This window comes from Leopardus geoffroyi, chromosome X, assembly GCF_018350155.1.
Source record: "Leopardus geoffroyi isolate Oge1 chromosome X, O.geoffroyi_Oge1_pat1.0, whole genome shotgun sequence".
Classification (NCBI taxonomy): domain Eukaryota; kingdom Metazoa; phylum Chordata; class Mammalia; order Carnivora; family Felidae; genus Leopardus; species Leopardus geoffroyi.
Genome location: NC_059343.1, coordinates 32,955,030 through 33,062,407, shown reverse-complemented (window position 1 = coordinate 33,062,407; position 107,378 = coordinate 32,955,030). Strand labels below are relative to the sequence as shown.

General features: G+C 41.7%; 1 protein-coding gene across 1 annotated transcript; it reads right to left on the bottom strand.

Annotated features, from left to right (window-relative positions):
* Positions 1-8,507: 8,507 nt before the first annotated feature.
* Positions 8,508-104,528, bottom strand: LANCL3 (LanC like 3). Its single transcript, XM_045471577.1, has 5 exons — positions 103,655-104,528; positions 26,993-27,116; positions 23,564-23,761; positions 16,879-17,086; positions 8,508-10,037 (listed from the first exon to the last, which is right to left on the bottom strand). Exons 1-5 carry the CDS (start codon positions 104,225-104,227, stop codon positions 9,878-9,880), a joined length of 1,263 nt encoding a protein of 420 aa, XP_045327533.1. The 5' UTR covers positions 104,228-104,528; the 3' UTR covers positions 8,508-9,877.
* Positions 104,529-107,378: the final 2,850 nt, after the last annotated feature.

The following is a 107,378-nucleotide window of genomic DNA, read 5'->3' as shown; positions in this document are numbered from 1 at the left end:
ACAGAGTGAAAACCAGGACCTAATAAGGAAATGGTTTTCTAGCCCAAGGCATACCTCTGCTTGCTAGTGTGTGCCAGGCCGGGACTAACATAATTCCTTTTCACTCACTGAGCTTGTGACAACCTTGTGAATGTCGGGATGGGCTCAGCCCACCCTTGTCCCTCAGAGTTTAAGCAACCCGCTAAATCTCTCTGGAACTCCGGTCCTAACCTGTTCCATAAGGGATCAGACCTTAATAATGACAAGGTTCCTTTCCCTGCTGAAATTAGGTGATTCCATCAATCATAAGGCATATCTGGCATTTTTCTACTTAGGAAAATGTTGTCAACACAAATAGAATATGAACATTCAGAAAAAATCAAGACAAAAATGGTAGAGGGAGAGAACACACAGGACTGTTTTTCTTCATTCTTGTGTGGCATAGGAAAATCTATTTACAAGGGTTAAGAGGAAGATTCAGCCGACAGCTGAGAGGTAGCAGGCCCATTCTCTAAAAGGATTACTAATATCTATTTATAGAACCCAGCAGGCCACCATGCCCTGGATCAAGATACATACACAGTCACAAATACAGAATAGACAGCAACACTCCGCAGAATATTTGTATAATATTTTATTTGACACTGTCTTAAGCTTTAAAGGAGAAGTTAATTTGTAGCTTAGAATTATTAATTCGAGCGCACTCAATATTTAGCATTGGATTTTATTTTAAGGCAAAGGATTATCACAGGTTTCATATGATTAAGTAGACTGTACATAAATATGGGGAAGGATAAGCCAATAAATAACATTGCTTTAAACACTATAGAGTCCAGTTTATGATGAACTATTGTCTACAGTACAAAACTAATACAGAAAACACATTTGGAAAGATCACAGTGTTTAGAACATTGTAACAGCAGTTTTTAAAACAGTAAGGTGCATCTCTAAGCTTCTGACTCAATCTTGTTTCTAAAGAGATTTCATTATACCATGCAGCAGCTGTGAGAAAACCCCCCACGTAAAGGGGAGGCAACATCAACCGAACTTCCCCCTCCAGGATCAACCAATACAAAAAGCTAAAATCTGATGAGCATTTGCAAGTTGATTCTTCTCAGCGTGCACACCAGCTAACTTGCCCCAGTGACCATGTCTTTATGCATTATCAGTTACCATTTTGTCCTTGAGAATAATGTATACATTCGAGCTTATGATTGCTCTTTCCCTGTAATACCTAAATGGATTTTGACTAAAGATCAATTTAATGTCATGTATTACATTACTTTCTTCCTGGGACTGAACTACCCATTTTTAAAAATACTATGTACATAATAATAGTCTTATAGAAAGTGGGGTTTTTTTGGTATAATAATATGTAACATACCAGAATACTCGAGAATTTGGTTTCATTATAAAATACAGTACTACAACATTTTGTGATATAGTAAAATATCTAACAGAATGTTCTGCTCTAAATTTAGACCTATCTGCTAAAGATATGTCTTTGAAAGCGCCTCAAAGTACCCCTAAAGAAATATAATAATTAGCAAGAGGTCATAGAACCTGTTTTTGGCAAAAACGCATTTTTTAAGAAGCCTCTCATTTTGTGTGCAAGACTTCCAAAATTTTAGTTATATACAACAGATAACTTGGATTTAATGTTAATAGAAATTAGGAGTTTAAAGTGATAACAACTAATCTATATTATTTGGTGTATTTTTTATAATTTTATGTTAACTTTGCATTTGTGCTGAGGCAAATGTATTGCAAAGAGTACAATTTTAATAATAATTTCTTGATCAGTTCTTTAAAATTCAATACTACTTTAAATAATAGTATGTATTCCTTCCTAGATACAATTAGGAATAAGCAGTTATAGTCTAGTGACATTATTCTTTTGTATCCCCTAAAATAATAAGGAATTGCGCTAGTTTACTAGAGAATGTGAAATGTATCATCAGGAGGGTGAGAATTTTTCCTCCAATGATACAATCATATTTCTGTAAGTGTTGTGAATTGTGCAAAAGATCTTTTTGGTGAAGTAAATTCTGTTCACTTGGTAAACGCACACTCCAAAACTAACATGTGGTGCTTGACTATTCCCCCATTATATGGCTTTGCAAAGTGTTTCCCTTAATAATTGGATTCTACAAAATCCATTTTAAAAATGTTAATTTAGCGCCATTAAATCCATGAGATTAAAATTCAGACTTCCTTTCCAACTAGAGCTCCCCCAGATGTTCAAAGTTGGGAAAGCTGTTACCCTCTTAGAGAAGGGGCTGTCCTTCTATCAGACAGATTCTAAAACCAAACGGTTGCATTTCGAATGTTCCACTCCTACTCCTGGAGAGTCTATATAAAACTTCAGAAGACATTTCTCATATTGAAATACTAATGTCCTAAGAAACAGAGACAAAATTGATCATTAAAATCAATCTTATTTGAATACATCGACATTGTAAGAGTTACTGCAATTTGGACCAAATTCAGCCACAAAAGTTAATAATTGGTAATTGCCACGTAAGCACAGATAGTAAAACGAAACCTATGGGGCGGCATCAGAGGTCCCACTAAAACAAAGGCAAGAAGATAATTTGCTGAAGATTGACAGCTGTTAAGTATCGTCTACATGTTCTTTAAACTGACTGCTAACAGCTACTTTACACACTTTACAAAAACAGTACACATTAAAGCATGTAAATGAACATCACACACAAAATAGAAAAAGAAAGCAATAGCAGGAACGGTATTCCTCTACTTAAGAAACTGTATTCTGTGTTTACACATATTCACATTCAGATGTTTCTACCCTCATCTTTTTAGAGGGCTCATAATTGAGAGAATGAGAGGAAGGTGTGTATTTGGGTACCTTCTGAAGATCTAGGTCCATGTGCAAGACATTAAAGCCATCTGCTGGTTTCAATTTTAGTAGGTGGTTTTAGAACAAGATATATCTTGGCTCTCAGGTGATTCTAAATCCAAAGAATAAGTAGAGATAGGCTCCAAGAAGAGTGGAGAAAGAGGGGAAGACACAATTTTTTTCCTATGTAGAGACCCTTGTGGCAATTTCCAGAATTCTTGTCCCCCAAAGTGTAGTAAAGAATGACCTCAGGTCTTTGTGAGGGCAAGATAATTAATAGGGATTAATAGTCTGGGGCAGAACCATCGTTCTGGTATCTTTAATGGGCCAGGGGGTGGGGAAGAGTATTAAAACTGCTCCGTAGAAAGAAGAAAATTTATAAGTATACCATAAACGTACCATGCCAGACTAACCACGTTTTTATAGTGACGGCTGGGCAACAGAGAGTTTTCTCAGTCTGTGATATGTTAATGCACCATATAAATCTCCAAAAGGGGGTAGAAGAATAGAACTTTCCTAACATTTAATCGCAGAATCCATTCTCCCAGGGCAGCTCTTGGTACTAGTGTCCCAAATTTGAGGAAACACGACAGTACTCAAACAACATGCAGTGCAGGGTTTTGTTTCCACTTTTCTCTCCTAACAACAAAAACATACATAAGCTGCAGGGAGACTTTTTCAATATCCTGAAACAGAGGTGGGATGCCAGCCCTGCACTGTCCAATACGGTAGCCAACCCACATGTGGCCATGTGGCTCTTGAGCACTTGAAATGTGGCTGGTCTGATTCGAGACATGCAGTAAGCATAAAATACATGCCAGATTTTGAGGACTCCATACAAGATAAGTCAAATATCTCATTACTAATTGCACACTGATTCTGGGTTGAGATGATAATATTTTGGATCTACTGGGGTAAATTAACTACATTATTAAAATTCATTTCATCTTTTTGTTTTTACTTTTTTAATGCGGCCACTAGACAATTTTAAAATTACGTGTAACTCACATTTGCGGCTCTACTTGTGAAACTCCTGTTATCTTCTACAGTTGGCTACTAACGGCTTTAACCTGGCAGAAGTTTTAATGAAAATGAATGCTTAAAATAGACAATGAGAAGTATAACTAGCGCCCTCGTTAATTATGTGTTAATTTATTAGAAGGCAGTTAACGGCTAACTGTTGGGTTTTATATCATATGTGATACTGACTCTCCCTAAGTCAGTCTCCCTCTGGTCCCCCTCCCCCCACCTCTCTCTCACACACATACACACACACCTACACCCACACCCACGTACAACTAAGAAAAACCAAAGAGGAAACAAACAGGAAGGGCTTGTAAACCGGGTTTTCACAGTCCTTGACAATCAAGCCTCGCCTCTTGTATCTTTTCTTCCTCTCTCCCTTCTTCCTCAATACTGTACGGGGAGAAGAAAGACAACAAAAGAAAGGATAGTCTGCTCTTTTGACCATACTATTCACCGACAAACCCCTCCAAAGAACAAAACTAGGATTTAGTTTTCATTTTAAGTGATTTTCCAAATTCAGTTCAGAGGTGTTAAGTAACAGGTACAAAGGCAAAGGAAGATGCAGGAATTTCTGCAGATAAGGGACTTTGCCGTTTGTGGAACTGTCTAATCTAGGTGGAAATGACAAGGTTCAGTATTTGAAGCAAATTAAAAAAATTTTTTTTAATTTTTTAAAATTATTTTTTAACCCTAAAGACATTATCCACTCAATTCAGTAGCACTTTCTGTTAAAGAAACAGGAGAGAGGGCCGCCCTCCCGCCATGAGATTTAGGATAATGCAGGAGGCCCAGATACTTAATGTAGCATCAACTATGGCATTTTTAACAACAGTACAAATAAAATGACCAGGCTTCTTTATGGAGGAGAAGCAGGATAAATGCGGCTGCCGTTCTATTCTCCTGCACAGCTGCACTTAGGGTGAGCTGTCCTGGACCTGTGACCTGACTGCACAGTGGGCCCAACTCCTGCTGTGGCTGACCTCAAGGTCAGAAGCCTCCCCTTCTGTCCAGAGGGGAGTCCAGCTTTATTCAGCCTGGAGCTTTTAACTACGAACTGACTGACATGGATGGAAGAGATAAGGAGAAAGCCTGCCCTCCCAGGCAAAAGGAGGTCACATGATTAAGCACACACAGGAAAAAATAAACATCAGAATGTACTATTTAAAGACCAAAGGGAGAACAAGAAGTTGCTGAATCAAGATCAAGGTGGGGGTGTGTAGAGGTCCCAGGAAGCGATAGAGCCCACCAGTAAGATGAACCCACCAGTAACCCAGCAGCAATAGAACCAGTAAGATGACTGGTTCTTAGCATTAAAAGTACATCCGCAACTCACATTGAGATGCCCAGCTCCAGCAAGCCTTCCCCACCCACCCCTAGGCTGCCCTATCATTTGCTTTCCTTGCCAAGTTTATGCCAAGATAACATGGGCTTGGCGAATCTGAGGCTGGTCATTTAGCTATTAATCCAGGACTGTGTTGAATAAATAACCCAGATCCCCAAAGGCAGGCCTTATATGTAATTGAGAGTATATTTCTATCGCTATATGCTGCACAGTTCTGAGTCCTGAATTACACTGCAGACCAAACTCCACCAAAAATACTTTATTTTCCAGTTCACTTTTGCTCTGCTGAGTTAGCCTGTCAGCTCCTTTCTGGCACTGTAATCCTTTGCTTCCAGCAAGCAAAATAAATATTTGCATTAAAAGGAGCTCCGGAGCTAAATCAGCCTATTCCTATTTACTAAGCCCCAGTGAACCAGAACCTACTGAGGCACGAATACTATAGTCAGGATTGGTTCTAGAATATAAAAAACATGCACTTCATTTTTACCCATCATGTGATCCAGACCCCAAGCACTGCATCCATGGGGAGATTCCATGTGGCTGACATGCTTACTTGAAGTCAAAATTGAGCACGATTTTCTATGCAAATAGTAGGTACTGAAAATACAGCTTCCCTTTAAAATATACAAATTAACTGCCTATTACAAAACTCTCTGATATTCGTTTTATCACCGACACCTCTCATGAGAATCCTGTGAGGTGGAGAGGTCTCTTTGCATTACTAATGTTTTTCCTTTTATTCGTTTCCTTAACATGGTTATAAATCACAAGCTTACATTGGTTGCATTGAAATTATTGAGACTTGCTCTCTACAGAAATTGAAACAATTTGAGTACTACCTTGATTACAATCTTAGTGTGTCAAAGAAAGTTAAGGTTATAAATTGCCATGAAAGAGTTTCCAATTTAACACAGACCAAGAAAATGACTGTTTCTCGAATTATCAGAAAGTTACTACTATTATCTTAATAGTGCAGTCACGGGTGTGTAAATGCTGAAAAACCTGTTTGTCAAATCTCAGTTATTAGGTTATAAACAGAGCAAAAAAGTAAAAACTGATGACTGAAATGGGATTGGGCAAAAATATCTATTTGGGGGTATGTGTGGAAGAGAAGGTACGTAATTGTGTTGATGAAACAAAATACACAGAGTTGTAATATTTTTCAAAACTTCCTACTCTTAAAGTATAATGCAGTCTCCCCATTGCTGAGAGATTCTTTCAATCTATCCTCAAATATTTCCACTGTTACCTTCTGGGTTTACAATTGTCCATGCCACATATAATGACTAATATTAAAGTTACATTAGTGGTGGTGAAAATGCCCCTGTAGCCTTCACGAGGCAACCTGCCTAAGCACTTATTCAAAAAAGGGTGTTACTGCTTAGAAGGGAATAAATTGTGGGCGCCAGGGTGGTTCAGTTGGTTGAGTGTCAGACTCTGGATTTTGGCTCAGGTCGTGATCCCAGGGTCATGGGATGGAGCCCTGCATCAGGTTCTGGGCTGAGTGTGGAGCCTGCTTGGGATTCTCTCTCTCCCCACCTCTGCCCCTGTCGTCCCCCATCACCCCGCCCCATCGCATGCGCTCTCTCTCTCTATATATATATATAATAAATTTTTAAAATTAAAAAAAAAATAATAAAAAAGAAGGGAATAAGTTAATTAAATAAGAAGTGCCATGTCATGATTTCAACAGCAACATTAAAGGTCTTTTCCCCACTTCTTGGGAAAACAAGATAGAAGAGGATCTTCCTAAACCTACAATTCTACTCTTTCAGGAAAATGAAAACTTTCAGCATGTTTAAGTGCTAAACAAGCTTACCCTTGTTTCTAAATTACCAAGGTGTCAATTCATAAAGACACACTCGAACATGGCCTTTGCTTGGATTCAACACCCGAGAGGGTTGTCATTTCATAAGGGTCTGCACAATGTCATAGTTACCCTGCTAGACCTTAAAAGGGTGGGTGGGCAGGAATGGGTCCAATTGTTCTGAAGTTCCTAGGAATGAAACTGATATGTTGAACTAGATGATCACTTCTGAGTGCTTTAGGTTTAAGGTCTCACGGATGAATAGTAGAAGGGTCAGCAAACAGAAACAGAAGGTACCTTCCAGGGGTACTTTTGTTCATTGCTAGAATCCCCAGATTCTAGTCTAGGATACTGAATAAATACACTTGTGAAGTGAAACCCTGGATGCGAATCCTCATTCTGCCCCTTCCTGGCTGTGAGATTTTTGGATCAATGGCCTAAATCACCTCAAGGGGTTATTGGATGATGAAAACAGCATGTTTTCCATTAAGCCCTGTATATAGGATGCTTATTACTTCCAGCCAAAGGAAATGAATTTAAAACCAGATGCTGAGGGGCGCCTGGGTGGTTCAGTCGGTTGGGCGGCTGACTTCAGCTCAGGTCATGATCTCACGGTCCGTGGGTTCGGACCCTGTGTCGGGGTCTGTGCTGGCAGCTCAGAGCCTGGAGCCTGCTTCAGATTCTGTGTCTCCCTCTCTCTCTGCCCCTCCCCTGCTTGCACTCTGTCTCTGTCTCTCTCTCTCTCTCAAAAATAAATAAACATTAAAAAAAAACAGATGCTGAAAAGCAAATACCACCATCCTTTCAAAAGGAGACTACTCCATACAAGGCATTTTGACATAAGGCTTTCTGAGAGGCCTTGACTATTCAGGAAAGAACCTCTAGAACCCAACTTTGGGAGTCATCTGAAAGCTGTTATTTATGTGGTGCTGCTCCAACCTGAGTATCTTCAAAAATGAACAAGTGAGGCCAATTTTATATATTTATATCTGAGGATATGAAAAGGAAACAATAAACAAAAAAGGTGCATGCTTTTCGAACCATTTTGTCCAACCTTGTTCTGATTGAGTGTAAACATTCAGTCTTAAAATATACAAAGGTACCTCCTACCTTTCTTCAGCCACAGATTCTTTGAGAATCTTATGAATGCTAGAGAACCTCTTCCCAGAAAAATGAGCGTGCACACACGCACAGCACACACACACACACACACACACACACACACACACACACACACATATTCTTAGGCAACAGAATATCCCCAACTCCTCTCAGTTTATAAATCAAGAAGTTAGGAACAACTGAACTTAGTGTTTAGGTTTACATGGAGATAGATGTAGAATATGTATATATATATTTTTTTACATCTATCACATATGCAAATATTTAATGACTATTTCAATAATTCTTAAATCTTATACAGTACACAATTCCATCCTCTGATATATGAAATTGCCAGTGGCCAAATATTAGGGAAGGGTCAGTGTGTGTTCTCATCTGACAAATGCTTCTACAGTGTTCTGCAAACCCCTATTTACCTGAAGTAGTTTTACAACTTCTGTGTGTTTACAGGAGGGTTGGATTTAATATGGCAACTTGGCTCAGTGGGTACTGTAGACAGTTTCTAGTGGAGCCTGTGTCTTGGAAAGTAAGGTGATTAGCCAGGGAGTTTACTCATGTGTTAATCTAATAGCAGAAACTTTAGCAATGTTCTTTTCACCATCACCAGGTCCCTTCTTCAGCCAGGGTCTGCCTGTCCCAGGGGACACAGTATTCCTTCAAAGGCAGAAACGACATACCTTTGTAGTGGCTACCCTGATCTTTGAGACAAGTGAGTGATTTTTACCACGAGGGTATTTTACAATTCAGCTGATAGCTTCATAGGGATTACATAAGCATTTTAATATTGATTAACAATAGACAATACACAGCCCACGCTTCAAATTGAGAAAAACACTTGACAGCAACACTTGTCACAGTATTTGCTAGCCTATGAGTTTTACTATTCTAATTGAGCTTTAGGAAAGAAAAAGGAACCAGGAAAAGAGATGCAAGGCCTAAAGAAACTTCGAATTTCAAGATTTAAACTAAGTGATGATATATTTCAGGGTGGCCGGCTGGCTCAGTCGGAAGAGCGTGCGACTCTTGATCTTGGGGTTGTGAGTTTGAGCCCCGTGTTGGGTGTAGATATTATTTAAAAATAAAATCTTAAAAAAAGTTATGATATGTTTCCCTTAAAGTGATCAGGGTAGTGATTAAAAATAGAGATTCATATGCAAACTTCTCCATTCAGTAAAAATCATGAATTTCAACAAGTAAAGGGATTGAACAACCAGGAGTTTCCTTTTTTGTCCTTCAGCAACCTGACATTTCATCCCTCCTAGCTAGCAATTTTCAGCTGGGCAATTATTTTAGCTTTCGGTTGTGTTTACTTCTGAATTTAGGGGTGGAAGGCACCCATAAATGGTCAAATTCTCTTTCCAATTGCAAAGGTATTGCCATTTTATTACCCTAGTCCACATTTCAGTTTTGTTTTCTATGCCATAACTGAAAACCATGATTTCTCTTTCCCTTTTTCCTCTGATCTCAGGTTTCACATCTACTCCCTGAAATGTTAAATCTCTACAGTTTTTAGAGGACTTGTGGTGTCTTTATTTTGCAGGTTCTCAAACCGTTCTCCCTTAAGTCTAGCATCATGTTGCCTTCACCTGCCTTCTCCCTCTCTCCCTCCCTTCCTTCCGGGCGGCAATGTTAAGGCTCATGGTTGTGATACCATTGAATGTGGCTTATGTGGAAACTGCCTCGGGTAGGCTTGGGAAATCTCAGGGACCTTCTGCAGGGCCACAGTGGGAGATGGAGCCTTCTAGACAAAGACGCTGAAGAGAGGGAACTCCGCCTGATTGGGTTGCAGCAGATCGATCAGAAAGCACACCGTCCCGGAGAAGCCTTCATACAAGCTGTATATACTTTCAAGGACCCGAGAACCAGCCTTGAATTCCTCGGTAAATAAAAACTCAGCAAACCTAAGAGAAGAAGAAAATATGAACACTTTTAACATATTATTAGTTTTGGATTGCTTCTTCCTCCTCTCTGATAAGTTAAAGTTTTAGCACCATTTTCTTTCTGGAACTGTATAATATTTCAAGAAAGCTTTTTTTTTTTTTGTTTTTTGTTTTTTTAAAGAGGATCCATTATATCACTGTGTATGTTTCACAATAAATTATCTTGACAAGCAAATTCAACTATTGTCAGAGTTTGCAAAGCAGAGCAGTTTGGTATTTTCTGAGGACTTCATTCCTTCTGTCATCCAATAGTGAAAAGTAAAAGAGACAGATAAATAGCCATATTTTTTATTTATCTTGAATAGAAGCAAGCTGATATATGACTGTTCCTTTAAAAGAGTAAATACGCTGTGCTTCTGCAGGCATATCATTTCTGAGCTGGGTTTCATTTATATGTGACAGAGAGCAGAGGCTGTGAAAATAAATGGGCAAGATTTTATACAATCTGTGCTTTGGGCAAACAAAGGAGTAAGATAAATGGGAAAAGGCAAGCAACATTTTATAATCATGACATCAAATAGCAAACTCAGCTACAAGATAGATTATTTTTAGGACATCTGCCTTAAAACTAAATCACTGGCCTCTAGATTCTCCATGAAAGATCCTTTTTCTTCTACCTGTATTTGCCACAAATCCTATCCAAATTATTTATAATGAGAAACATTTTTAGTAGTTTACAGCTTTGAAAATGCTGTGACCTGTGTCATCTCTTTAGGGACCTGCTCTATTGGTTTCTGTCAACAACACAAACAATCACCGATTCAGAGGCTGGAACTCACCGGTTGGTAAGGCCTGAGAGCTGAAACTGCCATAAATTTAGATTATTGCTACTATGTAAGGGGGGGCCCTGCAAAGTATAATTACTTATTTGATCTTTTTTAGGGCTCTTGGAATTATCAAGAGCAGCTTAAAATAAATCAGCAAGAAACACATTGCAATTCTGTTTGGTACAATTTTTCTATCAACTGTTTTCCTGCGTATGTACTTTTTAAATGGGGTTCAAGATTTTAAACAGTAGAATAATGACACCTCTTAAGAGTTAATCCAAAATTTGTAATTATGCAATGAAACTTCAAAGTATAGCTTCAAGGAATCATAACCTTTACAGTGCCACGGATCATTTTGCAGTCTGGAGTCCTTCCAGAAGAAAGTCTTCAAATTCAGAAAATAAAATGCATAGGATCCCCACGGAAATTCATTATATTAAGGCACAGTTAGCAGAAGTTTTTAAAGCAAATTTGTGGAAAAATAATATATGTGTTCTTTATTAACACATTAAATAACAAGATCTAATAGCAGGTCTAATAGCTGCTGACATTTCCAAGTAGCAATGAGAGTCAAATATATTTCATAATATCTGCAACAAGAGTCATATGATGTGAGAATATCTATGACTTCTACTGGTGAGAGTCAGAGCCACTGCTAATTCTCCTGTGGCTTACTACACACATTCAGAGTTGAAGACAATGCGACATTTCAGTTCGACACATAATACTTTCTCAAGTAAATTCACAAACCCTAGACTAAGAAAGAGGAAGCATTTGGGGTTGAGATACCCAACCCTGATAATTTCATGTTATACGGCCTTTGGCAAATTTCTTAATCTGACTTTAAAATGGTGAAGTTGCAGAATTCTGTAAGATTCTTGGCCAAGAACTGGGTGTTGTATGGAAACCAATTTGACAATAAATTTCATATATTAAAAAAAATAAATTAAAAAAATTAAAAAAAAAGATTCTTGGCCAAGATTAAAGATACCATATATTAGGCTCCGAGCATATGACAAGCATTCGATATATCGTTCTTCACATAAACATAGCAGAATATTTATAAAACAGAGACTATCATTCCACCATACTTTAATTTTTCTCTTTCTCCTTCTGACCTTTTTTCCCCTCAGCTTTGATTTATTTATTATTGAAATTATTGTCGGTACAATATTTAGTCTCCTACATTTTTTTTACTTAAAAATAATATGATAAACATTTTTGTGCTTTTCAAAATAATTCCTAAGTGCCTTATAGCAATTTATAAGAGTACCAGAAATGTATGAGAGTAGCAGTTTCAGTGTGTTCTGACTGGTATCGTGCGTTATCATATTAAAATGATAATGACTGTTTCAAAATCTACACACTGATGCAAAATTCAAAATAACAAATTCATTTTTCTAAAAAAATCTGTGAAAATATAAGTCATAATGGTAATTATAGAACTAAAAAGAAGTATAGGCACTGAGAGCATTACATATCAAAACCTATTGATTATGACAAAAATTGAACTCAGGAAAATTCATTCACATGAGGATTTTATTATTGTTATTATTGCTATTATTAGAAAGGTGTAAGGTATTCTAATTAACCTTTTTGACTGTAGAAAATAAAGGAAAAGAACACTAGAAAAGTCAAAATAAAAGCAGAAAGTAATGAAATAAGCAGTGAAAGAAAAACAAAAAGAATCAATAAACAAAACCAAAACTCAGTTCCTTGAAAGGATGAACAACATAGACAAAACGCTGGTGTCTGACCAGAAAGGAAAGGCATTAGGAATGCAAAAGGGCATATAATCACAGATATGGGAAATTTAAAATACCATCGAACTCTACTGTTAAAGCTTTACATAAAACATTTGAAAATCCATATGAACTAAGTATGTTCATAGAGATATCTTCACTACCAAAATTAATTCAAGAAGAGGTAGAAAACCTGAATAATTAAATAATGATAGAAAAATCTGAAATCATTATCAACTATTTTTTTGCAACTATAAATTTCAACTGATGACCAAGTAATGTTTATTAAAGAAAGGTACATATTGTTTGACATTACTGTTTTAGGAGCTTCCAAAATTAGGCAAGTTTCCCCAATTTGGGCCATGACATATTTAACTTTGAATTATAATGACGTGGAAATTTCAGTACACTAAAGCATTAAATGCAGTGACCCCCAAATATTCAGATATTACCTGCACATTTTCAGGCTCTACCTATAAGTGAGAAATGGAAGCTGTCTGAAGGGCCCTGGACCCCAGAACCTTATAACTAAGACTCTGTAAGCTGGGACTGGTCTACCAGAAAAATAGAGGGGTTCTTCTGGCCCCTATTATTATTAGTATTATTATTTATTATTATTTCAGGGAGGGATAGAGAACACAAGCAGGGGAGAGAGGCAGGAGGAGAAAGAGAATCTTAAGCAGGCTCCACACTCAGCGTGGAGCATGACACGGGCCTTGATCCCACAACCCTGAGATCATGACCTGAGCCGAAATCAAGAGTTGGATGCTTAACCAACTTAGCCACCCTGATGCCCCATTCTGGCCCTTTTTAATAGGCTTTCTAGGGCATGACAATCTCTGATGAAATCTATCCCAAAGGTGATATTGCATTAGTCTAGACAGAGTCCCAAATCACTTTCTTTTTCTACATTTAGGAAATAAAGGGTCAGGCTGCAACCAAACAGATTAGGCAGCCATGAATCAAAATATGTTAACAGAATTCCTGAACAATGAAGCTTCAAATGGAGGACTGACATACGTTAGTATTTTTCCCTCAGTGCATACAGGCAAATATCATAGAGGATATTTTATGGGGTTTTTTTTAACAGTTTATTTATTTATTTTGAGAGAGAGATAGAGAGCAAGTGGGGAAGGGGCAGAGAGAGGGAGAGACAGAATTCCAAACAGGCTCTGCACTGTCAGCGCAGAGCCCGATGTGGGGCTTGAACTCATGAACCATGAGAACATGACCTGAGCCGAGATCAAGAGCTGGACGCTTAACCAACTGAGCCACCCGGGCGCCCCAATATATCATGTTTTTTAACACTGAATATTAAGTAAGTTGGCTTGGGAAGGCCTTTCTGAGAAAACGACTTTAGAGTGAAGGTTTGAATGAAGTGAGGGGGATGGGAGATAAATGTAGAAAGTGAGCATTACAGGTGGAGGGAACTGACACTTCGAAGACCACAAGGTAGGTTGCACCTGGTATCTTAAAAGAATCACGAGGAAGCCACCGTGGAAAGAACCAGAAAGAAAAGAGTAGAGGATAATGTCACAGAGGTAATGGGAGGCGAGATCCTATAATGCCGTTCGTTCAGAGGACACACTTTGGCTTTTACTCTAAGGCATATGAGAAGCCACTGGATTATCCTGAACAGAGGAGTGTCATGATCTGACATGAACATCCTAAGGATAAATTTCGAACGTCAGGGTGAAACACAGAAGCATTCCTAATAAAATCAGCATTACTATCACTCTTAATGAACACTGTTATAGAGATTCTGACCCAAGCAATAGAAAAAGGTGGGAGGGGGAGTATACAAATGAGGAAGGAAGTAACAAAATTATAATTACTTGCAAATATGTGTGTCTGTTTAGAAAACCCAATGGACTCTAATGAAAATCTCATAGAAATAGTAATGGAGTTCAGAAAGGTGGCCAGATATATCATTATATCTATCAAAACCAAGATGTTTATAAGATACATGTAGATTTATAGGCAAGAAGTGTATCTTAGATTGCTAAACTGCAATAATATGCATATTTTAAAAAGCTTTCATAAATAGCAGTAATAAATGACCTGAAAATATAATGCAGGAAAAGATTTTACTCACAAACCTGGAAACAGAAAATATCTAGGAATAAAAATTAACAAGAAACATGCAAGACCTTCTTCATAAGATCAAAGCTTTACCAAATGATATTTCTGAAAACTTAAATAAAGGGAAAACATACCATATTCCTGGATAGAAAACATTCTAAAGATGTTAATTCTCACTAAATAAACTATAAATTTATTGAAATTCCAGTCAAATTGACACAGGAGTTTTTGAAATTTGAAAATTCATTCTAAAATACAATTGGAAGAGAAAATGAGAGAAAATAGCTAAGAAAAACTAGAAACAAATGAATAATAAAATATGGCAAGTCCAGAAACAAACATTTATATAAATTTTTGTTTATATAAATTTGTTTACGATAAAATTGGCATTTCAAATCATTCAGGTAATTGGTCAACAGATATTAATGGTAAGTTTTTTCATTAAAAAACACAAAGATAGATACCCAGATAACACCATTAAAAAAAAGTAAGTTCTAGATTAATCAAAGATTTGAAAGTTAAGATAACTTTTAAATGGGTCGGAGAAATGGGTGAAGGAGGTATACATTTATTTTTTAAAAGTTAAAATCACAAAGGTACTAAAAGTCAATGTAAATTAATATTTTTGTAATCTTGGAGTGGCAAAGGTCTTTTTAACACAAAATTCAGAAATCGTGAAAGTTTGACAAGAAAAATATTTAAAATTTTGGTCTGGCCAAAGATCATGAGCTAAGTAGAAAGACAAATGGCAAAGTAGGAAAATATTTACAGCATATATTGTAACAGAGTTACAATTCTCAATATAAGCATCACAATAGGAAAAAATGGGCAAAAGATAAAAAAAAAACAGGCTAGAGAGACCTATGAGTCTAATGACTTCAATTTTTAAATTTTTCTGACAAGAAATGCTTGCACAAGTGCATAGCTATGTATGCACTAGATACGTGGGACAATTTTGTCTGCTATTAGTAAAGATTGCACAGGTACCAAGTGTCCATTACTTAAAGACTGGTTAAATTAATCATGGTACATCTTTAATGAATAACTATATAGTCATTTAAACAATGAGATAGATATAGATCTATACAAACCAAAACAAAGGATATCCCTTAAAAATTGTTCATTTAAAATTATAATCTATGAACAGTATGTATAGTATTATTATACATACGTAATAGTAGGATCTTATTAATATATACATATATAGATAGGTAGATATCCACAGGTATACAAACATGCATTTGTGCATAGAGAAATATCTGGAATGATAGAACTCTAATTCTTAGTAATAATAACAGCAAACACTTACATTGCAGTTACGTGTCAGACACCGTTCTAAATGATAAATGAGGACATTAGGCTAAGTGAAATAAGCCAGTTACAAAAACAAAAAACAAAAAACAAATACTGCATGATGACACTTATATGAGGTATCTAAAATAGCCAAACTCATAGAAGCATAGAATGGTGGTTGCCAGGAGCTGGGGGCAGAGGGAAAGTGGAAAATTATTGTTCAATGGGCATAATGTTTCAGCTATGCAAGGTGAATGAGTTCTAGAGATCTGTTCTGCAATGCTGTGCCAATAGCTAACAATATGGTATCATATACTTAAAAATATGCTAAGAGGATAGATGTCATGTGAAATGTTCTTACCGCAATAAAAAAGCAATCACAAACATACACACCCTTTGGCCCAGTGATTCCACTTCTAGGGCTTTATCTTTCAGATATACCCATACACATGCAAAATGGTATAAACACAAGGGTACTCATGATAGCATTATTTGTAATGCAAAAGATTGGAAATAATCCACATATCCCTCTCCAGGGGACCCAGTGACTAAATTCTGGTTCATCATATGATGTAATATTATGCAACAATAAAAATGAAGAGTCGTTTATGTACTTAGGGTAATCGCTAAGATAGCAAGGTGCTACCACTGGTATAAAAAAAAGACAAAACTCTATATATAGTACACCTATTCGCTTATATACACAGAATATCTCTGAGAAGATCATTAAGAAACTGGTAACACTGATGGTCACCTGGGAAGTGAACCGAGTTGCTGGAGTGCACAGTTGCTGTATTTCTTTTTTCGCTTCTCAAACTATGTGACCCTATTACCTATTCAGAACATGAATTAGATTAACATTTAGAAAAAAAATACATGTCATTTAGAAAAAAAAAATACATGTGCAGAGAAGCTGACCTTTGGGCTCGGTAGATGTATTTAGAGTTTCCCGTGAGCCGGTATAGCAGCAAGAAGACATAGGCACTGCCAGCCACACCGTGGCAAATGCCAGGCCCCTTCTTTAGCAGGCCCTTCTGCCACGTAAGTTCCCCACACCGGATACATGTGTCCAGGTACTGTGGTTTTTTGGAAACGAGATAAGCTTTGGCAAACAGGTAGGCAATTCCTGTGAAAACATCAAAGACATCAGAGGTGACTTTTGGGCTTGATGCTATTGAGCAGAACTTCTCAAACTATAAAAGGCTTACAAATCACCAGTGCATAATACCCATTCTAATCTGGTAGGTCTGAGGTGAGGGGCCTGAGATACCACATTTCTAACCAATGCCCTTCCAGGAACCACATTTTGAGTAGCAATGCTATAGAACCTTCTAGAATTTTACCTGTAAGATTTAGTTTAAGTTGTTTGAATGGTATTGTGGTATTGGCCCCTGGAGAAAGAGCAACAAGTACACAGAGTGATAAAATCCGTAATTTACAAATGGATTAATATTTAATGATGCATACTCTGGTAAGCATTACGTAAAGCTGGCTATTTGAAATGGCTAAGTGTTTATACAGTCTGCTGCTCCCCCACAGGGGTTCAGAATTTGTAATGTTAAAGTACTTATAACTATACACCTTTTCTTAAGACAAAACTGGGAGTCCTTCCAGAAACAATGATGATTCCAAACGACTTGGCTAAGACTTCTACTCCAGCTGTGAAGCCAGTCCTTCCCTACTCAATTGTTCCAAAGGAAGACACGGGCCTTCAAAACTCCTCAACAAAGCCAATCTCAATTACACGGGCAGGAACAGAAACAAGAGAAGTGACAGCTATTAATAGAAACGATTTCCCCCAAGTTCCAGGTGCTCATATTCAGAGAGGAGATTAGTAACGCAAGATCACTCTCTCTCCTGAATGGCCTCTACCTTTCTCCTACATAAAGTGAGAAAGACTAGAATTTCGCAGCTATCTCAACTAGGGTTATCTCTGCTTTTCATTGCATTTTGACTAGGCTATTTTACAACTCTGTGGAGTTAGAAATTACCTTGTAGGAAACTGATAGCAATGTAAATAATTCCTATTCCTAGAAAACACATTCTGTCTGGTAGAGGTTGGATTGACTTCCCTCAGAAGCAGCCAGCTTTGCATCTAAGAAGCAAATTCATGTCAGCATTCCTAATAGGCAGAAGTACGTCTGCTCCTTGGATTTTCCTTTGAAACCAACTGTAACACCTTTCTGGTTCCCTCATTAATTAATGAGCTAAATAAAATCATTGATATATGTTTATTTTATATTTGTATGAGTCATGATTTCAATCTCTTTTTAGAAATTATCCTTCAACACTTCCTATGTTTAGCATATAACAACAGGCTCTCCTCAGCCAAGGTTTTCCAGTCAATCACTGACAATGGTCACCTATAGCATTGTCTTTCTTCAGTTCTAGGAACAAAGTGTCTCCCACCAGCTGAAAGATGATTTTCAAAGAACTGAACTTATTTATACATTTATTCATTTTTTGTATCCATTCATTTGTAAGTGCTCATTGATTACTGTATATATAGCCCCAGACAGGGCTTGCTTCATGGGCATGTTACCACCTGAAATGAATAATCATTTTTTAAAAGTTGGCTGCATTTTCACTTTGTACTGGGCCCTCCAAATTATGTAGCCAGTCCTGGCCCGGGGTAATATAAAATAAATGGTAAACAAGATTCCTGACCTTCAGGAAGGCACTGTCTAGAAAGGGAGAGAAAAATTTGTACATGTGACTGACACATAATAGGACATGTAGTTCATGATGCTGTTGGAGCATAAAATGAATGATGCTGTTAATAACACTACTGGGATCAGAAAAGTAGAAGTTCCCTGAGGGAGACAGTTGGATGAGGCCTAGGATAAAAGTCGGGTTTTCAGGGCACCTGGGTGGCTCAGTCAGTTAAGCATCTGACTCTTGATTTCAGCTCAGGTCATGATCTCATGGTTCGTGACTTCAAGTCCTGAGTCTGGCTCCACGCTGACAGCACGGAGCCTGCTTGGGATTCTCTCTCTCCTCTCTCTCTGCCCCTACCCTGCTTGTGCTCTCTCTCTCTCTCTCTCTCTCTCTAAATAATAAAACTAAAAAAAAAAAAAGAAGAAGTAGGGTTTTCTTCAGGACTTTGTAGGATGCATAGGCAACTCCAGGCCCAACATGAGTTAGAGCATTCTAGGCATCAAGATCAACAAGGCAAAGGTTTGGAGCCAGGACAAAAAACCCACATGAAGACCAGCGGTGCAGTGTTTTGTTGGGGATTGGTTGGTTTTTATTTTTAATGACAGGATTAGCATTACAGGCAAAATGTCCCACAGTGGTGTCGAGAGACCTCCAGAAGTACAATGGGGTAGCTATGAGCTGATCATGTTGGCAGAAAGATGGCAAAGAGGCTAAATAATGAAAGGCTCACAGGACTTGGTGGCTGTTAAGATACTGAGTAGCTACCATATGCCAGGTACAGTAGTAGGTGTCCCAGGTTTTAAATAGCCCCTGCCTTCATAGTGTTTATAACCTAACTGGAGGCATCCATTAGGTTATGTGAGGGGAAGCACACAGGGAGGCTCCTAACCCACACCTAGAGGCAGGAAAGGCCCACTAGGGGGAGGGACACAATCTAGCCTGACTACCAAAGATGAGGAGGTATTAGCCAGGTGAACTGAAAGCCCTGGGTGTTCTGCTGGATCCCCTTGACCTTACTGGCATGCGCCCCATCTCCCAGTTGCTAGGAGTTGGCCACTAATAAAGCTCACAGCTGCCCTCTTCCTGGGAGATTTGCCCTCAGTCAAATGGGAGGCTATGCTATATGCCCACCAGCCCCGCAGATTTCAGCCAATGACTGGCTGACCCAGGGATACCAAAGGTCAGCTCTCCTGCCTCAAGATGGACCAACTCTGTGGTGTAATCTGTGCTTCTCAGCTTCCTCTCAGGACCAGGTGAAGCTGGTACCCAGGTGAGACACAGAAAGCCCTTTGTGACTGAGCTTTGTGACTCTGTTCTTCCTCTTCTCCTCCATTACCTACTTGAAGCTCTTCACTTCAGTAAAACCAAACCACCCACAGTTCCCCTTCCTTCACTATGTGGTTCCAAGCCTCTGAATGACTCTTCTTGGAACACACTTCCCAACTTTCCTGGCTTGGCCAACTTACCTCAGGCATCACTGCCTCCTGGAAGCCTTCCCTAAACCTGGAGGGGCACCAGGAATCCCTCTCCTGAGTTCCCATCATTCCCTATACAAATCTTAGCACTTACACTATATCATATTAAAATTACCTGTTTATATGCCTGGCTCCCCTAGGATAGTGCAAACCACCCAAGGGCGGGAACTCCATCCCATCCGTTTTTGCTCCCCTAGTCTGTGGCATGGCATTTGACATGGCAGGGGCTCCACAAATGTCTGCTGACCTTAGAACATCTCATTTCCCACCCCGGTACAGGCCAACCCTGAAGCGGAAATGAGGTGTGGAAACAAGAAAGGCTGATACGGTCCAACGGTCCAACGGATGTATTAGCCCAAGGCAGCTTAATAGCCATTGATTCTATGGTTCTGGCAAGAGACAAAGGGCCTCTTCCTGCAGCCTGGATCACAGAATGGTACATGGAAGGGACCTTAGAAGACTTCTAAACATATTCTAACCTGACCCCATTGAAATCCAAAATAAGGCTGCTTAACCTGAAAGGAAGGATGTTGGGTTTCTTTGCTTTTGATAGGAACCGTGTCATTTTGTCGCCAGAGCACTGATAAGAAACCTAAGTCAGCGACGATTATGTGTTTACCAAACACAAGGGGGGGGGGGGGGGAAGAAATCATTACTTAAGAAATATGGCTTGAGAAGCCAAACCTGTGCAAGCGTGCAATCTAGCAGAGCCCTGTGACAGCTCGACTTGGCATGCATAGTTTCAACACATTGGAGAATCACCACCCAAGTCCGCTGTGCAGTCCGTAATTGCACAGAGGTGTGCATTATACAGTGCACGACAAGGTTTAGTGACCAAAGACACTTGCACTGCACAAGCCCTTGTTCTCCATTCAAGGTCACATACTCAGGAGCCCTTGTGAAATGATGTTAAAAAAGAGCCACACCTGTGTTTCACACAGAGTAAAGGAAATGCACTGTCAGTGTCACCACAGTAGTGACATAACATAATGCAATCCAGAGTTTATTTTAGCCACAGCATTTATTTTAATGATTTTGTAAATGACTCTCATCCTGCATTTCAGAATCATTAAGGCTATGAAGAGGTCATAGGAATCTCAACAAACTCATTTCGCAGATGAAGAAACAGAGGCACAAAAGGCACAAAGCGTTTTCTCAAGGTCATTTAGTGGTTAGTGTTGAAGCTACAATTAGAACCCAAGGTTATTCACTTCGAGTCAAGAACTACTTCCACACCGCATACATGGTAACTAAGACTGTCTGTCACCTGTAGAGGTGGGGTGAAGGACAGTCAATAGGAAACAATTATAGGGGGAGATAAGGTATCACTGATGAAATTCCACATTTGGATTATCTCTGGCAGGTTTTTAATCACAGAATCAGTCTGCTGCCCCAAACCATCTGTGCTGTTCATAAATCTAGCCTCAAAAATATTTTCGTCGAACAAGTGAAAATTATTTTTCTAAGTCATCTGTTTTAGAGTTTTGGGGAGAGCTTACTGTTGCTGAATTCAGAAAAATCTTGATGGTTTTTAACCTGTACTTATCAGATTTATAATCATTCTTATGCTGTTTTGGGCACATTTCATAAAAGGAAGACTAATACCCTTGATTGGGAGTGCAGGTTGGCATAAATAACGGGCCCCAATTGGTTCTTTATTCATTTGTGACTTGGTTTATTTGGGGCAGTCCAGTGAAAACGTGGGTTAAATGATTTTGCTCTGCAGCCTATATTTAATCTTACCAAGACACTGAACGTGAATGATATATGAGGACAAATAAAGTCCCCAAGGTGATGAATCCTACGCTATACTGTTACAGCACAGGATTTACAAAGACAGAAGGCATGTGGCATATAAAGAGGACGAAATAAGTGCCCTGTAAGACACCCACATCAATGAACTGACCCAGTCACTTGTTTTAATGGATTATCTTCCCATGCTTCATAGGGCTCTTACCAGCACATTGAGTCCCTTTAAAATATTCTATATTTAACTTGGGACACCTCCGAAATTCAAGGATTCTGGGGGTGCTTGGCGGATATCCAGAAACCATCACTCAAAATGATTCACGGGAAATGGGAAGTGGAGTGCTGAGCGTAACATGAAGAGAGAGCATTTCCAGAATGGTCAACAACCGTGTTTTTCTCCAAAAAGTTCAAAGCAAGAAGAAATGGACTCAAATTACCACCAGCGGGAATTAGCTTGGACATAATGCACAATGCCTGGCGCTGGTACAAGCACACACAGGAGCCTTTGAAGTCCCTTCCCTAGGTAAATGCGGCCGGCAGAGAAAATCTGGCCAATGAGCCAAAACTTATGTTATTATTGAACTGAGACAGGACCAAAGAAAAAAACCGAATTACAGTGGGATTAAAGAACATTAATTAGAGAAGGAGGGGAAAGGAAGTAATAAAAATCAGGTAACAAACTACAGAGAAATCTAATATATTCTACAGTTGTGCTCACGGCATTGAAGCATAGCCTTGAAAATTAAATCTGTTCCTAATCCAAACTTTTTGTGTTATTTTGCTATTTTAAATCTCTCCCCTGGCCACTCGGCTGAAATTAATTGATTTATTTGAATTTAACTTATTTCAAAGTGCCCCTTCTCAGAAGGCCTAACAGTGTAATGGGATTTTTTTTAAAAAAAGAGAAAGAAAAGATGGAGTCTGATAAGTTTCTAGGCTCAATTCCAGAGAGTTCATTGCAAATGGCTTCTCAGTTCTCTAGACTTTTTATGAGGTAATGATGAAAATCCTCATTTGAAGAATTATAGAATGGTGCATCTCAAACTTTAATGCACATATAGATTACGCAGGGATCTTGTGAACGTGCAGATTCTGATTCAGTGGGTCTGGGGTGGGGCCTGAAGCTCTGCATTTCTAACCAGCTCCATGTTGCCCATGCCACTGGTCCAGGGACCACATTTTGAACTAGCAGCCTCCAGATCCACACTGTCCAATGTACCTATTAAGTACTTTCTATGTGGCTAGTCAGAGTTGCGATGGGGTATCAGTATAAGATATGCACTGGGTTTCCAAGACTTTAGTATGAAAAAGGTATAAAACAGCTTAATTTTTAAATTGTTTGCATGTTGAAATAATACTTGGGGTATGTTGGGTTATAAAATATATCTTACTGAGATTCATTTCACCCGTGTCTTTTTACATTTTAATGAGGCTACTAAAAGTTTAATTTCATATGTGGCTCATCTTATATTTTATTGGACAGTGCTAGTTTAATTTATATACAAATAGACACTGATCATGTATTTTTAAAACTACAGGATCAGTCCTGGAGATCCTTTACAGATCAAGACTTTTTTAGCTTTGACAAGTTCCATCTTGACCTTCCAATCTCATGTAGTCATCGCATAGATGAGAAATACCGTCACTTCTCAGAGAAAAACACCTCTCTTTGGCTAAGCCCAGTGAAAGGCAATGTTTTCAGATAATAGCGTGGGTGAGACCTGGGGCGCCATGGCACCAGTGCACCAGCTCATTCTCCCTCTCGATGGCCTCGCCAAGCTCAGGTGGCCAGTTGCAGTTCTGCTCCTGCTCCATGAGGAAGTCCACACTCTGCCATACCAGCTCCTGATCTGAGGGCTTGAGGTGCTCGTGGTAAGAAAGAAGCATCTGGAGAATGGACGACAGGCCATGAGCCGCTCCTATATCAACACACAAAGCATAATTAATTCACACAATTGGGAAGAGAGCCCATTTTGTTTAGTGAAAGGACAGAGTATAAAAAAATGAATGGCAATATTATGTGAAAGCACACACAGTCATATAATAATAAAGCTCCTAAGAACTAGGCTTCTGGGGAGCATATGTTAGAACAGGGATCAGCACACTACAGCCTGCAGGCCACATCTGACTCACTGCCTGTGTTTGTAAATAAAGATTTATTGAAATAGAGCCACGTTCATTCATTTGTGTGTTATCTATGGCTCCTTTTGTGCTACAGTGGCAGAGCTGTGTTTGTGACAGAGACATATAGCCCACAAAACCTAAAATCTTTATTGTCTATCCCTTTATAGAAAAATAGTTAGTGACAACCCCTGTTTTAGAGAAAAGATTTTTTTAAACTTTTCAATTAACATAAAAAAATAAAATGTAATTTAAAAATTTTTTTAAAGAAAGGTGGGGCACCTGGGTGGCTTAGTCAGTTAGGCGTCCTACTTCGGCTCAGATCATGATCTCACGGTTCCTGAGTTTGAGCTCTGCGTCAGGCTCTGTGCCAACAGCTCGGAGCCTGGAGCCTGCCTCAGATCCTCTGTGTGTCTCTCTCTCTGCCCCTCCCCTGCTCGCATTCTGTCTTTCTCTCTCTCAAAAACAAATAAACATTAAAAAAATTTAAACTTTGTAATTAACATACCAATAGCTTTTATGAAAATCCTCCTACAGTGCTTAAAAATAATTTGTTCCAGGTATCTAAACATTGATTCATTCACTCAACACATCAGAATTAAGCACCTAATACGTACCAGATACTGTTCTCGGTGTTGAAGATAAATGAATGAACAAAACAGACTAAATCCCTTCTTCTGTAAAGTTAAACACTAATAACGGGTATTAATTTACTTAATCCTTCACATTTAGCACTGTATATCGGGCACTGTCTAAACCCTGGGGGTACACAGATGCATGTGACCTGGTCTGATTCTTGAAGACCTCCCCATATGGTACAGTGAGAAAGCCAGACTCATAAATAGACAAATAGAATATGAAGTGATAAATGCTGTTATGAGAGATGTGTACTAGGAGCTAACAGAGAACCATGGGAGGATCTGAGGGGGCACTTGAGGTTCTGTCTACACGGGTAGTGTCATCTGAGCAAGTCTTGAAGAATCCCTAGGAGTTCCAGCATAGGGTACTGTACTAGCAAAGGCCTGAGCCTGCTTTCAGAGAAGGAGCTAGCTCAACAAAGGTAAAAGTCAGCCCAGCCCTGCAGGGGTTTTCACTCATTCCTAATGAGTAGAATGCTGGTTGGTGGGAGGTGCTGGGTTCAATATATTTGGAGGGCTTGTTCTTTAAACTCAACTCTGTAACTGTGAAGCTTTCTCTTTGCACTCAGGCCCTCGGAACTCTTGACTGCCCAAAAAAGGTCTTACAGTTTTATCCCGTCAAAGATGATTCTTCTTAAAATTCAGTTGTAATACTTGAAGGTGCCTTTCTTTCAATGGCTTTTAAATTGTTAGGGAAAAAAAAAGCTTACTTTCCAGGAAAATATTTATGCATCAGATAGCCATCTGGTTTGTGCTATACATGTAAATGTCTAGAATGTTAATTTCTCTAAAAAGATGAAAAAATGGAAAGAATAGTTCTATTAAGGAACTCTAGCAGACACTGTCAGTGTCCTGCCCATCACCTCGTCTACACTCACCGTTCTGGTGCACCTATCCTCCTCCTCACCTTCCATCTGAAGCATTTATCATTATGCCTGAGGCTTTCTCTGGCCACAGGGGTATGCCCAGCCCACAGGAGCAGGGTGGAAGTCCTAGGGAATTAGCAGGTCTGGGAGCAGCCCCTCAACCCATGAAGCAGGGAGTTGGTGGATGAATACTCCAGTTTCCTCATCATTTAGGTGGGATAATTCTGAGGCACATTCTATACAGCCTTCAGGGACCCCAGTGGGACCAAGCCTGAGTTATCCACAGTTGCTCACTATTACATCCTCTATTAACCTTTTTCTGTACTCTCGCTTCCTCATTCCTCTATCAACACTTTCTAGGGTCAAGCCATTTATACCCAAATCCTTGTCTCAAGGTCTGATTCTAGAGAAACTCAGTCAGGAACTTAAAGGTTCTTTGAGAAGTCTCTCAGAGAACTCCCAGTCCATATGCTCATTGCTGAAGTTGTTCATCAGCTATTCACTCATTCATTTGGGTACCCTCATTAGGCACAGGTTCTTGGTAAACGACCAGGGATCACAAGGATAAGTAAGCAAAAGTCCACATCCTGAAGGTGCACAAAGCCGGCTGAGGCGGTCGGACAGGTAAGCCACTAAATAGAGTGTGATGTGATAACGGCTCCAACATAAGTGTGACAGGGTGACCACGCTTGGCAGGCCAATTTTGCTTCAGGGCAAAACCTGAAACATGTGAATGTTTTTCCAGAGAGGATTCAATAGACCCATTTTCCAAAAGCACCAAGTTTCTCAATAGCTCTGGTGATGTCTGATCAGTCTTGAAGTCTGTGTAGAAGTATTACAGAGAATTGAAGGGGTTGGAGGAGGCTGGGCCTTCTAGGCAAAAGGAAGAGGCACAGAGATTCTGAAGATATGAGAACACTTGGCTTGGAGGAGATTACGCTGCACAGACCCAGAAAAGGGAGGGAGATAAAGCCTGAGTTTGGAGAAGGGAACAGGAATCTACAAACGGCCTTGCGAGTCATGCTCAGGACTCTCTTTCAGGGAGCCACTGAAAGATTCAAAAGGGGAGTAAGTAATTTTCACTTTACATGTCTTCTAGCTCAAAAGGGGCCGTTGTGATTCAGTAAGCAGTCTGTTAGTAACCCACTAGCATTAAACACTTGAAACTGTTACTGGCTTCATCGTGTTTCCCTGTGCATTGGCACTATTGGCAATGAGTGTATAAACTGTTCACAAACTTTCAGTGAAATTCAGCCAATGAACTCACGATCTAGAATAAAGATTTTAGTCTTTAGTAAAAGTAATCATTACAATAGCTGCCCTTCTGTCAAGCTATGAAAACAAACATTCAATTGTGATTTGTAGTATCTATCAGTATTTGTTTTCAAGTGGCATTTTAAAGTATTTCTAGTGAAATGAAGAGGAATGACCTATGCCCCCCCCAAAAAAATCTAGTTTGCAGTCAGTGCAGGTATCAGGGACTCCCTTCTTCCTACAGGACTTTGCCAACAACACCTTCACTCACCCAAGTATTCAGTTCCATAGTAAGAGTACATCAGAGGGAATGGCTTCCTTTTTTTCATGGCATACTGCTTCCCAGAGTCCAGAATCGCCTGGCAAATTGATTTGATCTGTGCTGGGCTCAGTACCTGTGTAAGGAAATCAAGAAGCAGAAGTCCAATCAGCATCTTCTTTTTTCCTCAGACCCTGGATTTTCTTGTTAAAGAGTTCATCAGCATATCCACCCCCCACCCCACACATCCTTTTCCTATGTGTAAATAAGCTTAGCCAGCCAGAACTTTTTTTCAAACAACTGATGCTCTTTCTGTTGTCAAGTTTATCCACCCTCTTCAGGAAATTTGCTGTGTTGATGGGGAAACACGCACTTTTATTGCTAAAGGCTTTTATAAAATGCAAAGACCACTTTACAGTGGTTGTATCATTAATCCTTGTCATTGGAACGAGAAAGTGCTCAGAAAAGAACAAAGACTGGGCCTAACCCATCATGCTTAACAAAGCTGTTACTCCCAGTGTGTGGTGCAGGTCTGGACCAGACAATGGGCCTTCGGTCTGTGTCATTTAGACTGCGCTTATAAAGCCACAATTCTATGAGACGCTGCCGCATGACAGACTCACTGTAGCCTTTGCATTCCCGGAATGAAACCAAAGTCCAGTGGGCACCAAGGCAAAATAACTTTCAGTAGCAAAATGACCCTGAATAGACAATGGCTAAAATGCAATGACTCGCCGTCTTCCATAGTTGACTCAATATACCCACAGTCCGTTTTAGGACTATAGAGATTAAAACGTTCTCAAGCCTACAAAGCCTCGTTGAGTTTATTAGAATTCTGCTTAGGATTGAGATGTTTTCTGCCGCCCACTCTTCCTCAGGGCAGATGAGATGCTCCCTGCTCCCTTTGGCCCACTCTATCTTTACCATGACTCTTTGGAGGAGCACTTACCACCTGGTATGTTTCTCTCTATCTCTCCCTCCCTCTCTCTCCACTAGACGATCACTTATTTGGGGGCAAAGACTGTGGCATCTCACCTTTTTGGTATCTTTGATTGCTAACACAGAACCTGAGGGGGCCTTTGGTAACCCATAAGGGAGCGAGTAAGTGCCAGGTTTACTTGCATGAAAAGCAGAGCCCTCCCTTTTTCTCTTCTTTCCCCAATTATTTCTTAAGTCCCTACTATATGGCAAGAGAGCTGTTCTGGATGCTGGAGGTATGACAGCGAACAAGGTAGACAAGACCTCTGCTTTCACAAAGTCAACCTTCCAAAAACACAAACCTGCAGCAGAAAATTACTAGCCAGAGTAACCATGGCCACTGCTCACCTCCACACCCACCCCTCCAAAAATCCCCTAAAGTTCAGCCTTGGCCTGATTGAATGAATCAAGGATCAAGGAAAAGTCCATTCCATTTTGGCCTCTCTCCTAAGACTCACACCTCAAATCTTTTTGCCCGATATCTAGCATTATATTCACCGATTCCTTCTGAAGTAAAGTACTAATGATTTCTTTCTTTTCCTTCCTTCCTTCCTTTCTTTCTTCCTCCCTCCCTTCTTTCCTTCCTCTCTTCCTCTCTCTCTTTCCTTCTGCACGGTTTTGCTCCTCTGACTTACTCAACATGAGAAGGGTAACATATAATCCAGGTTTTGGCTCCTCAAATCTAGCATTTAATTTGGGATTACCTAATTAGTTTCTTAAAGAGGAGGCTTTTCATTAACTAATTAATTCTGCCAATTAACACTTACTGAGCTACTATCCCAGTGAGGCCCCATACTATTATAGGGGAAATTCTAGAAAGCCTGGGACATATCTTTTCCCTACAGGGAATTCACTATCCAGAACTGGAGATGAGATATAGTCAAAAGTCTACCATAGGGCAATTTAAGTTCATGAGCCTAAGGATGGAAAGAGACAGTAATGCAGAATATGTGTCACAGACCATGAAGCACCATTCAGCTTCACTAAGACTTCACTATCTCCTCATTTTCTACCTGGTTGCTCTGAAGCAATGGTGTTGTGGCTTTCAACTTAAGTTTTCCTTCCATTAGCTACCTATCTTTGTCTCTTGGGTATTCTCCTTTCTGCCTTAAATTCCTGACGATTCTATCCTCCCAGGCACTCCCACCATCATTTCAGGGCTCAACCTTGGGTTTTTCCAGAGCTCAATAGCAAATTTCTCCTAGATGATTTCCTAGGAGATTTGCTGCATCTACTCAAATTGCTACCCCAAATTTTCATTTGCTATTAAAAACATCTTTTTCCTCTGTGCCTTTCTATCGGTGCCAACTGATCTTATGTTTATTATTAGTGTTACTCTACTTAATAGCTTCCATCACCAGTCTCACATCAACCCCTCTAGGCTGCCTTGCTCTCAGAAACCTGCAAGAGCCTCAAAAGGCATGGGCTTAATAGGACTCTAACCTTGGGGCACCTGGGTAGCTCAGTCGGTTAAGTGTCCAACTTCAGCTTAGGTCATGATCTTGAAGTTCATGGGTTCGAACATTGCATTGGGCTCTGTGCTGACAGCTAAGAGCCTGGAGCCTGCTTCAGAGTCTGTGTCTCCCTCTCTCTCTGTCTCTCCTCCGCTCACTCTCTGTCTCTCTTGATCTCTCAAAAATAAATAAACATTAGAAAAAAATTTAAAATAGGGTTCTAACCTGGTCCCAGCCCACGTTTTCTTGGCAATATATGTGGCTCTTCAACTGAACTTAGATCCTGTCTGCCAATATTGGTCTGAATCCATAAGACAGAAAGTTTTTGTGATAGGAAAAAGGTCCACTATTTTCGGGGTATATTCTCATTTGAATTACTAAAATTCTCCCTATTTTTACTTCTGTGCTAATAATTGAATCAGCTTATTCTTTCCTCAGTTGAACATTTATTAATGATTTCCTCTCTCTCTCTCTCTCTCCCCTCTCTCTGTCTCTTTGTGTGTGTGTGGGGGGGGGGGCGGGGGGATTCACCTGCTTGTTTTAAACCTAGGAGCAAAATCAACTTAGGTTATATGTGATGCCCTCTTCCTTTCTTTCCATCACTTATCCACAGCTCAGAATAGAGCACGAGTTTACAAAGGATTTCAAAACCTCCTGGGTCTGTGCATCATGTCTGGGTGGTTTCCTCTTATCTCCCTGAAACACTGTGACAAACAAAGAGAAACTGTGCTTGTTTGGCTGGATAAAGACCAGTTATGCATGCAGTTTTTTATCTCTGGGAACAGACAAGACCTACCCTTGGGTTTATTGATGAGCAAATAAAAACTGAAAACAGTGCTCATTAAAGGTGTGTGGAGGAGGAACACAGATGAAGAGTGTGCTCTTTTTCTTCCCCCTGAGCAAACAGCACAGAAAGAAGAGACGTGACCGCATCTGTCTGCTTCCTCCGGCATTCTTCCATCCCTGCACCTGACACACAGGAACACCCACGTGAGCACACATTCTACCTCTGAGAAGATGGCCACTGTGCTTCTGAGATGCGGAGGCCCCGGAATGAGGAAGTGACATTTCGGGGTGGGGTGGGGCGGTGGGGGGAGGGGGAGTGACGGGATGGAAGAAAAGGGGCTCCCTGCCCATTAGGCATTTACCAAAACAAACCCAAACTCCCTCTCCTGTATTTGTAGCACCTAAGGCCTATGTGTGTACTGATATCTTGGATGGATTTGGTTCTTTGTTTTTTACACTGAATTAAAATAAATTACAATATCTCAAAAATACAAAGCAAGTCAGCTGTGGTTTGATTTAAGCAGTTTCATTAGTTTAGCCGATGCCCTTCACTGGCTTTCAAACAGGTGTCTGTTGTGAACTAGTCCTGTTGGGCTGGACTCTGAGATTGAAGAGACAGAGAACAATAAGGCCCACGCTATGTTTCCTGGCCCGACCTGAAGGTTGTGCGGTGGTTGAACCACCTCCATGTGGAGGAGAGATTTTCATTAAGGAAATCCATGAGATGAACCAAGCCATATAAAGCTTCCTTCACCACACATATCTTTCCAGGGCAAGTGTCCTACCCACAGGCCCTCTGAAGTGGCAGTCCTGCTATAGCTAGAGATCAACCAGTGCCAATGTCAGTAACCAACAGTCCAAAACGTCCTGAGTGTGTGATTGCCCATCTACATGGAATGCAGAAAGCCACTCCTATATCACACCAATATGTAGCAGACTAAATCTTATATTAATTTTGGTGTTTTCATCAGCAATTTATCTGACTCCAATCCTTTGACTACCATATGTGCTGGCAGAGGCTTCTTCCCAGAGAAAAGAAACAAGCCATTTGACCACCTGTGAACATTAAAAGGACTTGATAACCATGGACCACAGCTTTGAGGAAAAAGTTTTTGAGTTGTTAGAACCTGGGTATTTTTGAACTTTAAGTTGATACCATAAACAGTAGACTTGAAGGACATATAGGGTCAAGATGGAACTAAAAGCTGTTCATGGTAGGAAAAGTTGATGCAGAAAGGAAACCAGGAAGTTCAAAGTTTGTTTGGAGCTCCTGCTCTCCCTCCTACACCCCCTTGTGCCAAGCCTCAGGAGATAGCCTCCAATCCCTGGGATAGGTCTTGGGATTTATAGGTAGCTAGGATATGTGCCCCCTGCTCCCTCCTGCAATTTGGGGAGATGGTAGCCTCAAAGATGTGTCCCTTGCCTCAGGGTCTGGGGCCAGTAAAAGAGAGAACACTTCATGGCACATCCCACGAGAGAGCCAGAGACAATCCTAAGTTTCCCATGGGCACCATCGTAAGGCAGGAAAAACATCCCAACCCCAAAAGGAAACTTCTTTTTAAAAATGCCCAGTCCAAATAATTTCAAATGAAAAAGTTAGGGAAACTTTTCTGGAGAAAGTCAATATCCACAATTGGTCAGGTTTTTGTTTTTTTTTTTGTTTGTTTTTGTTTTTTTGGTTTGTTTTTTACTTTTTATGACTTTTTGGAGTTGTGGTTTGGTTGGAACCCACTAGGTTACAGAGAAGAGCCAGGGCTTCACAAAATCTCTGGAGTGGGTGGAGATTTACTTCAGGTGCTGAGGGGACAAAAACTCAGGGAAGCTCCTTTAAGGTAGAAGGAGCTTAAAGAGAAAGGATAGGGCTAAGGACAGTTTTCAAGCAGGAAATAGATCTTGATGAACTGAACAATTCATGTTTGTGCAAAGCCTGTGCAAGGCACTTCGGGGGGAGAAGTAATCTTAATAATTAGGCTAATAATACCCGAACTATTTTTTTTTTTAATTTTTTTTCAACGTTTATTTATTTTTGGGACAGAGAGAGACAGAGCATGAACAGGGAAGGGTCAGAGAGAGAGTGAGACACAGAATCGGAAACAGGCTCCAGGTTCTGAGCCATCAGCCCAGAGCCTGACGCGGGGCTCGAACTCACGGACCGCGAGATCGTGACCTGGCTGAAGTCGGACGCTTAACCGACTGCGCCACCCAGGCGCCCCTACCCGAACTATTTAAATAACGATACATTCAATATTGGTTCAAATTCTAAAAGTCATGACCTATAGCGGTAAGGTGGAGGGAATAAATACTGGGGGACTCACAGATGGAGAGGGATCCGAGCTAAGCTTTGAAGGACAATTAGGAAGTGGATAAATGAAAGTAGCCAGGAGGGAGAGCATTTTAAACTGTGGGATGATGGGGAAAAAACTCTGGGTATTAGGGCAACGCCTCTCAAACCACCACGTGCCAATTACTCGGTGTTCTTGTTAAAACGCAGATTCTGAGTCAGTGGGTCTGGGATGGGACCGGGATTCTACATTTCTAATAAGCTCCCAGGTGGTAATGTTGTTGCTGTGGCTGCTGGTGCAGGGAACACACCTGAAGGAGCAAGGCATTATGGGAACAGAGAGGCTGGTTGCAGCAGACGATCTCTCCTGTGAAGGGTGAGAAATTAGACTGAAGGAACTATAGGAAGTTCCCAGAGACATCCAGGGAAATAAAAGGGAGCATCAGCCAAGAACACTGCACACCATAATTTATTTTTTATTATTTATTTTTTTAATTTTTTTAACGTTTATTTATTTTTGAGACAGAGAGAGACAGAGCATGAACGGGGGAGGGTCAGAGAGAGGGAGACACAGAATCTGAAACAGGCTCCAGGCTCTGAGCTGTCGGCACAGAGCCCGACGCGGGGCTCGAACTCACGGACCGCGAGATCATGACCTGAGCCGAAGTCGGCCGCTCAACCGACTGAGCCACCCAGGTGCCCCTGCACACCATAATTTAAATGATCAGGATACCCAGAAAAGAGAAGCAAACACCAATGGGAAATTCTCTTCCAATATACCGTGCATGGGAAACACGTGCTCAAATTTGCAAACCCCAGTGGAGAGTTACCTTAGCCAATGTGGCCAGGTTTGTTATTTTCTTAATTGGTCTCCAAATGGGGCACATGTGCTGGTGCAGAATGAGCAAGTCTCTTCCATCTGGTTTTCCTGATGTTCTCTGACCATTATTATGTTGGGTGATGAACGGCAGGGGGGATGGGGGGGTGCGCTAGTTCATGATTATCTTCGAGTTATTAAAGGCATTGAGCAGGGAATTTCAGTTATAAACATTTGGTCCCAGATGCCATTGCAAAGTTGTGTCTTTTCCCTTCTCATGTCAGGAAACACAAGCCCAAAAAACACTGGGAACCAGAAAAGAAAAACAGGTTTTACTCCATTCTTGCAGACTGACAGCTGGCTTTAAAGATTTATTATACGTACCTGGTAAGCCACCAAGTGTCACTAGGTGATTTCATTGTTTTCGGCAAGACACCAGATGTCTCAGAGGCTGAGCTTCCTTATCTATGGAAAGGGGATCACAAACACTTGCCCCACCTACCTCCTCCAGTCATGGTGAGACTCCTAAAAAAGCAGTTGCCAGTGGTTGGCTGCACACTGCAATCACCTGGGGAGCTTTTAAAAATCATGAAGGCCTGGCCACACCCCCAACCAATTACATCAGACTGTCTGGATGTGAGACTCAGGCATCAGTATTTTTAAAGCTCCCTGGGTGATTCCAAAGTATGGTAAAATTTGAGAATCACTGCTATGAAATATTGAATGAATGCAAAATGGTTTTCAAAAGCAAGGTGGTAATAATAATAATAATAGTAATAATAATAATAATAATACATGATGAAGGAAAAGGAGGACAGGAGAAGAGCTAAAGGGAAGAAGAGGAAAAGACTTCCCAAACAGAAGATAGTCCCAGGTCTGGATAAACACCTTTGGTCTGAATCACAGAGGAGTGGAAGGGAGAAACCAGATATGCCACATGAATGGATATACTAGGTCAGGTCAGAGGTCTACTGAACCTCATTTGGTGTTTCCAAGACAGGAACCAATGCACATATTGTGGGACAGTAATAGAGAAACTAAAGAACACAGCAGACAGCACACTGGACTAGGATTCAGGAGGTCTGGGCTTGAGATCCAACTCAGCTACAGTGACCATGGTTAAGTCAGCACAACTCTGTTTCCTCATCTTTAACATAAAGAGACTGGACTAGAATCTGTCTACTAACCCAGTGCTTCTTAAATTTTAGTGTGCTTTAAAAATCACCTAGTGAGCTAGCTAGCTAAAACAGAGCCTCCTGGGCCCTACCCGCAGACATTCTGATTCAATAGCTGTGGACTGGGGCCTGAGATCTTATATTCTTAACAAGTTCTCAGGTAGTGGGCATGCTGCTGGTCTGGAAACAACCCAGTGAACAGCACTGTACTAGGTGGCCTCTAAGGTTCCTCAGGATTCCAAACTCTGGTTCCCGAGGTATTGAAGGGGTCTGGCTCTTGAGCCAAAAGAAGGAGCACAGCATAAGAAAACATAGGGGCTTTCAGATCAGACAGACCAGAGTTCCAGACTTAGCTTCAGCACTTTCTAGCATGGTGGGTTTAAGCAAGTTACTTCCGCAGCAGGCTCTCTGTATCTGAGCTTTTGTTTCCTGTGGTTTCAGTTACCCTTGGGCAAACTCAGTCCCGAAGAAGTGATCCTCCTTCTGATGAGTGATCAGGTCAATAGTAGCCTATTGCTAAGTCACAATGCCTGTGTCATTTTAAAAAAATTTTTTAATGTCTATTTTTGAGAGAGAGAGAGAGAGAGAGAGAGAGCGAGCGCAAGTGGGGGAGGGGCAGAGAGAGAGGGAGACACAGAATCTGAAGCAGGCCCCGGGCTCTGAGCTGTCAGCACAGAGCCAGATGCGGGGCTCGAACTCACAAACCATGAGATCATGACCTGAGCCGAAGTTGGATGCTCAACCAACTGAGCCACCCAGGCGCCCCTACCTTCCTTAATTTATTTTTTAATGTGAATTTATTTTTAAGAAAGAGACAGACGAGGGGCAGAGAGAGAGAGAGGGAGACACAGAATCAAAGCAGGCTCTGCGCTGTCAGCACAGAGCCTGATGCGGGGCTCGAACCCACGAACCATGAGATCATGACCTGAGCCAAAGTCGAATGCTTAACTGACTGTGCCACCCAGACGCCCAATGATTGTGTCATTCACCTCTCTTCAGCTCATCATGTAGGCAGTTTATCATCTCACATCAGCACAAGAGTACAGTACAGTAAGATATTTTGAGAAAGACCACATTCACATACGTTTTATTACAATGTATTGTTTTAATTCTATTTTATTGTTAGTTTTGTCATTGATCTCTTCCTGTGCCTAATTTATAAATTAAACTTCATCATAGGTATGTATGTATGGGAAAAAGCATAGTACATATAGGCGTCAGTACTATCTACGGTTTCAGGCATCCACTGGGGAGTCTTAAAATGTATACCCTGTGGATAAGTGGGGGTGGGGGGCTGCTGTACTTTCTAAGCCTCAGTTTACTCGTTTGGAAAAAGCAGCAAAAGTAAGACCTACCCATCTCACTGCATTGCTACAAGGACTCCACAAAGACCCTTAGCACAATTTCTGGCATTAAGCATATGCACGATACATAAGCTATAAATTGAAACAGGCTATAAGCTATAAGCTATAGTTGATACATAAGCTATAGTTGAAACAGACATCCAAAGTTTAATTAGTGACTCAACTCCCACCATTCAGTACCATAGGCCTGGGGCGGGGGGGTCTGTGCTCAGGATCTGTATCATAAAATAACCCTGCTGTTGCTCACCACTCAGCCCCAGGCTCCACCCAAGGACCAGCTTGTGTCAGCTCACATCCCTAAGTTGTTGTAATTTATAATTGATATACTAGTAATGGATGGCCCTTCATGTGTGTGTATTTATTTTTCTCATCCCCAAACTTTGAGCTTACAGGGTCCCACTTACCCCAAACCATGTTTCTTTGCTTCTGTAAAATACCTCTCAAGTTTATCTGGTTTCTAGACAAGTCTCTCACTCACTATGTGACTTTAGACCAACCATGTAACCTCTCTGGACCTCAGTTTCCTCATGTGAAAAAATAAGGAGTTAAGCTGGTGGTTTGGTTTTTGTTTTTGAGTGGGAGAAAGTGCACGTGTGCAAGTGGTGGAGGGGCAGAGGGACAGAAAGAATCCCAAGCAGGCTCCATGCCCATCGCAAAGCCCAACACCGGGACCGATCTCACAACCATGAGATCATGACCTGAGCCAAAATCAAGAGTCAAACGCTTAACTGACTGAGCCACCCAGGCGCTCCAAAATGGTCTTTAATGTGCTTTTGGCAATAGAATTTTGTTATTTTGTGATTCATGACAACTATTTACAAATTTATCTATGCTTATTTGGGCTCTAATTCTGGGATGTGGATGAGATGGTATGTTTCAGTGGTTTCATTTCTTATAGGCTAGGCCAAAGGTCCTTTCCAGTGAGATCTTAATGCATGTTTAACCTGTCCTCTATCCTAGGTATGTTATCAAGATGCATATTCTCTTATGTACTTTCTTCCTAAGTAGAAAGCTTAAAGAACTAGAAATTGTTTTAGCCTCTTGGCACTGATTACTTGAATATTATAGTCTCTGGCCTCTTGATGCCTCTAAAGTGAATGAGGCGCACGTGGCTGGCTCAGTCGGAAGAGCACAGGACACTTGATCTCAGGGCTGTGAGTTCGAGCCCCACATTGGGTGTAGAGATCACCTAAATACATACATACATACGTACATACATACGTACGTATGTTATTAAGGCTGGATGCATAGTTGACATTTCACATCACACCCTTCTCTAAGCCACTGCTCAATGAATATATCATTGCAATGTTCTCAAATCATGGTTCAACAGACATTTTTTCAAGTACTTGCTGGGTGCATGACACTGTGCTAGAGAGTACAGAAAATAGAGAGGAGTAGTTGAGTGTAATCAGGTATATAGTAAATAGTAATAGTATAGTATATAGTATATAGTAATAGTATATAGTAAATGCCTTTCCAAATAGGAAATTCTGATTACATATTTGTGCCTTCCACCATTAGTTAGCTACTAAGCATCCATTCTCCCCCTTATTCCTTGATAACTAGATCTCAATTTTATTAGAGTGACAACTGTATTTAGCTTCAGGTTATAAATAGTGAACAGCCTCAGCCAATCATCTCAATCCTTTTGTCTCTTGCCAGATACTCAGTTCTCAGCCTTCCCTGAAGCTAGGGTTGGCTATGTAGCCTCATTTTGATCAATGGGGATATCTGCTGGGGCAAGAGCTTCCTAGAAAGCTTATTATTTCGTGATAAATGAAAATAAAGTGGATGGACTTGGCTGTTACCTGCCTCTCCTTTTTTTGGTGCTTTGGATGTTTGTGTGAGGCCTAGAACTACAGCAACCATTTTGCATCCTGAGGCAATGATCACATGGATCAAAGGCCAACATGCAAATGATGGAGGAGGAAAAAAGATCCTGCAGTTTCTGGAAATCATTGAGCATCTGTACCACAACCAGGACTACCTGTCTCCAGACTCTTGTTAGGAGGGAAAAATTATTCCCTTTTTAAAAGTCACTGTTCATTGGTGACTTAACGGCCACACTCCCATCAACTGGGTAGCCATAAAGTGCCAACCTAACAGCATTGCTAGCATTCATTTCCTGGCGAAGCAATTTTTGCCCACGTGTACCTCTGTTTCTACAGAAACCCTGGCCACGCAGCTCTTTAAAGTGAGGCTGACTGTCTAAGTCGACAAATGCAAATGCAGCTTCCAGTTCTGGCTGCGCTCACAAAGTTGTGATTGATCTTTCTTAAGTGCTGTCCTAGAGCCCAGAGGTCAGGCCTGGAAAACAAACGGTCACCTTTGCTACCATTGTCCTGGGCGATCTCCCTTCTCCTTCAACGTATCCTGCTCCAGATCAGAGACAATGGGCACTCTCCAATGCGTCATCATGACAGCAGGTCCCCCAATCCTCAAGGTCGATTCGGGAAGACAGGGAGGAAGTACATGAGAGCCTTAGCAACAAGTGCTGTGAAGCAATTATCTTCTTTTCCAGGAACCATTGTCACCTCAACTTAAGTGATTACTGCCTACCTTGTCCCTTTAGAGAGCTGTTCACAAAAATGGCCTTAGAAGAATAGTATCTGAACAATTTGTGACATTTTAGGGCTCAATCACTCTTTTACCTAGATGCTTTTGACAGAACAAGCTAAAAGGGTTTCCTTCCCCAAGCTTTTTGACGTGGGCCCGCAGGAGTGATGGGTGCCCTGAAGGTCAGAGAAACAGGGGAGGGAAGGCAGAGTTCTTTAAAATTGCTTAGATCTTTTTTTCTTTTTTCCCCCAATACCTTAAAATACATTTTAGTAAATACGTTCCTTGGGGCTAATGGAACCAGTGTGATGCAGTGGGGGTTTGACCATAAGTGCTACCATCTCTGTATACAAAAATGAAACCTAAAGCCGGTGTGGTGGGGGTGAGGTGGGGTGTCTGACCATGGCTGGGAAATTCAGAATTTCTGCCTTTGTCATTATATGGCCCTGAGCAAGTGATTTAACTTCTCTTGCTTCATGGTTTTCATCTATAAAACGACATTACTGACTCACAACCTTTCTGGTTCATGATTTGTATGATTTATACATACGTGTAGAACTTTCCTTCTTTCCTTTGTGTTCACTTCGGTAGAGAACCCTTTGTGCAATCATGTCCAAAGTATTTTTGTTATGTTGACATTGTGTTTTCAGGTACTTGAAAGGGAAAGTGATTCTGGTTTATTGTTTTCTGGTTTCCAGTCAGAAAGTTTTAGCCAGCGATCTTAGGAGAGCTAGACTATAAAATTCAGTTAGAATCACTTTCTACATAAACGATACATTGAAAAAGGACCTTTTGGGTGACCTGGGCATGAAGGGAGCTGCCACCATCATCCCTGGTTAGGGATCAGGTGGCCATGATAAAGAAAAGAGTCTCCGTGGTTAGTTTCGATTTTCATTTTACTCCTAAAGGAAGGAGAAGGAATAGAGAATCTTAGGAGGAGCTGGCTCTGTGGATGAAGAGAGAAGAATGAAGTAAATCGACATCTTTCCTCTGTTAAGGACAAGAAGGTCCCCAAGTCCTCTTCGTTAGATTTGAGCTTCCACAAATTCCAAGTGGGTTGCTGCCTAATCAACAGACCTAGGGAGGCTTTTTCCTGGTCCTTAACGGAGCTGGGGTGAGCAGCTGGGATATATAACCAGTACTAAGCAAAGCAGGATATATAACCTTATAAGTTAGGAACTAAGATCCTTGCTTTATACAGGGTTTATTCTGTAAATATTTATTGAGCCCTCATATGGCTCACCAGAAGAATATCACTGAACGAGAGAGAAAACTCCCTGCCATCAGTGGAGATGATATTCTAGTCTGAATAAATTATGTGCTCTATATTAACCCAAACGGGTCTTATTCGGCCACTCTGCATCATTTGTTATTATTTTAATGTGGCTGTCTTCATAAAGAAATATCTTTAGTAAATTGTGTGCCTCATCTCATGTTGCCTGGGGAAAGTGTAACAGGAAATGAAAGCCATTCACAGTCACCGATGTTCAACTGAGGGTAATCACCAGAATTAAGGATGGACATAGGAAAGAAATGGCGAGCTGGTCAGCTACTATATAGCATATAATTATATGAAGGGATTTAAAAACAGAGCCCCCACTTCAGACCAAGATTTTATGGGAGGTGGGGTACGACTGGACACTCACATTTTGTAAAAAGCCCCACTCATGATGCTGGGACACAGGCACTGCTTTATAGGGCTTTGCATTGCAAATCCAGTACTATTTAGTATTGCAAATTGCACAGGTGTTTGGAACAAAGAACTGTCTTTTGTGGTTCACGTAGCTTTGCTGTATTTATACCTGGTCGCAGACTCGACTTTTAATTATAAGTTTAATGCCAGGTACCATCCCCATAAATTTGTTTCATTAGTTGTAACACAAAATCCTACTGACCATTTAACAATTTTTAAATTTTTTTTAATGTTTATTTTTGAGAGGAAGACAGTGTGAGCAGGGAAAGGGCAGAGAGAGAGAGAGAGAGAGAGACAGACAGACAGACAGACAGACATAGAATCTGAAACAGGCTCCAAGAACCTGAGTTGTCAGCACAGAGCCCAATGCAGGGCTTGAACTCATGAACCGTAAGATCATGACCTCAGCCAAAGTGGGACGCTTAACTGACTGAACCACCCAGGCGCCCCTAGCAATTTTTAAATAAAAAGCATGAATCCCCATAATACTGAGAGTGTAGCCCCATGTTTAATATGTAAAGTGGGTAGGTACATTAAAATATAATTATGAAGAGGTACTTACAAAATAAGGTTTCCCAATTACACTATAAAGGAACAACTAGAGACAAAATCTATCCAGATGCATGCATGTGAGATATGTATCTACAGATCTATGTAAATAGATATATTTACCATGTAAGATGTATAACTTGGACTTCTTCTATAGTACATCAGTGTCGGAGGGAAATAAGTACCCAGGTCCACTTGTATAAGAATGTCCACAACAGCTTTCTTCATAAGAGTTTATTCATAAGCTTTAGTCATTTTTTTTAATGTTTGATACTTGTGAGAGAGAGTGCTGTGCTGACAGCAGAGGCCCCAGTGTGGGGCTTGAACTCACGAATCGTGAGATCATGACCTGAGCCAAAGTCAGACACTTAACCGACTGAGCCACCCAGGCGCCTCTCATAAGCTGTATTCATAAGACCTGCCTGGAAACATCCTAAAATGAATGAATAAATTGTATGTTCACACTATGGAATGCTACTCCACAAAAAGAGAACAAATTATCGATACATGCAACAACATGGATGGATCTCATGAACATGTTGAACAAGAGAGTACTTGCTGTATGATTCCATTTATATGAAGTTCAAGAAGAGACAAAACAAATTACAGTGCTACAGATGAGTGGTTACCTCCCTGTGTCCTTTGTGTGTATGTTGGGGGGGGGGGGGGACAAGTGGTACTAACTGGGATAGAGGAACTTTCTGGGATGATGGAAATGTTCCTTTTCTTTTCTTTTTTTTTTTTTTTAACGTTTATTTATTTTTGAGACAGAGAGAGACAGAGCATGAACAGGGGAGGGGCAGAGAGAGAGGGAGACACAGAATCTGAAACAGGCTCCAGGCTCTGAGCTGTCAGCCCAGAGCCCGACGCGGGGCTCAAACTCACGGACCGTGAGATCATGACCTGAGCCGAAGTCGGCCGCTTAACCGCCTGAGCCACCCAGGTGCCCCTATGCTTTCATTTTAAAAAGCAAAATAAATCAGGGTATTGAACAATGAACGTATTTGCCCAACACTAGAACAAATGGTTTAGCTGTTTGTTAATACATTTTGTCTGAATGTCAAGATCCTTTGATTATAAGACACTAACCTTACTAGCTATCCTGAAGAAGGGCTTTCTTAAATCTTGTATGAAATTAAAAATGGTGTGCTCCCTTCTGGCAAACGAATTGCATAAAGAAGCACATTATCTCTGGGATGATGCAACCCGCAGTCAAGGCTTAGTGACCAAAATGTGGAGGCTGGATTTCACTTCTTTCTCCAAGGGCTGCTTGGCTCTCTGAAAGGAAGCTGGAGCCGCTCCTGGAATAGGCAGCCAAACCTATGAAGGGACTAATACTTGGACCCAGAAGTGCACCAGGCCCCAGGTAGTGTTCTCCGTCTTGGTGACATTGGTCTCTGCCTCGGTCTTTCACTTTCCACAGACCCATTTTTCCACCTCTCTATGGCTGACGATGACCTCCCATCACACCATAACACATACTGGCTTCCTAGTTTTATAACGTTCCTCAAATTTAGCCACACTGCAAGATCAAGTAGAACCAATGAAACCCAATTTCAAATTCCTGAGAGAGAATGTGATTGGCTCAGCCTCGGCCAGGTACATTTACCCCAACTGCCTCAACATGGGTGCAAAAGTCCAGTCAGAGAGGGGGCAGGATAGGGTTTTCACAGAGAACTGGGGTTATTTTGAGCTAGCTAGACTTCCTCAGAAGGATCTACAATACTCGTATCAGTGATGTATTTAAGTTAAATTTTTAGAAAACCTGACTTCCAGTGCCTTCATCAAATAAAAGGTTATTTTTCTCATATGACAAAATCTGGAAGTGGTGGGCTGCTGATACTATTCAGTGATTTGTGATCAGTGATTTGTGAATCAGTGATTACTGGGAATTAGCCAGAATGTCCCAATTCTTTCTTCCTTCCCCCATGTTGGCCCAAAGGTACAAAATGGCTGCTGTAACTCCAGACACCATGTTTATATCCAAAGCAGGAAGAAATGGGGAAGGGCGGCACCACTCATATCCATTCTTCTTTATATATATATAAATAATCAGGAAAGGAAAAGGTTTCCCAGAACTCCCGAGTAGACTTACATTGACATTATTATTAGCTAGTACTGATTGATTTAGCCACCTTGACAGAGAGGTTGGAAAATCAAGTAATTATCTGAGAACAATGCTACGTCAAACAAGATTACAGTTCTGTTAGTAAGGATGGTGTGGAAAATGGATATCTAGTAGGCAACAGTGTCTGTCACCATAGTGAATTTTGGAATCCATATTCTCTGAAAAATTTATGTTAGCCATTCATGATCGTGTATGAACACAGGTGATGGAAAGCATACTTAATTCTGTTTTAATTCATTGCTTCTCACCACACACTAAGCCACTGTATGTATGTGTGTGTGTGTGTGTGTGTGTGTGTGTGTGTGTGTATATATATATATATATATATATATATATATATATATATATATATATTCAATTTTGCACTCCATCACGTAGGATCCTTCAGCTAGGATTTGAATTCTATTTCAAAAGCTGTCATGGAGGTAATTGGTCAAGGCAGGTTTATCGGCTCCCAGACTCATTATCCAACCACTACACAAATGCCTCTTCTATACAGATAATACAGGATTATAGGAAGGATGATTAAAGGAGCTCTGTTTTCTCTAACTATACTGCTATTTCAGAAGTGATGTCGAAGATAATTATTTCAATATACATAAATAGATACTATTCCATTTTAAATCCGTTCCTTAGTGTGAAGCAGGTGCAGGAAGTGAAGGGAGAGAGTCTCTGAGTTACCAACTGCAGGCAGTTTTCACCTTTAGAAGGAATGGGTGGGAATAGATGGCTTTTACGTGTCCCTACATGCCTGAGATTATCCTTTCCAAATGGATTGCAATCAGAGTTTCTCCAAATCACGGGGACATTTCCAAGAACCGAGTCTAGATTAGTGTTATTTTCCAACCGGAAGATGACGTATTCTATGAGGTGAGAAAAATGCCATGGAAAAGGACAGAATGTACTCACCCACATGATAAGTGGAGAAATTCAAATCTTCTGGCTGATTTTCACATATAAATAAAATGTGTTAAAAGACTATTACCACTGCTTTTTATGTTTAAATATCATAAACACATTTAAAGGTAAAATTGGGGGGAGAGGTTAAACACGTGAGGGGGAATCTTGTTTAGATGTTTGTTCATAGAACATAAATTCACATACAGCGCAAGTTTCATTTATGTTAATCTTGTTTTTGCTTCAACGTGTTCTAACTTAAAAGTATGAGGAAAAGCACAAACTTTAGGGATCCATTTATCAACCAATAAGAAAAGGAGTTGTAAACGTCTGCAGTTGGAAACTGTTAATTTTCTGCCAATCCTTGGGCGAGACACTTTTGCTGTCTGGATCTCGGGTTTCTCATCCATGAAATGGGAGATATTAAAGGACCTTAAAAGCCCTTTTCTTACTCTGAATTTCCAGGTTTCCATTACCCTGTTAAAGAAGTTGGTCCAGATCAGAGTTTGCTCAGCTGGCATCAAGTCTTCACCTCTGGTTCTGAAGGTACCCGTGCTGCCCCGAGTCTTACATATCTTCCTTTAATTCTGTGAAGTCCCCCAGTATTCTGTTGGTAAAACTCCCTTTTATTTTTGTAAACTTTTAGTATAGAATTCCAAAAGATTATGAGAATAGTACAAAATTTCCCATATACTATTTATGCGCAGTCATGTTTTGTTAACATTTTGTCATGTTTGCTTTTTCGTTCTGTTTCTTCAGGGGGCACTTTAGAGTAAGTTGCAGAGATGATGCCCCTTTACCTCAAAGTACTTGAGTGTATATTTCCCATAAACAAGGACATTCTCTTATCTGACCACAGTGTAACTAGCAAAATCAGGAAATTGAACACTGATACAATGCTATTAATCTACAGCCCATGTGTAAATTTTTCTAATACTCCCACATAATTCCCCTTAAGGATTTTTGTTTCCTGTTACAGGATCCAATCCAGAATCACACATTGCATTGACTGTCATGTCCTTTAGACTTCATTATCTGGAACAGATCCTCAGCCTTTGTCTTTCTTGACTTTGACATTTTTAAAGAGTACAAGCAATTTATTTTATTGCATATCCCTCAATTAGGATGTGTACAGTGTTCCTCATCATCAGATTCGAGGTATGCATTTGGAGCAGGAATATCCCAGAAATCATGGCATGGTATTTGATCCCTATTGGTGCCCCTCTTTTAAAAGTAAGGTACTTCAAGTTGAATTTCGATCATCTGAGATTTTAAAAGTTATGACTAAGGGTTTAGTTAATGACTCATGGGGTCTTTTAATACGGTTTCAACAACAACATGTGTCATCACTTAGGCCTGGCGACATCCCAGCTGGGAAGTAGGAGTTTGGGCCACAGAAGACCTGTGATAAATCACTAGGAAAGTCAGCTAAGTCAGTGGAAGGGACAGGGGTAGGTCCCGGAAGTCAGAGTCCATGAGGTCAAAGTCTGCAAGCACCAATCAACAAGGACAGTAAACGCTGACTGCAGGGCAGGGGGTGTGGGCTCACTGCCCGGCACTATAGAGCTAGTGAGCGGAGCTGGCTCCAGGCCCGTGGGTGTTAGTCACAGACCTCAGTGGAGTGCAGGAGTAAGGTTGTTTCTGGCTATGGCCGATTCTGAGGTGCCAGCACTATCTTGCATACCTTAGGGGTGGCATTACTGTGCGATTTCCCCTTACTCTAGGCCAGTGCTCCTCAAATTTTAATGTGCATAAGAATCCCCTGGAGATCTTGTACAGGTGCAGAGTCAGATTCAGCAGGTCTGGGATAAGGCTTGATATTTTACGTTTTTAACCAATCTGTCCACACGTGATGCCAGACCATACTTTGGGTTTCAAAGCTGTAAGGGAACACTGGTTTGGGCTACGGCAGCAATGGATGTGCCAACAGCACCTCCCGTACGTTAGAGTCAGCATCTACTGTAAGACTCCCCGCTACACCACCACATAGAAGCTGCTTTTAATCAATCAATTCAGAACTCACTGAATACCCTACTACATCATTTAAATCCCCAAAGTGACTCTAAAAAGATAAAGAGGTGACAAAGGCAAAGGAGCCTATTTGGCACACTGCCAAGCCAGAAATAAAGTGAAACTCTGTAAACATTAAGCAATGAATAATGGCTTCCTAAAAATAAAGTCCCATAAAATCTCATTTTGATAGCCCTGAAAACATGTGTGCCCCAAGACAGGGTGGCTACCCCTGCCAGGGAAGGTGTTGGTTTTGCATCAATCCTCACTTTTTCTCTAGAAAATTATAGTCTACCTACATAATGAACCTGGTGACTCAGGCTAATTTCCTTTTAGCAAGCACCTCCAAATAGGCCCGTCACAGCCTTCCCATAATACTCCCAGATGTTCTAGAACTGAGAAGGTTAGAATGGAAGTAACAAGGGCATTACTCACAGGAAATCCAAACCTGATTATTAACAATTCACATTTCGGGTAAATTCTTTAAAATCAGTGGTTTCTGTAAGGCTCTGTTTTGAAAAGGCAAGAAGCGCCGGTTGGTGTTACAGCTCTGTGGCAGGTAAATTTAGGACATGGCAGCAGAAACACTATATGAAAAGCCAGTCGAGCGATGCAGCAAATTGCTTATTACATTTGCTTTCAATTAAAGGGAAAGAGACTTCATCTTGAGAAAAAAAGATGCCGTTTTACTCCAGCAGAGGGAGCCTATGAAACAGCCAAAATCAACCCTGAATTACAATGGTCATATGTTCTTGTCAGAGTCAGTGAAGGGTCATTTGCCCCCCCTCACCTCGCACAAAAAAAAAGAAAAAGTTACAGTTTACTGAAGCATGAAAGCATGACAATGACCTTGAGATAATGACTTCAGGTGTTCAATGAATGCTTATTTAACGAATGAACACTTTGCTGCCTCCCTCAGGGAGCTTTTTGTTTCGGTGACTTCTCATCCATGCATCAACCTCATGGAACACCAGCATTCAATCATACACTTGTGTTCTGGGAGGAACCCATTTCGTAAGCTGAGTTTGGTTGGGGGGGGGGGGGGTGCAGGGCTAACTTTGGCTAAGGGCCTCCTGTAGCACATGGTTTACCTTTAACCTTCACAGTCTCCCAGAGAAAAGAGCCCCGTGCCATCCTGAGATGAGGAAACTAAGGTTCTCAGAAACTAGTGATTTGTCTATGCTCACACACCTAAGAAGGAGGGAAGGTTGGATTCTTGTTCTAAATCCTTGTTCTATTGTAGTAGGATTATACATCCATACCTTTGTTATGTAACTGCAGTATTTCTCATGGCGGGCGGGGCATATTTCCCTGCCCTACTGATGCGCTTGGCCAGGTGAACTGCTTTGGTCAAAGGGATCTTAGTGACGTAGTAGAAGCTTCACACACGCTCCTGTAGTTTGTCTTGTCCTGAAATACATGGAGTTGGGCTGAACCCTACCCGTAGCCTGAAGCAGATCCACTCCACCTCCTGCAGATCATCCGCAAGAAAAATCAGTATTTGTTATTGTACGCTGCTGAAATTTGGGATTGTTTGTTACAAAGTAAATTGGACTAATAATACAACAATGCGAACTATAGCTAGCCCCTGCCTGCAGAGGAGAATACTAGGGTATTGAGAAATGGCTTACTCAAACAGGAAAGTAATTTCCCAGGGGCAGAAGAACTCTCCTGATGTCTCATTGGCCAGAAGCATGTAACATGGCTACCTACACTACAAGCGAGGCTGGAAAAGTATCTGACATTATGAGCCTCTACTGTGGAGACGAGGGTCCACCATCCTGGAAGAAAAAGGAGATAAAGGGTTTTTGAATAGCCATTCAACAATATCTGCCATCCCAGTGTTGTCAGGCTCCAAAGTCCATTATCTTTACTAGTACCCTATGTTGTGTTCTATCTATACATAGGCAGAAGCTACGTGGAAGTCCCTTCAACTTGATCTTGGTGAGCCCAGTATGGTGGCATGATTTGGCTTCCCCTTTTGCACTTCTGCTCGTGCCATGAGATCACCCTCCAGGCAACCAATAGCCCCAACAGAATGAGGACACACATGGAGCCAACCGGAACCCACACAGAACTACCCCACGAGTGAGGACAAACCAATGTTCGTTGTCGCAACCCACTGAGATTTAAAGGTGTTTGTTACGTATTTTAAAATAATAGTGTGTTGAAATTTACCCAGCCCTACCTGGCTATCAAGTCCAGACTCGAAGCTAATGGTAGAAGTGAACTTCCATTTGTGACTACCCAGGGGTATCTGCACATGGTACTCCCAGGTAGTTACTAAGAGCATTCCAAAGAATCTACTAGGACAGCCCTTTCTCCCCAGTGCACTCAGTTTGACTGGTACACGGTAGAGCGGGTTCTCCTCCAGAGGCAGTTCAAACGGGACCAATCCTCACATGGCAATGCCAGGAAGGTGCTATATGTAGGCTGATACACTTGTTGGGGTACCACCAGCCCTGAGCACTCTGAAGGAGGAAGCAATAGAGACAAGGTTGACGATGACTCCCTCGCCGCCACCATTACCTATACTGTTGCTGCCCAACTGCTAATACCTCAATAAAGTGTGGTATGAACACTTACTCTCCTAAACTTCAGGTCAGAGAAATCTTTTGATAAGAAGAACAAAGAAAACGAACTTCAGGTCAGAGAAAGTCGATAAGAAGAACAAAGAAAATGCCAGAAATGTGCTACCCATTATATTGTGGCCACAGCTGATACTAAATACAGGTGTCACACACTAGGTGTGCAACAGCTAATAAAAACCTCTGCCTCTGTTCTCCTGGAACTTGTAATGATGTACATAGAATTGTTTTGGCAATCATTGCTTATAATACTTTCCAGATGGATAAGATACTTAAATACTTAGAAAGTAATCATAAAAGTGGTAGAAGAAAATGCATAGGAAGGATTTCATAGACGTTGCCAAATATACGACAGACGATACTAATATTTTAAATTTTACAAACCGAGAAAGAGCAACAATTCAAAGGAAAAACAGAAAAGGACATAAAAAAGGAATCTGCATATAATGATATGCAAAAGACTTCCAACTTATGCAGAAATTATCTTCCAATTAGAAAGATGCAAATTATAATTAGATACCATTTTTAATCTAGCAGAGTGGCAGAAACGAGTAAATAAATTTATAGCATAGGTAACTGGCGGGGAGACAAGCACTCCATACGCTACCGAGGTGGGAGGTAAATACGTGATACCTCTCTGAAAGGGAATTTGGCAACACTGATCAAAAACTGTCTTAGCGCACAGAGACAACCTAAAAGTCCCCTGACAGATGAATAGCAAAGAAGTTGTGGTATATGGTATAGACACTGGAATATTATTCAGGCGTAAAAATCAAGGAAATCCTGCCATTTGTGACAACATGGGTGGACCTTGAGAGTATTAAGCTATGGGAGTAAGTCAGACAGAGATAAATGCTGTGTGATTTCACTTACACGTGGAATGTAACCCCCACCCTGCAAAAAAACAACCCCCCCCACAAACTCCATAGAAAAGGGGATCAGATTTGTGGTTACCACAGGAGGGGGTGGGGGACCTGGAGGAAGGGGGTTAGAAGATAAATAAGTACTAGGGATGTAACGTGCAGTGTAATGACTACAGCTAACGCTGCTGTAGGATATACAGGACAGTTGTTAAGTGAGTAAATCCTAAGAGCTCTTAAGACAGAGAAAATTCTTTTTTTTTTTTCTTTTTCTTGTATCAATAAGACATGACAGATGCTAATTAAACATTGTGATAATCACGTCACAGTATATGTAAGTCAAACTACTATACTGTATATTCTAATTTTTAAAATGTTTATTTTTGAGAGTGAGAACACACACACTCGAGTGGAGGAGAGTCAGAGAGAGAGGGAGACAGAGGATCCGAAGCAGGCTATAAACTGTCAGCCCAGAGCCCAATGCAGGGCTTGAACTCACAAACTGTGAGATTATGACCTGAGCTGAAGTCAGACACTTAACCAACTAGGCCACCGAGGCACCCCTGTATATCCTACACTAATTTACTGTGAAGTGTGTCAATTATATCTCAATAAAACTGGAAAAAATAAAACATTGGGGAAAAACTGTCTTGGCTATAGGCGTGCAAAGATATAGGTATAATACACTATACCACTATATGCAAAGGCAAAAGACTAGAAACGACCAAAATGCCTGTTAAGAGGGTACAGTTAGTGAAGTGTGGTACCACACATACAATGAAATACTGTTGAGCCACGAAAGGTACAAAGTAGATCTGTATGTGTTAACATGAAAAGTTCTTCAACATACATGGTCGGATTAAAACAGTAGGGTGCATGGGGCACCTGGGTGGCTCAGTCGATTAAGCGTCCAACTCTGGATTTCGGCTCAGCTCATAATCTCACAGTTCATGAGTTCGAGCCCCAGGTTGGGTTCTGCACTGAGAGCACAGAGCCTGCTTGGGATTCTCTGTCTCTTAAAATAAATAAATAAGTTTTTAAAAAGTAGGGTGTATGTCAATGTTTGTAGCATCCTCTACTCACACATCCATCTGTGTGGAGATGTTCAGAGTATTTCTGGGAAGATTCACAAGAAAGAGGTAACACTGTTTGCACCTGGGGATGAGAACTGGAGACTGGCAGTCTGAGATGACAGGAAGACTTTTCTCTCATTTTATATACCTCCTTTTACACTTGTGTGTGTGTGTGTGTGTGTGTGTGTGTGTGTGTGTGTGTGTGTGTACCAAATGCATGCAATACTTTTTAAAATGAAAGTCTAGTTAATACAGATAAATGGAATAACTGAACAGTCCCTAAAGGTTCACAGGGAAAAGAAAGCCTAATAACCTTCCTATTACTCTAGAAAAATCAATGCAAAAACTTTTTTTTAACAATGATCTAGTGATTAGACTGTGGAAGGCTGACTCTTCAAGGACTATTGAATTTCATTCAGTAGACAGAGAATGACCTGAAAATGAAACTAATGACAGTTTTTCAGTCAGTAAGGGAGGTACGGTTATTTACATAACAGGACACAGGAAAGATGAGGTCTGCATTATCTTCATGGCTCGTCTTCTGTGGAGAGGCCGAAGGGAAAAGACCCTCGAGTCACACCTACGGCACGACTGGTCCAGGAGGATTAAAGTGTTTCTGAGGCACTGAGCCATTATGAAATTTGAAAGCAATCCCTTTTGTCAAATTGGGTGAAAAAACCCATAACAATCATTCGCCTTAAAATACAATGGAAGTGTGTGTGGGGCCTTTTTGGGGGTAAATGCAGAGTAGCTCCACTGTACGTGGGTAAGGAAAGTGCACTCAATGTAAAAAACAAAACAAAACAAACTCAAAAAAAATCAAAACAACAGAAGACAGCACAAAACCTGCCTATTAAAAGGTGCTACTTCCATGGTCAAATGAATATCCTCATCACCTGTCAATCAATGGCGAGGCATTTAGTGCATTTCTTACATCCTTAAAAGCAGCTAAGGAGAAATAGTGCAGTTGGATGTGATATGGGCATGCCTTATGGGAATGTACAGTTTTGTTGTGGAGACAAAGTTGGGTTTTAATTGATGCAGTACTGAAGGCAAAGTTCCTGGCATTTGGAGAAAAAAGAAGCCAGAGAAGGCTTTACACAGGATTTGGAACATAAGCTATGCCTAAAGGTAAGAGTATCCAGGTAAGTAAAATAGCGTGAGCAAAGGCACAGAGGTGGAGTGCCAGCAAATTGAGAAAACGGACACCAGTGGAATAGCGCCCCATGCTGTTAAACACAGAGAACATTCAGGTTGAACAGAGAAGCTCAGTCCACTTTGCAGCAGGCCTGGAAGCCATGCAGAAGTGTGCAATTCATGTGTTACCCACGTGCTTCCAAAATTCTGCCTTACCATGTGATAACAGATGATCAGCAGAGGGGAGAAAGGGAGGGTCCTGGCCCTTGCAGTTAAATATTTGAGATAACTGGGGTGCATGGGTGGCTTAGTCAGTTGAGCACCTACCTCTTGATTTTGGCTCAGATCATGATCTCACGGATCGTGAGTTCGGGCCCCACATCGGGCTCTGTACTGAGAGCACGGAGCCTGCTTGGGGTTCTCTCACTCCCTCTCTCTCTCTCTCTCTGTCCCTCCCCCACTCATGCTCTCTCTCACTCTCTCAAAATAAACTTAAAGCATATATGAGATAACCTAAATATTAGGTTAAAAAAGGTTTGTTTCTCCCCCCAACGTAGGATTTCTCGGCACAGTATGAATCTCCGAGAATGGGTTAGAGTTTGCAAAGAAAATATTTGACCCAAAGTCCATATTTTTGCACAATCTCCAGTATCACACTCTGTTTGGGAAAGGACACAGAGGCAACAGGGAACCTCTCCTGCTTTCAGACCAAAGAAGCAGGGTGAGGACTTGCACAAGGTCTACACACTTAACATAAACTCTCCTTTATGACTACACAGGTTTCCCTCCAACTGAAGTTCCTCTTCCATACATAGAATTATGACACCTCTTCACTGCTCTAAGAAGTATGATATTAGGAAATACCTATTGGGAGGTCAATGCTGTTGGTGGGGGGGCTCCTCGAATAAAGAGGGAACTGAGAAGCAGGAGGTAAAACAGATGGTAAAGAGGAGCAGAAGCTTGGCAAGGATGTCTTGGGGAAGACAAAGGAAGAGGAGAATCAGCCTAGGCCTCCGAACTGTAAACCATCCTCAGGGGGCACCTGAGAGACAAGTGTGAGAGGAGCTGATAGGACGGCTTTGGCCTGAGCTATGGGTCCAAGGACCAGGACCCTCCCTTTCTCCCCTCGGCTGATCATCTGTCATCACGTAGTAAGGCAGTGAAGAGGGGAGTGGGGACAGGGTTTGAGCTGGATCCACACCAAGATCGCTTTTCCCATCTCAAGTTTCCAAGTGCCTCCCTATTGCTGGGATATACTGGTTCACTAAGGTGGACCACCTGGAGTTCAAAGTCAACAATTTCAAGTCATAAAATCAGAAATTCTAGACATAGGACTAGACTCGGTCCAAAGCTGTCTTAACAAATGAGTATTTTCTGCAACAAATTGAAACAAATCACTTTATTGACATTGGAGGAACAAAAACATAGTTCTCAAGTGAGCTGAGGAAAATAGAAAAAAACCCACCAAATACTAATTTAAGGTGATAAAATGTTACTGGTATTCTGTTTAGAAAGCTGCTTTTAATGTTTGATTTCAGGGAATGTGAAAATATTTGTTATAGGCTGCTATCGATCCACCATGAAGGTGACCTTCACCCAGAAATTCCTTCAGCAGAGGGGTTTTGTGGAACTTAATGCCTACAGCTAGAGAGAGACTACATAACTGATCTTCAGAATCAACCAAATATCTGAAATTTACTTGTCAAGCAACAGTATATGCATGTTCTGCAAAAGCGGTATCAAGCCCTGTGTAGCGTCTCTACAAAAATAATAAGAGACACAGCACACGACCTCAAAGGATGTATAACTGGACGAGAGGCTGAGGGCTATGCAAATACCTACCAGAGCTGCAGAGATCGTCTGAGGAGCAAAATAATGGAGAGGAAAAAGACAAAAGTACTTGTTACTGAGATATCTAAAGCCAGCTCGGTCTAATTTAGAAATGTTGAAATCTTGTATTAAAAGCTTTCCTTAATCTGGATTTAAATGAGATGGGGGAGTGACTGATGTGACAGAAACAAGGTTGTGAGTGGTGAGGATCAGCACTAGAAAGTTGTGAGCTAAGAGTTTGCCGTCACCTCCTCAGCCTTTTGGGTCATTCCAGGAATGTACTAGAAGATTGCACATGATGGCAAGGGTCTCTCAGCTTTGACAAGGACACTCCTTTAAGTCAGGCATGTGGGGTTTGATGTTAAAGAATAACCAAGGATCCAAATGATTGTTCTGGACACAAAAGCTCATTTGTCACATTTCAACATCTGTTGTCACTGGTCTAAAGGTATAGGGAATATAGCTAAATCTGTCCATATTGGCCATGGTCTCATGGTTATTCCTACAGTCTTGGCCCCATTTGCAAATTCCCAGTGACAGTGGAAAGTAGGAGAGCCATAATAATGCTGGGATTTGTGGTTCTGGACGTGGGGCCACCAGCAATTAAGATCCGCACAGGCCAGGCAAGAAGATCAACGTGTCCTAGCTTCAGTGAGACCACCAAAGTGGTCTAGGGAGACTGGAGATAGTGTTCATTTCCCTAGACCTGATGGGAAGTGGGGGGATGAAATCACTGACTCCATCACAGGCCCAAATATCTGCCTCCTTCTCTTTTTTTTAGGAAGGATTCTATCCTCCAGTAGCCCAAGTAGTACCCAAATCTACATGTGTGCTCCTGTTGGTTGTAGTGGTCGTTCCACATCAGAGACCTCAAGAGTCATCTGCTCCTTTGCCTTAGACTGTCATCCTTTGCAGACTCCCACACTCTGTATTTCACCCGAGCAGTTAGCTGGGTCTTAGGAGAGCAGAGTTCCAGAAAACTCCAACTGGTCAATAATGATGAGCACTTCAGGCATGGCCGAATAGGAGGGCTACAGAGAAAAAGAGAAGGCAACCAAGCTGTCTCACCTAAGGATCTGTTTACTTGCCTTTCTGGGGGCATCCCCATTTTTTTTTTAATGTTTATTTATTTTGAGTGAAAGAGAGACAGAGAGAGGCAGGCAGAGAGAGAGGGAGAAGATCCCAAGCAGGCTTCATCCTGTCAGTGCAGAGCCCAATGTGGGGCTCAAACTCACAAACCATGAGACCATGACCCAAGCTAAAGTGGGAGGCTTAACAGACTGAGCCACCCAGGCGCCCCCCTCCATTTTCTAAGTTGTTTTTTTTTTTTTTTTTTTTTTTTGAGAGAGAGCACAAGCAGGGGAGGGGCAGACAGAGAGGGAAAGAGAGAAGCCCAAGCAGGCTCCACACTGCCAGCGTGCAACCCGATACGGGGCCCAACATGGGGGCCCAACCCATGAACTGGGAGGTCATGAACCCAGCTGAAGTCAGACACTGAAGTGACTGAGCCACACAGGCACCCTGAAGTGCCTTTTTATGCCTTTTTCTATTTGCCCCAGAGCTCTCTCCTTGGCTAAATCTTGACAGAAGAAGGGATATATAAATGAAGAGGGAAAAGCATTCTAGGTGGGAATGACAGTGTGAGCAATGGCCAAGTGTCATGCTTAAAGTACTCTGAAGAAGAGAAATGAACAGAGTGTGTTGATAGACTGGGGTAAAAGAGAGAGAAGACTTAATGACACAATGAGAGTCTGAGTACAGGGAGGGGTGAATGGAGGTTCTGTTCAGCTGTCTTCCATTTCCAGGAAAAATGGAATGGCAGGAAATCTCCATTGAGTAAGAGGAAATGGTCAGAGCATCTGACAACACGGTTGAATGCAAGAAAATGCAGAGACCACAGGCTGCAGAGTAAGTTCTCCTTTTTGCTTCCTTGATCAAGGGCAGATTTTGTCACTAATAACTAGTATTTAATTAGCAAGTTTCAAGATTTAATAATAATGTATGTTACCAAATAGAACCATATAATCTAAAAATGGCTCAGCCAAATTTTAATCCCCTGTGTCAGTGCCCTTAAAAAAAAAAAAAAAGAATAATGATTTTTTAATTCCACTTTTTATTTCTTCAGTGTCTCATTTACTATCTCTCTCCACTTTCCCTTACTTGGGCTTCAGCTCAGTGTTGCATGAACTCTGCTAAATTTAGGCAGATCCGGTTACATCTCTAAGTAAAGGGTTTTCTGCAGACAATCCTGTCAGAAAATACTCTCGAGGATAACTTATTATGGAGTAAAAGTGGATGGGAAAAAGGGATTTTCATCATTGGCAGAAAGGAATGTAGTTCCAAATAAGAATCTGTGTGAAAGCACTCTATAAATGATAATAGTGGTAATAATTATAATTATTGAGTCTTTCGCTTCTACTTTTTTTTTAATTCAAAGTTAGGATCCCCTGCACAAGATTGAATATAGGTATATAATTTAGCCCCAGTGTCTCTTTTCACGCATTAATCTTACACAATTATCTCTTCAAACAGAAGAGGATGAAATATTCCTTGCAAGAGCCCACCTTCTCTAGTAAATTCCATGGGTATAAGAATAAATGACTGGACTGTGGCCACCGGGATCAAGAAGGGGAGGGAGAGTCCCCAGAGAAAGAGAAGTGGAAGGTCTGGAATATGGGATGTGTTACAGGTTAAACTGTATCCCTCCAAAAAGAGATGTTTGAAGTCCTAACCCCCGGTACCTGTGAATGTGACCTTATATAGAAATGGATGATTAAGTTGCGGCCACCAGGGTGGGCCTCAATCCACCATGACCGTGTCTGCACAGTAAGTGGAAATTTGGACACAGGCATGCACACGGGGAAGACAGTGTGAAGGCACAGAGGGAATACACCACGTGAAGATGAAGGTAGAGATCTATGGGGCCAAGCAATGCCAAGGACTGGCAGCAAACCACCAGAAGGTAGGGGAAGGGCTTGGAACAGATCGTACCTCACAGCCATCAGAAGGAAACAATTCTGTTGATGCCTTGATCTTAGACTCTGGCTTCCTGAACTATGAGGCAATAAATTTCTGTTGTTTATAAAGCCAAGTTCATGGTACTTTGTTACAACAGCCCTAGGAAATGAATACAGGGTGGTAAAGGCAAGAGGTGAGGAGCAGAACCACTTCTTACAAGGAATAGTACTCCCCTTCCACTGGTTGTTTTCCCATGATGTTCTCCTTAACTTCTGTTGTAGCGATTCAGTGTCAGGAATAGGATTGAGAGGTGCAGGGCCACCTGTGGTATTTGCAAAGAGCAATACCATTAAATACACATCCCCAGCCTGGGTCACTATATTTTGCATAGATACCTGTGAAGTTCCAGCCTGAGGCCAAATGGTGACCTTGCTGAATGCATCATGGCCTCCTCCTCCAAGGAGACAGAGGGCCCCAGAGAACCCTGGGTGTGGTAGGGTCAAAGTAGCAGTGTCTGGGGCATTGTTCTTCAGTTTGGCCTTCAAAAAGCCCTTTTGGTACAACATGATCACTAGAGTTAACACCGCTATATGGTATATTTGCAAGTTGCTAAGAGAATAGATCCTAAAAGTTCTCACCACAAGGGGAAAAAAAACACATTTTTTCCTTTTTTTTTTCTGTATCTACATGAGATGATGTTAACTACAGTTACCATGGTAATCATTTCACAATATATGTAAGTCAAACCCTTATCTGTATACCTTAAACTTATATAGCGCTGTATGTCAATTACATCTCAGTTAAAAAAAAAAAAAAAAGGTGGGGGGGGGGGCGGAGCTCTCAGCTGGAGTAGGCCACAGGCTGAGCAGGCTGGCTCCAGTCTCCCATCCTACTTCTGACCAAAGCAGCCACACTTTTCTCTTTTTCTCTCCTTTCCGAATAGGGTTGCCACATATGATTCCAATTAAACAAAGGGTTCCACAGATTAAAGATAAATGCCTTGAAATGCCTTTGTAAGACCCCTTCAGTGAAGCTTATCTAGTTACCATTCTTCATACACACTTGGCCCTCCTTGCCTTAATGTCTTTCCCTCTCCTGGGAATGCCTTTACTCCGGATTCCACCAACTAATGTTCTCCTGTGCCACAGGGTGTTGCTGGACTACCCGAAAGCTTTGCCCCTTAAAAATACTTGTTCCCCGCAAAAAGAAGTCCAATTCTACTTTAATATTGAGCTAGAACTCCTAAACACCATAGAAGGTAGACCAGCCCCTGGTGAGGGTGGTCATAGGCCTCAATTCTGGTCAATGAGGCAAAGGGGAGGTTGGTTGAGAAGCCCAAGGAAGCAGTTGCCTCCTTGATAGGAAATCAGGAGAATTCTTTGTCCCATCTCCCCCACACCCAAACCCCAGCTTCTTGCATTTGAATACAGTTGAATAAGGATGTGATTCGCAGCTAGAACAGCCATCTTGGGATCACAAGGGGAAAAAAAAGAGACCTACACTTTTGCAACAAGATGCACCTTGGGGATATAGTATGCTAAGTGAAATAAGAGAAAAATACCATGTGATCTCACTTATATGTAGAATCTTTAACCACCACCCCCTAAAAAACAAAAACAAAAACAAAAAGCGATACAGAGACAGAATAGTAGTTGTCAGAAGTAGGGTATGGGAAGTGGGCAAAATGGGTGAAGGGTGTCAAATCTACAAACCTCCAGTTATAAAATAAATAAGTCATGGAGATGTAACATACAGCATGGCATCTATAGTTAATAATACTGTATTGTATACTTGAAAGCTTTGCTAATAAAGTAAATCTTAAAAAATTATAAGGAAAAAATTGTAACTATGTATGATGATGGATATAAACTGGACTTATCGTGACCATTTTGAAATATATACCAATTTAGATCCTCATGGTGTACACCTAAAAAAGTTATCTGGTAATTATTCCTTAATTTAAAAAAAAAAGAAGAGAGCTGCAGAGACACCTACCCAGAACCCTGACATCGTTGAATACCTGAATCAGCACTGGAGGCCACCTACCTCCAGACTACTTCTTGTGTAAGAAACCCTCGTCTTCAATTCACTGCCAATCAGGTTATCTGTAATAGCCAAATGCTCTCCTAACATAGGTTGCCCATCCTCCCAAGCCTCTTCCAGGAAACACGGAGAGATCTCTCCACATGCCAACCAGGCAAAATTTTTCTCGACTTCCATCTTCTTTGTGCCTACAGTCACAGCTGTGAATGTTCCTTATCACATTTGATTATTCATATTCAAATTTTACTTTTCTCTTAAATTATAGGCCCATGAGGACAAGACCTTAATGTGTTCCTCCTCTGATAGAAGTGGTCTTTTAAAACAGTGCTTCTAAAATTTTTAATTGACACACAATGTTACCTTAGTTTCATGGGTACAAGAGTGATTTGACAAGTCTCTATATTATGCTATGCTCACCACAAGGGTAGCTACCATCTGTCACTGTACAATGCTTTATGACATCATTTACTACACTTCTTATGCTGTGCCTTTCATCTCCATGACTTATTCATTCCATAACTGGAAGCCTGTACCTCCCTCTCCCCTTCACCCATTTTGCCCATCGCCCCCATGCCCTCCCCTCTAGCAACCACCAGTTTGTTCTCTGTATTTATGGGTGTGTTTCTGTTTATTCGTTTTTTAGATTCCACATATGAACAAAATCACATGTATTTGTCTTTCTCAGCCTGGCTTCTTTCACCCAGCATTATACCCTCTAGCCCCATCCATGCTATTGCAAATGCCAAGATCTCATCCTTATTTATGGCTGAGTTATGTTTTGTCATATATATATATATATATATATATATATATATATATATACACACACACACACACATATATATATATTATATACACACACACATTAATACATGTACACACATATATATACATCTTCTTTATACATTTGTCTATCGATGGATACTTAAGTCGCTTCTAATAACATGGCTATTGTAAAATAATACTGCAATAAATATAGCATGCATATATCTTTTGAAATTAGTGTTTTGGTTTTCTTTGGGTAAATACCCAGTAGTGAAATTACTGGATCATATGGTAGTTCTTTTTTTTTTTTTAATTTCTGGAGGAACCTCTATACTGTTTTCCACAGTGGCTACAGCAGTTTACATTCCCACCAACAGAGCATGAGTGTTCCTTTTTCTCCACATCCTCTCCAACACTGGGTGTTTCTTGTCTTTTCTATTCCAGCCATTGTGACTAGAATGTGAGGTGTGTGTGTGTGGGGGGGGGGGGTGACATCTCATTATAGTTTGGATTTGCATTTCTCAGATGATTAGGAAATGTTGAGCATTAAAAACAGCTTTTCTTTTTTTTTAATGGGCATATAAATAACCTTAGGATCTTGTTAGAAATGCAGATCCCTCAGCCCCAACCACAGAGCATCTGATTCAGTGGTTCTGGGGTGGGGCTCAAGAATACACATCTCAAACAAGTTCTCAAATGATGGAGATGTGCGGTCCAGGACCACTGTTTGAGGAAGCACTGCTGTAAGACACGGAATACTATTTCTATTATCCTTGTCACACACCCCCTGTTAACCTCTTTTTGTATTGTATCCCCAGTAACTCTGCAAACTCCTTGAGGGCAGGGATCATGTCTCATGCTCCTTGGTACCTCCAGAGTACCTAGCTTACAAGCTTTACGGAGTAACTGAATGGAGTGAATGAGTGAAGTGAATACAGCTTCCTAACCTTTCTTATTCCCAACAGTGATAAATATGAGACAAGTTACTGCCTCAACTGACATTTCTGCCCGGGTTCAGAATTCTAGTCAGTAAAATGCAGTCAAGAGTCCTTTTCTTAACCCTGGACCCCATTACAATGTAGAGATGCTAGAACTTCACCCGGTTTCTGTTGCTTGAAGTCACGTATTTTTAGGAGTTATAAATTTTATATTATACACTTTGTTCCCTCTGGTTCTCTAAGCCTAGAAGTGCCACTTAAAATAATCTAATAAGTAAATAAATTTGCCTCCAGGCAAAACCTCTTTGTCACATATATGCATTATCTGGTTAGAAAACATTATCCAGAATGGTGGGAGTGCAGAGAGAGTTCTTCCTGGAACCTGTAATGGTTGAATCGTCACAAGGAACATTAAATTTGATTCTTATTTTGTTTTCTGATGGGCCTGGTTCTCAGAAGGCCCCTCATGAAGAAGAAAATCTATGGTGTTAGGACAGAGTCAGCAGCGGGGGGAGGAGGTGGGAGCCTGAATCTCATCCACCACACAATTGCACTGAGTGTGGGGGCCAAGGCTACTGAAGGAAATATTTCCTTTCATCCACAAAGTGGAAAATAATCTCTTTGCTGATGACCAAACCTTAAATAACAGCATTATTTTTGAATGGATAAAGCCATTCAGACAGTTGAGTAAGAAATATTCCTGTCAGCAGGATGCCAGGTTTATGTCACTTTTTCAAAAGCAAAGGCAATGGTAAAAAAAAAAAAAAAAAAAAAAAAAAAAGTCCCACAGAAAGATATCCCCAATGAAAATTTGTTGTGCTGTTTCCTCTTTGTTAACAGGGAAGTGGTGAACTGACCTGTTTGGGCCATACGAAGAAAATGTAGTCAAGATAAAAGCTGATAGATTCATTTCCAAGGTTTAAAAAGTACCGACATAAGACAAATTACCTGGGCTCTATTTAATACATTCTAGCCTCTGAATTTACAGGGGTGATCTGTTGGAGCCAGCACCCAACGTCAGTTTACTTATTCATTCAAGAACCACTTACTGAATACCCCAGCTCAGTGGTTAACAATCACCTTTGAGAACCCACTGTGTGAATTCTAATTACAGCTTCACTGTGTATTTGCTAAGCTGGTGAAACCACTATCATCTCTGAGCCTCAGAGTAATCACCTGAAAATGGAGACAGTAATAGAAATGATCTCATAGAGTATGTCCTTGCTACTCAAAGTGTGGACCATGAACCTGCAGCATCAACACCACTGGGAGCTTGTAAGAACTGTGGAATTTTAGCCACCACCCCAGATCGAGTGAGCCAGAATCTGCATTTTAACAAGATCCCAAAGTGATTTCTATGCACGTTAAAATTTGACAAGCACTGGATAGAGAAGAAAACAGTCTCTGGAGACTGTCTGTTCGTGTCTTCTGCCCAATTTTTAATTGGATTGTTTGTTTTTTGGGTGTTGACTTTATCAGTTCTTCATATATTTTGGATACTAACCCTTTACTGGATATGTCGTTTGCAAACATCTTCTCCCATCCACTAAGTTGCCTTTTAGTTTTGTTGACTGTTTCCTTCACTGTACAGAAGCTTTTATTTTGATGTAGCCCCAATAGTTCATTTTTGCTTTTGTTTCCCTTGCCTCGGGAGACATATCTAGAAAAATGTTGCTGGGGCCAATGTCCAAGACATTTCTGCCTGAGCTCTCTTCTACGATTTTTATGGTTTCAGGTCTCACATTTAGTCCCTTAGCCTATTTTGAATTTGTTTTTGTGTATGGTGTAAGAAAGTGGTCTAGTTTCATTCTTTTGCGTGTAGCTGACCAGTTTTCCCGATACCATTTGTTGAAGAGACTGCCTTTTTCCCACTGGATATTCTTTCCTACTTTATCGAAGATTAGTTGACCATAAAATTGTGGGTTCGTTTCTAGGTTTTGTATCCTGTTCTATTGATCTATGTGTCTATTTTTGTGCCAGTCCCATACTGTTGTGATTACTGCAGCTTTGTAACATAACTAGAAGTCTGCGATCGTGATACCTCCAGCTTTGCTTTTCTTTTTCAAAATGGCCTTGGCCATTTGAGCTTTTGTGATTCCATATTAATTTTAGGACTGTTTGTTCAACATCACTCATCATCAAGGAAAGGAACAACAAAACTACAATGAGCTATCACCTCACACCTGTCAGAGGCTAAAATCAAAATCACAAGAAACAACAAGTGTTGGCAAGGATGGGGACAAAAAAGAACTCTTGTGCACTGTTGGTGGGAATGCGAACTGGTGCAGGCACTGTGCAAAACAATATGGAGGCTCCTCAAAAAGTTAAAAATAGAACTACCCTAAGATCCAGTAATCACATGACTGGATATTCACACAAAAACCACAAAAACACTAATTCAAAGGGGCACTAATTCAAAGCTTACAATAGCTAAATTATGGAAGCAGTCCAGTGTCCATCAACTGATGAATGGATAAAGAAGATGTGGTGTGTGTGTGTGTGTATACATATACATACACACACACATAGACACATACACACACACACTAGAATATTAGTCATCAAAAAGAATGAAATCTTGCCATCTGCAATGACATGGATGGAGCTAGAGAGTATAATGTTAAGTGAAATAAGTCATCCAGAGAAAGAAGTACAATATGATTTCACTCATATGCAGGTTTTAAGAAACAAATGAGCAAACAAAAGAGAGAGAGAGAGAGAGAAACCAAGAAGCAGACTCTTTACAGAGAACAAACTGATGGTTACCAGAGGGGAGGTGGGCAGGGGGATGAGTGGGATAGGTGATGGAGATTAAGGATGCACTCAGTGTGATGAACACTGGGTATGCTGTATGGAAGTTTTGTACAACTGAAACTCATATTATACTATGTTAACAATACTGGAATTAAAATAAGTCTAAACGTCTCTAAATCACAGGCTGAGTTTCCAAGAGTCCTTCTTAATGTAATTTTTTTTCTTTAATCCATGTTTTTGGACAGATTTCATAAATATGTTAAACAAACAACCAAAAACAGAGAAAGAAAACAGTCTCTTGAGCTCAAACTGCCTGAATCCTAGCTCTACCAGTTACTATCTGTGACTCCTTAAAACAGTACTTAACCAATTTCTACCTCTGTTTCCTAACCCATAAAATAGGGACAATAAAAAAAAAAAAAAACCTCTCTGTTGAGAAGAGTAAATGAATGAATATGCGTGAAGAGCTTATAAAAGGACACAGCACAGAAGTATTCAGTAAGACTATTGTTACAGTGAGGATTGAGTTGTAAATGCTGAGGGCAGTAAATAAATAGAAAGTACTTGGTAAATATTAGCTGTAGTGGACAATATACTGTTGGGTGTTGTCAGGAAACAGGATTTAAAACTAGACCTTGACCTCATGACACTTAGGACCTATTGGTACTAATTCTGTTTACACATGATACTCATTTAAAAAAAAAAAAATCACAGTAACAGTCTTTCTGAAGCACCCATTCAATGGTAGTCAAGGCATCCATGCCACAGCCTGGAGTTTAAACGATTGATCTAAATTATAATTCACGAGCCAAACTTGAGTTGAGACTGCTCTGGACACCATGGAGTGGCTAATACAGTGGAAGAAAAAGCCACGTTCCTTGGCTTCCTCATTTTTAAGAAGTTCTCCTATGTTGCTCCCCAAGACTTATAAAGGGAACAGCATTCACAAGAGCACGATCTGGTAAGTTTTGTGGAAACAAGTCGCTTCTGCCCGACTGGGGGAAAGGGGCTCACCTGATGCTATACATCTATGCTATTTCCTAGGACAAGGTGTGTCCTGCAATGGTTCTTAAACTTGGCTGCCTGAGAATCGTCTGGAGAGCTTTTCAAAAAATCTAAAACCCAGGCTCTACTCTCAGAGATAGATTTAATTGCTTTGGAGTAAAGCTCAGGCATGGGTATTATTTTTAAAGTTCCCCAAGTGGTTATAATGTGCAGCCATGGTTGAGCCACACTGCTATAAAACACATCAGGCCCAAAGGTGCCCCCAGTTAGTGGAAGGAATCAGCAGAAAGTGAACAAGGATCAAGGACAAAAGACAGAGAGAGAGAAGGCTATCAGAAGGGATAATCAGCATTCTGTTTCTATGTCTTCGGATGAACCACCAGAAATGTGGCTTTTTCTCTACCAGGCCAACTGGAGGTTTTGCAGATGTGATTTAGTACTAGACATTCATCACAGGTCCAAGCAGAAATCAGAATCTTGAAGTAGGAGGGAAAAAGGGGACAGATGCACAAATGTAGGACTGACAAATGGGGTAAGGAGGAAACCATCCAAAACAACTGCCATAAAACCTATGGCCTTTGCTCAAAACTTTGCAAGGACCATTCCTCAAACTCATTTTCCCTATCAGCCAAACCCGGAAACAACCCTCATGTGAGCCGACCAGGTTAAATATATTGCAATAAATTTATTCTGAATATCACGAGCAATGAAATAAAGCATGAACTGCCACTACACTTAGCAACATGGGTGAATCTCACAGACATAATGTTGAGAAGGCTGACACATCAGAAGCACCAGCTACATGACTACGTTTATATGAAAGTCAAGAATGGAGAAAAACAGTCAATGGTGAGAGAATGTAGTGGGGCAGTTATCTTTTAGAGAAGGCACTGACTGGGAGGGGCCTGAGGGAGCCTGCTGGGTGGGTGCTGGAAATGCTCTGTATCTTGGTCTGGGTGGCACTATAACGTGTGCACATGTAGACACTGGTCACTGAGTTGAATACGGAAGATGGGCGCACTTTACTGTATGCAAGGTATACCTTAATAAAGAAAAACTCATTTGTTATTATTACTCACTCAAGAAGTATTTACCGAAGGCCTCGTCTGAGCCTGGCCATGTTCTAGGTGCTGGATACAGAAGTGCACTAAACTGACAGGGCCCCTGCCCTCGTGGCACTTATATTCTAGTGAAAATGCACACCACAGAACAGAAACAAATACGTGTGATAGATCATCAGGTTGGGATTGTGATAAATACCACGAAGAAAAATCAAGCAGGGTAAGGGGCTGCAGTGTGTGGCGGGGGTGGGGGGGGTGGGAGCGGGGCGGGGGGGGGTGGGAGCGGGGTGGGGGGGGGGGAATGGGGCATGCTATTTTCGATGGCAAGGTCAGAGAAGGCCTTTCTGAGAGGTCTACACTCCAGCAAGTTTAAGGTATCTGGTTTCCACCTCATAGCAGATTAGAAGCAGTGCATTAGATGAGGACGGGAACATCATTTGAAGGCAGACAAACTGACAGAGCAAAGAGTGTCAACTGACAATAAGGCAAGGATGCAGGAGTTGTCCACCAGCAGGTCCAAGCACTCAGATGACCCAGCGTGAGGGCCACAGACCTTCCCACTTCATTAGCCTTTAGGCCATCCTTGTGATAAAGCTCAAAACAGCCTTCAGGTCTATCACTTCTCTCACGGTATCATTGCCATTGCCGGCCCTCTCCTCCACTAGACAGTGAGCATTTTGAGGGCAGGGATTTGGTCCTGCCTGTCATTGTATCCCCGGTACCTGCTACAACAAAGGGACATAGCACAGTGGTCAGTACATATTTACTATCTGCCTGGCTGTCTGATGAAGTTGAGTCACCCCCAGAATATTGCTACAACATTACTATTTACAGAATTCTCTGCGTAAGCATGTAATAGAATTTAGACTTCGGAATGAATAACACATCAAGCTTTAACTTTTAAGACTGCGTGTTTAAAGCAAGAGAAAAGCATCAGCCATCTGGAGAACTGACAGGAAACTCCTCATTTCCCAAAGCTTCTAGGGAAATGAGGTGTTACTGTGCTAATCAATCTTGTCTTGACATCACCTGATCTCTCTCTACCTCTCAGCCTGGAGCAGTGGTGTTCAAACTTCAGGGGCTGATGAGAAAATTCAGGTTTCCAGGCTCCATCCTCAGAGATTATGATTCACTAGGTCTGAGATATGGGCCAGAATAATAAAACAACAACGTTATTGAATGCTTAGTGATTGCTGGGCATCATTTTAAATGCATTTCATGTCCTATCTCATCTAATCCACAAAACAATCCTATGACACACTTTGCAGATGAGGAAAATAAGGCACAGAAGGCTCCAGTAACTTGCCTAGGAACACACGAGTGAGTAGCTCTGAGATTCAAACACGGGCACTCGATCCAAAGCCTATGCAGTGAGGCTCCTCAGTTAACTGCCCTCCGGTATGAACACACAGCCAGTTACACTGGTGGTCTGGGAGCCCCATCGTTAAACACGGGCCTAAAAACACAGTCTTTTCCTTCAATTCCTGCACCCTCTATCTAGAACTACTGTTACTTTGACCTGGCCCATTTAGGGAACTCTCAAATTTCCCACATCAGAAGGGGACCGCAGGGCCTATCCTCATGCTTAAAATGACGACTAGGTCTATATCCACAAGAAGGATGGAATAGAACACAAATCATGGTAAGACAGGTAAGCAAACACATCTCAAACCATGGTTTGGGATGGGAGACCATAAAGACAAGGCCACAGCCACGGAGCAGAGGAGATGGCCAAGGGACAGGGGGGTCGCTGGTAAGAGGGGAGAAAACTACTTGGCATTCAGCACTCTGCTTCTCTGTCTTGGACTGAAGCAGCCGGATCGTCTGGGAGATCGTGTAAAGACTGGTGCTCTTTGCCTGAAGCCTTTCCCTGGCTTTATGGGTGTGTTTGGTCTGGACATGGGGTAGGCTGGAGGTGTTAGAGTTAATGCACCCAACTAATAAGGGACAGGAACTGGTAGACAAACACGCCACATTCCTCACTCCTCCTAAGGGACAACGCTACGGTGTGTTTCTACACCAGCTCTGAAAGGTCCCCATTGCATTGTGCCCCAGCTGCCTACAAGTAACCTGCTTATCATCACACAGTTTGTTGATTTTCTCCCCTTGACCTCACTTTGTACTCCCTCACTATGCTTCTTGGGATCACCTCCCATGTAAACTACTTGTTCCCGAATCCTTGTCTCAGGGTATACTTTAGGGGAACCTGAACTAAGACAAGGAGTGTTTACAATAAATATAGTGGCAACTACAGGTGAAGTTCTCAAATTGATGGACCTCTTGGCGTGTGAGGAGGGGCTCTGCTGGCTGGCAAAGCCACTGATGAACACTTGCAACTTCTGCTTTTCCTGTTGAATTCTTTTTTATTCTCTCCTTTCCAGGTCTATGGCCCAAAATGTTTAAAAATGGCCAAAACTGGCTTCTAAAACAAAGATGCAAGAAAAAAAATGGGGCGGTTTCTGGGATTAGACTATTAGTAAGGGCCAAGCATTCTGTCTACAGGGATAAAAGGGGGGAAAGAAACAAGATGAGAAATAGGGAGACACTAATTTAAAGCCTAAAGCATGTCTCAGGTTCCCCTGTGTGGCAGGCTACATTACCCAGAAATGTCCACAACAGCCCATCCACATGCTTTTCCAGAACCTTTTCATTCCCCTTCCCCTTGAGCCTCGATGCCCACTGTGACTGCTCTGACCAACAGAGTACTTTAGCAGTGACGCTATATGACATCCAAGGCTAGTTCATGAACAGCCATGCACTTCTGCCATATTCTCAGGGTGCTCACTTAATCCAGCCACCATGGTGTAAGAAAGCCCAGGCAGTCAGTCTGTGGAAAGGCCAATGTGGAGAGGAACCAAGGCTCCCAACACCAGATGAGCTCCCAAGAGACAACCAGCACCAACTTGCCACCCTTGTGAGTGAGCCATCTTTTTTTTTTTTTTCCAACGTTTATTTATTTTTGGGACAGAGAGAGACAGAGCATGAACGGGGGAGGGGCAGAGAGAGAGGGAGACACAGAATCGGAAACAGGCTCCAGGCTCCGAGCCATCAGCCCAGAGCCCGACGCGGGGCTCGAACTCACGGACCGCGAGATTGTGACCTGGCTGAAGTCGGACGCTTAACCGACTGCGCCACCCAGGCGCCCCGAGCCATCTTGAATAATGGTTCCCTTAGTCCGAAGTTGAGCCCTCCCAGCTGATAACAGAACAAACAAGCCATCTCTACTGAGATGAACCCTACTCAAATTTCGGATTTTTGAGCAAAACAAATGATTATTGTTGTTCTGAACTACTGAGTCTCATGAGGCAGTTTGTTAGGCAGCAGTAGATAACTGATGTAGTTTCCCAAGAATGGAAAGCTAACTCAGAGTGTTTAATCAAAACCCTTTTTTGAAAGCCAGAGTAGATTTTCCCCATTCTGAAGCTTGCAGTCTCAAGTGTTCTCCTGGACCTCCAGACCTCTACCTCTTTCACCAGTTCTGCTAGAGCAATAAGGAAAGCTTCCCATCTCGCCAAGAGCTTCCACGTGACTGTAAACATTTGTCAACCAAGAGACAGGCTTAGTGTTCCCCTCATCCTGTCCAGGCCAGTTTCCTTGGAAACCTAATTTTCTGCGGAATCCCTGGATTCCCTCTTGCAAACAAATTTTATTAGAGCAGAGATTGAGTCTTAGGTACTTTGGGTAAACCTAATAAATCCAAGGACCCATGTGGTCCAATCCTGGAGCCACGTCTCTTTTGGCAGCTACAGATCATCAAAAAGCAGCTCCTGTCTTTACTTGTCTTTCAAAGTACAATAATAGAAATCCATTCATAACCCTCAGTAATACTTCCTCAAACCCCTTCCCCATTCTCCAATCCCTTTGTCCATTCCAGATGCTTCAGAACCTTTTATACACCAAAGATTTAAGTCCCAGAATCTACTTGGTTTCCTTTCCACCCCCGCTCTCTTTTCTCTCCCCTTCTCCCCAAACCTTGATTTAGCCTCTAGGTCAGCAAGGAGTAATTTTTACCCACTCAAGGAAGGCTAGAGGGACAATAAAGAGGGATTCTGGGCAGAGAAATATGTGTTTCTTTTTGGCAGGGAGCAGGTTTCTGGAAGAAGGTGGGAGGGAAGGATGCTACCACCAAAATTGATTTTGTCTCAACATATTATAAAGCATCCATTTAAATCTAACTAGCTAATGAATAGCAACAAAAAGATAAAAACAGGAAATAAGAACCTTTGTTAATGAAAAGATGTGTCTTAGAATCTATTGAGCGAATTTAGTTTTTAGATTTAATCTTAATATTCGGAAGACTTCCCATTCTGTAGCACCGAGGAACACCTAAAGCGCATTTCTGGCAATTTGATCCAATTTCTGCTTTAAGTTCAATTCCCTCTGTCAACTCAATTACCTGATTTTGTTTGTTTTCAGTCATCACTTCTGGCTCTCCTTTTTCTGACATGAATGTGAATATTCAACATGAATAAAGACAATTTGAGGATTTCCTGGTGAGGACTTAGATTCTGAAGAGGTGTTTACAATTAGCCATCATTCCATATTTTAAGATAGATCTTAGGTATTTTCTTTTCCTTGGCATTGGTTTGCTATGGTCCCTTTCACCCATTATCCAGGCACCCAGTGCATCATAATTCTAAGTCAGGTAAGCAATTTACCAGCTATTTGTGCAAACAGTAGAAACCTTATTTAATAATAATTACAAGTGCAATGGGAAAAATAAAATTACTAACAGATCTTCCATTGTCTGACTACAAAGATACTTAGGACTAACTAAAATCATTCCTCTCCCCCCTCCACCCTGACCCCAAGAAAATTTTGCATTTATTCTTAGTTTCCTGACCATTCCCTCTACCCCTTAACTCAGTGGTTCTCCAAGTATGGTCATGGCATCAGGACCATCAAACATCACCTGAGAACTTGACAAAAATACAAATTCCCTGCCCCTAGCCCAGACCTCTGGAAATAGATACTCTGTAGTAGGCCCAGCAACCTGTGTATGAACAAGCCCTCCAGGTGATTTGGAGGCCTGCTGGGTTGTGAGAACCACTGCTTTAGAACATAAAATTGGATCAGAATGGTACAGTTACCTGAAATTGAAAGGACCTGAGTCCTGTTCTGTACTCTGCTATTAGTTTACTGTATGGCCTTCGTCAAGACACTGCACCTCTCCGGACCTCAGTTTTCTCACCTTTAGAATGAAGAACTTGGGGCAGAACTTCTTTTAAGGTCCTTACCACTTGTAGAAAGTAACAAGGTCACTGCCTTCAAGAGCACTAACCAAGTACTGTAATGTCATGGCATATGATTCCATTTTTTTTTCATGTCAGATTTTTTAAAGTTTCAGGAAAGGCTAACCCAATCTTGTCAAAATGACTAAATACTTTAAACAGCTAGAAGCAGTATTTAAAACGTTTCTGTCAAGATCAAGTCATTTGTTAAAGTTGCTGGTGAATGCTCCCTGACAGTTTATCTCCCTCAGAATTTATCATTTCTTAGCCAGAAATATTAATTCATCTGATCAGTCCAGGAACCTTGATGTGCAATTATTATTTGTCCTAAAAATAGATTCATAATTCCCCTTCCATTCAGAAGAATATTTTCCTGTACAAAAGTGACTCAGCATTCGGTAGGATTGTTATTAAGATGCCAACCTGGCATATTCTCTCAGTAGGAATGGTATTTCAACACATTCTTGCAATAATATCAAAACTTAATTTTGATAGCAAATGTTACGTATGATTTATATGGCAAGAGGGTACCATGATACTCCTTTTGAAAACCTTTCATCTTTTCCTGCTAATAAATTCAGTTTGGTATTTTTGAGCCGAGACCAATCCTAAGTGGAGACACAGAACGTGGGCTGGGAGCCTCTTGCTGAATCTCAAGAAATGATTCATTCCATCCATTTGTCAAACTTCGGAATGTGACAAGCAAGCTTCTGATGAAATAGATTTTCCAGGTGGGATGAAATCCTGACACAAGTAGTTTTGAAATTAGCTTAATCTTTCTATTACTGAGGGAGCGGGAAATGAAAAATGAGGTTTTTACCTGAAGAGTCTGTGATAATAGGTAAACTACAGAGCTTACAGAGTCACAGTGAAAAATGGTTTCGGGATCTGGAAACACAGAAAAGCAAGGATACGTATATGGTGTGGGGGGAAAAGTCCTTTAACGTGGCACGTTTGCATTTAAGGATAAACGTTAAGAGAAGAAACGAAGACATTGCTTGCATAAATGTCACAACTGGACACAAGTCAAATGGTCAACCCGGGCCACTGTTTGGTCCAAACCAGCTAACAATGTTCAAGGACAATATAACATTTACTTAGCACTGTGCTACCGCAAAAAAGCAGATGTGGTTAAAGGGGCAAAATGGGATCAAGAGACCGGGGTCTTCACTAAGCAACTAACCAGGCTACTTTGCACGCGTTGCTCCTGCACAGATGGACTCGTGGGGGGAGAAGGTCCTTTCCAGCTCCTGTGCTGCAGGAGCCCATCATAAGAATGACACTTTGTGGAGGAGATGGACTTACACGTGAAACAAGAGAATTTGATTAGGATGTGGAAGCTCAGTGTATTTCAAGCCTCCCGGACAGGGAGTTGCCTTGGGTGGGAGTATAGGCATCGGCCGGTTCGGGTAAAGCCTCACTAGGGTACATCAGGAGAGAAAGTCCACTCAAGCGTCTGGGTTCCATCTCTTCGTTTGGTAAAGATTTACTGAGCACTTACTATGTGTCAAACACTGTTCCAGGGGATACATCATGGAACAAAACAAAGATCTCTGTCCTCAAGGAGCTCATATTCTTGCATGGTGTGGACAGAAGAGTTATTGCAGCAGGCCTGAGACTGCCATCATTAGAAAGGCCTGCTTCCAAGACTGGCCCTCATCTGGCATTTGGGAACTTGGATTTCTGGGCAACCATTCCCAGGACTAGTAAGAGTGTCTTGCTCTGCCTAAACTATTTGTGCAAGCAAGCAATACAGTTTATTTGGGAACACTTGCTTTCCTTCTGGGAGGCTAGAGTTTTGGGACATGCCAGGAAGAGCGTGCCTACATGACCAGCCCCTAGTGAAAACCCTGGGCGCTTGGTCTCTAATGGGCTTTCCTGATGGGCAACACTTCACACGTGTTGTCACAACTCTCTGCTAGGGAAATTAAGCACGTCCTTTGGATCCACTGAGAGAGGATCCTTGGAGACTTGCATCCAGTTTCCCCCTCCAGACTTCACTCCAGGCCCCTTTTCTCTTTGCTGATTTTGCTTTGTGTCCTTTTGCTACAATAAATCATAGCCATGGTTATAACTATTACACTGAGTCCTTTGAGTTTTCCCAGTGAATCATTGGTCCTGGGGTGGTCTTGGGGACGCCCAACACCCAAGAGGAGGAAGTTCAGACACTATGCAATTAATACTATAGATGGCTGAATTATCTAGCGTACTACAAGGTGCTTGGTGTTAAGGAAAGAAGAAAATGTACAGCAGGGAAGGAGGATTGGATGTTGTGGTGAAGGGGCTGAGCATACTGTATTGAACGGGAGGGTCAGTGTAGGTTTCATTGAAAAGGTGGCATCTAATCAAAGACCTGAAGGAGGTAAGGATATTAACCAAAGTGATGTGTGAGGGAAGAACTTTCTAGACGAGGGTACAGCTCACACAAAGACCCTGACATGGCAGTGTGACCAAGTGTTTGAGAAACAGAAGGAGGCTGGTGTGTCTACAGGAGTGATAGCCGGGGGAGATAGGGAGGAGATGAGGTCAGAGAGGTGAGGCCAGGAAGGGAGGATGCCCATTATACAGGGCCTCATAGGCCACCATGAGGGTAACAGAAATAAAAATTAGAGTAGGATAACTAAGAGGAAGTCAAGGGTGAGGTGAATATACAAAAATACACACACCAGGGACGTGCATAGCTAATTAGGTGGGATGTGAATTTATATTGGTCTGAGAAGGAAAATCTCAGGTGTTGAGTCACTGTATTTCAATCTTAAGGTAAGAATTATGTCCAAAGCACCATAGAATAGCTTAATAATTGGGATTAATAATTGCTATCCAGGGGCGCCTGGGTGGCTCAGGTGGTTGAGCATCTGACTCTTGATTTCAGCTCAGGTCATGAACCCAGGGTCATAGGATCGAGCCCCACACCAGGCCATGCGCTTAGTGTGGAGCCTGCTTGGGATTTTCTTTCTCCCCCTCTGCCCCTCTTCCCTATTTGTGCTCACTGTTTGAAAATAAATTAAAAGTTAAAAAAATTTAAAACTAGAGATACTTTTTCTAAAAAGACAAAAACCTGCTATCTCTTTTTTGTTTTTCATGTGAGCAGCAAACAGCAAAGGCACGTCACTGAGCACCACCGCATCATTCAGGCCTCACCTTGCAGTTATATACATTTAATACCTCGCACTGGCCATGTAGAGGGGCAGAGGGATCAAGGGTCTGATACCTGTGAGGTGAAGAAAGGTATTTGTGATTACCTGTGGCAGCCTCAATGAAACCTGTTAAGGGAAAAGGGGTTGTGGGGGGGGGTGTGGAAAACTCAGCACCTGCCCCACACCTTCTCTGTCACACACACCTGCCTGTGCCTCCCAGAAGTCTAGAAGCCTTAGAAAACACATCCACACATGCAGGCACAACACACTGCCTCAGGCTGCCTCTTTTATCACACACTGTGACAGACTATAAAGCCTGACACCAAGCCTTTCCCTCTCTGCATCCACGCCCTTGCAATTTTCCTTTGTAGTTCCTCTCAGCAATGGGGGAAGGGAGTCCAACAGTCTATCTTTTGAAAGTGGACCGGTCATGTGACCGGTTGACCTGCTTTAGTCAACGCGCAGCGGAAGTGATGAAGCACCACTTTCGACCCTAAGCCTCAAGAGGCCTCGCATGTTTCTATTCCCACTCCTGGAATCCAGTCACCCCTATAGCTTCAGCCAACAGCTGGCCAACAGAAAGGCACACAGGTGAGGCCATCCCCCACCAGCCAGTTCTAGCTTCTAACTCCAGATATATCAGAGTACATACATATTTTCCGCTAACTCCAGATATATCAGCACCATCAGCTGAGTGCAGCCCAGATCAGAACTGTCAGACTGGGGAGCAATAACAAACGAAACAGAAACCACTAAGTTGTGAAGCAGTTTTGTTTTGCATTGGTAACTGACACACGTGCCCAAGCTTGAGTGTCTGTGAAAGAATTCTCCAGATGACTCATAACAGGAGCTCCAGAGCTAAAAGCACTGCTGAATCTCTCGCAGTATCGCTTAGGACAAAGGCCCACCCGACTACCACTTTGAAGCCAGGAGGACCTGGAGGGAGGCCACTCACGTCCAGGATGGGATGCTTAACTTCCAAACAGCCCTTCCATTTGGACTTCGGAGTCCAACAGCTGTCACACTGCTTCTCTCTCTCTGGCTGGCCAGGGGAAGAGCAATTGAAATGTTGGAAACGATCTCTGCTCAAGTACAACAAAGGGCAGATTCTCGCATGGCTCAGGGAGGCTGGCCTTTGGCAAAGCGGGGAACGGCAGGAAGGGCACAGACGCCAGAGCAGCTGAGAAAGAACTCAGTGCCTGGGTGAAGCGTGGGCAGGCTGCCCGGTGGGGAGGCTGGCAGCGTTTCAATGTTACAGCCTCGTTGTGCAGAGCTGAGAGAATATTTTCATCTCCCAAGAACAACAGAGCTGCCCATTTTACTGCATGTTTCTTAGGCGGCAACGTGTAAGGTTAATTCAAAACCTGAATGTGTCCATGCCCATCAACCTCAATGCCTTTTTCATTCTCTTCAACTCCATTTTTTCCCTTGACTGCTGCACAAGGTATCCCCTCTAATCACTGTGCTCTGAAAAGAAAAGGTCAAGATATTTTAAGTACCCTTCAAAGTCATACCGAGAATTCTCTCAAAACAAGTTGAGTAAGTACAGTGAAAGCAGGCCCGACTTTCCAATGAAAATGTGGATCATAAAATGACATAAAAACTAACAATCACAGTGGAGTTCTGCATTCATGCATCTATTTATTTTTTTAATTTTTTAATGTTTATTTTTGAGAGAGAGAGACTGAGCGCGCGAGCGCGAGCGAGCGAGCAGGTGGGGGCAGAGAGAGAGGGAGACACAGAATCTGAAGCAGGCTCCAGGCTCTGAGCTCTCAGTGCAGAGCCCGACGCAGGGTTCAAATCCACAAACCATGATCATGACCTGAGCTGAAATCGGACACTCAGCTGACTGACCCACCCAGGCGTCCCCATTCATGCATCTATTTATTTGGTGCCAAGGAAGACAGAAAATAAGACAGCACAGACTCCTTGCCCCCTAGAGTTTGAGTTCTTGGGTCTGCCCACGAGGAGCTCTCAGCCCTGGCACAGCTCAGGACCCAAAGTGCCAAGTGCCGTGGTGGAAGCAGTTTCCAAGTTCTGTGCAAACACGAAAGAGGGGGTAACACTTACAAGTATGTCAAAAGGGGAGATGAGCCAATGTGATGTGAAATTAGAGCCCAGCCTCCCACTGTTCATAGCTCCCAGGGACCTGGAGTCTTGTTCATTCACTCAGAGGAGTATATGAAAAACTCTGAAATTCTCCTTTGTTCTATCTCCGCCACATAATCCTACCGAGACCCTGCCCATCCTTTAGACCTGGACACGAACTATTATATCCTCTTTTTGGAAGCAGGAAAGGGAATTCTAAGAACTAATCTCCGGATTCGAGACAGAGTAAAGGAGGCCCCACCCATATCTTTTCACAATCACCATCTCCTGCCAGACTTTGTGCAGGAGCCTGTGAAACACTTCTATTTCCTCTAGATGAGTAAAAAAAAATTAAATGTTGCCTTTTATTTCACTATTCTCCTCCAAATTCTAAAATCTGCACAAGACAGAAATCATCATTCCCTTTCATCCAGTGACCAGGCTACAGATAAAAATGTCTGAGCTAATTCAGAGCCAGAAAGCACGGAGAAAGGGGATTAAACAAGGCAATCACCTTCAAAATGTTACAAAGCCAACCTGAAAAGCCTGATCTTGACCATACACACCATGTTTTTAATCAAGAGAAATACATCGCCCTCTCCTCAAAATTGCATTTTTCTTCATCTTCAAAAGAAGAGTTAACTTCTAGCAACTAAATTATTTTAATAAGGTTAAATGAAGAAGGAGAGGGGGGAAAAGGCAGTTACCCAGCTCAAAAGTGTGGAAAATCATAATCTCACACAGGTCTAATTAACTCTACTTGATACAAAATGTTGTCTAAAAATCAACAGCAAACACAGTAACATCACTGGTAAGATGTTTATTATTTAAGAATCAATGTCCAAGGAACATTTTTAAAAGGAATATACTCTCACAATTTTCATGTTCCAGGTTGCTTTATTCTTTATCCAAACACCTTATTGATTGCTCCTTATCAAGAAGTGAATCTTGAAGGGTACCGAGAGGCATTCTAATTATAATTAATAGTACAAGGTTTTCTTTCAGAGTCATTAGGGATTCATTAAGCTGACAACACAAGCTGTTTAATACTTGAACTTGCTAATAAAACTGTAGGATAAGGGGTACTGCCATATTTATGACTTTGGAAATTCTGTTTTTGAATTTCCAAGCTACTTTGTGTGCACAATGTCCGTTTACCATTCCTTTCAATTTTAGGTGTAATTTGTTCCTTCAAAACCCAATGTGCATATGTATCTGACTCAGAAGGAATCAAGTTTGGGTGTCGAAAGGCTGTTTCTTCCCTGTACCAAGCCTCCCCCCCAGCATACACTTCTCCTATTTCCTAGTAATGAATATTAGATTCTAAGAAAAGAGCAAAGTTTAGTCACAGAGGGCAGAAAAATTTTGCTTCTGGTTACGTTAGGTATGGCATATGGTTAGCTGCCTACCCAATGTCTGTTTCCCCCTAACAGGACCCCAACAGCTTTTTTTTTTAATTTTTTTTTTCAACGTTTATTATTTTTGGGACAGAGAGAGACAGAGCATGAACGGGGGAGGGGCAGAGAGAGAGGGAGACACAGAATCGGAAACAGGCTCCAGGCTCTGAGCCATCAGCCCAGAGCCCGACACGGGGCTCGAACTCACGGACCGCGAGATCGTGACCTGGCTGAAGTCGGACGCTTAACCGACTGCGCCACCCAGGCGCCCCAAGACCCCAACAGCTTTTAAGGTGGCCCAGATAAACGCGAGCTTTCCCAGGCCCCTCTGTGTGGCCATGCCAACAGTTCTGGTCAACAGACAGACGGGGAAATTTGCTGGAGATTTCGTGGACAGATTTTGCTTCCCTGGTGGGTCCAGACATAGGACAGCCTTCCCTCTGCTTCCTGCCTTGAACACAGACATTGTATCTGGAGCTTCACCACAGACCCTGCAACCTTCAGGTGGGAAAGGCAAAGAGGTACGCCACCAACTCTCGCACGCATGCCAGCAGCCACCTAACTGCAGACTTGTTTGCATGGTAGAATAAAAACCCCATCTGCCTAAGCCACTGTGAGTCAGGTTTGCTACCACAACTAAATGCATCACTGATACATTCTGCCAGGAGAGGAATCCAGCTTTCATGTTCAGATCTGAGTAGATTTCCTTGTTTGAGATAATCCCTGTTAGAATACTGTCCTTTGCTCCTTGGGAACAGAAGCATACGAGGGCCTCACGGTGAGCAATGGCTGCACATAGACTCTAATAATATCTCTTCTCATCACTTCTATTCCCCCCTCAAGACCAAAGCAAGCAATGAAACTATGTTATTAAAGCGGTACTCACTTCCATGCACCACTGATCACTAAGTTGGATTTGCACGTGAAAACTAAAGCCTTCTGAAGACGTCATCAGGTGGCACAGCACAGAGCCTGCATCCTACACTTCTCCTTGGGACTTGGGGGTTTGTTCCTTTGATATGATGCTGTGGGGTTACCTTCAGGGTGACACTCATCACAACTCTTGGCTCAACAGCATTTTCTGATGGGAATAAAGTTGACATCTTTAATGACCAAAGCAAAAAGACCTTAAAGGACACAGACATAAAAGGAGTGGTTCCTGATGAGGAGACTGTCCACAGAGTAAGCAGAATGTTCTAAGTGAACAGAAGGATGTGGGCAATGACTAGTTTGGGTGAGGAGGCTAACGTTCTGGGTGAAGAGCTATGCCAGGACCCCACTTGCTAGTTTGAAAGAAGGGGTACCCTTCTGAAAGGAGGTGGTTCAAAAGCGTTTAGCATCTTGCCACTCAAAGTGTGGTCTTCACAGCAGGAACAATGGCATCACTGGAAGCTTCTACAAAATGCAGAATCTCAGGTCCTGTCCTAGATCTTTAATAGGTTATCTAGGTGATTCAGATGCATCGAAGTTGGAGAAACACTGGTTTAAAACTCTAAGAACGTTGCTAGCACGTTACAACACCAGAACTCAGGGGATGTAAAGTATTCCCATGCCAGCGAATGGCAGGCAGCGTCTAACATTCAGTGGGCCATAAATGTTGCCTGTGGACGCTGCAAAGATTTATAGTATTTGCCATGGCAGCCAGAAAAAAAATTTACTCTGCCCATGGCACCAATGATTAATATATTCAACTGGTCTGAAGATATTAATTTTCCCCTAAAAGGTCATTTATCAAGGTCTCTAAGGTAAATACACATTCTTCAAGATGACACTTGTTGCCAGGAGCTATGCTGTGGATATGCAAGACAGGCGTCTCATAAAGATGCTTCCTCCTGTCACTTCAACAAAGCAACACAAATATCCCAGAAGCCTGGTGTGCTGTCTGGTTTATGCCACTATGCCACCATGAAGGTTTATCCTGGGCACTTGTGCTACTTGGTCAGACCCTAGAATGCTTTGACAGATCGTCCGCAGCATTATTTAAGAACTGGGAGCTTATGTGTACCCAAATCATGGTACCACTTTGCTTAAAAAGTAAAAGGCACATTTTGCTCTACTAAGAGTGTGATCATCTAATCAAATAAAATCACATGTACCCCGCAGCCTCCATGGATTGTGTCAGCCCTGCAAGTCAGTGGTGTTCTTGACAGTGTATCAAGGAAAGGAGATGAAACTCAAGTTGAGAGAGCTTATTTTAAATTCATTAAGAGTGTTCACCGGAAGCAAGCATTTTCCAAGAGAACATCAGGATTTCTTGCCCTATAAACCGAGCTGGAAATATTTCTGCTTCTAGCAGTGTGGTGGTCCAAGGCAGTGTTTCCGGAAGTGAGGTTCCTAGAACAGCAGCATCAGCATCAACTGGGAACTTGGTAGAAATACAAATTCTCACATCCCATCCCACACTTAACCCAAGGCACAGAGACTTGTCTTTTAACAAGCTCTCCAGGTGATTTTGCTGGAAGCTAAACTTTGAGAACTATTAAGATCAATGTCATTCAGAGTATCAGTGGTGAAGGACCCATTTTGCTTTTCTATTTCTAAAGTAACATACGTCGGTGCCTGGGTGGCTCAGTTGGTTAAGTGTCCGACTTCGGCTCAGGTCATGATCTCACGGTTCGTGCGTTTGAGTCTCGCATCAGGCTCTGTGCTGACAGCTCAGAGCCTGGAGCCAGCTTCGGATTCTGTGTCTCCCTCTCTCTACCCTTCCCCTGCTTGCACTCTGTCTCCCTCTCTCAAAAATAAATAAAACATTTGGGGTGCCTGGGTGGCTCAGTCAGTTAAGTGTCCAACTTCAGCTCTGGTCATTATCTCGCGGTTTGTGAGTTCGAGCCCCTCATTGGGCTCTGTACTGACAGCTCGGAGCCTGGAGCCAGCTTTGGATTCTGTGTCTCCTTCTCTCTCTCTGCCCCTCCCCCACTTGTGCTCTGTCTCTCTCTGCCTATCAAAAATAAATAAATGTAAAAAATTAAAAAAAAATAAAACATTAAAAAAATTAAAAATTAAAAAAAAATAACGTACTGATCCACTGCCAGAAAATTAAATTACAATACATATTAAATACAAGCCCATTTTTTTTTATTATTAGATCCAACCGACAAAAGTTTTTGGTGTAATTACTAAAGAAGTCCCTAAGTGCATACTCTCAATTTCTGTACTTATACCCTTTTAGACCAGTAACACATTTGCAGAATGGCATTGGCCTGCAAGATACTCTTTGAGTGGCACTGGTCTAAATACTCAGAAAGGCCTTTCCTTTTAATAAAGGAACAACGTAATTTCATCAATTCTAAGATGCACCTATTTTCTACATTTTAACATCTCTGAAACCAGAATGTATCTCCAAATCACTCTCTGTCTGGAGACAGTAGGACTTGGCTCACATGGTCTGTGCACGTGCATCAAAACATCCAAAATGGATGTCAACTATTTGGAAAAAAATGCCAGTAGAACACTCTTTTAAGAAATGTTGCATTGCAATGCTTTTGGGGCACCTGGGTGGCGCAGTCGGTCAAGCGTCCGACTTCAGCCAGGTCACGATCTCGCAGTCCGTGAGTTCGAGCCCCGCGTCGGGCTCTGGGCTGATGGCTCAGAGCCTGGAGCCTGTTTCCGATTCTGTGTCTCCCTCTCTCTCTGCCCCTCCCCCATTCATGCTCTGTCTCTCTCTGTCCCAAAAATAAATAAACGTTGGAAAAAAAAAAAAATGTTGCATTGCAATGCTTTTGATGGCACAGGGGAGCGTATTTGCTGAAAAATCACAGACATCAGTGAGTCAAAGGAGACAGTAATTCAGACCTGTTGGAGTGTGAATGTGACAAAGTTTTATGAATACCGTAACAAATTTATTTTGCTTATGTTTTTCTAGATGTACACAAGAGTGATCTATGATAAAAGTCAATGTTAAAATGACTCTAAAAAGAACTCTTTAAGAAATAAAAAAGTATTGTTAGTTTAATGGACTGTTTTTGCTCTTTCTCACTGGTACATGAGAAAAATGCATCATATAAATGGCAAAGTCTTATAATCGATTTAATACTGTATATCCTTCACAAGACCTATTTACCAATACATAGTTAGGCTCAAATACAATAAGGGGAAGTCCCAAGATCCCCCTTAAAAAAGTAAAACAAAACACAAAACATGAGCTGAAGTATATGTGATAAGCAAGGGAAGGTTGCCCTGAGGGCAAATGTTGATATCTCTTGTATTAAGTTGGGAACTCAGGAAAAAGGCCAAAGTGGTTCCAGGCTGGGGGTATTCCTGAATCCCAGAAAGAACAAACACAAATCTCTGTAAGAAAGCATCCTGTTTAGGCACCACTTATTAAAATCAACCAAATATGTGTGCATGTTTGTAAAAGAGTAAAAACCCAAGGAAACAAGCCACCACAAGTGACAATATGCAGAAACAACAAACAAGATAATTAGACCACCAAAGATTTCCAATACTTAAATTAACGGATACTATATACCAAAACAATGCATTAAATGCTCCAAAGAAAGGTTGGGGCTCCTGGCTGGCTCAGTCGGTTGAGCATCAGACTCTTGATTTCAGCTCAGGTCATGATCTCACAGTTCATAAGATGGAGCTCAGTGCGGATAGCACGGAGTCTGCTTGGGATTCTCTTTCTCCTCCTCTCTTTCTGCTCCTGCCCTGCTCTCACATTCTTTCTCTCTCACGCTAAATAAATAAACTTAAAAAAAAAAAAAAAAAAAGCTCCACGTAGTGCTATTGCTGGGAGCACTGGGTGTTGTATATAAGCAATGAACCATGGGAATCTACCCCAGAAACCAAGAGCACATTTTACACACTGTATGTTAGCCAGTTTGACGTTAAATTAGATCAATAAAATAGAAAAAAAAAAGCTCTAAAAAAAGTAAAATCACAAAACTTAACAAGCAACATGAAATCTTAAGAAAGGCTCACCTTGGGGCGCCTGGGTGGCGCAGTCGGTTAAGCGTCCGACTTCAGCCAGGTCACGATCTCGCTGTCTGTGAGTTCGAGCCCCGCGTCAGGCTCTGGGCTGATGGCTCAGAGCCTGGAGCCTGTTTCCGATTCTGTGTCTCCCTCTCTCTCTGACCCTCCCCCGTTCATGCTCTGTCTCTCTCTGTCCCAAAAATAAATAAACGTTGAAAAAAAAAAATTAAAAAAAAAAAAAAAAAAAAAGAAAGGCTCACCTGGAACTTACAAAAAAGAAAAACAAAATTGACAGACATAAAACTGAATGGATGGGCGAAATAGGTGAAATGTTGCTCAAGAGAACGGGTGAACTGGAAGATAGATTTGAAGAGGTTGCCTAGAATGTAACACAGAGAAATAACTAAATGGCAAATGTAAAAGAGAGGATAAGCAATATGAAGTGATACAAAAGATATTGTACGTCCATTCCGATCCCAGAGGGATACAGAGCCCTGGTTCTCTACCTTGGTTGCACACTGGAATCACCTGTGGAACTATAAAACCATTGATGCCTAGGCCCCACTCCAGGAGAGTCTCATTTAATTGTTCTAGAGCACAGCCTGAGCTTCAGGAATTTTTAAGTTCCCCAGGTGATTCCAATGTGCAGCCAAGGTAGAGAAGCCCCGGTATCAAAAAAATGGGAAGCATCGTGAACTCAAGGTATTCATCTTAGAACACCAAAAGCACAAGTGACAAATGAAAAAGTAGATACATTGGGCTCTATAAAATTAAAACTTCTGTGCTTCATCAATACAGTTAAAAGACAACCCACACAATGGGAGAACATATTTGCAAATCCTATTTCTGATGAGGTATTTGTATTCAAAATATATAATCAGGGGGCCTATGTGGCTCAGTTGGTCAAGCATCTGACTCTTGATTTTGGCTCAGGTCACAATCTCACAGTCATGATGTCATGGTCATGAGATCTAGCCCCACATCAGGCTCTGCACTGGTCATGGAGCCTGCTTAAGATTCTCTCCCTCCCTCTGCCCTTCCCATGGTCATGCGCTCACTCTCCCTCAAAAAAAAAAAAAATATATATATATATGTATATATATATATATATGTATATATATATATATGTATATACATATATATACAACACAAATATATGTAACAACTTTTACAACTTGCTAATAAAAAATAATTCAATTACAAATTAAAAACGGGCCAAAAGACATTTCTCCAAAGATTTGCAAATGGCCAATAAGCAGATGAAAAGATGTTTAAAATCACAGTCACCAGGAAAATATATATCAAAGCCACAATTATATATCACTTCACACCCACTTGACGTGGCTATCAAAAAAAATCTGATAATAACAAGTGTTAGCCAGACTGTAGAGAACCTAGAACCCTCATACATTGCTGGTGTTGATAGAAAATGGTGCGGCTGCTTTAGAAAAACAGGCTGTCAGTTTCATAAAATGTTAAAGTTACCATTTGACTGAGAAATTTTATCCTAGATATATACCCAAGAGAAATGAAAACCTATGTCCAGCAAAAACCTGTTCAAGAATATTCACAGAACCATTATTCACAGTAGTCAATAACTGGAAATAACTTAAATGTCCATCAACTGATGACAGGATAAATAAAATGTGATGTACCCACATAATGGAAAATGATTTGGCAATAAAAAGGAAGAACTGATACACACCAGAACGTGGACAGACTCTGAAAACATTTTTTTAAGGGAAAGAAGGCAGTCACAAAAGGCCACATATTATATTATTTCATTTGTATGAATGAAATGTTCAGAATAGGCAAATCCATGAAGACAAAAAAGTTGACTAGTGGCTGTGTAGGGCAGTGGGGGTAGGAGGAGGGGTTGTGTACAATGGAGGAGTGACTGCTAATTGGCTTCGAAGTTTCCTTTTGGGGTGACAAAAACCTAAATTTGATCATGGTGATATTTGCACAACCCTATGAACATATTAAAAGCACGGAATTGTGTACTCCATATGTGTGAATGGTATGGTATGTGAATTATCTCTCAATAAAGTTGTTAAAACATGGAGAAGAGGTGACATTTGAAAGGACAATGGCAGAGAATTTTCCAGAACTGATTAAAGACAAGAATCCACAAATACAAGAAGCACAACAGAAACAAGTAGGAGAATTACAATGAAATCTACTCTGGACACACTATGGTGAAACTGAACCAAGCTAAAAACAGAAATCCCTGGCAATCAAAATCCACTGCGAACACACTGAAGGCATCACAGCATCTTAACTGCCAGAGAACAGAACTTCAGAACTAGGTACTCCTCAGAAGGTACCACGTTTGGCCCGAAATCTAGAAAAAAACCAAAATGCCAGGCAGTAACAAAAATCAAAGCGGTATTGTTCTGCCCTTGATTCACATTTGGACAGGAACACAGCTTGCCTGATGGAAAACACAGAATGCTTTTAAGCTTGAAAGTTAAATGTTAAAAGCCATTTGACACAGTTTTACTTAGAATCTCTAAGAAGTCACAAGCACCAAGAGGAAGAACTGAGGGTTTTTCTCTGCTGCGAATGCTGATGGGGAGTTAGTTACACGTTGGTCTATATTCAACAACAGAAAGCAGAAACAGCTGTGCCGTACCGGGTACCATCTTGCTCATTAAAAGCTCACACTAAGCTGAAGAGAAATATTAAGTCATAGGATGCTGTATAAAAAATCAGGTTCATATTTCCTTCTAATTTCTTAGATTCAATGATCTCTTCAGCTATCTGTTGATTCACTATGCAAGGATTTGATGAGGCATTCATTTCTTAGCTATAGTAAAAGTATACTTACAGAAAAGTGCCTGCACTCTTCCACTCTTATACATACATGGTTCATAAATATTTAACAACTGCTTAAGTAACAGTATTTTCATATGCAATTAAAGTGACAGTTCTCTGCTGTAAGTTATTTTCTTCTTTACAGGAAAAGCTTAAGTCCTTCAAAACAAACAAAAAAGACATTCTAATAGCTGATCAGGTGTCTACATCTGTCAGTGGTTACCAAGCACAAAGCAAACTTACAATAGGGGGAGATAAAGGTTGAGAAACATACAGAAGGTTTTATCACCCACATGAATATAAAAGTAGATTATTTTAAAAAGCAAAAGAGAAACCTCTTTAGATGTCAGGTACTGTACAAGTCCAAAATTATAGTTTCCTAAAAGGTCTCTCTAATGTTAACAATCAGAGAGTACTACGTGTCAGCCCAGAAATGCCGAAGTGGATCATTCCGAACTGTCACAAGCTGGGTAAATTTCTCATTTTGTAATGTGAAAGTGGTAGAATTTTACCATCCTCTGGCTGTCACAAAGCTGATTGTGAGAGAAAATATGACAATATTCACGAGTAATCAAGTATCCTGTCCATCAAATATTTAATCCTAAGTGGCTCTGCTGTCAGACCCATAAAAGCTACATCACATTTAGGTAAGAGCTGCTTTTAAAACATGGGTTGTTCCTTCTTGAGCTTCAAACAAAGGGGGTTATTACTTTTATGAAATTAAAAACATTTCATCTGCATTACTTCTTTCCTTCAGTAAATAAGTATTAAGAATCCTCTGTTTGCCAGGATTGTGCTTATTATTCGGCTCAGTAGTAGAAAGAAGGGAGTGGAGATTAACGGCTCGGAGTTGCCCCAGTTATGCTGCAGGGAAGGTTCCCTCGGAAACGTGTAAGATGAAAACAAACATGAAATGTGCAGTGAACGGTATACCCAAAAGGGCAGCCAGACATGCCATGGAAAGGGAATGATTAAGAAAAAGGGCTTGTGAGAGAAATAACAAAAGAAACTCAGAAAAATAACAAATGTGGTGTTAGAAACTTTCTGCTAAGGATGATTTATCTCACAATTTGCCATCTACGTTCCATCCCCACCTGTTATTGCCCATGCTGGTCTTCAACATCATACTACCAGTTCTTGGACTATGCTCTATTTGGGCACGTCTCACTGGCACCTGAACGCCTTCCAGACACCTCCTGTCTCTGACTTTTCAAGCTGCTGTGAGGAACCGGGGGTGGGAATGAGCAACTAATTCAGTCCTGGATCCCCAGGGCCGATTTAGGGGTTCTGCCAACTCCTTCAAGGGTTCTCTCCATGAATGGAAATGATGATCTGCCATTCATTGAACAGTGATTAGTATATTTAGGGAATGGGGAATTTTAACATTAATGGTACCGCCAGCCCACAGCAGCAGACAATGACCTCAGAGGAGAACATGGGTTCCAGACTAGATTCAGTCCATTATCAATTGGGAGCCGTAAGTCCTATAGGTAAACTCTGATTCTATCTCTTGTCTCTTTCCAACTGGTTGGTTCCTATTAAAAGTATTGGACTTGGAAATGTTATCTTTATCCTACTTATCAACCTTATACCCTTGAGAAGTCTACTTAACCTCTCTGCAATGTTTTCTATTTTCTATTCTGAAAATGTTGTAGTAATAATACCTAACTTAAAGAGATATTGTGAGAACTAAATGGGATAGCTTATGTGAAAAGTACTGAGCACACTTAATGGTCTATATAATTATTAGTTACTATTGGTTGCAATGACTTGGAAGCACTTTATTCTTGTTCTGCTTTACATAAGTGTTTCAACCAGTCTTTATCATATTCTAATCATCTTTTCACTTGTAATTATTTTAACTGGGCTCTCTCCTCCTCCTCCTTCCTGGGTACAAGCTCAAATGTAGCTCTGGTCCTTAATAAAGCCAATACTTTAGGCTTAAGGAAGGCACGACTATTTAAATTGAACCACATGAAGATTTTAACGGACACAAAGCTATTTGACCATTCAAATGAATGAAACACCATTATTTCTTAATTTAGTAGGACTTCTAAGGATATAAGGGATAGATCAAGCCAGATTTTTGACGAGGAAATATTTGTTGACAAAATTTACCTATAAATGACATTATTTCCGTTACTAGGTAACATTCCATAAACGGTCTCTCAGTACATTTTTGAATCATTGAGCAGGAACAGCATAAATGTGAAGAACAGAACAGAATATGGAGAGATCACAACTCAAAAGCACAAGGTTAATTTTAAAAAGAGTTGTTTTCTTGGTATTGAGAGTTCTCAAAAAAAAAAAAAATACACGTTCATTGCTTTAAAAAGGAGTATCAGGCTCCTGCCCCGCCCCTCTCCATCCATATTCTGCTCCTCTGAGGCAAAAACTTCAAACACTTACCTGTATTTTTGCTACCTATTTATCTTCATATTTCTTCTTATACAGCGATTTCCTGAATTTTCCATTTTAGGTGCTATTAATCTCCTAACATGGAAGATGAAGATTTAGCTCTCTTATCTCTCCATACATACATTTCCTTTCTCAAACACCCAAAATAGTTTTATTACATTTTTTGCCAAAACAATATTTGGTTCAATCGACACTCACTGAGCAAAACTAGGTACAGTGATTACCATTTCTTTTCTCCTACTTGGTCCCACCTCAGGGTTAATAATGGTCTTTTCTTTTTCTATTGTTGTTGGGTTTTCTGCCTGTAACAAATTCATGCCCGAACTTTCCAACTGACCTACAAAACTCCCTTAGGTATATGGAAACACATCAGGTAGGCCACCTAATTTTTTCCCCTCTCTTGTCAACATTCCAGCTCTAGCCCTGCTTCAGTACTCACTGGCTGCCTTCAAGCCCAGCTGTCATCTTGGGCTGTCTTTACCATCACTCTGGGAGCTTCCTATGATTCCACCTGCATTGGGGCTCCAGGTTTTGAGATTCCCATATTGTCCTATTTCTTGGTTCAGTCCTCCTTTGCAATGGATCAATTTTTTTTTTTTTTTTTTTACCAGTTAAAAAGTTGTTGCAGTGTTCCAGATGGTGGCTGGTTTATTTGGAACCTCTGGCCTCTAAATTCTTTTAACATATATTCTGTGAGCCTAGAGTACTTAGGTCTTATGCTTTTGAAAGAAAAAAAAATTGCTTTTGAAAGAAAAAATATTTTAATTGTTTTTGAGACCTTGCAAATATTTTTTTTCTACTCTCGCACTTGATCACTTTGGCTGCTATAGAATTCTGGCTAAGTAATTTTCTCTGTGTATTTTGGAGGCCTTGCTCCATTGTCTTGTAGCTTCCTCAATTGCTATTCAAAGCCCAATGCTAATCCTTTTACAGAACCAGTTTTGTTTTTTTCTCCTTGGAAGTCTTTAGAATCTCTTTCTTCTTTACCATGGGGGGAAGGGAAGGGGAAAATAACAGTTACAAACACAGAGGGGAGGAGGCAAACCATAAGAGACTCTTAAATACAGAGAACCATATGAAGATGGATGGGGGGGGTGGGGGAGAGGGGAAAATGGGTGATGGACATTGAGGAGAACACCTGTTGGGATGAGCACTGGGTAGTTGTATGTAAGCAATGAACCATGGGAACCTACCCCCGAAAATAAGAGCACACTTTACACACTGTATGTTAGCCAATCTGACAATAAATTACATTTTTTAAAAAAGCAGCTCTTTCTTCTTTTTCCATTCAACATGTTGTTGGGCCCCTTAAATCTGACAACTCAGGTCTTGCACCTGAAACTATTTTTGAGTCTTTTTCATCATCTTTCCCTTTCATTTACTTTGTTCTATTTTATTGGGACTACTAGACAGAGGCTGGACTTCCTCTAATCAGTCTTTGCTCTTTTTATCAATCTCATTCTCTTTTGGCTGAACTTTAAGGAACATTTCCCCAATTTAATATTCTAATCTTTCTACTGAATTATTTTTACTTCTGCTATCATATTTTTAATTTCAAAGAGTTCTTTTTCTGTCCTCTGAATACTGCTTTCAATAACATCCTGCCTTTACTTCATACATGTGATCGCTTTCCTCTCTGACAGTATTAATTACAGATTTGGGGACTCAGGAAATTTTCTTCTGCTCCCAATATTAATTATTTACTCCAAGTTTGGTTTTCCTGTTATGATCACTGTCTTTCACATCAGATGCTTTCTTCAAAGGTCTTCTGACAGGTTCTATTTAAAAGCCTCAACCTAAAAAGCTAACTGGGAACTCTGGGTGGGGAAGAATGCTAGCCAATTGGTAGGATTTACTGTAGGGTGACAAGGCAGTGTAACTGCTTTGTCATTGGGAGGGGATACATCTACAGATGCCAATATCTGTGGTTCTTTTTTGCTGAATCTATTTCACAACCATAAGCCCTCCTTCAGTCTGCCACTTGGTGGGCGTGTCTCCTAGTGTTCTGGGGGTTAAGGAAGAGGCTAGGGTGTGTGTGTGTGCGTGCGTGTTGTGGGGGGCAGGGGAGATGTCTCACCATTCAGCATGTAATGTTGCTATTTTCAGTGAAGTACCTCATCTCTGCCCTTGACTGTGACCTGGGCCTCAAAGCCTAGAGTTCTCTAATTCAATCTGTCAAGAAAGTGAATATCAAGGCTTCTACTGAGGTCTGGAACTGTGTGTTCCTACCAGATCCCCTCAGATCCTTTCCACTGAATCTATGAATCCACCCCCCCCCCAGGGTCCATGTGTTTTGCTTCTAACAACCCTCACCTGCAGCCTTATTCCAGGGTTCAACTTTTAGGCTACAAGAGCCACATTGGCCATATGCCAACAGAATGGACATACCTGTGAAGATTCCAGCCCACATCCCCAGCTGCAGTGAATTTCTGGTGTAAGAGTGGGCCTCTAATCAGGGCAAACTCTGTGATGTAACTTACACTTCAGAGCTCCTCTACAGGAGGAGACAGAGCTGGGACTTAACCTAAATCACACCTTTGCTTGGCTTCCTGTCCTTCACTCTCACCCCCCATTCCCCCCCATGCTGGATTCTCCTAGACACACTTTCTTAATGAAGCACTTCCACATCAATCTACATCCCAGAGTCAGCTCTTGGAGAACTAGCCCAAGACCATAATCTAGTTGCTTGGGTTTGGGAAAGGATCCAGAGATCTAACCATGCTATGCTACTTGCAGCTAGTTCTATTTCAGACCTGACTCAAACCCCCACACTACCACCATGGGTTTTGAGAACCTCCCATTCCTGAACCTTTCTAGTGTTCCAGAAAGCTGAGGTTTCTGGAAGTTTGTGACAATTGTAGAACACCTTCTTGTACTGCCATTTTTATTCAATTCTTAAAAAAAAATTTTTTTAACATGTATTTATTTTTGAGACAGAGAGAGAGCATGAACGGGGGAGGGTCAGAGAGAGAGGGAGACACAGAATCCGAAACAGGCTCCAGGCTCTGAGCTGTCAGCACAGAGCCTGACACGGGGCTCGAACTCACGGACCGCGAGATCATGACCTGAGCCGAAGTCGGATGCTTAACCAACTGAGCCACCCAGGTGCCCCCATTTTTATTCAATTCTAAGTTAAACTTCAGTAACAACTTCAGCTTCATAGAGTCTATTCTTCCAAATGTTTGGGTACAACTCACTCTCCTCTTCAATAGAAAAACATGCACAAGTCTTACCTGACTTAAAGCCCTGGAAGTGAAGTAGCTCTACAGTCAGACAAACATGGGTTCAACAACTTTACCAGCTGTGTGATGACAGGCAAGTTACTGAACCTCCCTCAGTCATAATTTTTTCCCCCTAAAATGGATATAATATGCTGATCACGGTGCCTGTCATATAGTAAGTCCTGTCCTTGAGCTATTTTCTGGTGGTGATTAAAGGTTTGGGGTGCTATCACCCTATGCCTTCACCTAGTTCCCACATTTCTGAGAGGTCTGCTCAAGGTTATGGGAATAGTCTAAGGCGGTGGTTCTAAAAATGTGGTCTCCAAATGAGCAGCAGCATCTGGAAGTTGTTAACAGTGCAAAGTCTCAGGTCCTACTCCAGACCTACAGAATCAGAAAGTAGGATGGAGCCCAACCATGTGTGTTAGAACACGCCCTCCAGGGGTGCTAATGCATGCTCACATGTGAGAAATACTGACCTAAGGCCACAGATCAGAGAAAAATGTAACAGACCCCCATAAAGATGAAGTCCAAGACCTAGAGCCAGTTGGTAGTATTGAAGATTGTAAGCACCACTAATGAACATACATAACCACTCGATGATCAGGGATAGGAGGAAGTCATACTTTTATTATTAGAGCAAAGTAAATATTAAGACTATGTTATAAATGAATATAAACAGGAGTTGGGAGCTAAGGAGAAAAAGGTTGATTTAAGTTCGTAGAATTGACAGTGAGCCTATGTGACGTGGTGTTGAAATGCAAATAGAAAAGTGCATTAATGCAAGAAAAACGTAATTTCTGAGCCCAGAAGCTTAAGAAACACTTGAAAGAATCCTTAATTGTATTAATCCTTTTCTGAAACAAGCTACCAAATATATATGATCTGGAACATTTGCTGAGGAAAACTCATTTGATGTTGTCACTTCACCAGAGATTCAACTATTGAAATTTGTCTCAAATTCTGAATTAGTGCCATGCAAGCAAATGATCTTTAGAAGAAGAGAACTTAAGAGCAAGAGAGAGTTCCCTGAATCTGCCACTCAGATTCTAGGGGAACAGACCAAGAAATATTCCAACATCACTTGCATAGCAATTTCCACTCGCTGAAAGCCAATTAGGTGATTTACTCTGAGGAGTACACATCAGAGACACAAGAAAGCCAATTCCTAGAATAAGTCCACAAAGAGCCTGAAATTTTAAGAAAAGGACAGCCCTTTTCCCAGAGAAAGTAAAGTGCAGAGGGAAGCACACATAAGTTCAGGTCTTAGGGGTGATGACCAGCCACTCAATTTACTTTGACACACAATTTCTCTGAGCTGCTCAGCTTAATCCTGCATGGCATGGCAGAGATATCCCTCCAGCCCTTTATGGCCTCTGTATGAAGATCCCAAAGGTCTGTTGCTGTGACTGGGGGCGGGGGAGGAGGGGCACAGCGGCTCTGAATGCCACCACAGGGAATATTAGACAGACTGGCTCAATGTCCAAAAAGCATACCTATGTTATTTAGCCAACACAGAGTATCACTTCACATTGATGATGATAATACTCAAAATACTAATAATGGCTGACTTACAGTCTTTACTCTGTGCCTAACAGACCCTCTAAGCATATTACATGCACATTCTCAGTGGATCTTTTTGAGAGACAGACAGAGAGAGAGAGAGAAAGGGGAGATGAGCCAGTGAGTACAGGAGAAAGGCAGAGAGTGAGGGAGGGGAGTTCTCAGCATGGAGCCCACCACAGAGGTCGATCTCATGACCCTGAGATCATGAACTGAGCCCCAAATCAAGAGTTGGATGCTTAACCTACTGAGCCACCCAGGTGCCCCCCGCCATGGATCTTCATAACACACCTGCAAGGTGAGTGCTGCTTGGATCGCATTTTGCAGATGAGGAAATTCAGGCTCAAAGACGCTAAGAAACTTGGCTAAGATCAACCAAGTACTGTGGTGGAGCCAGGCTTCAATCCCACAGCTATTGGACTCTGAAAGGGCTGCCCTTGACCACTATGTTCTAATGCCTTCATTGAGAGACCAACCTACTTCAGCAGTTGTGATTCGTGATGCATGTGCACTTCTCTTTGCTTCATGAAGAAAAGAACATTTCAAATAGTAAGATTATATTTTTGGAATGTGCATGAGAATAATACTTCCTTTCTGGTTGAGCACTGGATCTATTCAGCCTTAGATAGCTGTAAAGTTTGCTAGGAATGTAGCTCCCTCCTAAAGTCATTGTATAAGTGGAGATTCAGCTGGTCCCCACAGTGCTTGCTTTGAGACTGGTAATGTTTTGGTTGCCATGGACACTAGATTTCAACACACCACTGAGCACAGGGAAATACATTCCATGCAAAGCAATGGAGCCAGCAGATGGGCACAGTGACAGGTAACTGCACATAGTGCTATGACCAATATTTGTTTTGCCACCTCTAATTTAGATGATGTTCTCACCCATCAAGTATGTAAGACTGCCTCTCATCTGAGAAACAGATTCTTTATGGGCCAGGTAGCAATACTCGCACTTGAACGTGTCAAAGTCCTATATTTTTGGGCTATTGAATGGGTAAAGCTATTCAGAAAAGGAAATATGATCTTACACAGAACAAATTCTTTGTTCAGCTTGCTAAAAGATGGATCAAATGACTTCCTGAAAATTTAATTTGTCCAAGTGGCTAGCACCCCAAGAGTAATGAGTCTGTTAACTTGGTAGGTTTCCCTAGTAACTAAATCCATAAAGAAAACAATTAGGAGAAGATAAGTGGACTTAGACATACACAAATAATGCACGAGAACATGTTTTTTTCCTTTGGGACAAACCACACATCCGAGGTGTTGTACTTAATTAATGAATACAGGTCAGAGATCAGTCAGTACAAGTGAATCATGAAGAAAAACACTAACTTGACCACATCATGGATTGTTGGCCAGTTTGCCAAGAGACCATCACCATGTGGAGATATTAAAGGAACTCGCTGACACTCGAAAGAAATCTACTGTGTGTTTTGTAGGAGCCAGTCACATGACAAACATCACTCATTAAATTAACCAGCAAAAATGAAAACAGCCAAGTTAATAAAAAATTAATACAATCTATCACTTTCACATTCAGAGGCCAATCAATATGGTGAAATTCCATAAAAACAACCTCCTCAGAGAACACAGAGAGGTTAAGTCATTGGCCAAATGAATAATTCAATACATTTAAAAGAATTTTTACTGTGCACATTTCCCCCAATGTATTGATAAGAAAATTACAAACCATGCTCTTGCCAAATAATTACAATACAAACGGAAATTTTAGGTTTTAGTGGCATGTGGATTAATAGATGAAAGCTAAGAATAAATTCTATCTAAGGAAATCTGCATTACTGAGGTTTGTTAAATCACTGTATCGTAAAAAAATAAGCAGGAAAAGGTCTAGCATTTTCCATGTGAACTAGAGTAGGGCAGCAATACATCACATGGGTAAATTACATTGGATGGTTCTAAAATGGGAGTGGTTCCATGAGCATCAAGATCATATTTTCTATCTCATCTGGAAATGTTGTAATAAAGTATCTTTTCTATTATTATGAAATAATTTAAAACTGCTGGAATTTGGTCTATTTGAGCCTTTAAAGGAATTCTAAGAAAAAAAAACTTTGGGGTATATAGTATGAAAGTATAATTACCAGAAAAAAAAAAAAAAAAGGAAATCCATGCATTCATTCACAGATGTTAACGGAGTCCTTAAACCTACAAGGGGATGGGCCAAGGCAGGGTATTTTTCCTTAAGCATTAACTGCGAACTGAAAAGCTAATATTCTGGCATTTATGGAAATCATCTTCAGTACAAAAGACAAATGATGAAAATCATGAAGTTTTGGGGGACTCAGTCAAATCTGTTCATAGGCAATCCCATAAAATTGGAAGAAAAACAGTGAGTTGGAGCTTTTCCTCAAGTCTGCTTAATGAGCCAGCAGCAATACCACCTGGGAGCCTGATAGAGATGCAGTATCTTGGGCCTTACCCCAGACCTGCTGAATCCAAACTTGATTTTTAACAAGATCCCCAGGAGATCTGTGTGCACACGAAAGTCTGCACAACAAAGGGGCGCCTGGGTGGCTCAGTCGGTGGAGTGTCTGACTCTTGATTTCCACTCAGGTCATGATCCCAGGGTTGTGGGATCAAGCCCTGCATCAGGCTCAGAGCTGAGTGTGGAGCCTGCTTAAGATATTCTCTCTCTCTTGCCTCTAGATTTGGGCTCTAAAATAAAAATAAAAAAATAAAGTGTGAGAAGCACTAATTGATAGCACAGATTTGATAATCAGCCTGTAGAGGGTAGAACCCTATTTCTGCCGCTGACTAGCTGTGTAACCTGGAACAACTTCCACAACTTCTCTGTGCCTCAGGTTCCTGACTGGGTATGATGGAGAGTGTAATGGTACCTAAGTCATAACATTGCTGGTAGTATAAAATAACATAAAATATGTAAAGTGCTTACAACAGCGTAAGCAGTAAGTGATCCATCACTGTTCTTACATCCTTTTAGCAGTTACAGGGTTCTGGCTCAAGAGTAACAAAAGATCTAAGCTATAATCCACAGAAGTGCCCCACTTCCTAGGCAGTCTATGATCAGGTGATTAGGACCTGGACTCAGCCTACAAAAATCCACATTCCCCAACTTGCCATCATATCGAGCCAGACTTCAGGGGTTTGCTGATGTGGGGTGCAGTACACAGCTGCTTACAAACAGAGACCACTCACATCCAGACTGAGTGAAATCCTGCCTATGTATTCTGTTTGGTGGAGGTTGAAGGGAACAATAAGGGGACTCATTTTCTACCCTAGAAACTTCCATCCTCATTTTCCACCCATCAGTCTGTCATATACTAAAAGTCTGATAAAACCCAACGTCAAAAATAATGAGGAAAACACCAGCACTCCCAAACACTCATGGAGGGAAAGGAAATTGATGAAATCTTTCTGGAAAGCAGCTTTGATAATCTCTAGCAAATGAAAAGTATCTGTAAACTTTGAGCAATTGTGTTTTAAAAAATTTAACCTACATGTATATACGCGCAACAGAAGGCAAAGATACGTGTATAAAAAGACATGTATGTAAGTGCACATTACATGTAAGTATCGTGTATGTATAGATGCTTGTTATCTGTGTATGTTCTTTACAGCATTGGTTTCGACAGCAAAAAAATAAAAAAACTTAAATCCATTTCATGTCCATCAATAATGGTTATATTATGGTATAGCCATGTAATCAAACCAGTATAAAGAATGAGACCTCTCTCTATGCAGTCATGTGTAAAGATGTCCAGGGTACGTTAAGAAAATAAACTCTAGAATATATATGATCATTTGTGTAGATGGATAAAGATATAGGTATTTTACACTGAATGTGTCTAAAAAAGAAAAAATCATTAACAATGATGTTCATTTTGTTATGTATCCTTCTGTATCCTCTAATTGTTTGGTTTTACCTTGTGAGTATGAGGACAGTAATAATTTTTTTAATGTGTATTTACTTTTGAGAGAGAGAGAGGCAGAGCACAAGTCGGGGAGGGGCAGAGAGACAGGGAGACACAGAACGAGAAGCAGGCTCCAGGCTCTGAGCTGTCAGCACAGAGCCCGACATGGGGCTTGAACTCACAAACCATGAGAACATGACCTGAGCCAAAGTCAGACACTTAACCGACTGAGCCACACAGATGCTCAGAGGACAGTAATAATTTTTAAGAAAAACCAGGGGGGAAAAGATCTCAAACAACCTAACCTCCAGGAATTAGAGAAAGAAGAAAAAAAACAAAGCCCAAAGTTAGCAGAGGGAAGGAAGTGATAAAGTTTAGAGCTGAAACAAAACTGACACTAGGAATACAACAGAAAAGATCAATTAAGAATTTTTTTTTGAAAAGATAAACAAAACTGGCAAATCTTTAGCTAGACCAAGGAAAAAGAGAAGACTCCAATAAATAAAATCGGAAAGAAAGAGACATTATAAATGACACCACCCAAATACAAAGGATAAGAGACTACTGTGAACAATTATACACCAACAAAATGGACAATCTAGAAGAAATGGATGAAATCACAGAAACATACAATCTACCAAGACTAAATCATGAAAAAATAGAAAATCTGAACAAACCAATAAGGAGTAAAGAGATGGAATCAGTAATTGAAAACCTCCATCAAATAAAGGCCAGGACCAACTAGTTCTAAAGAATTCAACCAAGCCGATTAAAAAATAATTAACATCAGTCCTTCCTGAACACTTTCAAAAAACTGAAAAGAAGGAATATTACCCTGATACCAAAGCCAGATAAAGACACTACAGTCCAATATCCCTAATGAATAAAGATGCAAACATTTGCGACAGAATACTAGAAAACGAAATTCAACAACACATCAAAAGGATCATACAACATAACCAAAAGAGATTCATCCCTGGGATGCAAGGATGGTTCAACACATGCTAATCAATAAATGTGATAGAGCACATTAATAGGACACAAAAATCATACAATTATCTCAACAGATGCAGAAAAAAAGCAGTTGACAAAATTCAACATCCAATTATGATAAAAACTCTCAACAAACTAGGTATAGAAGGAACATACCTCAACATAATAAAGGCCATATAAGAGAAGCCCACAGCTAACATCATACTCAATGATAAAAGGTTGAATGCTTTTCTTCTAAGATCAGGAACAAGACACAAGGGTGCTCATGCTCACCACTGCTAGTCAACATGGTACTAAAAAACAGAATCCTGAAATACATATGAAATCACAAAAGACCCTAAATAGCCAAAGCAATCTTGAGGAAGAACAACACTGCTGGAGGCATCACACTTCCTGATTATGAAGCTATGGTAATCAGAAGAGTCTGGTACTGGCATAAAAACAGACATATAGACCAACGAAACAGAATCAAAAGCCCAGAAAAAATTCACACATACATGGTCAACTAATATCGGACATGGGAACAAGAATATTCAATGGAGAAAGGATAGTTTCTTCAATACATGGTGCTAGGAAAACTGAATAACCACATGCAGAAGAATGAAACTGGACTTCTATCTTACACCACTCATAAAAACTAACTCAAAATGGATTAAAGACTTAAACATAAGACCTGAAGCTGTAAAACATGAAAGAAAGAAAAAGCTCCTTGACACTGGTGTTGGCAATGATTTTCTGGATACGACACCAAAAGCACTAGCAACAAAAGCGAAAATCAGTAAGTGGGACTCTATCAAACTGAAAAGCTTCTGCACAGCAAAGGAAATCATCAACAAAATGAAAAGGCAACCTATGGAATAGAAGAAAATATCTGCAAACCATATTATGAAGAAGGAGTTAATATCCAAAATATATAAACAGCTCCTAGCAATTCAATAAACTTGATTTAAAAATGGGCAGAGGAATTGCATAGACATTTTTCCGAAGAAGACATACCAATAGCCAAAATGGGTACATGAAAATGTGCTCAACATCATTAATCATCAGGGAGATGCAAATCAAAACCACTATGGTATCTTACCTCACCCCTGTTAGAATGGCTATCATCAGAAAGAAACAACAATCTGTTGGCAAGGATGTGGAGAAAAGGAAACCCTTGTGCATTGTTGGTGAGAATGTGAATTGATACAGTCAGTATGGAAAACAGGTGCTTCAAAAAACTAAAAATAGAACTACCAGACGATCAAGCAATTCCACTTTTAGGTATTTATCCAAAGGAAATGAAAACAGGGTCTCAAAAAGATGTATGCATCCCCATGTTCACTACAACACTATTCACAATAGCCAAGGAAGCGGGAGGTGATAAGACAGACCTTGCTGAGGGGTGTCAAGAGGTAGACATTTTGGTAACCACTCAACAGCCATTTCCCTTGCCTTTCTTCTTTCTGGTCAGAACTTTCATCCAATGACAGAGGTTAGAAATGGAGGACACTAGTCTTCCCAGCCTCCCCTGAAACCAGAAGTGGCCAGTGGTGGACAATGAGACAGAAGGGAAATTCTTCAAGTATAAAACGTTTTATACAATTAAAAAAAAAAAGAAAAAAGAAAAAAGCCTCAGATCCTTCCTTTCTACTTCAGGTGTAAGGGAACATAATGTTTGGAATGATAGTAACTATCTTACAACCCTAGAGAGATAGCTCAGATGCTGAGAACTGCAGAGAAAAAGGTTGGAAAGGGCTGGAGTTCTGATGACTTTCTCGAGTTGCTGGACCAATCTGAAATGGCCTAGCTTGACACCCTTTAGAAAGTGAGGTAATAGGGGTGCCTGGGTGGCTCACTTGGTTAAGCATCTGACTTCAGCTCAGGTCATGATCTCTCGGTTCGTGAGTTTGAGCCCCGCTTCGGGCTCTGTGCTGACAGCTCAGAGCCTGCTTCGGATTTGTGTCTCCCTCTCTCTCTGCCCCTCCCTTGCTCATGCTCTGTCTCTCTCTCTCTCTCTCAAAAAAAATAAAATGTTAAAAAAAATTAAAAAACAAGAAAGTGAGGTAATAAATGTGTCCATTATTTAGATCACTTTTTACTGGACATTCTATTATCTGCAGCTAAAAGCATCCCCACTTACACAGCTGCCAACCACCCGCCTTAGGAGTGAGCCAAGGACCCAATTAACAATCCAGCAATATACATATATATTTTTTTAAATCATGGCAAGAAGATAGATTCCTTCAAATTACTGCGTGTAATTTTCTATGGGCTATTCAGAATCACTTTCGATTTTCTGTTAGTAGACACGAAAAGGGAGTAACGTTAATTTCATTAAACAGCTACTATACACCCAGCACTACACTAGGCACTTTACCTAAAGTGAGTCACCACAGCAACTTCCCGAACAGTTCCCTTTGGTTGGGGAAATAAAATCACATCTGGGTTTTCTCAAATCTCATTTAAACAATTTAGCATTTTTTTTTTTTCGTTACAAATGAAGACCACAAACTACCAAAGTCCTTGTGACTCTGCCACCTATAAAATCACAGATATATTCCTGTCACACCGCAGCTGTTGAAGGCAGCTCGAAACATCGTTGACCCTCATCACTGTTTCAAAGGTACCACAATCCTTAGGCTTGCTGCAAAATATTGTTATTTAATGTGCTAATAAAGAAACACATACGCTACTGCATCACAATTTTAAAAATGTTTTGGTACCTGGATGTCAATGTAATTGGTTTCCTTTGTAGTCCTACGTGTTGATTTTATCCATCTAAAAATGCTAAGGCTTCACCAGATTTATAAAGGAGTCCTTGGCACAAAAGGGGTTTGGACCCCTGTAACCAGTCCCCTTTATGACTGTCCTTAATACTGTTCAATCCACTATCCATACAGAAAACTAGGGTGATCTTTTTCAAAGGTAGCGAAGATACAGACATTACCGTTTACACCTGAAGCATGTGCTAACTCCTGACTGACCTGGCCCTGCAGGATCTGATTTGACCCTGCTCCCCACCCCTACCTGGTCTGGAGCTCTCCCATCCCTCTAGTCCTTGTTCGCTCTGCTCCCACTATGCTGGCAGCCTTCCATTTCTGTGAAATCTCCAAGCGGATTCCCACCTTGGGGGCTTCGTCCTTGCTGTCTCCTCTGCGTGGAATGCCTGCTCTTAAAGCAGCCACTTCATTCTCATGCTTCAGTGATGAGCCAGGACATCACCTCCACAGAGAAATCTTCCTGGCTAGTGTCTGCCAAGCAGCACCCCTCCCCTCTCCTGCCCCGCCCCCAGTTATTTTCTGTTAAGTTCTTTCAGAGCACTTGCGATAACATAATTATATTGATTTTTGTTCACTACTAACTCCTGGCATCCAGCAAGGTGCCTGGAACATGTAGAAACCTGACATTCACGGAATGAAGGAATAAATGACAGAATAAGTTAATGAGGAAGCTATCATTTATCCATTTTACAAGTAAGGAAATTGAGGCTCAGAGATGTCAAATTATTTGTCCAAGGTCTCCAGTGGCAAAATTATTTTAACTGTGGCCCCTAGGCCTTCCCTTTATCCCTCCACCGTTTTTTTCTAACTTCCCTTTCCCTGCTACATTTTCACCAATCTGGAAAGCATAATGGACCCAGTACAAATTTTTATGGTGTGATTTCACAGGACTTTAGTGTCCCATCGCTCAAGGATATCTGCCTAAGAAACCATCAAAGCTACTTCCCTTGAGTATTTCCAGGAGAGCTAAATTGAACAAAAATATCTTACCTGGTAAGAGTGACACTTCCTTTTGCTGTCTTTCTCTACATGCATATACACACATTTTTTTCTTCTCTCTGAATCTTATAAAAGCCAACAATAAAATCAAATGTAAGAAAGAAAATTCAGAAAAGGGTAAACTAAGAAAGAAAAAAATTATAAACCCCCGGGTAAACACTAGCATACAAAAGTACATGTGATAAGGCACTTTACCCAAGCTTATTTGGACAATTCTTGCCATATGCCTCCCAGTAGCCACCATCAAGTGAGGAACATGTCAGTTATGTGACATATTCTGAAAATTAAAAAATTCAATCAATTTCCAGGAAGAGCACAACTATTCCTGTGTCTAAGTACTGAGAGAAATTCCCCTTGTGGATCCTTACAACAAGAGCATGATAGGAGACAGTAATCAGTATTCTCAACTACAACCTTAGAAAAAAAATAGATCAAGCTTCAGAGAAAGGTATCTTATGCTATCTCTTAGCAGGCATGACTGCTATAACACCAAAACCTTGCTATTCGAAGGCAGGACCAGCAGGAGCACCTGGGACCTGGTAGAAATGCAGAATCTCAGGTCCAATGCCAGGCCTGCTCAATCAGTCTGTATTTTATTGACAGGATCTGCAGGTGATTCCTCTGAACATTAAAGTTCAACAAACACTGGTCTAAAGGTTACGCCAAAAAAATTTCTAACAGACCAGTATTCACAAATTCAGTCAACACAGATTTGCTGAGACCTTGGTGGTAGGAAAGGATTCCTATCAATGGAACACCAAAAGCCACCACCATAAAGGAAAATATTGATAAATGGGTCACCATTAAAAATGAGTGGCAAAGCAAGCCACAGAGTAAACAATATTTGCAATAATACCAGAAGAAAGGTTGAGGTAACTAAATATGTACCAGGTGCCACCTTAATATGGGAATATAGCAATAATACAAAAACTCTCCACGCTTACGGAGCTTATATTCTAATTGGGAAAGAACATAAACAAAATGAAACAAGAAAAGGGCAGAAGTCAGGGGACGAGGTTGCAGTTTTAAGCAGGGTGAACAGGGAAAGCCTCACTGATGAGGGAATGACCTATACAAGGTCAGAGAGCTAGCTATAAAAATAGCTAGGGGAAGAGTATTCCACGCAAAGGGAACAGCGAGTACAAATATCACGAGACAATAAATGCTTGAAACAGCAAGAAGTCCAGTGTGGTCGAAGCAGAGTGAGCAAAAGTGGAAGAGGTATGCAGGGGGGCCAGATCATGTGGGACCCTGTCAGCCATTTTAAGTGTCTTAGCTCTAAAAAAGATGAGAAGCCACTGGAGAAAAGGTAATAGGGAGCCACCGCAGGATGTTGAATGGGGAAATAACATGATGAAGTACTTTTAAGATTGGTTTCTCAGAGGTACATGCAATTTCTTGAGAGAATCCAGCCCAGAGTACACTGCACTAATCCTAGTAAATGGGGATTCATTTGTTCAACTGTTTATTAGGTGCCAGGGCTGTGCCAAGTAGTGTGGGGAGGATCTAGACTAGGGTGAGAACTGAGGGAACTGCCAGAGGAAAGTGCATATAAATGACATTGAAAAGAAGGAAACCCAGGATAGAAGAACAGATTCTTTAGAGAGAAATGACAGAAGTCCGCAACTCAATTTAATCAAGGTTTATGGATCATCTACTGAGGGCAAAGCCATATGCTGGCTAGGACGCGCGAGTGGGGATGGGACAGAAGATTTCTATTTTCCCCTCATAAGGGCTTCAAGCCAGGCATGCTTAGCCCCTGCCCTGCACCTTTCAAGCCTGAATTTCTCAGATTACTGCAGCTGAGGCTGGCACGGAGACTGGCTTCCTTGCTCAGGTTAAGAGTGCGCGCGTGTGTGTGTGTGTGTGTGTGTGTATGTTAACCCTCAGAGCTTGTTCTATCTCCTGGGAGCAGGGGCCAAAGCACCTCAAATTGATTAGTATAAAAAGATACATCTGGCTTGGCAGGAAGGCAGAAGAGAGGTCTTAATAAATGTCTTTTTGGATCAGCGTTTCAGACTGGCCCTGGGTCACCAGTTTTGGGGCAAGGAGTCCTTGTTGGTCTGTTTCCACCTGTATGACCTGATGGGTCTCCCACTCTGTCACTCCATTCTGGAGAGAAGGCCCCAAGGCATGAAAAGGAAAGAAGCAAAAAACGAATTTGAAAATTGCCTACCACCAGACTGCAAGGTCTGAGGAGCAGATGCAAATGTAATGCAAATGATATGTAAATAGCCCCGTGGCCTTCCGAAAGGTTTCATACAATTGGAAGGGCCCTTAGGGAACTGCTAGCAGATACAGTGACTCAGAAGCAGACTGAACTATTTCAAGACAACTTTGTCACACAGATCTTTGTTGCCCTGCTAGCATAGTGCACAGTCTTTAGTGATTTTTTTTCTCACTTGGATCAACCTCACCTGCTATAAATAAACAAAAAAATATCAAGTCTTCCTGTTATCTTGGAAGTTATCTAATTACACTTTTAAAACACTCTGTGCACCTTTAAGTTTTCTTCAAACGCCTGTTTCACCCAAATAAAGTCAAGTTAAATGTGTCACTTCCTCCCTAAAACAATATTTGGCTCCAGTGGATTATGAATGAAATGCCTCTTTCCGTTCTAGTTACTATGATCCTTTGGAGGATTTTTTTTTTTTCCCTACACCACAGGAACTGGCACATTCTTTTCTAATAGTTACATGCTGTATTCAAAGTGGATCCAGGAAAAAAAACAAAACAAAACAAAAAAACAACCCATATGTAGTTGTGAGATCCAATTCACTTCAAGGAGCCACTGGAAAGCTATTCATTAAGAAAACCTGCCCTGTCAAGTATGCTGTTGTCTTGACAATCCTAACTACGCGTTTTAAAATGAAAAAATGCACATTCTATTACAATGGGGTAGAATTCTGTTTGCATTTATGTATTTAAAACAGGACAGCCCCATCAGATATACATTTTCAAAGAGCCCTGAGATGAACTGAATAGTAAGCAAACAGTAAGCACAGGAGACCCGCAGCTGGGCAGGAATTCTGAATTACAGACCCGGGGCGCAGGGAATGGGGGAGGTCGGTCGCCAAAGCAATTTACCTCCACGTTAGCGATAGAAACAATGATAGCATATCCAGCCCCCGAAACTTCCAGTACTTTGCTAGCCCTCTTAAGGTTCGAGGGTGCTTCAGCTTTTTTGGCAGGAGGGTCAAAGAAAGGGAAATCCCTTTCATTTTCGAGTTTTTCTTCTCTCACTTCAAAGGGCGTCCCTGAAGCTGTTGCGCAAAGAGGCACCTGGGGAGGCCACCACATTCGGCGCAAAACACGAACAAAGCGCAGAGGCGCGGAATCCCAACAAATGAGAGACTGAAGGAGAGAGAAGGGAAGACAAACACCGGAGATGAACCTCTGTAGACTAAGGAAATGACAGCGCCAAACAGAGTGACCAAGAGAAGAGCCAGGGAGCGCTGCTCCCGCCGCCAGGAGTCCCGGGAAGGGCCGGGCAGGCGGCGAGCGCCCTCCCGCGGCCGGGGCTGCCTCTTACCTCCTGGGCGAGTTTCTGCTTGAGCACCAGCGCGGCGCACAGGTAGCCCGCGCGGCCCACGAACAGCTCGTCGGAGCCGCACTCCAGGAAGGAGACCGGCGCGCAGACGGCGCACAGAGCCCGGAACTTGCCCAACGGCTGCACGTAGTCGGACCGTCCCAGGGCGTGGTACACGAGCGTGGCCACGGCGTACACGCCCGCTCCCCCGAGCAGGAAGGCGGCACGGGTGTCGGCGTCCGGCTCGCCCCACTCCTCCGCGCGGGCGCACGCGTCTATGAGGCGCTTGGCCGAGCGCAGGTAGCGCTCCCGGGCCCCGGCAAAGAGCGGGCTCTGCGAGACGTGGTAGAGCATGTAGGCCACCCCGGCCACGCCGCCGTACAGCCCTCCCTGGCAGCTGCTGGCCGCGGCCGCCGCCCCCCGGGCCTCAGCGCCGCCCCCGAGTGGGGGCAGCTCCTGAAGGATGCGCTCGATGGTGGCGGTGACCAAGGGCGCCACCGCCTCCTCGCACTGGCCCGCCAGCAGACTGCCCTGGTAGTCATCGAAGCGGTTGGCGAAGCAGCGCTTGGTGTCCATGCTGCCGCCCGTGCCCCCCAATGCCGGGCCGGGGTCCGCCTGAGGGCGCGCCCTGCAGCCCCGCGCACCACCTCTGGCTCTCGGAGGCGCTCGGCCGGCGGTTGATGCGGCGGGGATGGAGCAAGGAGGCTGAGACGGGAGGTGACAAGAGGAGGCGGGCGCGAGGAAGAAGCACGGAGCGGGTTGCCAAGTGGGGCACCCGGCTGCCGCGAAGCTCCCGAGTGGCCCAGGCGGCCGCGGGGGATGCGCGTCGTACGCCCCCCTCCGAGAGGCCGCGCCCTCGCCGAACCCGCCCCCTCCTGCGCCGCCGCAGCTCGGCCGCCTCTCCAAGGGGCCGAGGTGATCTCCGGCAGGACCCACGCGGGGCCCGCGCCACTCCTCCCGCTCCGCCCCCGGCTCCTCCCTTCCCGGCGGAAGGCCAGGGACGCGCGGGACACGGATCCGGAACGCTGAGGCTGGGCGTACACACGCACCTGGCGGTGGAGGTGAAAGACCTCGAGTCCCCAGTATACTCAAAGCGTGGTCCTCGAGTCAGCAGATAGGCACCACCTGGGAGCGTGTTAAAAATGCTCAGACTTCATCCCAAACCTATTGAATCACAATCAGCATATTTAGCAGGAGCCCAGGTGATTCACACGCACAGTAAAGGTTGAGAAGCCACTGAGCTGGGGGAGGGGGGAAACTAGGAAAAAACGGAGCGCCCTCCTGAAACTTGTTTTTTCATCTTGGTCACTTTGGAGTTCTCATTCTGAATGTTTCAATCCCAAAGGCTGGGGCCATCACGTTTCAAGCATGGAATCGATGGAAGGCCCCCATAGGAAAACCCCTTTGGCCTTGGTTGTCGCGTGGCCTTTCTCGGAGCGTACAGGAGTAAAAATGCAAAGACCCACACCAGGCTAAGGTAAGAGAGAGGGGGTTCTGTCTTTCTCCTACTCTAGAGACCCCTCCTTCCCATGCATGCATAGTAAGCGTCAGTAACTAGGTAATATAAAGGCAAATGCTGCGGGAGAATTCGAATTAGGCCTTTTCACCCTTTTCTGCGTGTTCTTAGGTACCTCTTTCCTCCTTTCCTCCCTGTGTTTCTTCCCTCCTGCTCTCCTTCCACCAGGCGTCATTGAGGGTCTCCTATGTGTCCTGGACTGTGGAAATAGATGGATAAACAAAGCAGAGATGGTCCTAGGCCTCTTGGAGCTTGTGGTCCGCTGAGAAAGAAGATGAGCACTTAAACAAACAAGTTGCCTTTCTTTTGCTCAGCTGTTTTAAAATCTTCCTTTCCCAAAGTGTTGACAAGTGAAGGCCAAAGGTTTCCTCTCCCAGGGGTATTTGCATTTGGCTAGGGACTGTGCAGGACACAAAAGAATAAGTGTCTGCTGGTACTGGTAGAAACGTTCCTGACACTTTGTCGGGAGAGCAACTTACTTGAAAGGCCAGTTTTTGTTTGGAGGCAATTTTTTCCTCAAAAGTGCTAATTGTCACAATGATGTGGAAGCAGAGATTAAATGGCCTGCCCCTCTGTCCTTGCTTGATGCATTCTGGAAAAGGAGCTCTGTGTGCCAGGATTACTGCCAGGACTGACGCGTCCACACAGTGGATGGTATGGCCTCCATCCATCCTATAAAACGCTGCCAAAACAGGTTTATTTTTATTTATTTAAATTTTTTTTTTTTACCGTGTATTCATTTTTGAGAGACAGAGCATGAGCAGGGGAGGGGCAGCGAGAGAGGGAGACACAGAATCGGAAGCAGGCTCCAGGCTCTGAGCTGTCAGCACAGAGCCCGACTCAAGGCTTGAACTCCCGAACCGAAAGATCATGACCTAAGCCAAAGTGGGCTACTTAACCCACTGAGCCACCCAGGCGCCCCAACAGGTTTTATTTTTAATTATAACAATAAAAAAGCTAAGTCCACTTTTAGGCAGGGAGCTTGCTGAATTAAAGGTATCAAAGAAGCAACTGGAACGTTCAGTTTCTCCGTGGGGCTTCTTCCTCATCCCTCAAGCGTAGGAAGCATTTAGGAGTGACTTTCGTTCCTTCAGACAAGGAGACATAAAATGAAAACCTTCACAGGCAGAAATGAAGCCTTATTCCACTTCATTTCTCCACGCTTCCCCCTTGTCATGAATCTGGAGGCAACTCTGTTAACTTTGACTTTGATTATCCTTTTATACATCCCGGCAGCAATGGCAGGGATTCGTGCCGCCTGACTTCAAAATAAAACTGTAAGCAGGCCTCCACGAGAGGGAGCTCTGCCTTTTCCCAGTTGCATCACCTCCTCTGTTGCCCCAAAATGCTGCATGGCAAGCAACCACAAGCTCTTACAGCCTGTAACAATAAGTTCATTGCTCATGCATCTGGGATTTTGGCTGGGCTCGTTCATGTGTCTGGGGGCGGGCTGGCTGTTGCCTGGGGTGATTGGTGTAACTGGGCTCTGTCTAGTTCACCTGTCTCTCATCCTCCAGCCAACCCCAGCATGCCTACATGGCAGTGGCACCGGGGCAAGTGCACAAGTGAAAACATGCAAGACTTCTTTAGGTCTGGTCTTAGGACTGGCACATTCTTACCTGCCTTAATTTATTAGCAAATCACATGAAAAATACAGGGTGTCTGTATGGAACTCCAAAGTACATGACAACGGGTGTGTTTACAGGGTGGGGTGAAGTGTTGGGGTTCCTAGGTGTTTGGACAGTGATGCCAACAAGTAGAACAAAGGTCACAAGATGGATGTGAAACAGCATGATTTGGGAGAAGCAGGAAGCTAGTGGCATCTGGAAGTCCTCTTAAACTCACAGGACACATTAACCCTTTTACCTACAAATGTCTTTCCCAAAGACCTCACCACTTGGTCTGTTGTACCTGCCAAAACTTCATTCCAGGGCATCCTTCAGGGTAGAGCTAGCTCTTTAGGCCACACGAGGCCTTGCCTCCAATTGCCACTTAATTTGTAAGCAGTAGTTTTTATTTTCATATCATGACTCCACTAGAAAACACTCTCCATGAGCATACGGCTTTTTGTTACATTGATTTACTCATATGCACCAAGAGCCTACAACAGTCCTTGGCACATGTAGTGGGCACTCAATAATAGTTTGTGAAATGGTAAACGAATTACTATGAGAGCATCATAGCAAAGTAACCTGGAGTGTAGAATGCAGA

What these genes read in the sequence shown, in the direction of transcription:
- LANCL3 (XM_045471577.1), bottom strand. Translation starts at nt 104,227, where the DNA reads ATGGACACCAAGCGCTGCTTCGCCAACCGCTTCGATGACTACCAGGGC. An exon ending in CTGGTGCCATGGCGCCCCAG is followed by an intron (nt 17,087 to 23,563) that starts GTCTCACCCACG and finishes ATGTTTTCACAG; the next exon opens with GAATTGCCTACCTGTTTGCC. An exon ending in TACATCTACCGAGCCCAAAG is followed by an intron (nt 10,038 to 16,878) that starts GTCAGCTTCTCT and finishes TTCTTCTCTTAG; the next exon opens with GTTTGCTGAGTTTTTATTTA.